The sequence below is a fragment of the Megalops cyprinoides genome, chromosome 1, assembly GCF_013368585.1.
Source record: "Megalops cyprinoides isolate fMegCyp1 chromosome 1, fMegCyp1.pri, whole genome shotgun sequence".
Lineage (NCBI taxonomy): Eukaryota > Metazoa > Chordata > Actinopteri > Elopiformes > Megalopidae > Megalops > Megalops cyprinoides.
In genome coordinates this window covers 21000773-21129792 of record NC_050583.1, presented here as the reverse complement: position 1 = coordinate 21129792, position 129020 = coordinate 21000773, and the positions used below count along the sequence as shown (strand labels likewise).

At 44.5% G+C, this 129020-nt stretch overlaps 5 protein-coding genes across 10 annotated transcripts in view; 3 read left to right on the top strand and 2 right to left on the bottom strand.

Annotated features, from left to right (window-relative positions):
* The first annotated feature begins 1721 nt into the window (after positions 1 to 1721).
* Positions 1722 to 9288, top strand: LOC118791753 (alpha-N-acetylgalactosaminide alpha-2,6-sialyltransferase 1-like). The gene is made up of 9 exons (XM_036549181.1): positions 1722 to 1906; positions 4934 to 5102; positions 5277 to 5439; positions 6115 to 6283; positions 6997 to 7135; positions 7246 to 7349; positions 7554 to 7637; positions 8075 to 8174; positions 8667 to 9288. The coding sequence occupies exons 1-9, from the start codon at positions 1800 to 1802 to the stop codon at positions 8886 to 8888; spliced, it is 1257 nt and encodes a 418-aa protein (XP_036405074.1). The 5' UTR covers positions 1722 to 1799; the 3' UTR covers positions 8889 to 9288.
* A 1637-nt stretch (positions 9289 to 10925) lies between these two features.
* Positions 10926 to 15925, top strand: LOC118776906 (alpha-N-acetylgalactosaminide alpha-2,6-sialyltransferase 1-like). Its single transcript, XM_036527583.1, has 9 exons — positions 10926 to 10937; positions 11234 to 11305; positions 11439 to 11601; positions 11843 to 12011; positions 13047 to 13188; positions 13572 to 13675; positions 14147 to 14230; positions 14493 to 14592; positions 15740 to 15925. Exons 1-9 carry the CDS (start codon positions 10926 to 10928, stop codon positions 15923 to 15925), a joined length of 1032 nt encoding a protein of 343 aa, XP_036383476.1.
* A 7579-nt stretch (positions 15926 to 23504) lies between these two features.
* Positions 23505 to 86372, top strand: LOC118776860 (caskin-2-like). 4 transcript variants are annotated; one of them, XM_036527478.1, is made up of 22 exons: positions 23505 to 23837; positions 25940 to 26495; positions 53325 to 53376; positions 60912 to 61009; positions 61729 to 61874; positions 64455 to 64550; positions 66316 to 66446; positions 70245 to 70353; positions 70704 to 70812; positions 71854 to 71948; positions 74305 to 74422; positions 75721 to 75894; positions 76130 to 76213; positions 77222 to 77355; positions 77652 to 77730; positions 80598 to 80689; positions 81123 to 81233; positions 81412 to 81513; positions 81995 to 82133; positions 82324 to 84174; positions 84644 to 84899; positions 85151 to 86372. In XM_036527478.1, the coding sequence occupies exons 2-22, from the start codon at positions 26402 to 26404 to the stop codon at positions 85245 to 85247; spliced, it is 4167 nt and encodes a 1388-aa protein (XP_036383371.1). In that variant the 5' UTR covers positions 23505 to 23837; positions 25940 to 26401; the 3' UTR covers positions 85248 to 86372. The 4 variants fall into 4 exon arrangements, with proteins under 4 accessions (XP_036383371.1, XP_036383362.1, XP_036383379.1 ...); XM_036527469.1 differs by having other exon boundaries at positions 84641 to 84899; XM_036527486.1 differs by lacking the exon at positions 76130 to 76213 and having other exon boundaries at positions 84641 to 84899.
* A 4265-nt stretch (positions 86373 to 90637) lies between these two features.
* LOC118782300 (Na(+)/H(+) exchange regulatory cofactor NHE-RF1-like) lies at positions 90638 to 124223 on the bottom strand. The gene is made up of 6 exons (XM_036535610.1): positions 123429 to 124223; positions 101327 to 101497; positions 97426 to 97579; positions 95231 to 95274; positions 91162 to 91278; positions 90638 to 90934 (listed from the first exon to the last, which is right to left on the bottom strand). The coding sequence occupies exons 1-6, from the start codon at positions 123882 to 123884 to the stop codon at positions 90722 to 90724; spliced, it is 1155 nt and encodes a 384-aa protein (XP_036391503.1). The 5' UTR covers positions 123885 to 124223; the 3' UTR covers positions 90638 to 90721.
* Positions 124224 to 126358: 2135 nt separating this feature from the next.
* LOC118792000 (ras-related protein Rab-37-like) overlaps positions 126359 to 129020 on the bottom strand; it is a 22781-nt gene continuing 20119 nt past the window's right edge. For all 3 annotated transcript variants that reach the window (XM_036549674.1, XM_036549679.1, XM_036549688.1), the window contains one exon: positions 126359 to 127624. In XM_036549674.1, coding sequence (XP_036405567.1) covers positions 127519 to 127624 — 106 coding nt within the window. In that variant the 3' untranslated portion in view covers positions 126359 to 127518. The remainder of the gene's footprint in view (positions 127625 to 129020) is intronic.

Here is a 129020-nt window from a genome sequence, read left to right as displayed (position 1 = left end):
CGTCCAAATGTGAAACTGCTATTGTACCCTCTGGAGAGGGTTTTATGTCATTTAAACATGTCCCATGTTAATAGGTAAACACAGCTCATGTATGCCAAAAATGATTGCACTAAATTATATATGTATAAATATATCTATATCTATCTATCATATATATAATAAAGTCTTATTTATATTTGAATTGTGATCATGCAATTTTGTATGGGCTGTACTATAACATGGTCATATTTATTAAGTATAATATATGGTCATTATATACACAGTTGTGAATGAGGTAACAAAAAGTAAAGAAATAATAAAGCATTTTACTCATCAAGGAAGTCAGCAATTATATTATATATTATAATAAACCCACAAGAGGCTACCACTGATTGAAATTTCAGCTGCCCCCGCTTTCAGTCAAACCAGAGGTTGCGCACACATACACCTGGAACCAGATGGCATGGATTATTTAAAAATATATACTTTATTGATAGTTCATAAACCAGACCCTCCGTTTGCAAGATACAGAGTACAGGACCAAATAACAAGGACAGGATACCCCACTCAGTGTCTTAAGAAAAAGGCTACCACACTTAATAAATAGGCACAACACAGCAAAACCACCGCAAAGTCACAATCAATATAAGGCACATCTTCAAATTACAGCCCACCCCACACAACATAACCGCCCGGCTAGATGTGCGACCCACAATAATATCCAGCCACAGAGAATAGTCTGGGGAAAGTTACACAACAAGCACTGACAAAGACAATACAAAACGTTTAAAGAATAGTTAAAAAGGGAACTCCCCTATACACGTTTAGACCATCCCTCGGGTCATGACGTTTGTGGACTGCACCTCAGAGACGGGAGCTTTGTCAGGTGTATGAACAGGGGGAGAGATCGCTAGACTTGTAGCACAGCGAGCTGAAGCGGGGCGAGTAATCACTTAACAGTGCGGCACTCCTATCCTGACCCCACTACCTAAACTACGCTCATATTTACTGTCCCTACCCTAGCTAACCATCTTCATCGGCGGCGGCTCTAGCAACCGCGACCGACTTAGAAACGACTCCAAAACCCCTCCAGCGCCACACACTCGTCCCGACACACCCTCTCCACACTTAAAACCACCTCTTAGGTCCGCCTCATTACTCTGATGCTCCCCCGCCACTGTTCAGCGCCCCCCATACCACGCCCACAATCAGTGACTTGTTCACAGTTCATCACAATATTATCGTATTAGTCCCTCTAAATTCTGACTTATTTTGAGGTATTTTGCCAGGAATTAACCCTTGTTGTTGCTATATTAACACTGGAAGGACGATTCCCCTCTCCCCTAACCCATTCACCGGATTCCCCCTGAACATAAAATTTCTCTGACACCACCCACTCACCGGGCGATCCAGTTTATTGGGTGTGGTAAGGGTAGAGGGAGGCGGAAGGTGAAGCCTGTTACAGATAATAGCCTGGTTTTAGGGGGAATATCTGTTATCATCAGAATACTTCCGCATCAATGAGATAGGTTCGTTTAATTTGATGGTATGCATTTATATATGTATGTATGTATACATATACATGTAAGCATGTCGTTAAAGGCACTCACTTTTCAATTTAGTGGGCGTTTCTTTTATGAATCAGTGAAGTATTACCTGCTCCCCCTGTCCGTTGTGAATGGCTGCTCGGCCGCATTCCAGGCTTCTGGGGCAATTATTATTCTTCTTTCTGTGGTGCCACAGTCTGTCAGATAGTATCGAGGCCTGTGGCCAGTTTTACAAAATAGATTTTCATGTCAGTTTCCTCTAAAAGTTGAATCATGGCAAACAGGGTCTTCGGAAAGTACATCTTAATTGTGTTATTTTCCATCGTTTGTTTATTGGGATATTCCTTTATTTCCGATTATCTAAAGTTATTCTACACACGGTAAGTTCATCGTTTGTGTCATTCAGCGAAAGTGGCAGAGGATGACTATTTGCATACAACTGGACGCATTTACTGTCTTAACCTGCTGTTGTATTTGCATGAAGTTCCCTATTTAGTCAAGAATTACATCGCTGAAATTGAATTTTGTTCATCAACACAAATATTAAAATATTCTTTAAACTTAAGCACTTAAGCGAGCTGGTCAGTATTCAAGCATTCATTTCATTTCAGTGTTCAAAATTAACTGTGTTTGCGACATCTCTTGGACCGAGTGTGAGGGAAAAAGCTTTTGATGTCCCCTAACTTATTTGTGAAGTCGCAGACTCTCACGTCATTGATTTTAGAATCATTTTTTGAAGTTCCGTATTACAGAGTCCAATGTGAAACAATTAATTATCGTCCAGGTCCAACATACCAGTAGTCTGAAATCAAATATAGAGATATTGATTCATGAATATGACTGCTGAGGCACGGCGGTCACGTCTGTGATGGTGTCTACCCGTTCGGTCAGTTTTCCGTAATAGCCTAATTTGTAAAAACATTTAAAAAAAAAAAAAAAGTAATTTATTATAGAGAACCCAGAATAAACCAGGCCTCCAATATTAACTAGACAAAATTACTTTGTTTCAATAACTAGTCATGTTCAAGCAATTGGCGCTTTGCTTACACTTAAATGTGTCAAAAAAAAAAATCATTAAGTAGGGGAGAGCTGGTACGCATAACACGGCGATTTTCTTCGAGCCCATAAAGTCTGATGTACCTAACTGCGTCAGCAGGTACAGCAGGCAACTTACCAGAACCGCGAAACGTCGAGTGGATACGTCATACCTTCGCGGAGTTATAACCGAGAAGCTGTTTTAGATCACGTGAAGTAAATTTACTCAAGCGGTACATTTTTGATTGACAAGTTGTTTTCATTGTTTCATGTGTCATAGTCATGATCACTTGATAGATTAATTAGTACTTTAACACATCCTGAAGTTTGCCATGTCAGAGTTTTTCCAGTATAGAAGCAAGTCAGGTTTAACTGTCAGGACGATTGTACTAGTTGTTACTTTCTTCCCTCTGTAGTAATGCAGTCACACTGTGTGTGTTACAGCATTTATTAAAACATGTGTGTCATATTGCACCAACAGAATATGCCAAGAATCAGGGTGAGAACGACAGAGAGAGGTCTGGTTGACCCTGAAGTCTATGAGTGGGCGTTTTTTGACGTTTCTCGCAGAAACGTAAGTGTCAGATTTGCAGCAAAGGCACACGGCGCATGCCATGTGACTATATAGATACTGCAGGAGGAGGGCAGAGACGAGTAGGCTCTAGGCTAGACCACTAGGGTACAGGCCCCACCATAGTGTCTTCACAGTGCGCAGCACTCGTGAATATAAAGGTGAGACAGGAAGTGATTGGTTGATTTCATCTTAAAATAAATTATATTTAACTGTAAATCACTCAATATGATTCGAAGCAGGAATATAAGGAAATCCAATGTATTAATGGGCTGATCTACATCAAATGCGCATCATTGATCGTTAGGCCCTATGTTTTAAAAATGAAATTTAATACTTTTTTTATTAAGATAAAGGCCATAATATGTTTGCAATTACATATTAACAAGGACTCCCCTACGTTCAGAACAAAACTAGCCTGAAGACTTCTTCTTCGGCCATTCGTTATAAACGAAGCCGTCTTCTTATTTACAGCTTCTTATTCAGATGGTTTGTTTATCTCTTATTGATCAAAAAACCGTTATATTTTATGTAAATGTTTACTGAATCAAAATGAACATTTTTAGAAATGTAATTGGCTTGGCATCATTAATTTGCAGCAGCTGCGTGGAATAGGGGGGCGGCACAGGGCGACTAACCTAAAGATATCTGCTAGGGCACTGTTGTACCCCTGGGCAGGAAAGGTACTTAACCCACAATTGCTGCAGTAAGTAGCTCTAGCTTAAAGCAAAATGACAATAATGACATGAAATACAATGAAACAGGTTGAGAACAAATTACTTGTTAATGAAAATCAGCTCTGCAGAGGCCAACTTGACATTTATGGCCCTCTGTGGTCAAGATAGCAATTTCAGTGCATTAAAGTGGTTAATTTATGTTCGGCCAGCTGTATGTCAGCTTCTACTTTAGGAAACTCATACTATATACCAGGGGAAGCTGAATTTTGCCCAGCCCAAAATGATATTATCTGTATAAATGGGCACAAAAGTTGGCACATATGGCTAGTTTCTAGTCTCAAAGGCATTTTTAGTGTGTTTAAGAGGCTAATAACACCTGAAAACCACCACATTATTTTCTAGAGGAAGTTGTATTTTGCCAGGCCTAAAATGATTTTACTTGTCTAAATGGGCAGAGACGTTAGCACATACAGTATGGCTGTTTTGGGGTGACAATGACATTTTCAATGAATTTAAAGTGTTAATTTATGTCAGGCCACTCAATTTTGAACTCCCACTTGAAGATACTGATATTATTTATTTCTGCAAAAAAATGGCAAGTTGCACACACACATTGCAAAAATAGACCTTCCATTCAAATAACTGATATCAAAATAAAGTCTCAAAAGTGGGTTTGAGAAATCTCAGGGCAAATTCATTAAATGTTTGCCTGGGGTTAACACTCACAGAGCCACCATGCAGTACCGCACTGCAGCAAATTTTCTAAACTGGCTCATGAACACTTGTGCTTATTCATGCCTTACTGTATGTACAGTGCCTTCCATACTAAATAATACCTCTGATAAAATGGATCATTTTCTCCAGCTTAGAAAATAAAAATGCTATACTTGACTGAGATCATTGCGCATTGAGTTATTATTATAGTTATTATTTATAGTTATTATTGTTTCCAAATAATACAATACATTCATACCTTTTATTACAGAAAATAGGAGTGCTAGTAAAAGTAATTATAAATTTAGGGTTTGGGTTAGACTTGGCAGCACTGGAGAGGAAGGGAAAAATTCTTTCAATGTTGATAAGAATTTCCAGACTTGAATGAGACTTCATCAACCTCCTTCTAGGCATGTAACTCCTGTGCAGGTAGTTACTACACCTAAAGCAGACTTCGATGGACCAAATGGAACAAACACCATATCTCTGGTGCAAAAGATGCGCAAACAGAGCTTCAAGAAAATACCAATATGGGAGTTTGAAGAAGTGTATCTTCGGGATCCCCAACCCCGAGAAACGGTGAGGGACCTCGGGATTCTGTGAGATACTTTCACATGTTACATCATCTTAGATTAAGATGAAAATAAATGTGAAACATTGTGCAGTTACTGCCAAATGAGTTTCAGTGAAATGCAGTAATCATTAGATGTAAAAACTGCCCGTTTATTTAATTCAAACATGGTGCAATTTCAGACATGTCGCCAGTCTCTGAGGAACTCGGAAGACCCAGAGTTTAAGAAGGACTTCATTCCCAATATTCAGCTCTTCATGCACAGGGAACACCTGAATATCACTGAGTGGAACAGACTGGCTCATTTCAATAATCCCTTCGGCTTCATGGGGTATAACTACACAGGTGGGGGTCTTTCACAAGGGTATTGCAAAAAAAAAAAAAAAAAAACAGATTTGTTATATAATTACATTTATTCTGTATTAAGATGTCTTGTATAAAAACAAGACTTAAGATTCAAGCATTTTGTTGCATTATCTTCATCAATGAAATAGTATTATACTACTTGAAAGCTTTACATACCTAACTCTAATACATCTAATGCCTTTAATACACATATGTACAACTTATTTACAGAGAAATTGTCAATCAATGCCTCTTTTTAGTGGGCCTATTAGTGAGTTTGTAGATCTATTAGTAGATCCAATAAGGAATATACATACAGACATAGATGTATAAATATACTGTACATATAATAGACATGAATTGTGCTCTTATTTCAGCCTAGATCAAAAGAATTTCAGCTAAAAACATTCATAAAAGATAGACACTCAAAATTGTGAAAATAAATATGAAGCTAAAGACTGAAACATTTTCATGTACTGTTGTCTTCAGTGAAATGTGAAGTGGTGACACAGATGTTTATGTAGATATTTACAATAACAATATGTTCCTGAATGAGTCTGTATAAGTTTAAACTATTTTTGGTAAATATCGTACTTTTAAATCATTACAAATCATTTGTGTTCAGCCCGTTATTTGGAGTAGGCTGTGTGTGAACTGACTGTACTTTCTTTGTAGTGGTGAAGCAGGCAGTGGATCTTATCCCCAAGCCAAGGGACCATCAGCTCCTGCCAGTCCCCACAGCTGACAAGCAGGGCTGTATCCGCTGTGCTGTTGTGGCCACAGGAGGGATTCTCAATGGCTCCGGGATGGGCAAGGAGATTGACTCTCATGATTATGTGTTTCGGTGAGATGTCATACATGGCTATGGGCTGAAATACAGAATTTACACAGTTCCCATTTTACAATGATCCATGATTTTCATACTTTCGTATGGATGTCATAATAAACTGGAATTGTTGTTATCACTCAACAATGCTCATTCTCATATCCATATCATTATCCCATACCCATTTAGCCTTTTTGTGAAAAATGTGATGTCTGTTCAGTGTTCAAGAATGTAATCTCTGCTTATAGTAATATGCCTATTCCAAAATAAGTTTTCATCCCTGACAACATTGTTTGTAGGAGTTTCCAACTATGGTGGTTCATTTGTGTAGATTGCACACTAAATTACTTCCAAATTATTGATTGGGTGAAATGAGACCCACACACATTTCTCCTTCCGTCTTTCACACTCACACATGCATATTCACTAACAGACAAAAGCAAAACAATCATGCATGATCAATTCTTACCAACACTGAAAGAATTTTTTTAACTTTACTTTCCAGTACAGGCTTACCGAACTGCAAATTTGTGAAAGACTTCCCGGATCAGAAATGTTGGCACAGACTGTGCAAGACGAAAGATCATATTGGACAGAAATATGCTTGAATGTTTCAATGATGGATTGTCCCATATATTAGTTATGTTAGTAGAAGCTGAGATGGTATTTTTGAAGTAACAGATATTCATAGGGTTGATGAACCGACATAACAAGTTTTGCTTGTCCTGAAGGATGAATGGTGCTGTCACGACAGGACATGAAGATGATGTAGGGAACAGAACCTCAGTCTATGTCCACACAGCGCACTCCATAATATCCTCCCTTATTACACTCCGAAAGAAAGGCTTTAGGCACATACCACTAGACGAGGTAATTGACTGTCAACATACAGACATGCACATCTTTTCAAATTAGGTTTATATATTCTCTTGTAGAGATGTGAAGTTTTAAAATGTCTCTTTATATTCCTTTATTTAAAGGACATCAAGTATGTCCTTATCCCAGAGGGCTCACGGGACTACAATTTTCTCGAGTCTCTCTACCTGAACAGGAGGGTGCCAAAAGGGGACTACCGAGGAAGGACGTAAGCTTGCTTGTGTATGATGAGACCATAGAAATGTTGATGTTCACTGGCAGTCAATGCACAGATGCAGTGATTGTTTGCAGTGTTGTAACAAGTTCTGCTTGTGACTGCCTTTAATAGCATTGCTTAAAGGAGTGAAGCATTTGTTTACTATTTAAATATTTTGACTGTTTCATTTTCACTTGCCTTGTTATTGTGACCTAGGCCGAGATCATACTACAGCAACCATTTTAATGAGAGCAGGTTCTATGTGCTTCACCCTGACTTTCTGCGATATGTTCGGAACAGGTAAGACAAAGGGGGGAAACTGAATTACATTACATTATTCTTATCCAGAGTGGGCCCCACTCCTTACCTCTACACCACACTGCTGTCAGAATTGTGCTGAGGGAGTTAGAAACAGGATGCTGAGTAGCTGCTTGGCCTTGAGCTTGGGAGGCCAATGAAGCTAGTGTTCATTTAAGAGAGACCTGTGTGTATGTGTGTGTGTGTGGTTGTGTGTGTATGTGTGTGTGTGTGTGTGAGAGAGAGAGAGAGAGAGAGAGAGAGAGAGAGAGAGAGAAGAAACAGAAAAGAAGAGAGGGTAATAGGAAAGAGAAATTAGTTATTTTAAATTTCAAATGTTATTGAGAAATGTCCACAGACTGGACATGATCTATTTAAATAAAAGCTGTATTTGTTGCTGAATTTCAGACTGTATTCAAATAGGGATTCATTTGTCACAGGTTTCTGAGAGCTCGTCGTCTTCAGTTTCGGAGCTGGTGGATGTACCGGCCAACCAATGGAGCTTTCACTTTGTTCCTGGCACTCCACGTCTGTGATGTTGTGAGAAAATAGTCTTTTTCCTTCCTCTCTTCTTTTGGTTATTTTGCACATTATTACAACTTTTAACACCTGCCATGCACTCAAAAGCTGTGTTTATTGCTTACTCTATATGGGGCAGATTCCAACGAGAGCAGTGAACCATTTTTGCACAATATACATACACTATATGGATTGCAGTTTTTTGGGTACTCAGACTTAAGCAGTTCTGTATCTCTTAAAATATGAAGTACAAAGTTGCATGCTCTGAATGTATTGATTTAGCCAGTGGAATTTCTGCTCTACAATTTTTTATTGACGATTGTGTGGGGTATCTATCAGTAGTAATAAAATACAATATCTGTCAAATAGAAACTCCATTTTTCTTTTTTGTTGTAACTACAAGTAAAATAAAAAGACTATCTCTTTTAGACACATATGAAATGTACCTCCAATATCAGTTTATGAAATAACTTTTGACATACTAAGTTGTCATCCTCCTCTCCATGTTTATAGGTTAATGCCTATGGATTCAGCACAGCAAACCACAGGAAGTATCCTAACTACTATTATGACACAAAACATACCAGAATGGTATTTTTCGTCAATCATGATTATGTACTGGAGATGCTGACCTGGAAGAGACTTCATGATATCAAAGTAATTAAATTATTCCAAAGGGATGAAGAGAATACTCAAAAGCCTGGGGCAAGTGGGGAGGCGAAGCAAAATGCTTAAATATTTTTAGTTATAATTTAATTGTTAGGTTTTAACTATGAACTTGATTACTGTCTTTCATACATGTTCATGGGGCATATTCTTTCCTGAGGATGAAAATTGACAGTTCAATCCAGCAAATATATTCAGACTCATAAATTAATTACCTGTAGGATATTTTTGTCAACTTAAAATAGGGATGTTGTTTGGGGGGTATTTAAAAGGTGTCGTTGTTGTTTCATTTGTTACATGAATGCATGTATGTATTAGACAAAAGATTTTGCAATGATGAGTTTCATACTCGTGTAGGAAACATTTGGATGCATAAAAGTGTGTAAAATCTTGCCCTGCAGCTTTCCAGTAATAACAACTACTGCCATGCAATGTTTTTAATGTCTGAGTTGTGAAATAAAATCCTTTCCCCACGGCTTATGCACTCTCTTGAATGGAATAAGGAATGAAGTTAAACACGCGCTCGCACTTCCTCATACCTATATCTGATGGTATTAAACATGGGCGCGGTGGAGACACTCACACTGCAGCTGATAAACGATTTAGAACTAAAATGACTAAATAAATTAAAATGTATAAATTTATGATAACATAATTCATTCATAACATGCTTTGGGGGGGATATCCTGGCAATGTCTCAGAAGATTGTGCTTAATATTAAAACTGAAATTCGCGTAATTGCAGTACAAAATTCGAAAATGAATAATACAGGAAAAAGACAATGAATTAAATGTAATAGTGTTGCTACCTGTGTGACGTTTTCGTGACAGCTTCTCAATTCTTTTCCTTCTTTTTCAACTTTTTTATTCTTCTCTACTACTACGATCTTGCTATTCATTTTAGGGTTTCGTCAGTTCATGTGGGTTACCTTCCTTCTTCCCTCTGGCAGTGTTTTTCTCATAGTTGATGAGATTCAAAGCACTCGTACCCTTTAACAGTACGAAAGCCGCGAATGAGCGGCAATCATAATATCACTTGTTGTAAGTGATACTGTCATATTCAGAAACAGAGAATCTAGTTATTGTTTTTTTTTTGATACACTTATGTTCTATTGTGCTGGAAGTCTGCTAAATCCATGTAATGTAATGCAATGCTCTAGTGCTGAGCGTCTCGATAACACGGAAGAAGTAGTTTTGTGAGACACCGGGGAGTCATATGGATACCGTGTAGCAAACTGGAGGATTGTTCCGAGTTTGTCGATTTCGATATCTCTCTCCTAATACTCAATAATGAGAAGGAGGGCATTTCGGCTGTATTTGTTGCTAATTGGGGCTATTTTGATATTTCTACTGGGTCACGACTTCATAACATCTCAGTATGAAATGATATACTGCACTGGGTGAGTCTGTCGGAGATACACGTATCTTGGGGTCGAAGGATGTAATGTTGGATTTATAATACTGCCTTTGCGTGTGGACCCGACTCGTATGTGCCAATTGGCTGTGATAAATGCCAAGTAGCTTTTGACCTGTAATAGTGCATCGTGTAAAACGCTATATATAGAATCAACCCTATCTTTAAATACTTGTCTCCGTCGTTTACGCCAGAGTAATATCAACAAATACTTCGAACTGGAAATGCAGTAGCGAAACGTAGTAATTTCAATGCAGAATATTGACGTTGAATTCATGATTCAGTTGGTTATGTTTGCAAGTCGAGTCGACATCATGTCAACTTTAGATATTAACACTGAAATTACATTTTAAGTGAGTCTGAATTGCAAATGTCATTAACGTTTATGAAACAGATGCATTTTCCGTAATAGTAAAGCAGTAAGATTCCATAATGTGCATTACGACAGGAAAACAAGGATTTTACTCCTTCCTCCCACATGCAAAAATTGTAAGCTTTTAATAATAGTTTTTTTTTTTCCAAAGCAACACAAGCCACTGTAAAATAAATTACGTAGAAATCACGCAGGGTTTGTGATGTAAAAAAATACATCAGCAAATTGCTGTTCTTTACTTTAAATAGCCTACTTGTGACATTCAGCAATTGCTAGGACAAAGTAAACTGTAGTCTGAATTCAGGGCTTCTGTACCGCTGATGTGTCTGAAGGTTCATTGAGGCTTGATATTTCCATCACTGGCAAGATAACCTTGTCGTGCTTAGAATGGATGGTAATTTAAGTCGCATGTGCTGGAAATGAGATGTGTAAAGGAAAAAAAAATAGAAATTTGGATGAGGATTAGAAGATTTGAGATGGCAATGTGGCGCAAGCAGCACTGGTGAGGAGTGGAAGAGTGCTTTTCAGAAGAATTGCCAGCTGTGAGTGACATCAGCATAAACATCCTTCCAGGTTGTTAACTCCTATCAGAGCAGGTGCTCCTGAAGGGTTAACTCTTGTGCCACAGATCCACAAGCACAACATCAGAAAATGGGACTCTGAAGAAGTGTATCTCCAGGATCCCCAACCCCGAGAAATGGTAATAAGTTGTTTTTGGTTTTAAAAAAAAATACACTTCACTGAATACTTCCCTATACTAAATTCAAATGTGGAAGACTTAAGCAGATTTTCAAACTTTCCATTTGTGTAATGTCAGCATGGAAACCTTTCAGACATGTCGCCAGTCTCTGAGGAACTCGGAAGATCCAGAGTTTAAGGAGGCCTTCATTTCAAATATTCAGCTCTTCATGCACAGAGAACACCTGAATATCACTGAGTGGAACAGACTGAGTCAGTTCAGCAATCCCTTTGGCTTCATGGGGTATAACTACACAGGTGAGGGTCTCTCACAGGGGTATTGGAGAGGATGAATCTCTTGTGATAATATAATAACAACAAATGTACCCATGTCACTGCACACATTCATGAATTGAGAGACTCTACAAACATACAAGCCATTTTTGATCAACATAGACAATACAATCATTGCTATACATTTGATTGAGTGTTCAGCTTTTGGAACAGTTGGGGTCATTTGAAACAGGGTCAGGGTGAATTGACTTTTCTCTCCCTGTAGTGGTGAAACAGGCAGTGGATCTTATCCCCAAGCCAAGGGACCATCAACTGCTGCCAGTTCCCACAGCTGACAAGCAGGGCTGTATCCGTTGTGCTGTTGTGGCCACTGGAGGGATTCTCAATGGCTCCAGGATGGGCAAGGAGATTGACTCTCATGACTATGTTTTTAGGTCAGGGGAGGAAGGCAAAACTTGACTGCATTTGAAGGCTCTCCCTTGTATCCTACATTACATTACATTACATTACATTACATTACATGAGTAACAGTGTCAGACCAGGCTAACAACACTCACAGGCCAGTGTGAGCATAACACCATTCAAGCCCTATCACAAGTTAACTTGTGCAACCTGACAAGGCAATGGAAGTGTATCACTACATTACATCAGTCCCTAGAACACATAGTCCAAAATACATCACAATAGTACATGTAAAATAGACATCAAATCCTAGAGGTAAGAGGTGTTAGGGGGCAGGGACTGAGGTGGAACTGAGATGCAGTCTGAAGAGGTGGGTCTTCATTCTGTGACAGAAGATGGCCAGTGATTCTGCTGCCCTAACCTTCATGGGGAGTTCATTCCACCACTGAGGGACCAGTACACACAGGGATTGTATCTGAGAGGAACGACTCTGTCGGGATGGGACATTCAGTTGCCCTGTAGATGTAGAGCATAGTGATCTTGATGGAACGTAGGGTTTGAAGACAGATCGTAGGTATGAGGGGGCTTCTAGATTTTACAAACCTGTTTACAGTCACCTTTATTTTTTTCCTTCCAATGATTGATATTACTAAGCAGAAGGGTAATTCAATTGTGTTCTTTATGCCCTCTCCTAACATATTTACATCTGGCAACATTCATGAATACAAGACAGCTTGTATAGCTTATATCTGACATAATATTCATTATGTAACTACATATTTCGCTGAAGCAATTCAGGTGATGGACAACACTCAAGGGCACAACAGCATTGTCCATTATGGACACAAATTTAAAGTTTTTATTCCAGTTTCCTAACCCCTACAACACTATGACATTGATTCATCTTGTGACAAATGAGGTGTAAATTTGACCTTGTTTGTGAGAAGCTCTGAGGCCATCCCTAGTCACCTTGGTTTCGATAATCTGTTTGATCTGTTTACACTTTGGATAAAAGTGTCTACCAGATGAATAAATGTAAATGTAATGTAAATGATCTCTGTCTGTAGGATGAATGGAGCTGTGGTTAGGGGCCACGAGGAGGATGTAGGGACCAGAACCTCTGTGTTTGTCCACACTGCCCACTCCTTGGTGGCCTTGCTATCAAGCTTCCCAAGTGCTGACATCCCAAGTCACATCCCAGTGGATGAGGTAAAAGCTGATTGTTTCACATGCATTCTCACACCAGTGCTAATGAGATTTCTCTTGGTATTCAGCCATTCTGTGGTTTGGTTTTTGGAACATACTGTTGGAATCACCGGTTTCTTATCTGTGTCATTTTAAAAATAATACACATTTTACCATTCAAATAATACTTATACTTGCATTATAATTTGAAATGCAACCACTCTTTACAATCACTGATCACAATGGATGACTAATTCTAGACAATGTGCTGAAGAATGTGATATCACAGGGACTTTGGAATACCCACCAGGTTTTAATCTACCTCTGCCTTCATCCACATAGTCTGCTGAAAATTTTAAAGCAGACATATCCACCCCACAAAGTCCATTATTTTCCCCTCTTATCAGGGAATCCGGTATGTCCTAATTCTGGAGCGCCTGTGGGATTTTCACTTCCTCAGAGCCCTGCTGTTGAACATGACTGTACCTGTGGGAAAGTACAACAGAGAGATGTGAGTGGATGTCGACAGACATCGAGCAATCAAGAGCTTCACAAATTTGTCTACTAATCTACCATACTGTATACAGTTTACAGGGCAAATTACCAGCATTGTCATTAGATAGGATCCGGGTGTTAGTATTTGTCTCTGTGGGATTCATCTGACCACTGTGGAACTTTATCCTTTGCCCTTTGTCCTTATTCGTTCAGTTTCAGTGAGGCTGTGTGAACTCGTGATAATATGTAAAAATAGAAATAATAGAAAGACTAAATAAATTTGCTTAAATTTGTTACCCAGCATTAATGACAAAACACTCTTGAGAGTTTGACTGTGTTGGACTGGTTTTGCCAGTGGAACTGAATGTATCAAGTGCAAAGTTGTGTTTAGTAATTCTGTAGTCTGCTTCAGTGTCAGTGTTTTTCATTTGCACTAAAACTGTTTTTAAAATAATCTCAGATTCTGTCAATTATCATATCTTCATAGGCCAATAAAATACTTTCTGGGACATTTTGATATCAACAAATACTATGTGCTTCATCCTGACTTTTTGAGATACATCAGGAACAGGTGAGAATACAATGGTCACAGAATGTTGCTCTTCTCCTAATACTGGTCTGACAGATTTTAACGTCGTTTTACCTATATATTTGGTGTTACATTCTTAAATTTCACATCTTTATGCTCCTGTGTTTTAATTTCATAGATGTGTTTATTTATGTCTTGGTGTTCAAGAATTAGATTGAGGAATGAGGTTGTACAGTATATAACAACATACAACATCTTTAATTGTTGCAGAAGGACAAATTGATTTTTATTTCACTTTTTCTAGGTACCTGAAATCATGGCACCTAAATGCATTGACTTGGCACATGTTCAGACCCACCAATGAAGCCTTCAGCCTCTTTTTGGCAGTGCATTTGTGTGATGTTGTAAGGAAATTGTATACTTTCCTCTAGACTTTCCTCTCAAACTCAGAGCAATATTCTCACCCAATCAAGGACACTGAATTTGATTTTCATGATTTTACCATAATAAACAACCAGCTGGAGAAATCCGAAATACTTGGTTCATAAGGCGGTCAATTGAATATTATGGATATAAGTAGAAAGTACTTATTTTATTTATTTATTTTTAAAGCACCTTTCATAAAATAAATCAGCATAAGGTGTATTAGTACAAAAACTAACAGTAGCCTGTCCCCCGTTCCTAAAACAGACCTCCAGAAGAGTCCAGAAGTGGCTGACCTATAAGTGCTTTCTCTGGTTTATATGGTAGAAGCATGCCTTTTATGCAGTCAGATGCCATTCCTTTTTTGCCTTTCATAACCAACTGCAGAATTTATTATCAATTCTAACAATAACAGGGAGCCAATGCAAGGATTTAAGCACTTGGATAATGTGCTCCCACTTTTATGACCTTGTCTGTCCTTTGTTTGTCCCTGACTGTTGTGTTCTGAATAATCTGTAACTTTCCAATAACATATTTGGGAAGGAAATGGTTAACAAAATGTCTGAGCATTTCAGACCAACGAATCGATCAAGATCCCCATATATTTATGCAAGTGAATGTCTGCAGCATGAGACATCCCTTCCTGCTCCAAAAGATTAGCATTTCTCAAGGAACTAGAAATTTATTCGAACCAGCAACATGAATGACACTTACCTTCATTGCCACGGGATTTTTGTTGGCTGTGTTTGCTTGTTGAGTTGTTCTTTTCTGTATCTGGCCAGTTTCCAGGGGATTAGCTTGATTGTCTTTTAAGGTGGTCAAGAAATAATGTCCAGTTTTTCCTAAATTGGGCCAGTTAGGTTTTTCGTTCCTCCTGCCCCCCAGGGTGGAAATTCTGCATTGTGAATATCTGTGGGAGAACCTGTTTGTAAATGTGATGCAGACGTGTTATGCATATAAATGTTATGCATAAGACAAAGATTGACTGATTTGTAATTCAGATTTTTTTTTTTACAGTTAAGTGTTCAGATTAAGTAGATAACAGCTGAGTTATCTACCAAGACCAGGAAATGATTTGAACTAAAAGGTGCTTCTTGATCTTTCCTTTTCCCTTGTACCCACTCTCAGGTGGACGCCTATGGATTCATTACAGGGAATCACAGAAAATATCCAAACTATTACTTTAAAAAGAACCAGTCTGAAGCAGTTTTCTACATGAACCACAACTACAAGCTGGAGATTGACTTATGGGAAAGACTGCATGCTTCCAAGATCATTAAACTTTATCAGAGACAAGAGGATATACAACTTTAACAGCATCAAACAAAAAAAAAACTTTTTGGTGATCATGATAGCTGTTGTTGCTATTCTTTGTTTGAAAATTGAAAGGTGACGGAGTAGCAACATAGAAAACTGCAAGTTGTGAGTGAATGTCTGTACATGAAAACATGATTTCCCCACCCTGTTGCTGTCATATGAAATGTTTGTAAAAAGCAATCACTGTACAATATTTTACTTTAAGATCACAGTTACATTCAAGAAGTTGACACGTTAACTGAGAAGAATTATTTTAGAATGCCACATAGCCCTTTGTGGTTTTGATGTTAATATCCATGTACAGTGTATCTCCTGTTTTAGACTTGGACTTTGGCAGAGCAGTGTATGTAGAAGTATGATCAGCCCCTCTCCTTTCTCTGTGTATGCATAACATACACCAGAGCCCCTCCCAGCTGTGGCTTCAAAAAAATACCTGACATAATACAATAAGCACCACATAATGACAAACCTTTCATCTCCACCCTCTGTAGACATAGTTTGAATTATTTAATAAGGAATATTAACTGACATGCTTGCAACTATGAATGGCTTCTCTAGTGTAGACACATAGTTGCACAGTGTGTATGTGTTACAACTTGTTGAAACTGTCTGCAACATGATAGAGCTTGTCTATGTTTGCTGGAACTAGCTGGAACTAGCAGTGGTGTGGTGTAGTGGTAAGTGGTATAACCAAGGTCATAGCAGTCTAAGGTTGTACCTTTGGAGAAGTTACTTAACCCAGATTGCCTCAGTAAATATCTAGCTGTTTATATTGGTAACATAAAAAAATAAGATAAGTCTCTCTGGTAGAGAGTATCTGCCAAGCAGACATGACGTAATGTGAAGTCAAGAATGAACAAAACAGGGATAGTATTGAGAGAACACTGGACAACAATATGGTACTGTACAAATTCATAATTTCATGTAGGTGCAAGACATTCTTCATTCTTCTTCACCTGTGTAGTTGTGTAATCTGCCAAGTGCCACATTTTAAGTACAGTAACAATATTACTCCTCCCATGCATGGGAAGAGCTGAGAGCTGCAGAAAACAATACAAGCCTGTTTTGATTGTTTATGGAAAGAATTTCTAAGCTGTGACAAGACTTTTGTTTGTGATGACAAGTCAAAAAACTGAGGTGTGTGTGTGTGTGCAGTGCCTTTTGGGAAACTGGTTCTGCTCTAGTTATACATGGAGAAGGAATGTTTTAAATCTGTTATTACGGGGGTATAGTTTCCTGATGTCACTTACCAGAAAATGTCATTCATTCCCTCTTTCTCTTTCTCTTTCTCTTTCTCAGTCTACTGGTTGTACTGGTTATACAGGGTATCATGAAGGATTATGCTTGTTGGTTGTGTGTTTAAGACCTCAGCAGTATCTGAGTTTTTTTTTTTTTTTTGGGGGGGGGGGGGGGGGGGGGGGTGATATAAAGGCCTTTACACAACTCTTTCCATATAGATTGAGAAGCATGCTCCTCTGAAAGTTTTAAAGTGCAGCATTATTATGAAAAAAATTTACAATTCTCAAAACAGTAACACAGTACCAAAAATGTACATGATCTATTTATGATCTACTGATCTAAATATATATTGAAAAGTGGGAATAAATGCTAGTGGGAGAAATGAAATGAAAATAACTGCATGTTCACCTGTTCAGTCTATTAACTAGTTGCTGAATTTTGTATTTTTTATTAATAGTTAGTTAACTGTCTGTACTCCATGCACAGAACTGAATACCTTTATATATCAGGTATGAACAAAATAAAAAAAAATGATTGTACAGTTTGTTTCACAATAAAATGTTACAGAAGGGCGAATAACCTGCAGAGCTCACTTGAGTAGATTATAGGCACCTTGCCAATAAATTTTCCTGTTTTTCCACAATTCAAACATGATTACAACCTCACATTGCAACATTTCTACAGAGCACACTTGAGCAGATTATAGGCACCTTGCCAATAAATTTTCCTGTTTTTCCACAATTCAAACATGACTACAACATTAAATTACAACATTTTGCTGTTGTTTGATGCTGATGTTGTTTTTTGAATGACAATATGTTATGTGATTAGTTCCTAGTAATTATACTAATATTTAGTCTCCTGTTCAAATAAATGCAATGAATTGTGTTAAACCTTTAATGGGATTTTTATTTGCAATTTTCATCTTGCGCATGAATGCGTGGTGTGTCATAGCGATTCTTACATTCATATCCCAGACAGATAAGTGGTTTTAACCACTGATGGAAAAAGGCTGGCTTGACACACACAGCCAATCAGCAAAGCTAGGAGCTGTAGGACACGTTTTGCAGTAACTGTGGGCATTTTTGTTTATGCAATGTCTCTGCCAAGAGGACATTTTGGATAGTAGTTGTTTGTGCGCTCTTCTTGGCTTCCACAAAGCTTAGTACTTTTACTGTATATATTATTTGGTCAACCCAAAATCCTGCAGCATAACTGTGGATAACCCAGAGGACCATACAATAACAATAACAAGCACATTTCCCTTGAAAACAAAAAGACAACAAAATCTTTATTTTCCTACTGTTGGTGGTGTGCTGCATAGCCATACCACTGCATGTATTTGACCCCTGTTGGACTGTTCTGATAAGCTTACTCTAGCTTCAACTGTCTTGTAGACACCAAAACAGTGAAATCACAACACAAAATACAACTATTGAACCAGCCATTGCTGCTGTTTCCTCACTCTTATAATTAAGAGAACAAAAATGTCCATACAGTATAAACACTGGTGTAACCCGCAACTTTCTTAATGCTTACCAAAGATCACCCCCTTGGAATGATAGAAAAAAATAGGCTTATCAGAACAGCATTTACTTAGCATGTATTTTTTCCTATTGTGGGTCAGACCCAAAAGGCTATCTTCAGGAGGAAAGTATCTGGTCACTTGCTTCATTAAAGACATTTTATACAGTAGTTTTGATCTGTAAAAGCAAATCTTACAGACAGATATGTCTGTGTATGGGTCTTTACATGACCACAACTTTAAAAAATAGGCTGTCAATTTAAACCTGGTTTAAAATACCATTTTAAGATGGTATGTAAGCTGGGCAAGACTTGACTTTTCAGGTTGAGTTCTAGTTGCCATGGATTGTCCATTTTGCATATACTTCCGCATGTCACTGGTGACTCACCAACGATTCCCAGAAGCTACCTACTGAGCCGTAGAGATCTTATCCATATGAATGTTTACTATAACAGGCTCTTCTAACTCTCTGACTATTGTTCTCACAGACAGCAGTTGTGGCCTACAGCCATATTTAATGACCTCCTTTTCAATATATACTTTCTGCAAAGGCTACTGATTTTACCTTAACTCACCAACAGTTTGCCTGGACTTAGCCCCTACTCAGGGAAGAGGACTTTACTTTGTGTCCTACTGGTCTTGAAATCTTTGTGACCACATGTGGATCCAACAAAACATCAAATTCATACATGCACACAATTCATACCTCGCCTTTTTAAATGATGTTTTCAGTATAAGAATAATGTTCTCACAAGATACCCTTTGGAAAACAGAGTTGCTGCAACTAAAAAACAAAAGACCAAAAAGGTCAAGAAGTCCAAGGTGCACTTTTTAGTTATGAGTTTCACTGCTGTTGTGACAATAATATATGAAGCTAAGAGTTCCCTGATGTCTCCTGAGCAACAGGTGAGAGTCATGTCTACATAGACTGCTGCTTCTGCCTACCCTGCAGAACTGTGATCACACCACTTTCTGCCATCAGGTAACCCTGTCACCTCACCTTGACATCACAGACCTGTTGTGAAGCGCTGGCCAGACAACAGCACAGGAACACAATCTTGCTGTTAAAAAAAATAAAACAATTCTGGAGAGGCAGCGCCCTCTTTTGCTTATATATGGTTAATACAGCATCAGCAAAAACACATCAGTGAAACTTCTTCACACGATTTGTGATTTCTATACAGTTCTCACGCTTATGCTGCCTGAGGAACATAGACTGCTTCAGAGGATGTCTGTATGGAAATGGTAATGGTTACAGATGAAAACAAAATACTTCCAAATGTTTCTTAACCAGTTTGAATAGTGTGAACTTAAAGATGTAAAATACAGAATACAAGGAATGTATTTCAGCATAACATGGTGTATTTTACAAAACATGAGTTTTTGCCACATTCATTCATGTCATGAATATTACCTTTAAAATAAATAAATAAATAAATAAATAAATAAATAAGTTCTTATCATATTATCATATTTAGTGTCAGAGAACTCTCTGAAGACTACAGGTAAATAAGTCATTGACCTCCACAAATTGGATTATAGCTATGAAGAAATTCACAAAAAAGGTGACTCAACCACTTTCTACTATATTGTCCATTGGTAAGAAACATAAGGCTACTGTTATTGTGGCAACACTATAGGGAAGAGGATGCATGTCTATCTTGCCACCATCACCAGTAAGAGAAGTGGTTCAGGAGAGTCTTCAGAGAGTTCTCTGACACTAAATATGATAATGCATGTTATTGATGAATCTCTTCTCTGCGTTACCTTTTATACCGCAGGGAAACAACAAGACTTTTGATGCCTCTCTATATATCCAGCAGCTTCTACTGAACTTCCACTTAGCAGAATATTGGTGCAGATTTGTGAATGGATGTATTTATTTATGTTTTTGATCAACACACCTCTCTTTTTAACATAGCATAGCATATCAGTTAACATAACATAATCTTGTACAGTGCACAATCACCATCTATGCAGTATTTCCAATTAGAGCAATTGGAAATACACCATAAATTTGGAATGGTCAAAATCATTTCAAGCACTATTTGTATGTTGTCTCTGTGATTCTTTCTATGTAATCCAGATAACTGCCACCAACAAAAGTCATGTCATCTATTTGAAATGATTGAAATCTATTGTCCTGTCTGTTCTGCTCCCTGTGATGGACTGGCATTGTGTCCTGGGTGTGGTTCCACCCTGTGCCCTGTGACTGCCAGATTTGGCTCTGACTCACACTCTAAACTGGGATCCCTCTGTTGTTGCAAAAGGTGGATTTAGTGATTTTAATGATTTTGATCTGCATTTTGGTGCTTATATGTGACATTTAATCCAGTTGAAGAATGTAGCCCCATTGTACAGAACCTTCATCCTTTTAAATAGAGGGCTATTCTTCCCAGTCACTGATCCTCACCTTGCTCCTGACCAGATCTGACAGTGATGTTATGTCTGAGCAGCACTTGCCTTAACAAATGCAAAACCTAAAGGACTGAATTAGGTTAAGACCTTAAGATAAGGATTTATTAGTGCTGAATTTGCCTCAGCACAGAACATCAAGCTATTTAAGTCAGTGCTTTAATTGGTCTGGTTGATGATGATTCATAACTGAAATAATTATTTTGCTTTCTTTTGACACCTACAATAGAACATTGTCTAACGCCGAGATCAAAAATAGCTTTGCGTCATAAGTATTCAAAGATACAGCATATTCACCTGAAACATTCTTAGGGCCTTGTCAGATGAACTTGCATTCCTTCAATATTTCATCACATAGGTTTGGAGTTATAATATTTAGTCCATCAATGCTCTGCTGTTTTCATCTATTTTGACACAAATGTTTGTCCTTGATGAGCATCCCCAGTTTGTAGTGAGTAATGTGTAATTATTCTCAGGCTGAGATGAAAGAGCTCTGACAGCCTGAGTTAAAAAGGTCTTCAACTGTTTGTACATCTGTTTGAGGACACAGGTTTGGGGGTGGATCACCTTCCCACCTTTGATCACTCTCTGAGCCCTTATCTGTTCTGCAAAGACAGGTGCAGGGAATCAAAAAGCACAGGCTTGTCTTGTGTAAGACGTTCTTTTAGTCTCTTTCATTTTTTCATAACACTAAATTCCCTGGAAAGAATTGTTTTATCATAAATATCTTTTTGGAAAGATCTGTTTACTGCTGATCATTAAACTGAGAGCTTTGTTCATGCACATACATGCCCTGTGTGCTTTATCAAAACCTTCTGTAGGGAAATTTTGACCCCTCCTGGTCTCAGCACATGAAACATATCTACATTGTTATGGGAAAATGTACTATAGCCATGAAACCGCTTATTAAATGAAAAACAGCAAATGAAATGAATACTAACTAAAAATGCTATCTTAATTTAGCTTTGGGATTTGTATTTAAGTCATGCTGTTAGCCTCATTATGTCAATGTATATTTAAAAAAACGAAGGACTGTTTCTTAGAGAGGGTTTGTTATAGCCATGCTGTAGACAGGGGGATTTTTTTTTAACTAAACCCAAGTGCACTGCCTACTTTCTGTAGGTAAAGAGGGGCCATAATTCCTAAGGAACATGTCCATCACTAAACACTGCTGCAGCTATGTGTTAGTTGCCCAATAGTGTGAAGGAGCCGAGCGATGACTGTGCCAGATGACTGCTGTATCATTAGAATCATCCCATGGTCAGTGTCTCTGTATGATCAGCTTTAGACAAACTCACAGGGACTTGTAGTCAAGCACCACTGTTTTTTTCACCTATCTGTTGATTAATTCCCAAGGGTTTTTTTTTTTTTTTTTTGCAAGCTCAATCGTGCCTCCGCCTGTCAACTTGAACACACATGTGATTCCCAGCACAGCGCTCTGCATAGTTTCCTTTCCCCAACTTTCTGTCCCAAGTCTGACATAATAGCTTACATATCATATGACAAGTAAACCATCATCTGTACATATTGGTCTCCCCAACACAGCATTATGGCATTTCCTTGCCACTTGTCACGAAATCTGAAGAGAAATGAGCGAAACGAGTGTTCACAGTGTAAATGGGAATGATGTATTTAGCTGCCTTTCCATCAGGAGCACAAAGGGGATGAAATGCATGTCATGAGTTCAGTTAATTGTGTGTATGTAATAGCCTACCGTCTTGTGCTGCGATAGCATACAAAACGAACAAACAATCCTGAGCGTTTTATACACTGCTGTACTCCGTTTATCCAGCAGACGTCACCGAAAACACATTATTCGTCTGCGGTCTATGGGAGAAGTTTTCAGCCGACGTTATGGCATTCATTTTTATCTTACTGTACGTTATGGTAAGGCAAAGTGACCAACACAACAGGGGAAGAGGGAAATCAACGTGGGATACGCCACCCTAGCCATAAAGAGTAAAGGGTCCGGTGGATGAAATAAGTAACAACAGATACCAAACAACTTAGCTACACAGTTGCTAAATCCAGCATGCTAGCTACATAGCTTTGCCACAAACTTAGCTGGTTCTTTTACAGAGCGAGATTCTCTCTGCCTTGCTCCCCAGCAGTGAGCAGACAATGAAGAAATCATCACAGGGCAACCGCCTGTCACGAAAAAGTCATTCAGTTTTATTTGGTCGGTTTTCAATGATCTGACCTTTGTCAGGGGATTCATTGATTTTGCTTTACTGACTGCTTTCCCTGTGCTGAGCTCCCGGCGGGACAACACCGCATCAGAAACCAAAGCTTTGCATTTTCTTCTATGGAAGAAAAGGAAGGTGGAGCTTGAAGACTGACGAGACGGTGGGTAGAAGGGACGCGCTCCCTAAGTGGAGGATATTTGGCCAACTGACAATACAGGAGCCCTGAGCAGACTCCAGAGTTTCTAGCGGCGGAGTGAGGAGAGAGTACAACAGGATAGCTTTTTAACCCGGCAAACTGTAAGGGTTTGGCGAAAGACACCCGTTTATCGCCGTGACCAGTGTCGTGGAGTTGTAATCCAACGATCTGGACATCAAGACTTAAAAGCAGCTTTCCCGGATTCGTTACAGTTCGCCCGCTCGCTATAAACAAGTTCCTTGGATTCTGTGAACGGGACCGTTCAGCAAACCACCTTGACGTTTGGCTACATAGCTAGCTTGCTAGCTGGCTAGCCGACTTTTGGGAAATGTTTCAACATACAGTAAGGTGAGACTGGCTCTAACTGAGTGGATAGGTAGCTTTACCTACATAAAATGCAAACAAAAACGGCATATAAAGTTTTATAGAAAAAGCATGCAAAGTACAAACTTTCAGGACTATATAGCTGGCTATATCTGTAACTTTCGCTTGCCAGCTAGCTAACTTACATTTCGGAGTTGCTTGCTTAGCTACTAGCTAGTTCGCTTTTTTGGAGATACAGCTATCGGTCCAAAGTGAAGTTTGCGACAGTTGTGGATTGGATTAGAATTCAGGAGCCGTTCATATGCAGCTAACTTTAGTGTAAATCATGGGACAAAAGTGCATTTGTAAGGTTTGATTGCCAGCTAGCCAGCCACCTTGTGCAGCAGCATCTGTATAACGCAATACTTTATATTTACCTAATATTACCAGCATAATTCAGAAGAAATTAGTCTTATTGGGGTATTTGAATACGAACTACATAACCAGATAGATAACTAATGTTGTGTTAATTTAGTAGTGGCTATTGCAGGTTTATTGTGGCATGTTTGTGCTGAACAAGAACAAACGTGTTTATTTTTGCTTCACATTAATCATAATTTGGGTACTTTGCACGCACAACGTTAATACTGACCCCCCTACTGTAATGGAGCTGTTATTCCCGAAGTGCATCAGGAAAGATACTACAGAAAAAGGCATAGGTTGCTTTCGCATTCTGATTGATGGTTTGGTTAGCAAGCCAACTGGATTAAATTAGCAGGTAACATGCACTTTTGAAACGTAGTACTGTTGTAAAATGTGTTATAATTTTACCATAGCCGTTGGTAAAATTACTAAACATGTTTGAGATTACACATACAGTCTTTGCAACTGAAAGATACAGTTGAAGCCAGATTTAAGAAAGCTGACTCTTTCAGATAAATTAAAATGTCAATTTTCCAAGTTCAGTGCAGATCTCCTCTTCTTGCCTCCCTATCATAAAATAGGGAGGCAGACTTTTGCAAGGTTTATGGTGTGTTATTTTGCAGTTATTCTTTTGTGTTTTGAGTACTTCAGTACCAAAATCAGTGACTGATAGCTAAACTCAGTTACCGTCTGACACTACATTCCTGTCGTAATGCAGTTAGAGCTAATCACACATTTTCACCCTGCCATGAACCCGTTACCTCCACGTGCTTGCACATTTTTGTAAATCATGGTAATAGTACAGCGAGCTGACAGTTTTGCACAGAAGAAAATATGGAGCACATGAGCACTGTTTAGAAATAATAGACCTAGCTGTACACATCCTGTGTTCTTTCACTGGTGTGTAGACAGACACTGGCAGGTTATGTAACATGGTTACAGAAGGCTACAAAAACAGCACAGTACGGGCACTATCAACAGCTCCTTTTAAGCGCATTGCTGTGTTAAGTTTGATGGGACCAGTCCAGTCTTAAAAACAAACAGTCTGTGTTCTCTGGTGTGCTCTGCGGTGTCTGTTTTCACCAGGCTAAGTGCAGGAAACCCCAAAGTGCTGCTACCCTGTCCCTCCCACACTACAAGTAGCTGGTGTAAAATTCTTGCTTTTAATATGTTTTTATGGAGGTTCTCTTTCCCCAGAACTTCATTGTTGCTGGGGGAGCTTGATGGAGTATTCTCTTTGATCTCTGATGTGCTATGCACCCCGCTCCTGACAGACCAGAGAAAACTTTTTTTTTTTAACATTTCTTCAGGATATTATTCTTCCACACTTTGTTCGTGTTCCCAGGGATGAACAATTGAGGCTGAGTGAACCGGTTACTGCACTGGGTTTCCTGCAGGACAAAAAAGAAGAAACAAAAAGGAAAATACTTTAGCTGGGCTTTATGCCAACTTCAGTAAAAAGTAGATTAATTTCTTGGTATATTCCCAAACAAGTCTAGAAAATGGGATGGAAGTTTGTTGCAACATAGCAAAAGTTACCCGTGTGCCTGTGGAGACTGTTAATGGCACAGCCAGGTTCCTTAATGAAGTCTTTGTACATTTTAATCAAAGCAAAAAGAGAACTGATGTATTGTTTCCAACACATATTGCAAATAATAGTTGGCTAACAGATTTTTGTTGTTATGCTTTATAATCAAATACATGTTTGCCTGTTTTGATTTCAGGTTCTGCTGTGCAGCTTAGAACACAGAACGCCTTTGAGAAACCAGGGAACAACTTGGTGTCAATACTCTAAGGGGCCTCAGCCCTTGGACCCATTGTAAAACCAGGGAGGACATCCTTTTCAAAGTGAAGAGCAGAAAGAAACCAGGTTGCAGCACTTATGTTCTGTCTGGCCACCTGTGGCGCGTGCTTCAAAATGGAATGAAAGCGCGCCCTTACCTTCTGTGAGGTTGCGATTGCTGGATTGCACGGCGGATCGCTGACGGCCTGCCGGGGACGGCCGCATCTGGCGTTTGATCTGCCCGTGGCATCGGCTGGTCTAGGGGGAGTGGGTGCCGGCGGAAGAGGGAGGGGGTGAGAGCCGGGGAGAGCTTCATGAGGTGACCCGCAGCATGGCTGTGTGAGGCGACACCTGAGCGCATGCGACTGGACACTGGCGGAGTTCCGATCGAGACGCTGGGACCATGGGCAAGGAGCAGGACCTGTTGCAGGCGGTCAAGAACGGAGACCTGCCCTCCGCCCAGAAGCTCTTGGCTAAGGTCAAGGCCAATCGAAGCAGTGAGTGTTAATGCTTTATGGTTGTTACAGAATCATGATTTTTGATTACACTCAAACCATTAATGTTATTGTGGTTATCATTTTATGTGATATAGTTATAGGGAAAAAAAGCAATTAGTGGTGGGCTTTGCACTGCTTAAAAGTGCTCCTTTGCATCCTGGTAGCCATTTAAGTGTAGACTATGGCGGGGCATCCGGGGAGGTTGCTTGATGTCAGGAGAGCTGTAGGTGAAGCAGTTTGAAGGACTTCACAGACAGGGATGCTGAGCTATGCATGTGGCTTTGGGGAGATCAATATTCTCGGATTAATACACAATTACTATCCTTCCGCTGATGATCTTTTGCTAATTAGCCAGCTCCAGGGAAGCCGGAAGCCATTGCTTTCGTTTCGCCAGCACTTTGAACACCCTTCCCCATCGGTCATGTGCAGGGCACTGTAGTATCAGAATACACGCGCCTAGTGTAGTAAGGCTTGAGAGCTGTGCTTTTGTTTCACTTTCTGACAGGAGACCTTGAAGGAAATCAGCTAAGGCATTTTGGCATACAGACAGAAAGCAATTTGGCCTCCCGTTGTATTTTCTGCACGGCGTGCAGTGTGTTACTCATACTAAACCATTTCAGCTTGTGTGATATTTGTACATACTTTCCATGTAAACATTGCCTTCCTCGCTGGAACAGGGAGGAGCAAACAAGCAGAGCTGAAGATTTCAGGGTGTGTGTTGTGTGTGGTGAAGGAGGCTGTTGGCCGGTCTGCTCCGAGGCTCCAGGGACTCCTCTGTCTCTGAACCTCTCACCCCAGAGTGTCGGAAAGTGGCCGTCTGGGAGGGAGGTGTCCCCTCTGTGCTGTCCCTCTGCGTGCGTCACTTGCCACGCAGGCTCCATTGTCTGCACGTTTATCACCTGCATCAGCTGAGGCCGTGACAGATGCCCAGATGCTATCTGCCAGGCCCTCCGTGCTCCACGCTCTGTGCTCCCCCCCCCCCCCGTTATCTTTTCCTGCTGCTGTTTCTTTTCTGTTATGTCGTCAACAAAATGCTCAGTGGCAAATTCACTGCATACCAAAGAATGTAATCAGCTGATTGCAGGGATCAGCAAGGCATGTACAGCGTGTGTTTGGTCAGATACTCAGGTCCCAAGAATAGCATGAACGGGCCGTGCTTTCCTTTTTTCTTTCACCAGAACTGTGCCCACAAATGAATGGCCTTTTTCTATGCCATTGTTAGCTAATTCAATTCAGTTCAGTTCAGTTGTAATCACATGAGAGTGCAGTTACTGTTTAGCCATGGTTATGTTCGGACATTGTGATATGTTTTGTCATTGTTATAGCCAAACAGTAAAATTGAATGCCGCGTTTTTCAAAAACGTGAATGAAAACACGGATGCAGTTTTTGAACTGATATATCCAGGCGGCGCTGCGGGTTCAGACCGGGTTTGTTTGGGAGAGGAGGCCTGCAGCGGAGCAGAGGCGAGGTGAAAAGGGGGAACCGAGCCGCCCCTGTTCGCCGCGGTTCCTTTCTGCCTAACCTCCCCTGTCCCTTTCTTACTTCATCTCCTGAAGGGTCTCCGAGATTGTTTCCAGAAATCGGATTAGCGCCGCGGCTCCAAAGCCCAGTTACTGAGCGGTCAGCACTGGGACACGCAGGCGCTCGTCAGTGATAACTTGGCCCGCGCACCTGCTGTGCGCTATTCTGGACCCGTGGCTAAGCCAGCCCAGGGCAGATGGAGGCTCTGCATTGACTGAAAGGAAAGGGGGGGGGGCGGGGAGAGGGAGGAGCACGGGTCAAGTTGTAAATAAACCAAAACATGACAATTTTTCAGGATCAATATCTGTCACAACCTGCTCCTCCCCCCTGTTGCTGCCCCTGCCCCCTCAGTGTGGGTGTCGATTGCCTTGTGAAACTGCAGCACAGCCAGCTGAGTGTGGAGGTGACTGGTGCCTCACTTAAAAGGCTTCTAATGTTGTGTCATCCTGTGTTCTGAAGATAGGTCCAATTCACATATGGGGCAGCACAGTTAAAAATGTGTATTTTACTGTTGCGGCTGCATAGAGTAATCCATGCTCACTGTCTGCAGTAGCACAGGTGCTCTTAAGTTGAAACATTTAGGGCCACATTGAAAATGTATTGGCACATTCACAGTAATCTGTGTTAGTGGTCCTCACTGTGTATGACACAGTGACAGCTGTGAGCTGTGTGTCTGTGAGCATTATAAAAAATATGCAAGTAATGCTTTCCCAAAGTACATTTACAACCTTGTAGGGTGCTGAGCTTCTGGTAAATGCCTGGTAATTAGACTAGCTGTCCAGTTGAAAACATGGTTTTATATTTCTGTATTTGATGATTGCAAGAAGTCAGTCAAATAAGCATTTATTCTCCTTGCCTAGTGTTGCCAGATTGCCAAGAAGCCAGTTTACAGTAAGGTGGAGTCTAAGTCATGGTCTTGTAAGGTACAAGGTACATGCTTTTGCATTTGTATATATCTGAGGCAAGGCGGGATGGTTTCGCTTGGTTTTGAAAAAAATCCACATGGGACACAGTCTCCATGCTTAGAGATACCCATTCCAACCTAGACCTTACATTAACCAGTAATTAAAGGTTTTTTCCCTTGTTCACCATGTTAGATTTATGTTTTGCAAAGGCATGACAAAGTTACTCATTTTTACAAATTATTTTTCCATGAACATATAAGCCTGCTCTGCAATATGCACCTGAAACTTAAATGTGTATGTTTTTCAAATTGAGAGAAGTATCATCATTTGATCATTTGATGATCACCATCATTTTGGGCAGGTTGTGTCGCTTTGCTTCTACACGCACGCGCCCACAGTTGACGTGGAGTGGGGCTCGGATGCACTCCGAGACAACTGGGAAGCTGCAGCAGGAGCAGCTTTGCCTCACATGCACTCCCTCTCAGTCATTGAAGTCAGTCCTGTTTACTACCCAGAGGGGATCATTGCAGACTACTTAATGGCCTTCCAGATTACCATTTCCTTTGTTCTTACTTGCGCCTCCCAGTTTTCCATCACATTAATTTCCGTGTGTGTGTGTATATATATATATAATACATGTATATATACGTGTATGTATATGTATATGTCTTTTTATATTTTATATTCCTATGAATATGTTTTAAAGTAAAAATGTATTAGATACTTTATGGTTGTGTTATCTTTTACCATGAGTTTTCATCATAAAGTAAGAAAAATACCTTATTTTAGAGAAAATTGGGAGTCACTTCAGTGAAGTTTGTGTTCAATAATTGACCTTGTCCATAAATTGTATTTCAAAGAACAGGCTTTGAAGACATTACTTCCACACAAATAACCACATCGTTCCCTTATTCCCGTTCCGTTGACATCTGCTACCTCACGGATGTCCCAACCTTAACCCCTCCCTCCCCCCCATCCAAATCGGGGATAACCCATATGGGCTTCTGTCAGATTAACATACTGGAAAGACGAGTTATGGTTATGGATTGGAGGAGGGGAGAAAGGGTGCAGGAGACTCCCTTCTTTCCTCTGTCCCCCCCCCAATCTGCATACAATTTTAGCATTCCCTGTACGCTTTGTGTCCTTAATAAAGCAGCATTAGTTGGCTGGATTAAAATGATGAAGATGAGGAGGATGTTGCACAGACAGTAGGGTCTTGGCCAAACCGTGTCTGCTTAAAAGCTCAGACGCGCACACACACAAACACTTAAATCCCGACCTCCTTCTTTAACACCAGATGGAGTGAGCTGGCTCAGGATTGCGCAGGAATTTGCAGAAGGGGTTAAGTGTGCGATAATGTATCCTAAATCCAGCATAACTCCCCTTTTATTAAACCACCCCCCACCCCCCACCAGGCATCAGATACCACAAATCCCCATTGTTTTTTATTTCCCGGTCACAGTTTCCACACCCTGAAATTGTTTTGGCTGTTTGTCTCCGCGCAGCAACAATGTCACCATAAAAGCACAGCACGTGAGAACCAGCGGCCGAGGGGCTGAAAGCTGAGCGCATGACCTCAGAGGGATGGAATCTCCCATCCGAACGCCCCCCGTCCCCCTTCTGCACACCTTGAGAACTTTTTTTTTTTTTTTTTACCTTGTTAATGTTTTTTGTGTCCACTGTTTTGGGAAAGATTCTTTTTCGAACACTGCAAACTGATCCTGCCGTTTCCAAGCAACATTGCGGCTTGGACCTGTAGCTGTTCGTAGAGGTTGCAAGTGTCATAAAACTGCGCCTGTTGGATTACAGAACATTAACTCTGAATAGACGCATGTCCTATAGAGGGACTTGCTTGATTCGGAATTGATTGGTCTACAAAGCTTGTACATTCATGTTGCCACATAGTCTGTTTAGCATCTATTGAGGGAGAATAACAAATCTTGCACAATGGGACAAAGTGCACAAGAGAGCATTGTTTGACCTACTGGCTCATGACATAGTTTGGTTCGGGGCCTCAAGGCTTGGTGTGCAACATGAGAAGGAGGATACTATTTTCTAGATAGGGAGCGGAGCAAAAATAATTATGAGGTGGAGCGCTCCCGTAAGTAGACGCAGGTGTGGTAGCTGTAATTACCACTGACACGAAATTGGCTGTGTAGTACTACTAGGACATGATGTTGTTTTTTCCCTACCATCTCTGACGCAGTGTTCTGGGTCTTTTACTACCGGCAGAATTGGTATAGCAACCCCCCAGCAAAGTGCGGCTCTGGGCTTCCTTTAACATCCTTTAAAGAGACGTCTGGGGCACTTGTCTCCATCAATGGCTCATCAGAGGTCTCTGGCATAATGAGGGGAAAGTGAAAAGTGGGCCATAAAACGGTCCCAAACAAAACAGCGGGATGACCTGTGACAGTGCCTGAGGGAGAGCGGGGCGGCTGGACGGAGCAGCTGTCGGATAGCGGTAGCGCGGCAGGGCCGCAGGAAGCAGCAGGCTCAGCGGCGAGAGACGGGCCTGAAAGAGCTCACACTGAGACCTCCGATCCCCCCCCCCCCCAACCCTCCACCCTTCATTGCTGTTAAATTATTCATGGATCCTGAAGTCTGGTTCCAGTCAGAGTCATCTCCCCCCTCAAAAACCACCACCAAACCAGCAGAGTCGGCCCTCCTCCGTTTCCCCAGCTGGCACACTGAGGGCACAGCACGCTCCAGGTCATTCTCAGGTTGCAGCTCTGGGGTTTTTCCCGTCTTACCGGAAAGCGCTCGCGGTGTTTCAACACGGCTGAGTGCTGATGAAACTCAGTGCTGAGTGCTGATGACTGCCGCTGGTTTACCGGCTCCTTTTGCCACGTTTCACACGTAACGTCTCGGAGTCCCGCTCTCAGCGCCGAGTTTCCAGCACAGTCATTTCTCCATCCTGAGCGGTCTGCTTACGTCAGTGGACAGCACCAGTCAGAAGTTTGGACACACCTGATTAGGATAAGGGGAAACATGCATTCAAAGACATTTTGATCTTAAGATTTAGGCTTAAATGCTTGAAATTTGATTTCATAGGCAGCAGCTTCACTATTTATGTTTGTCTGTGTATGAATTCCTTTCCAATTTTTTTTTTTAATTTAAGAATTTTTTTTTGTGTAACACTTTCTTGGTCACTGCATAAGTCCATTTGTGTTATTTCATAGTTTTGATGTCTTTGCTGTAATTCTAAAATGTGGACAGTACTAAAAATAAAGAAAACCCCTCCTATGAGCAGATGCGTCCAAACTTTTGACTGCAACTGTAAAAAGTGCTTTTTACGGTTTTTTACGGATTATGGTAGGAGTTTGGTATACCACTGTGAAGCACTATGCCTCGCCTGGTTGTCCTCGTTTGAGAGACTCAGAGTTGATTAGCTCTGGGCCTCTGTGGTGAGGTCAGGGTGCAACACACAAAGGTCACTGTGCTCTGAGTGCCACCTGTCACCGTACAGTACACCACTGGGGAGGATGTCACAGCTAGGGGGTAGTGTGACTAGATCACAGAGACATATTGGAAGAGATATCAGAGGGGCTTGAAATATTGGAGGGTTGATACTAACACTGTAATATACCAACTACACCAGCTGTTAGGGGCAGTAAACATATGCTTTCCTGACATTACCCTGAACCATTTCATCTTTGTTGAACACAGAGACTATTTTTGCCTTTAATTTAATGTCTGTGGCCAACAAACGATGACCCCCTCAATCTTACAACAATGACACATGCACAGCTGTACATCACTTTTTCCTCTTATTATCCTGCTGGTTTGGAAATGTTATTTCTGTGACTGCTTAATGGCAGAAGTGATCCGAACGGATGGCTCTTGAGCCTTATTTTCCTTGGTTTACGGCATAATTGTGTCGGAAATAATGAAGTAATTCTACATCTCGCACACTCCGCATCACCTCCCCATCCCGACGAAGCCCTGCTAACTGAGGGGATAATGAGGGGAAATTTCCACTGTCTGTGGGACCGAGTGTGTTCGGCAGAAAGTATTAAAGCCCTCTTGGTTGTGTGTGAAATTCTCTGTCTTTACCGCGGTTGCTGATGTTTGTGTGTCAGCTCCAGCACCGATGCACTAAATGTCCCGGTGGCCAGCTAAGCAGGCCTGTCCTGTCAACCTTTTTAAAAGGGTCGCTTCAGTCTGAGAAAAAGGAAGCTAAGTGATGGAGACAGCGTTGACTGAGACTTTAATTAAGCTTCCCCAGTATTGGAATGTTTTTCAGTGGTCACCTTCACCCAACATTCAAGGTACATATGTGTCTCTTGGGTAAAATATGGGTGATTTTGGTTGTTTACAGACTTCCAGATAAAGTAAAATAATAAAAGTTCCACATGAAGGCAGTGTCCGCACAAAGGTCGTGGTGGTTTGGAAACAGATAACGGATAACCTATGTCTGAACTTTTGGTTTTTATTGTTTGGTCCCCTTTTATTTGAATATGTAATCTTTTCCTTTAACTGAGACAAGGCATGTTCTAGCTGTGCACAGGCAAAGAAAGAAAGTCCTGGTAAAATGATATGGGCGAAACATTTCTGACATCTCTATTGTGTGAATCCCGTCGAAAATTTGTGTTTCCTCAGTTAGGGCTGCAGATTTGGCTCAACATGTTTTCACTGGGAGTTGTAAGTCATAATGATGATAATAAGTTATGATAATTGTCCTTCTGGGCTTACTTGTTCTCTCTGCTATCCTATAGGATAGCTGGTGTAGAGTAGTTGCTTTCTGGCAAATCTTTCTTTCTAGTACTGCCATTAGCAGTGCCTAGACAACAGTAACATTGCTTCTCTTCTGTGTTTTTTTAGTCTTTTTATTTGTTGTGGTGGTTTTGGTTAATGTTCTAGCTAAGCTACGTATGACAAAGGAATGATTCACTGCATTTTGCCTTGTAATCCTAATATGATTTATATTTCTTTTGAAGCACAGGCTGCATCCCCTGATTATATATTTTTTAACACATCTGCATCTGGGTCGACAGCTGAAAGTTAATGTACTCAGAAGTTTAAGTAGCCCATTTTAAATGCGTAGTTTACATAAGGTTTTAGTTGTTCAATAAATTGCTCATGTCAGTGCTCCACAGACATAGGGGCATAGGGGCTCTCATGAACCAGGAGATCACTTGTCAGACTGATATGTGATATGACTCATACCTACAGGTAAGTGGAGTTAGAAGGGTTGTGACATTTTTCATCAATCCTTCTAACTATGTACCAGCCTCTGTCCAAATACTTTTCCAGTCTCTGAGGGTCTTTAGATATATCAGCCAAAAAGATTGAATGGTAATTTAAAACCTTTCTGGTACGTGTATCCCATGCTCCTCTATGATATGTCTGAGGTATTCAAGTCATCTTTTGTGATTTCTTTTCAAATGGAAACCTTAGTGCACACTGGAGATATGACCTAAGTGCAAGGTGCACCATGGGAAGGAAAAGTCTGACTTTTTAGAGCGCTGGAAACAGCAGAAGGATTATGTGCCTGCACTGAGGGCTATGTGAAGTGAGTGAATATCTAAATATAGTTCTCCCTCTCTGATTGAGCTGTGCTGTACTTATCACTCAGGTCACTGGGGGTGGTATGCATGAAAAATTATAGTCTTTTAAAGTTAAGTGTGCAATATTTTAGCAGTCATCAGAAGTTACTTTTTGCAGTTGGTTCAAACTAAGACAAGTTGCTAAATATGGCCAGTGCAACCTGTTGCACTCAAATGACCTAAGATTCCAAAATATTTAGGAATATTGTAAGCTTTTCCCATGTGTATTTTTCCAAGGTCTACCAAGTAAAACTGTGTAGAATAGATTTTTGGGTTTCAAAGCTTGTTTTGTATGCCAGCGTTTTTGATGTCTTGAAGCAAATTTTGTAAACCACATTCTCAGGGCTGTTATGCATGCCACTGTAGGTATGAGTGCTCAGCTGAAGTGTTTGATTATGCAGCATGCATGCGTCAGTGGCAGTATGCATGTGGGATGTCAGAAATGAGTGCCGCCCCAGTGGAAGTGCAGTCAAGTCGCTCTACATCGAAAGGGAAGGAAACCAGGCCTATCAATTTTGTGGCTGCTGAAGAATCGTCCAGCTACCCTCGTGACTGCCGCACGTGCACCAGGCCGCATGTACGTGTGCGAGGACCTGCCGTCAGAAGGTCGTAGGAGTAAATAAATAAATACAAAGTGGGTGTAGAAGGAAAAGGCCATTATGAACAGAGAGTGGGGGTGTGGGGTTTCCTGTTATCCTGAGATCGGGCAGCGCGGGGCCGCTGATTGCATTGTGCGTCTCTTCCCTCTCTTTCTCACGCTCATTGGCCGGAGCGGCCTCTCACAGTGGCTTTGCGTCACCCTGAATGAGAGCTTCCTCCCCGATCCCATGCCATGCCAGTCAAAGGCCGGCCAGTGCGCCCGGACAAAGCAGAGGCAAAGAAAATCCACTGACGCCATTCCTTCCCTTTTCTACCCTAAAAAAAAACAACAAAAAACAACAAAAAAAAAACAAAACAATGTCTCTCTGTGCGGGGCCTTGGAAATCGATTTCACGATTGCCAAGATTTCACAGTCACAGAGCAGGTTAGATGGGCTTCGGTGGAGTTGGGACAAGGTGAGGGCCACACTTTCCCTCCGCTTGTTTTGCTTTCAAAAGAATCCCGCAAGTTTAGCTGCTTTTATCAGAGCAACAGCGCTGTCACCACTACACTCATTCAGGATTAGAGAGAGAGAGAGAGAGAGAGAGAGAGAGAGACTAACCAACTGTGAGATTTCGCAGATGCGTTTTCCTGAGAATCATGTGCCATTAGCTGTCCATCTTATTCTCCAGTCCGGTGAGAAGCCCCATGCCCAGTTACAGGCAGTCTGTGTTTGGCTGGGACATGCAGGCTGCTGTGCTGGTGCACTGTTGCGCTGGTGGACGGGGTGGTCAGTAGAGGAAAGGGGCGCTGTGCAGCATTCCTCCCAGTAAGTGCTAATTGGTCTCTGTCAGCAGCCCACAGCTGAATCAACACAGTAGCCTTCCGAGCACCCTCACCATTAATTTGTTTGCCCCAGCTCCACGAAAAACAGCAAAGAAAAGCCGGAAAGTTTTCCGTACACATTTCATGATGGATACGTCAGCAGCAGCTCAGAGTGAGATGGTTAATATCATCGTCTCCCTCTCACCCTACAGCCCAGCATCAGTCCTTTTTCCTGAGGGCAGAGAGAAATGGGGGAGTGTTTCCAGCCTGGCAGCATTTTCTTTTTCTTTCTTTTTCTTTTTTTTTTTAAACTTTTTTTTTGGCAGACCCTTACACAGAGTGACTTGCAGAGCATTGGAAATTATAGTGTGGAATACAAATGGCCACAAGGCGAGAACAATGTATCCTGCGGCATACGAGTACCTTAGATGCAACAGAGAGCCGTCTTATCCAGTTAGCCAATTAGCACATCTTATCCAATTAACATCCAATTTAGTCAGCAGCATAGGGCTCGGGCTCCAGGGCCTGCCAGGACGTATAGTCTGGGTCGTTGAGCTAATGAGACCCACTTAGTTGGGGGCAGCAGCGAAGTGCGTATTTACAAGGCTACTTGTGTTTACTTCGCAGCAGCCTGTCCGTCCGACTAACTCGCCGTAGGCGTGGTACTCCTTCTGGGCCTCTTGGCTGCAACGTGGAAGCGGCGTCTTGCTGTCCTGGCTGCCCGCGGCGCCTGTCTTTGTTTCCGTGTCACCTTGCTGCTGTCGTACCGCAGAAGCAGGCCGCTGGCTCGCGAGCTTTCATTGTGTCCGTTCAGACGAGCCAAACAAAAGCACTTATGATTAAGGCCCAGAGTACGGCCTGCGGTGTTTGCATACAGGCGACGTGAACGTCAGCCCCAGGACTGACCCAGAGAGGGCGAGGCCTTATCTGCAGCCTCTCATTTTGCATCCTGCTTTTCCAGCGTGGAAGGGGAAAAAATGAGTGGGGACTTCATCGGGGGCAGGAACTTCGCCCCTTCACACTTTCCATCCCGTTTGTGGATGGGGATTGTCCTCGCTTAATGTAAATATTTATGCTCTGGAACAGAGGCCTTTCCCTAAATCCCAGAGGCTGTTGCTTCAAGGAAGTTAACTGAGTACACAGGGCACATCTCAGGCCACGAAGAACAGTGTTAAGGGCACAGTGTATGTTGTCAGGAAATTGTCCTTAGTCCTGTGTTAGATGCCACTGTTGCACATAAATTGAAATCTAGATGTATAACAGTAACTGATCCTGTGAAAAAGGTTAACACTTTGTGGGGATATCACAATAAAATGTACTCGATTGATATGGGTACAGGCATCAGAACAGTCAGGACCTCCAGTTAGTGCAAAGTGAAGTCCTGCCTCTACCAAGACTATTGGAGAAGTTTTAAATCTTTGATGTGTTACCATTTAGGTAGTCAATGTGAAGTTTAAACAGAAATCCACAAGAGGCTCCGTTTGTAGTAGATTTTACAGTATAACCGTGGAGTTGGAGATCTCCTGTGATTTAGTCACTTTTCCAGGCATGTGGCCAGGAGTAGGACTTGGCACCGGCGGACACAGGCAGCAGTCCGTGCCCTGGTATTCTGTTTGATAAGCGTGACAGGCCTGCGAGGAAGTGGGCCCGCACTAGCGTCACACTGGGTTTTTTCTCTGAGGTGCAGCCGTGCTGTCTGTCAGGCCAGATGTGCTGAATAATCTGTTTCCACCCAGAAGTCTGCACATGGTCACAAGGGGGAAAAAAATAGAGATTCAAATGGGGTTTGGAACCTTGAAGCAAGATTTGGAAAATCGCTTCACTTTATTTCTCGGAAGGAGATGTAGGTCGAGTGTAGAGAGAAGCTGACAGCTGATAAAGGCTGACAGGAACTGCAGTATTATTAGTCTGAGTGATAACATTTTTAGGTGCCATGGACCAAACAAATGAATGCGTGAAGAGTGTGGATTTCTGCCTGAGTTGCAGTCAGGGGCTCCTCCTTTAATCAGAGTCTGTTCCCCAACCAACAAGTGAGTAATGTTTTTGGGGGTGCCGACAGCATATTTTCTTGGACACAAATGTGTTTTTTAGAAGACAGGCAGGTTGTTTGTCACCAATGCAATCTTACACGAAGCCCCTCAAAATTTCATTCTGAGGAGGCCGAGCAGAGGTACCTGTCATCTGAATTCGGGGTGGTGGGGGGGCTCGTGGCACTCGGGGTCCTTCTTCATTTTTAGGAGCTGTTTTGGTGTGAAGCACCTGTGTGCTGGAACATTTCCCTCCTGGAACATTAGGTCAGCCTCTCTCTGCCTCAGGTAATGTGCTGTCACTCTGGTGACGAGGCTGAAATGTCAGGGTCAGGAAGTGGAGTTACCTGAGGACACGCGCTGGCGTTGACATCGGTGTTCCAGGATTTGTATCAAAGGTTTAAACCACTGTTTGGTTGAATGATAAATGGATGAACGTAACCCTGGGTATTGAAAAACAGAACTTTTGTCTTGTTCTTGTAAAATGCAGGTTTTGTTTTCCTGTTTAAGTGGCAGGCAGCAACCTCTGTCTCTGGCTTGCTTTGCCCTGGGTTGACTACTTATCCTGTACTCAGGTGTGAATGTATCATAGGTGCTTCATTTTACCAGCAGCATCAATGACCCATTCAGAGAGAAAGAGTGGGCAGTAAGCCACGTCAACAGTCTGTACATTGCTCTATATCTACACCACTCTGCCTGTACCCTGCTCTGCCTCTAAGCCATTCTGCGTATACACTACTGTGTCTCTGCCCCACCCTGACTGTACACTGCTCAGTCTGTAAATCTCTGTTCTCAGGAAGTTTCTATCTCTCTCACTGTTTCCAATGCCACCACTCCACCTCCACTGTTTACGATCATGTCTGCCTCACCATTCCCAGCTCTCGTCTCATGTCCCGGCTCTTTACTGCTCTCACATGGTCTCCCACTCCCTCTCTGATTGTGTGTTTCCAGAGTTGCGCGCTCTCTCTCTCTCTCTCTCTTGCAGCTCTAGCCTCTCTGTCCCATAGTAGGGTCGTAAGTGTCTGAGTTATCTCAAGAATTCCCTCAAACAGTCAGCCCCTTTCCAGCTTCACTGCGCCAGGTTCCTGGGGTTTGCATTGAGACGGTTTACTCTCTCTCATTAATTGGCCCGATCCACTATGCCCCATGCTAGGGACAGATGTTTCCCTTTAAGTTGCATTTGTTTCACCGCTAGTTATTTCTTTTAAGACAAAATAGGATGTGGCTGGGGAAATTACCCCTTGTTCTATTTTGGTTTGGCAAAGGTTATTGTGGGTTGTCTCTGCTGGCCTCTGGCATAAGGGTCCATCCAAGTCACAGACGGGGAGTTTGGAAGTTTACGGCAACGTTTCTCAAAATGGATAGTGTCTGGTGTCCTTTGTAGTGATATTTGTTTTTCTGGATGCTTTGTTCTATAATTAGATGACACGTAGTTATGAAACTGAATGTCTGAATGGTGTGGCCGTCAGAAATGAAATATAATTTTTGGTTTTGGAGGTTAAGTGAAGCCCGCAGTCGTAAACTGAACCGTAAGGCTTGTCTTGCGATGAACCATGATCGGTATCATTTTTCTTCATTGGCTTCCCTGGCCGCCCGCTCGCAACTGTGGTAGAATGTTTCTCTTGCATAAAGTATAATTTCAGCTTCTGCGATTTTTCTTAAAACGGCAACAGCGTAATGGCTGGCTTTCGTTGCCAGAGAAAGTGTTCCTTTATTGTTTGAGCACACCCCTAACAGAGAACAGGAGCAGGAGCGCAGCAAAGGCATTGCGTGGATGCTAAATGACATTCGTCAAAACATGGTGGAAAACCGACTCCCACATGGATGTGGCTGGACACAACACAGGCAGGCCCACATTAAACATGAGCAGCTAGCCCGGCAGCTGCTGAGTTTTATCAGTCAGCACAGAGATTAATTCTGTCTCCCTCTCTCCCTTTCAGCCACAGAAAGCCAAGCTGGGGGTTGCCATGGATGTGTATGTTTAATTGAGGAACGATTTGGCTGCGTAGACTGACTGTGCTTCTGCACCGATTAATTTTTTTCCTCCCAGTTTCACACAGTTTGACCGTACTGACTGTTTAAAAAGTTGTACAGAGAAACCTATAGTACCTGCTATTTTTTCCGTCTGCTTTGAATGTTATTTAAATAATAACATTTCATGCCCATCCAAAAATATCTGAGGTTAAAGTAGTGGAATGAACTGTATTGTTTGCAGAATTCTCGTACCCCATTTAAAAAGCTATAGTAGAGTAATAGAAACAGCCACCGCTCTACAGTTAAGTCATTTCTCACTGCCGGATGGCCTCAAGTGTGAGTTGTTGACTTTGTGTTTCTTGCGGTGCTCGGACACCAGCTGAGCAGCACAAAGGCAGTCGCCTGCTCTGATCTCGCAGATCCTTCAGCCCACCTCTCCAGGGCCAGAGAACTCTACTGCAGACGCAGGTTGTTTCTGTTACTGTCGCTGTTTTATTGTGTACCGCCGCTCAAGGGCCTCTCGTTCATGTGGCTTTTCGGAGCCCTCTGGAGTATAAAGAGCAATTCACAAGCTTTGGAGTTTTTCCCGGAGAAACGGCCTCTGTCGTGATCCCAGCACAGGCGAAGCCCTATTGGAGTAAAAGGCAGCCCTGGCCGTCGGTGACTCACTTGGCAGGTCCGTCTCTCTGGCCAGGTGTGGGGCCTGCTCTTTACTGCACAGTCATCCACACTGTCTGCCTCGTCACTCCACAGCCTCTGAAACACTATACTCAAATGATTTACAGCTTTTTGGTCGGCCTGTCACATTTTCTTGATGTTTTACTTTTCTGTTTGTTTTTCCATTCTTTATTTGATCTCCCATCGAGGCCGTCAGAGGTGGAGAATGGAAGTGTCGCATTGTAATTACTGCGCAAGCATTGATCACCATGTTGAGCCAGGGCTCAACGGCTCCAGTCAAAAGAGCAAGAGTAGAAAACACAAATTTGTGGTTAACAACTCTCTATAGCAGAGGTTTTCAACCTTTTTTGGGGCCAAGGCACATCAAAGGTCAAACCAGAACATCAAGGCACACCAACTTAAAGTTGGTTATCGATTATGAAGAACACACATTATGATAGGCTATAATGTCATTAGCGAGATTTGACCCATATTTCATTACAGCAGACTGTCAAATTATCGAACAGATAATTAAATCAGACAGGCGATTGTATAATTTATTAAAAATGCATTGAAGTGCATCGGAGCAAGAACTTGTCCGGCATCATGAACAGCAACATACTAAAATAAAATCAATAAAATAAAACAAAACATTACTCCATTAACCCCTTTGCACGTACAGTCACACCGATGTGATTTGCCGTTTAGCGTGTATGCTAAAACCTATGCGATAAGAACACTAGATTGGAAAAATTCTAGTTAATTTTAGCTTTGAGGGTACAGTGATTTAATGTTAAAAATATAGCAAATGCTAACTGAAAACTATGAGACGTTTAATAACACTAATGAAAACATAACGAACCATGTAACGTAACACGCGCGCTACATAGCATAAAAATAAGTTACATGCGAAAGGGTTAATAGCACAATATAAAACATCAGTCTTTTCACAGAGTATAAGTGCACACACACACACCTATATAAAAATAGGCACGGCACACTTCACTTTGCCTCACGGCACACCAGTGTGCCGCGGCACACCAATTGAGAACCACTGCTCTATAGAGAGTAGAAATGGAGACCCAGGTAAAGCTATTAAATAATTAGCAGTATTTTAATGGGTGGTGCTGGGTCAACCTCCTTCTAAAATGTGTGTGGCTCAGTGGTGATTCTTCATTTTCCCCCCCTGACTAATGTGAGCAATAATTTTAGTTTCAGCTCAGTTATGAGTTTCTGCTTGGATCCATTTTTCATATGCATGTGGCTGCGTAGGCTTTGATTCCTCCCAGCTCCTCCTCTGATTTAATTCATTTATCTCAGATTACCTTGAGCTAAGTTCCCTGAGCATTCCTCTCTAAGTGGCTGAATTATAAGATTTAAAAGAAACAGCTGCTGGGAAAGAGATCATTTTATACAGTACGGTCTACACGGTTGTTGAGAGTGTACTGTGTGCCTTCTGGCTGAAGCAGAAAACCATTCAGTTATACCTTGATCTTGTTAATTTACTGTGACTGTACAAGGGGGAACGTTTTTTTTTATACTGTGATAAAACAAAATATATTGGTGATAAAAGCCATATTGCAGTAACTGCATCCCCCACGCAGGGTAAGAAAAAAAGTCAAATGAATCTGTAGGTAGTTTTGGTCCATTCTCTATGAGCAGAAAATTGTTTGCATTGAACCTTTGATATCTTAAAGCATAAAGTGGAGGAGAGAAAACAGATGGTAGTTCCATGGCCTTTTTTGCACTCCTTTACTTACTTTACACTAACTTAATTTGTTCATCAAAGATAAAAAAAAAAAACGCTTTGTTCTGCCTAGATACACAAAGTTGTGAAATAGGTCTTGCGTTGTTTACAGACTTCGGTACATTTTAGTGTCGAGGCAGAATGCAACTACAGTGTAGCGAAAGGGGTAAGATCGAAGAGTTTTGTCTTTTGTTGTTTTATTTGCTTAGCGTGTGCCCGTATTTGCCGGGGTCAAGGACTTTCCATGTGTTCTTGTTAGCACACGTACTATTCCGCCTGTCTCCAGCAGTCTCGCACGCATAGCAATTGGAAACCAATAATTTTCTTCCGATTTCCTGAGTGAAGCCCAAGTAACTTCAGACCTCTACGTCTTCTCTCACTGGAGGCTTCGCGATTGCTTATAAACTGGAACTCAAGTACTGCTTTTCAGTCCTTCCATGTAAATGACAGTGGGAGATGATGTAACTATGGGTTTGGGCTGTGTTTTTATTTACAGTAGGCTCTCTTCTGTCCTTTAAAAAGAAGCAGATATTCAGGAAGGCATACCTGTTTCCACATTTGTTTATTCAACATGTGTTACTATTTTTAGATATTTTACCTATAGACTTTTATTTTAAAAATGTAATTTGTCGACATTAATATGTATGTGTTATAGCAATATATTGCACAGCGAATGTTGCAAAATGTGAATCTGTGACATTAATAAAATCGGTATTTGGGCTATTATTAATGCATCTAAAATAATACAGTGTCAGTAGACTGCAAATAGTGACACCCTGAGCACAGACAGGCTAGGTCTCTGATCTCAACATGTCAACAGCTGTGGATGAATTCACCTTGAATTTGTCTGGGAAAGCTGTTGCATCCTCCGTTGTGACAGGGTGAATCAGCATGTCCCACAAACACCTCCCGCTGACGACCCCTGCCAGTCTGGGCTGCAGGGCACCGGCAGGGTTTATGTTGGGGTGCGTGACCACGCCCCCCCCCCCCAGCTTCATCTGCACGTCTGTTATATTTACACACTGTGGTGAAACCTCCATGCCAAAGTGACGCAGCCCGCTAACCTCTGAATCTGCAGGCTGCTCTTTCATGGGGGAAAATAAAGAGTAAATATACGTTATGTGAAAAAAAGCTGAAATGAAATAAAGGAGAATGGCACAGAGATCACACGTTGAGTGGTGTCTCAGGCCTCAACGTTTCAGTGTTTTCCCTGACCAGTCTCCAGGCATGGCAGGACGCCAGGCTATGAAAAACCCCTGCCAGTGCTGAATCGCAACTTTTTGAAAGATGAAGGTTATTATTATGTGCTTTTTAAGTTGAACGGTTTTCCTCTGTGCTTTGCCAGAGTAGAGGCACTACCACGCAGGCCCAGGGAAGGGTCCAACCAGCGTCACAGACTCAGTCCGTTCTAGTTACTGATGAACTGAACTCCACTGTGGTTGCACAAGCTGTAAGGTATCCAGGACTGGAATTTCACAAGAAACTTTTAGGTGCCCATGACTTCACTGAGACAAATGTTTGGATGCATGCAAGTGTTGCAAAACAATTTGGATATGGAGCAGAACAGTCAGAGCAGGCCATATGGTGATTGGTAATGAATGGACAGTGTCTCCAGCTGGTAAGGTGAAAACCCGAGGGATCTGGGCAGCGTGCAGAGAGATGAGAGGCTTGACCTCTGGTAATGTTTCACTTGGGGCTGGGAGGGAACAGGACCGGTTTGGTAATGCAATCGCGGAACCTCTTGTGCATTGGAACAATTCAAGGAAGTGCTGACTGTCTTGAGGGTCTCTGTTCCTTTCCCTCCGCAAATAATCAGAGACCGCCATTGGTGAGATCATATCAACAGGCCTCCAACCTTGTACTCCTATGTTGTGTTTTTTTTTTTTTTTTTTTTTATGCAAGGTTTCCTGTTGAAAATGGTTTTCCTCTAGTGACCGTCCCTTGAGGAGATGTGGTCACACTGACCCTGAGGAGGTGGTGAAGTGAGCTGGACGGAGAGAGAGGCGCACGATGTATGACGCATTCCACCCCTTAGAAACACAACACACAACAATAACAAGCACCAGCAATGCACGGCAAATGAACTGAGATGATTTTGTCTCTGCCCAATGAGGCTTGAACAGGGTAGAGTTTCAGCCTCTCCAGTTATGCAGTTTATGCAAAGGGTGCCAAAAGTGGAATTGCCCGGCATAGCCGGGGCATATCTGATGGGAAGATTTAATACTTAAATTTGCGAATAGTGTGGGGGTGTGTGTGTGCGTGCGCGTGCAAAAGGGTGAATGTGAGAGCGCAGACAGCATAATGCACCCACAGGCTGTGCGAAAATGAAGGGTTTCCAATGTTTGAGTGGGGATTTTTAATTACAGCTCATCATCCTTATTGTGTGTGGCGTAGAAGGGAGAGTGAACGGTGTGTCAACACGTAGGGGAATTTTCTGGAAAGTGATGCCCATATAAGCCGTTGCCCACCCTGGTGTGGAAAAGAGGTGGTGTTGTCGGACTGTATGGAGACAGAGGGAGAGGGAGAGGAGTGGTGGGCGAGCTATGCCTGGAATGTTGGCTCATGTTGAAACTTGAACTCTTGAAAGGCCCACAACACCCATTTCAGCTCCACTTTTTTTTTTTTTTGCCTCAATTTGTAAAGTTTAGGCCCCACCTGGCAGCGGGCCCGCTGCCTGCTTGCCACGGCATGTGAAGAAGTGTATGCCTTTGTGTGGCAGCGCTCTGCTGCAGCCGGGGCTCAGATCCAGGGATGTGTGGGTGGGATGGCGTGTCAAGAAACTCCAGTTAGAAGGACGTTGATTCCAAGAGATACAGGTGACCAATCTGTTGACAAGGTCCATCAGTAATCTTCCCTTATTACATTCAGTCTAAAGTTCTTTCAGTGTTACTCCAATGGCTTCTAAAAAAACTGTGCCCCCCCTTCCCCTCAGTCTTCTGATGACAGAAGCCATTTTCTCTCTTTTACTCAGGCGAACACCACCAGCAAAGTCTTGGATTGTGGTTTTGTTTGTTCTTTGTCTAAGGTCACCGGCTAGCAAAAGGCTCTTCAAGTTTTGTTTGGACAATTTGCACTTTTTTAATCATAGATCCTCCTGGGCAGTGCTGGGGGTATTGGACTTAACATCTAACAGCTTTCTCATTTTTTCTTGACTGTTTGTTATTTTGTACTTGTTTTTATCACATAGACTATGTCTTCTCACTTCCTGTGGAGAGGTCCTTGTTATAGATGAGCGCATTTTCTGCCAGTGGTCTGGACCAGCTCAGTTGCAGTATTTCCCCTTTAAGACAAGTATGAAAAATATATGCCTGTTTCCCCAGAAACCAGCTGTTTAAACATCACCCTGACCTGTAAAATCTGAGTTGAACATTTCATGTTTTGTTTGAAACCAATAAATTCTCTCATTTCATGAAATAAACCAAAACAAGTGCATTGAAACATAAAATGCACATCTGCCATGTGTGTCAGCGTGTTGAGTTTTCCATAATTACAAAAGGGTCGAGGTAACGGGAGAAGTCACACGAATGCTGCTACGTACCCGAGAGGAGCAGATGTTTTGGCAGGAAGTGAATGATGTAAACTGTAGAGTAATTAGCTTCAGACAGAGTGCTGCACACGTTGCTTCCTCTGATATATTTGGACAGGTGCTGCTCTCCTCCCTACCTGCCAGTGCAGACAAGTACAGCGGTAGCAACTTTCAACTCTGTCCGGCTCAATCACCACGGGGCAAATACTGAGGCGTACTCTGCTGATCGGCCGTGCCTTAGAGATAACCTGTCACAAAGAAGGGTAGAGTGAAACCCGATGCCAAAGTGAACACTTCCCGGGGGACATTAAGTAATGTGATGCTTATCAAATATTTAGTTTTATTCAGCCTTATTAAATCTAATATCATTGAGTTGTCTCTTGGTAATGGTAGGTTCATAGCTGGAGGCGTCTGTAGTAGCTTGATATCTTAGAAAGTTTGACTGGATAATTCCTTCTTGAGGAATGGTCTCTGATCACTTGAAGACACCAAATATTTTGATACACTTCCAGTATATGAATGTGTTTAATCTACATGGGATCCTTTCAGAAATAGTGCTATTATTACCCTTTGTACAATTCAGTTACTAGAGTATACAGCATGCTGCGACATTCATTGTCAGGCATCATCAAAATCAATTCCATCTTAGATTTCTAGTTAAACATGTTGCGTAGCCTAATACATGAAATGATAAATGTGGACATTAATTTTGTGTAATTTCTTTGATTTGTAAAAGATGCTTGGCATTTGTGTGAAAGGAATGGCTACATGCAGCAGTTTTGTTGAGGAGGAAGGTGGTTTTAGATAGCTTTTGTTCTAGTTAAAATAGACATTACCAGCTTCGGATGATGTCAGTTCCTTTTCCCAGTGCCTGACGGCAGATGCTGCCTTTGTCTCTGGGCGCTCCTTGAGCTTTCCCCCCTGCGTGCCCCCAGAAGGAAGGAGAATAAACGGCAGACTGGATCATCTTGCTCCTTATTACTCCAGGCCTGGGTTCAACGGGATTCTGTTCAGCTCAGTGGAGTTATGCAGGAGAAGTAGGGCCTGGCGGAGGCGGGGAGAGGGAGTGTTAGCTGGGGGGTTCAGGGTTGCAGGGAAGATTACATCAGGCTGGAAGCTTGTTAGGATTTGAATGGGTCCTGGATTCCAGGGGGTGCCCATCCGGCAACCCTTTTTTTTTGTCTTGAGCCCCGGTAATTGGCCATTTCTCATTTCCTCCAAACTTTTCCTCCCCTCTCTTCTTAATTTGAGTCTTTTCTGTGGGATGGATACCTCCCTGGTTACCCAAAACAAGCTGAACAGGGACTCGGCCATGCACTGTACACACTGCGTATTTTTCTGATCTGAAAGCTGTGGCCCTTTCTGCGTGTTATTTTACGAACATTCTGTTTTAATTAACAAAGGCTTGTTAACAATTAGCCTAAACTGTGATTTCTTTTTTTCTAAACAGAAACAAAGTTGTTACTTGTTCAGAAACCTTGGAGAGAATGTTATGTGCTGCCTTTGATCTTAAGTGCATATCTGAGAACTGTGTATTTGGGGCCACAAAAACAGTCATAACATGTGTTGCCATTTTGTCTGTTTAATTTCTTTAATTACAGCTTAAAATTGGATTAGTTTATTGTCCTCTTTATGAAGACTTCATTTTGAATCACACAGTATATAAGTGCATTTTTGGTTTATTTGGAATGGAATTAATATGGGGTGCTCTGTGTGCCTTTGAGAGTTGGACGGGAAAAAAGCATTTAGTGTCATGGATGAAAAATTACAAGATTTTTGCAAACATTGTTTGTGATGCTGTTCTGTCCAGTGTGAGTTCCTGTATGCTACAACCCACCAACTTTTCTTGGTAGCTTCTGTTGTAGATCCAGAATTGCGCACCTGTAATTTTACAGCTACATTTGAAATCAGATTGAATTTAATGGAATCCTCTGTTTCCAGCAGGCATAATTGCTTTTCATGAGTCAGACCAAGAGGGCATACAGCAAGAGCACTGTTTTGCCCTTTGTACCACTTTTCCACCTGTGGCATTCTGCCAAGCCAGGGCCTGCCAGACCACAGCCAGGCCTGGATTAAGAGTGCGTGTGTGTGCTTGCTTGAGTGTGTTTTTCGTTTTATTTAATCTATTTATTTATTTTGTAGTACCAATGCTGTCATCGATGGCATCACACCAATTCTAACAGAAGAGATATACACCATTCTTGACACTTAAACAGAAGGAGAAAAGATAAGGGAATTCTCAAGCTTTGCTTTGGTACAGCAAGTAAACATGAACTACAGATATCTGCTGTTGTCTCTGTTATCCTTGTCAGAATTTTGCTGTTCTTAAGTGTACATCTACCCAATCTTTCCATGTCAGCTGTAAAGGTAGCATGGCTGTTGATATCTATAACTGTTTCACACTAGTATAGCTAGAGGAAAAGAATAAATGTTTGATGAGAACAAATAAATGTTACAGGGCAATTTGGAAGTGCAGTATTTCCATAGCCCAACAGCTAACCACCCCTCACGGAATATTGACCAAACACACCGTGACATGTCCTTTTTTCTGACATTTTTGGCACTAAGTGATGCAGCGCTGCCACACTGTTTGCTATCCATGCACCCAAGCCAGGTCCAGATAGATCAGCGTGCCAGAAATTCATGGTTGGTACTTGCTGAGCTTGCCATGAAATCCAGTGGAAAAACCACAGTCCTACCTGGAACGGCGCGACTGGTTTCAGTGGAGTGACAGTGGAAAAAGCGTATTAGCGGTTAGCCTTCCCATTAGTGTGCTGTGCGTTTCTACTTCCAACATGGCGCCGGGCCTGGCCAAGTTCACAGCACTGAAAACTATGTATGCGAAAAGCTCGCGGTTTCATGTTTAATTTCCACTGGCAGCTCAAGGCACCCCCACAGTTATGCTCAGAATTGTAATATGGGGGAAAACGTACCCGCTGACAGCAAAAATTGGTTAGAGCATCATTAGACAATCGATAAATTGAAAAGGTAGTTATTCAGAGGTTGTAGACTGGAGCCTTTCACATTTTATGATGTTTGGGCTACGGAGTTCTCCGTTTGGGGGGGAGAATTGCCTGCACCCTGGCAACCTTTTCTGTTTTCTGTTCCATAGTTTTTAACATAGGAAGGCACAGAAAGGCACAGAGTCAGAGACAGACTCTGCCGTAGGGAAATGGGCAAGTGTAAACAGGCAGCCTTAGATTGTTTTCTAACATCGCCCTCCATTGAGCATTGCTGCTCTTTTATCCTCCCTAGATTTCAATGTATAGGATTCATTTAGTCCAGTCTAGAAAAGGTTTTAAATCAGAAGTAAGGAAATGCAGGGAGAGAGTTTAGGAAAGCCTTGAGAAGAACAGAAGGGCTGTTATCTCTGTGTGGCTGAGGCTGAGGGCAGAGTTGGAAGAAATTGTTCTGCTCATTGTTATGTGCGTTGGAAGCAAGCTATTTTGCGCGTCTGCAGATTTTGTGCATTTCTCAGTGTGTATACTGTATATAATGTACGCGAGGAGAGGGCCAGACGTGGCTGAAGTGAGGAGCTGGCGGTCGAGTCGGACGGAGCCCACACGATAGGCATGGAGAGCAGGGGACCCTGTGCTCGAGCTGGTCGGCGGATGTCTGATTTATGAGGGGAGAGTCGTGGCTTGCTGGTGGCGGTTTGTGACAGTGGAAGAGGAAGGGACGATGGGGCAGGTGGCACTGTGTGTGCAGGCCGGTGAGTGGGCACATGCCTTAGGCTGGGCTTTCAGTCAAGATGGAGAAGAGGACCAGTTTCGGCTCAACTTCTCTCTGCTTCCAAACACCCATTCCTAAGCTAACCAGGGAAAAGCTATGATACCAAAGTGATGTGCCTGGAATGGTTGGTAACCCTTTTAAATTGTCTTCAGCGAGTCAGCAATATTAATAGGCTACAGCTGTAATTAGCGTCTTATCTTGATCGTCCCATCTGCTCTGTGAGCCAGTATAGGCTGAGAGCATTGACTGAGGGTTTTTTTTTTTTTAATGTAATTCATCTTTTTGATGTGCGTTTTTTAAAGCGGGGCTTTGTTCTGTAAAGGGGAAGGGAAGCCGATGTGTCTCCATAGAGCTGTGCAAACAGCTGGAAATGGGATTGCCGGATGGCCGCTCTGCGGTGCGTCCCGTGATTGATTAAGGTGCAGATAAGATGTGGGCTGAAGACCCCGAGCGCTTTTGTGCAGGGTGGTAGTAACTGATGAGTAACGGCTGAGTCTAATGTGAAAGGCGGGCTGCGCGCTGCTGTTCTTTGTCGCTGGTGGTTAAAAGATAAAGTGAGAAAGCATTACGTTGCTTCCCTAAATCCACTGTGGCGTGGTGACTTCAGCGTATGAGTACACCTAATTGCTTGAAGTGGGAGGACGGCGTGATGTAACTTGTGGAAGCGTATTCCCTGCCAGAGCCGTGTCATTGAACCCAATCAAAGCCGATTCAGAGGAAATTTGTAAGATCAACATAAAGGCGTCAGAATAACTTACTCAATTAGAAGTCATGGTCTGGAAAAAGAGTATTAACTAGGGTGAGGTGAGTAAAGCCCAGAGATGAGTGGATGACTGAACATGTATAGATAGGTAGGTTTACTGCTTCTGCTTGTCTGAACTCTGAACTGCAGCGAGGACTCCGCTCAAGGCGCACTGCACGTTTATGGGTGTACATGCTGAACTTCGAGGTGACCGAGAGGCATGTCAATCCTCTCATCTGTGGCGCTTCAGCAGGCTCTTTTTGAAGCTTTTCCAGCCTCTCCATTCTGAAGTGAAACATCAGATGGTTGACATGTTTTGCAGTCCAGACCAAAAAATAAATAAATAGATAAAATGAATTCGGCCTTGCCATTCCTTTCATCCTTCTGTTATTGAACATGTAATTGTGTCGGTTCTCTACTTGCAGTGTATTTTTTTTTTTAATTCATTTTTCAAAAGGCTCTGATTTCTGTTTCACTGAATGGTTTGTACTAGCAGCTTCTCAATTACTTAACTGTGTTTGTCTTCAAAGGGGCAACAAGCTTGTACCGTGCTCCTTTTGTGAAATTGAAAGTGGAAATCCGGGTATATAGCACTTTACTTCAAAGTGCATCTTCAGTGTTTTGGTCACCCGCTCCTTATTGTTCAGAATGTTTTGAGAGGGGAAGCAGTGTGTTTGTGAAAGGCTTTGGTGAGCTGAAGGACTCTGGTTGTCTTGTTTCCTTTTCCATGGGTGTGTTTTCAGGCCTCACCCTGCCCTGTGTCCCTATGTGGCCTGTCCTTTGACTCCAGTAACCTTTGATGCTAACAAACAATCTCCCCAGGAGACTGAAACTGACAGTTTTGCCATCTAACATGGCAACAGCCTAATAAAAGAAGCTCTTACAATACTTCCCCCCCCCCTTTAAGCAGCTCTACAATCTAAAAAGTCTGACTTATTTTCTTGACAGAATAACTTGTGTCATTATTGTAATACATGAGAGCGGGTAGCTATTTTTATATTGTGATCCAATGGTAAAGCTGGCTGATTGCGGCACTCACAGCGGCGGCGGAGTGACGTCCCGCGGAACAGGCGCACATGAAAGAGCTGCGCCCAGCAAGGGCAGAATGAAGCGAGGGAGCTGCTCTTTTTAAACTGATGACAAGGCTCTGTCAGAAGAGGGGATGAAATGCCTTCCACTGCTGACTATCACGGCACAATGAGATTATTCAGCACGTCTCTGCCACAGCTCAGATTAAATTTCGGTTTTCGGGGGAGCGGAGTGGAAACATAGTCCCAATCACGTCCCAGGCAGGGAGGGCGACCGCCGTCGCGGGGTGAATTGGAGCAGCCAGTGGAGGGCTAAGTGGAGAGCCACTAAGATTTACTGATTAGGTCTGAGGATGCCAAGGAGGCCTGTGTCCCCCCCGTAAGATGATCTTTCACAAGACTGTTGTGTGGAAACCCTGCAGGGCCCAGCGACAATATTGTCTTTAATTAAAGCCAGGGGGGCTCTGATGGATCGGGGCCATAATTGCAGAAGAACAAAGGCCAATGCTGCCCACTCCAAATGCTGTCCTCTTTGCACCCCATTCAGCCCTTTTAATGTCCTCTGACCTGGCTGCAGAGGTTGACCCCGGGTCAGGGGGTTAATGAACTGCCCTCTGATGCGGGGGGGGGTCAGTCCAATCACTCAATGTCTGTGAGGTTGGTGCTGGTGTCAGAAGGGAGGGGGAAACTAGACGACCGCAAGGCCTGTGGGAAAACCAAACTTTTAACTTGCCGTGACTCTTGTTTTCCGGGCGCTGGAAAAACACTGACCCTCTGCCTACCTCAACGAATCAACGCTCCGGCAGGTGTCACCTAGGTCCTTTTACTTGGTTACTTGTTTAAGTTCTGCTGGAACCCTTGAAGAAATGACACCTTACTTTGAATGGCTCGTTTCTGAGCCTCACTGAGCCTAGTAGTGCTTTTAAGAGAGGATAGGTTTACAGCGGTGTTCAGCTGGTCAAAGCCATCCCGCTTCCCTACAGTGTGCCACATTAGGCCTATACACACCAATACACAGAGCTCATCTTTTCTCTCCCCCCTCGAAAATAAGTTGTCAGCTACAGTGACAACATTGCACTTGAAAAGGTTGCCTGTGTATGCATGCACGTTCGCCCGGTCCGATTGTGTGGCCGTCGTGCATGACGGTCCAAGGAGAAGAGGATTTAATTGCTCTACGGCTTCCTCTCTGTGCAGTCATTGTGTGGAACACAGAACCTGGTATTCATTGCTCCCCTGAATGGTCTTAAAGGAGCAATTTGTCTGTAATTACCTTAATCAGAGGCAGGAGGCTAAAGAGACAGGACAGCTGGGGATCCCTCTTACTTTGTAAATATGAAAGAGTAGTTACTCAAGGGAATCACTCCTAATCTGGTTTGCGCTGCATACGTACACGGTTGTCAGAGCCGAGCTGTTGGAATGGGATGAGGGTAATTACGTTTTGCCCCTCTGATAGGGGGGCAACGGCTGTCTTAACCTCTGAGCGCTTGCACAACCAAGACGCATTCTTCAGAATAAATCGGAATGAGCAGCTTGTTGTGACAGAATGCAAACAGCCCTTTGTCATTGGACTGTGACAAGGAGCTGCGGCTGCTTAGCGCCAGAGGAGCTCCGAGGATCATATCAGGAGAGTGAATGAAGTAGTCATGGTGCAGAGTTTGGGTATTATTTGGATATTAAATGGATATTATTAGTTAGTAAGTTTTTTACTGTATCTGGGTTTTTAAAAGAATTATGCTTTAGTTGAGGTTTCTGTAATTGTCAGTCTTATAGTCTTGTTGACATGTTTCTCTAAAGGTCATAGGTTTGAAGGTTCGCAATGGGCAAGGGGCCACCTTTCAATTTGACACCTTTGTTTATGGACCTGTAAATGGGAAAAAAAAAACAATATCACTCAGAAGGGGAGTACTCCTTTCTGGCTGAAGCTGAGCAAGTGAAACAAGTGAAGTCATTTCATCAGTACTCAATTGTTAAAAGTGATATCACACCCTAATTGTTTGTCTGGTCCTGTGTCTTTTTCAGAGTTATTGGGCTCCACAAAGAGACTGAATATCAACTATCAAGATTCAGATGGGTAAGTGCCTGGCAGTGACACACATTCATGGCATTACAGAAGGCTGTAGGCTAGTGTTATGTACACTAGTATTTGTGTCACTAAGGTGACCAACAAGAAAGTTTCCCTGTCTGACTTTCCACTGTGTTGGTCGTGCAGCATCATTTTCATTAACCAAATTCTCTTCCTGTGGTGATGCATGGTGTTCCTTTGATGCTGGATGGCATTCTACTGGGCTCATAAAAATACCTTAGCTCAGATACCTTCCACACCCCATTGCCAGTCGTAAACAGTCAAATATTCACCAGTATATGACTACGTGGTCACGTCCCTCGCTTCCTGCTTTTGAGGCAAGGCGGCGTCAGGGAATTCAAAGGTTCCATGTAAACCCTCAACCCCTCCCTGCCTTGCTTGTCTCCTCTAGCCTGCTCGTGTCTCGCTCCGTGCGGCCCATGCAGTCCCAGTTGCAAGACTGTGGAGATAAGAATTGCGCACACCTCTACGTGACAGACTGCCAGCACATTGTGCACCCTGTGAGAAATCACCAGCTGAATCTCTGAAAGGCAGGGCGTCTACGTCTCCCGACATTCCTAAGGGAGATAGACCAAGGCCTGCACTCTCCGTGGCGGTTTCACCTCTCGCCTCAGTTTATTTGCTGTGGAGGGGAATGTACACTCAAGCAAGAGAAGATAAATAAAACCCGCTATGCTGACTACTTTGCAGAGCCCGCGGTGCAGAACCGGAAATGAGCTGTTGGTGAGGGAAATGTCACACACGTACACACACGCAGGTGCGAGCATTATTGGTCCCCTTCCCCAAAACCACTGTGTGCTAATTAAAGCACACTTTTCAGTGCACTGGAATATGTTTTAGGCATTTCACTGTCAGTATATAGTGGCCCTGCTGCAACTCTCTATGTGCCGGGGGCCTTTGTAGAGGGATCCAGTGTGATGTAGTGAAGGAGGCGGGTGGGTGCTGAGTGGGGGGGGGGGGGTGTGAACTGGGGGGTTTGGGGTAGGCGTGGGGCCGTGGTAAATAGATCCGCGTGAGCATGCTTAATTGTGTCCACAGGAAAACCGGACGTGTCGTCGCAGAAAGCTGCAGCCCTTGCGCTTTCGTTTCTGTATTCCCAAAGGCATTGCTAACTACAGACCTCCCCCGTTACCTCGTGTGATGCTGAAAGTGCTGACTTCAAAACGCTTTTGTTTTCCCATTAGCAGATCAGCAGGATCGGCTTTCTTTCTCTTGTGTGATATTTTCTTGTTACAGTATGACAGTAGATGTTATGACTCCAGTCTCAGACATCGGCGTTCGGAATCTCAGTCACGTCTTGAGCTGATAAGATACCCCAGATTTCTTCCGTGGACATTCTGGTTGAGTGCATCATAGATAATGAATACTGCGTATCTTTAAACTGCATTTAGTACTGAAGCTCTGCCGAACAGAAAATGAAAGAGTGAATGACCTGGGAGTGGAATAACCAGGTAGAGAGGAGTGCTTTTCTCAAAGCTGACACAAGACTACTGTGTGAATGAGGCTTGTGTCTGGCACATTAAAGCAGGCACTTTGGCTGCATTTTTAGTGCTTGTTTTGTTGTGTTTACAAGTCTTCTCTTTTTATGAGCATTCCAGTGAACGTAGTAAGTTCAGCAGTGGGTCGGGGAGATGGGGAGGGAGGGGCGGACCAGAACTGATCAGATATGAGTGTTTACAAAGCGGCAGAAAACTTGTTACCCTGGGGACTGCAGCAGAATCCGGGCGTTGGGGCTCACCAAGGAACTGAAAGAATGAGAAAGTTGAAAGCACAGCTTGACGATGTTTGGCCCGAGCATTAGCATGTTTCAGTGCTAATTTGTGCTTTCATGTGTAGTGCGTGGTGCCCCCAACAGCTTCCTCAGGGAGAGCGAGTCACAGACAAGGAGAGCTACTCCATTATTCATCAGTGCTGCTGGCAGTGGAACCACACTGCTCTCTCCCCCAGCCAGTGAGCAGCACTACACACACGCACGCACGCGCACGTACGTACATGCATGGGCACACACACACACACACACACACACACACGCACACACACAGATACACACGATAATAAAAACATGCAAAAAAAAAGAATAAAAGCAGTAACACATGTATGTGCAGACACATACACGCGTGCACACACTAATAAACACATACAGGCATCAGTAAACTAAAACTAAAACTAAATACTAAAACACAAAAACTCATAACCAAAGAATGTGATTGCTTGAATAACAGTGATTATTGTTGGGGCATTCACCTTTAAGACAGGCAGTGTATTGCACAAGTGGAAGACAGATGTCCCCCCCCCCCCCCCCCCAGAGATAGTGTTCTGCTGTGAATTAAAAAAGGAAATTGATAAGGGCTGAAAATAAATGAATATAAGCTTGATAAAATTGGAATATCCCTTACAAAGGCGGCAGTGTTACCAGCCTTAGCCCAGAAAAACATCAGTAGGCATGACTCTGCTCCTAAATATGCACAGGGGTGGAATGGTGATTTGGAACGCAGTGGGCTTCAGGTGAGGACTTGTAGGGAGGGAGTGTCCGTGCATGTGCCTGCGGAAAAACACACTGATTCATCTCTCCTGAAGCGTGTGTCAGGCAGGAGCTGACAGGGTGTGTAGAAGCAAGAACACTGCATCTTCCTGAGGTGTGTCACCCATTCATAAGGTGTCATTAGCATCATCAGGCATGCCCGTACTGTCTGCTGCTTGCTAGTGTGTGTCTGTGTGTGTCTGTGTGTGTGTCTGTGTGTGTGTCTGTGTGTGTGTGTGTGTTGACAAAGCCGTTGCTTTTTACCAATTCTGCTCCTCCAGAGCCCTGTTGATCAAAGCACATCAGAGGCTTATTGTTGGTGACAGACATTGCCATTCTCAGTATCCACTTCCATGTTAAGAGGCCCTCTCAGATTTTTCTCTGTGCAGTTCTGTGAGCTTCTCCCTGAAGGCCGCGCGCTTGCATAGCGTCGCGTTCAGCGTCCCATGGAGGTCTGGTCTAGTCCAGAAAGTTTTCAGTATCACTTCACAGAAGCGCTTCGTTCCCTGCGGACGTCCGAAAAGAACGTCATACTTCTTGTGACTTGGTTTGGTGTGGGGTACGTTTCCATGGAAAAGGCCACTGGAATGCTGGAGTCTGAATGGAGACCTCGGTGCGTGGGAGATTGGACAGAGCCCTGCCCATTGTGTGGAGTCCACACAGGGCCCCTCTGTGCGCCTTCTTCAAAAAATCCCTGGCATCTGAAGAAAAGAAGCGAAAAAATCTGACGTTGATTAAACTCTGACATTAAATCGACAATCCGAAAATGGGTGATTCCTTCTGGAAGTCAGCCGTGATGGAGATGTGCCAGTCTTTTATGAAGAAAGCCTCTCATTAGAATTTACATTGTATTTTTACTGAACCAGAATGCCTTGGACCTAATATCCTACTGTGACTCTTATGATGGGATCTGTTTCATAGGCGGTATACACATAACTGGCTAATAATTTTACTGGCACTGAGTGCAGTTTGCCTTTCATGCAGTTTGGCCTTTAGTTGAAAGACGCTTTATATGCATCAGAGTCTCATCAACTTTTAAAAGGTCCATTTCTGTTTGCTCTTTGTGATAAAGACCAGCATGCCTGAGTGTACCAGCGTGCCTTTTAAACATTTAGAGGCATTTTGAGACGTTTTTGCCAGGACCACTGAGCCAAGGGAAATTCAACGTATTCGCTCTGTAGGATAGAAGTAGGGTCGCTTTCAGTCTTCCTGGCAAGATTGAACTTGCTTTTCTCATATATAAAGCTCAGATATTTTCCAAGCACACACTACTCCAATACCAAATTTCCTAAGTTTTTTTTTTTTGCTGTTGCTGTTATGAACAGAAAGAGCTCCTCCCAAGCAGTGAGCCGCGTTTACGAAGCCTTTATGAAACGGTGATAAAACTGGGTTACACACATCAAAGATGTTGATTTTGGTGTAAGACAGCCTCTTTACTGCTCTTCAGCATGCGGTCCCTGCTTGTATCCCAGTTCGGTTTTCTGTCACGAGCTGCACACTGAGACATTTGCGCTCCCGGGCCAGTCAGCGTTCGTCCTGTGCACTGACACATACACACTGTCATCCTTCCGTAGCGGCAGTCGCTACCTCTTTGGTCTTCATGTGCTCCGCGTCAGGACGTGCTTGAGCGCCGTTGTGTGACTCTCCCTGTCAGCTCTTTGTCGTTCGCTCCGTGGAATGTTAAAAGACCTATCAGAGCGGCATTAATGGCTTCATTACAGAGCCGAACAGGTATTTGTAACTAGAATGAACAGGCCAGGCGACAGCACATAGCCCTGAGGCACAGCCATTCTGATGTTGATTGTAGGTGAAAATTCAGCATGAAGTCATCCCTGCTCTGATATGTCTGTTAAAAAAAAAAAAAACATGACTCTGACATACAGTCAGACAACACGAGACAGTAGTCTCCCATCAAAGAAGTCTCTTGGAGTGGCAGGTGGTGAGAGAAGGCTGTTTTTGGAGAGGGGTTTTGACACAATGAACACAATGCGTCATGTCCCAGGTGCGAGGAGGTGCGGATTCGGCCTCTCTCCTGTTACACATTCCCCGGAACACATCTTCTCCCGCTTCTTGGATGATCTCACTGCCGCGGGGTGGTAGGATATGGGGGAGCTGGGAAGGGAATGTGGAAGGATTACTGAAAGGAGAGGAGAGGACTCCCCTCTCTATCCCTCAGTCCTTGCACTGAGATCTCTAGCACTCGGGCAGGCTGGTGGGGGCTGCCGTGTCAGCCGTGGCTTGCTGTTTCTTAAGAGCCTGACCTCTGTGAAACAGAGTGAGAGTACCTCAGGGAGTGGGGGGGGGTTGGAGTGGTGCGCAGGGAGGCGAGCCCTCTCTCAGCAGAACACTGAGCTCTTTCATGGGCTCGCAGCACCGGGGTCTCTGCCTTGCCAAAGCTGTGGTAGGGGAGAGGGGCGCAGGCCACACAGAGGCCAATTGTGTCCCTTGGGCCTCTCACCTCCGCGCTGACGTGCTCACTCACACCCCGGTCCCACGCTTCAACTCGCGCTGGCCCCGCTCCTCCTGCCGTGCTGCTTTCCCTAAGCGCTCATTGAGGCCGAGAGCGTAAATGGGCAGGAGAGAGGCTCACCTCCCCTCCGCATCAAACGCAGCCAGCGCCGGTCTGTGTCCCGCAGCAAGACCCGGAAGAGGTCAGGGAGGGGATGGGATGCGCCCTGTCAGTCATTGCGGAGGTGGAATTTTTGGGCTCCGGGTGCCTTTGTGTGCGTGTACAGTATGCGTGCGTGTGCGTGCGTGCCCGAGTGCCGAGCGCAGCGCAGATCATTATCCTCTAGCCTGTGTGTGCATGCTGTGGGGCTCCTGTCATGGCAATGTGATATGTGTGTGTGTGGAGAAGCTTTGGAAGGCCACACTGAGGTTAACAAACAGTCACCAGTCACCATGAGTCAACACTCGCTCAGCACAGAGCATGTGAGGGCCTGTGAGAGAGAGAGAGAGGGAGGGAGAGAGAGGGTGGAGGGAGGAGAGAGTAAGACAGGACATGGAAGCAACCAAGTCAAGCTGCCAAAGATACCTCACCGACCTGGATTTTCAGGAAGCAGGACAGATTATTCTTAGGAAGATCTAGTAATCTTGAGGGGCCTGAGAAGTTTCTAGAGAGCGGTTTAGCGTAGGGGCTTGTTTTCTGTTTGTTTTGACTGGTGATGTCTTTGCACTTTGGACTGAGCTTTTGAAAGCTGTCTTTTGCTGTCTTGTTAAGCAGATATTTGCTCATCCCTTATCCACCATCACACACAGCATTGCTGAGCTGATTTCCAGTGATTGTGGCCTTTTTTCTACTGTTCATTTTTTTTTTCATGTTTATACATTATATTTACACCTGTCAGCTGCCTATTACTTTGTTATTAATTTCTCATGCCATTAAAGGACACAGGTGTTTTGTTGCTCAACATTGACAGCACCTGCTTTGTGTCAAGACAATATAAAACACGAGCATCCTGGTTACACTAGGCTATCCTGGTTACATTACACCACACTCTCTCACTTTCATTAGAAGTTCAAGTTTAATAGTGCAGTTTGCACGGGAACAGCACGCTGACAGATGGGCCAGGTTTTTGTCTTCATGAAATCCTGCCACCCTAAATACTTAATACAGTTACACAACAAGCCTATTGAACGTCCTCAGACAAGAGAATTGTGTTTGAAGAGCCACACCACTGAGGGATGTGGAGCGCTTCTGCTCTAATACATTTTTCATTCCAAATTATTTTTATCACAGCGAGCCAGAGAGGCTGCTGCAGGACATGTTTCGGGATTAGAGCCTGCTCATTAGACCCCCGCTCGCGGTCCTCAAACGCGGATGTCTGCCCGAGTGCTGGAGGAAGGCTGCCTAAGCTCCGGCAAATGAAGCCGAAATTAAAAAATAATCAACTTGTTCTGACACACATTATGACAACTCCATTGTGCTGCTGCGTGGGCCGACGTCAGAAATGCGCTGTATCGCTGTCCCCGCCACTGCAGGGGCAGAGTAAACCTCAGCTGAACCCGGTTTCCTGAAGAACGTCGAGAGCGCCGCATACCGAGCGCCTTCGCATCATTTTCCCTCTCATCTAGAATTTCCCCAAGCTCTTGCCTCACACCGCACTCCTCAAGAAAAGAAAAATAAAACAGCCTTGAGTCAGACCGCTTGCTGTAAACATCGGTTTAAACTCCAGAGTGCTGATTTTCTGCTTTCTTTAATTTCCCCGTCTTGTCATTCCTTTTTCTGCACGGCTTTGTGGATGACAGGTACCTCCGCCTTTGACATGAAGGGAGAGATGCTTTGGGGGTGTTGTGGCCCGTGCTCGGTCTGAGATGTGGGAGGTTCTGAGGGGAGATTTATGTGTCGTGTCTCTTTATTTGAGCGGCAGCGGCAGGGCTGTAATTTACCAGTCTTGTTGAGTTCGGCAGTCTGCTTGCGGGACCTCTGCGGGGCACGCGTTCCCTTTGGTGTGCTGACAAACGCCGCTCCCTCACAATGAAAGCAAATTCCACCCCGCAATTTATGCTTTTTAATTTGCCCCTCGGCGGGATGTCGTGCGACTCCCAACGCAACAAACAAACAGCAACACGACACCCGGGGGACTTCCTGCCGGCCTGTCTCAGGCCCACCTCCAGAGCTGTTGAGTTTTTATGTCTCCACGCCTCCCTGGTCCCAGGTAATCATTGGCATCCGGGACCGGCGCTTTCTGCGAGGAACACCGCCCTCAGGAGAGAACGCCGGTGGCCTTCGGCTACAAAATGTAAAGATCAGGTTGAAAAATTTAAGAGCTTTTTTCTTGTACCTGTTACAGTCACAGTCAGCCTCTGATTGAACAGCAGTGAGGTTATATATTGTGCAGTATCGTCCCATTGGAGTGTGCTGCAGTGCTTTGCTGCTCTGGTGCTCTGCCTGTGTGGATGTTCAGTAGCTTTACTGCAGGGTTAAAGGGACTCAGAGTCCCACATCAGTCTGAAAGGAAAGCTGCCTCACCTCCTCTTCCTCTCTCCTCTTCCTCGGCAGGTTTTCGGCGCTGCACCACGCAGCTCTCACGGGCACCACGGACCTCATCTCCCTCCTGCTGGAGGCCCAGGCTACGGTGGACATCAAGGACAGCAACGGTGAGAAATAATTAGGACAGTGACTGCACCCTCCTTGACCCAGCAGCCCATGCACTACACATCACACTTTTTTGCTTTGTTTTTTTTTTTTTTCGAGTGGATTATTCCATTCATGTTTGTGCATAATCATTCATGTTTTGCACTGAAGTTGTCTGCTGTGTAGCACCCATTACAGCGGCTTGGTCTCAGCATCCACATGATCACAGCTCACACAATGACCTCAGGCCGTAAAAGAGCCTGTTGGACAAGGAATGAAAATGTGCTCCTCAATTTGCCTCCTGTTTGCACCATGCAAAAAAGGATCGTCTCTTCACAGTAGTGTTAGAACTCGCTCTGCAGAAATGGGTGTTGGAACAGAGGGAAACCTAAAAGCGCAGCAGAGACCACAGTTTTGCCGACAGTCGTGTCATTTTTAATTAGCGGTATTGATTTGAAGGGAGATGTTTTTCAGTTTTGCAGGCTTGTGATCACACTGCATGATGGTAGCTCTTTTGCTAAAACTCAGGACTCGCAGTGCAGTTTCCGTGGGAGTCCTTGTGATTAAGCGTCTGCCTCTGTGTGTTCGCTTCTGGGTAAATATAGCTCGCTTTCAAAACATTGGGGCAAAATCCAATCTCGGCCTGCAACAAAGTTACCGCGAAAGAGAGGGAGTCGGGTTCGCGCGGCCCTGCCCTGGCTGTGCTGCCTGGCTGTGACAGTGTCTCTGCTGCCCCCTGCAGGAATGCGCCCGCTGCACTACGCGGCCTGGCAGGGCAAGGCCGACTCGGTGCTGATGCTGCTGCGCGCCGGTGCCTCCGTCAACAGCTCCTCGCAGGACGGACAGATCCCGCTGCACCTGGCCGCCCAGTACGGCCACTACGAGGTGGTGAGTACGCGCTGTCCCTCTGCCGCTCACAGCTCTCACAGGGCACTCATCCTTTCTTACACCCTTTCTACACCTCTTACATTATTACATTACATTATTGGCACTGAGCAGACACTCTTATTCAGAGTGGTACAGTTTTTTTTTTACAATGTTATCCATTTATACATCTGGATATTTTTTACTTGTGGGTTAAGTACCTTGCCCAGGGGTACAACAGCAGTGCCCCAGCGGGGAATCGAACATTTCGGTTACAAGACCTGCTCCTTAACCACCATGCTACACTGTCGCCCCTGTGTACACTCATATACATTGTTAGAACGTTCAGAGCCGTGACTGACCTGCCCCTTTTTGTGCTCATCGGTCACTTCTCTAAGTCTCCAAATCCCTCAGGAATTGATTGGAAGCAGAGAATCTGTCGGAGATGTGGAAATCGTGATCACAGAGCCCCGTTGTCAGTTCTGCCGCATCAGTCTCCGTCACGGTGCGGGCTCTTTGAAGCTTGCTGATGCCGCACTTTTGTTTCTTCAATGTCCAGAACATGAGTCACAAGGTTCACTGTGCGTATGAGAAGAGATTGATGCTTGGCTGTTTGCCTCCACGTTCTTCCGTGTCACAGTCAGCAGCTTACTTGCATCTGATCGCTGATACACATTTGATTTTAGTCTTGCATCATGAAAAGGGTAAGATTGAATCGGGGAATATAATATAATGACATTTCTTACTGGCACATTGTCACTAGTGAGTAACAGAATGGTGTCAATAAATGTGAAGTTCAGGGCAAGAATGGGGAACACGTGGCCTTGATTGATTCTTTCTCTTTGCAGTAGTATAGAACAGTGGCAGTAATATGCTTGAAGTGGCCCAGTGTTGGTAGATCCCTGTGGGTGGGTAAACAGGAGATGAATGCCATGGGTATCACAGCTCTAATTTTCAACTGTAAGCCTTGTTACTTTGTAACTGTGCTGTTGTTACTGTACTACTGCCATCAAGTCGAATGGGAGGACCATTGCACAATACCAGTGCTATTTCTGAAAGCAACCTTGCCCGTACGGAGACCTTGATTATCAAGTACCAGCTGATCTGAGCTATTGAATAGAAAGAAAGGCTCTATTCCCAGCCATGTAAAGAACACAGAACTCACAGAAGTCAGAAGCAGTTGATAGGTGAAGATGCCTGGATGCCTGACAACATGCAGTATGAAGTGAAGGTCGGGTGTTTCCTGGGAAGATTCCCTCTGGCGATAATGCCTGAATATGGGCTCCTCCAGCTTTGCAGAACATCCTCACCTGGTCAGTGGAGAAACCAGGATGAGGAGAGAAAGCAAGCAGAAAGGACTGGAATGAGAGGAGCTGGCTTTGACCACTGTATGCAGCGCCTGCGCCCTGCGGTTGGGCTGCTGAGCCGCTGAAGGGCCCGTGGCCTACCCCGGTTTTCAGTGCACTCGGCATGGAGGAGATCTCCCTTATTGCAAACAGATTACTGCTGCCCCCGCACCGCAGCTGCCGGTGCTGCTGCCACTGCTGCTGGTGATGATAGTGATGGCAGCAGTGGCTTAGTGCATGAGCACCACAGCAGTATGCACTTCCTCCAAGATCTGGTGCGGATTACAGCTAAGGTTACGGTCCATGGTCGGGATCCTTTTTAAGGATTTAAATGCGATATCTCGAGTTAAAGAAGAGGGGCTCTTTGAACACCCTACCCACCGACCCTCTTATGTACCCCCCTCTCCGCACGCACATGCACACACACGCACACACACGCACGCACACACATCTGTTAAAGATCTTGGGAGAATAATCCCAGCTCGGTGCTGAACGAGGCATTTGCCTGGAACGGTCAATGCTGAAATCCCTCTGCGGGCAGAGGACCCTTGAAGAGTGTAGCCTTGGACAAGGCAGGAATGGGGGGGGTGGGGGTTGAGGAGGCTTAGAGAGGCTCCAGTGAGAGAAATTAGGGGCTTCCATGAGCTCAGACCTGCTCACTTTACACCGTCAGCCAGATGTTTAGAATGACACGGGGTGTGTTGTTTTTTTTTTTTTTTTTTTTCTCTTCCCTCTAATTGCAGAGCCACAGTCAAAAGAACAGGGGAGGTTAGAGATTTAGTGTTGTACCCTGAAGTCAAAAGCAAGCTGTTTGTAAAACTAAAATTCTGCATTGTATGCCTGAGGCAGCAGACACCTATGTAAGGATCAGGTATTTTACCGTGAGCCAGTACTGCTTACCAGGACATTGTTAAAAACACTCTGAGATAACAAGGAATTCACAGCATTGTTTATGAAACAAAGACTTGCCTGAAAAATACCAATGTGATCTAGTTTGTTAGTGAGTTTCTCGACATGAAAAATTCACATCTTGCGCGTTAGAGCTTTGTGTGGAATTTTTGTGCTTTTTAGCACCTTTTTTGCAGAAAATGTGTTCTCTGTAAGCTTCACCAGATAATGAAATACAGCTGCTGGTCTGCTTTTGCATACTGTGTCCCCTTCCCTCAAAACCTCCCCCACCACATATATGTACATGCACACACATACACACCATGTAGTGCCTACAGTAACCCCAGTGTGTCCTTTCTATATTCCCCAGTCTGAAATGCTGCTCCAGCACCAGTCGAACCCCTGCATTGTCAACAAGGCCAAGAAGACGCCACTGGACCTGGCCTGTGAGTTCGGGAGGCTGAAGGTGAGTCCGAGGGGGAAGGGAGGCGAGACAGGCTATGTGCAAATTGGAAGTGTGTCCCCCCAATTTAAACCAATATGAATGTTTGAATCTTTCCAGAGTTACTGTTTAAGAATCCACAAACATGTTGGAAAGCTGCTGGAAGAGTAGATTTTTCTCCTGGCCAACCTTGAAAAGGGTTCAGTCTAGCCGATGAATGTTTTGCTAGTTTGGTCAAAACAGTGTGCTCCCCTTACATTAACATTTACATGTAGCAGGTGCTCTTATCCAGAGGAACTTATAAAGGTGCATACAAAAAGCTTAGGCTGGGAACAGAGACAATATGAAATCATCAGTCACAGCAAAGTTCCCTTACTGCACAGCTAGTGATGCTGGTTACTCAGTCAGATGACAGCTTTGACACAAAATAAGTTAGCTGGATTGCTCATACACTGTCAGGCTGTGTGTTTAAAATGTCTCTTGCAATTAACTGCAGTTGCTTAATTGTTATCTTGCAATTAACTGTTCGATAGTGCTCTAAACCTAATAATGTATACCTCTCTGAGCCAAGGACTGATGCAGCAGTGAAGCGTAGTGCCTGTGACATGCAACCACATCTATGGCTCATTGACTGCACTGTCTCCATTGTCTTGGAGATGCGGTGGGAATGTGTCTTGCATAACAGTATCTCTGGCAGTAGTTTTTAGACTGGTTGTGGAAGCTGGGTATTAATGTTTCTTTCCTTTTTGTACAAAATTTTATTGAAGAGAGATGTCACAAAAGTATACTTCTTAGTGAAGTGGACTTTTCAAGGAAATCTCTTCTAATGAAGGTCTCAAAAGTAAGAAGATTCATCTAATTGGACTTTTTCAGGAAACAAACGTCCTTGGTATTTGTACAGCATATGTACGTCAGTTTATTCCCTGGGAGTTTGAAGAATTTATATGAGGGATGCAGTGTGCACTTCAAATATGTCACAGTTCTCAGATCAATTACTGGACAGAAATAGGGCTGTTCTACCCAAGAAAATTAGTTTTGGTCACATACGCTGTATTTCAATGCAGTGAGGGTAACAGGATTGTACAGTGGCTTTTTTTGAAAGCGGGCAATAAGCCTAGTTTGAAATACATACCATGCTAACTTCTCCCTAACCGGATTTGCCAGAAAAGTCCTCTCATAAGTTGGATTTCTTCTTAATCTGTTGCCTCCATGCATTTGAACACATATAAATATGAGGCACAGGAAACACAAACTTGTGGTGGAAAGTGGTCCATTGGCTTGATTTTAATTACAGTTGGGATATCTTTAGAAACCTGGTGCTCAGTTGCTGGGCTACTGCGGAATTCTGTCACTGTGCCCTGTGTGTGACAGCTGTTGTGCCTTGGTGCCAGGGCGTGGCGTGGGCAACTGGCCTATGACCCGCCCCTCTCCATCCGTCTGCTGAAGTTTCTTTTGTGAGCACATGGTCACCTGCACCAGGTTGCAGTTTATGTGATCTGTTATTGAAGGATTTTAGAGTGTGAAATACTGGCACACATTTGTGTCATTAATGAAATCTCTTCCCCCCACCTCACTTTTCTCTTTCCCTCCCCCTCTCTCACTCTGTCATTTTCTCTCTCTGGCTGTCTCTTGTCCCTCTCCTTGTCCCTTTCTCCCTTCCTCTCTCTCTCTCTCTCTCTCTCTCTCTCTCTCTCTCTCTCTTTCTCTCTGTCTCTGTCCCTCTCCTTGTCCCTCTCTCCCTCTCCTCCCTCTCTCTCTCTCTCTCTCTCTCTCCCTCCCTCTCTCCCAGGTTGCTCAGCTGTTGTTGAGCAGTAACATGATTACAGCTCTGTTGGAGGGGGAGAGGAGGGACAGTTCTGACTCTGGCTTCAACACTCCACTCCATCTCGCCGCCCGCAACGGTCACAAGGACATCATCAGGTGAGAGGTCCCTCTTCCTTATCGCACTTCCTGCCTCTTTTCCATTGTTTTCCTGCCCATTTTCCATCTCTGTTTGTTTTCCTGACCGATGGTGGCTTGCCTTCATCTCCGCGCCAAACCTCCGTTTCCCCACTTCCTGTCCATTTCTGGCCCTTTGGCTCTTTATCTCTCCGCTGCAGCACAGCTTTCCCTCCTGCTAGTGTTCCTGTGCGTTGATCACTCGTGGAGATGTGCAGTCAGTCTACTCACCCCACCGGGAGCGTGCGGTACAGGAGGAGGCAGAAAGCTGCACTCAGACAGCAGGGCTCGGGGGGCTCTGCGAGATACTGTACGCGGCGGTGGAGGAGGGGGGCCCGGATAGGATTGCAAAGCTCTGGAGCTCGGTCAGCTGCGCTGACACGCTCTTAATGTTTCCCACACATGACACCTCACGCCGCATTCTCGGCATAAGCAATCTTCCTCCCCGCTCTCCTCTGGGAATGCTGGAACAAGTCACAAGCTGAAGACCTAGCGGGGAAGATACAGTGACTGGGAAGAAGAGAGAGAAGACGGGCCGTAAATCCCGTGACCTTGGCAGAGTTGTTCAGTCAACCTTTTGTTTGACACGAACCTGTACCATCTCTGTCCAGGCTTATAGTTTTAACCATGAAGACATCCAGATCCAGGCTGGGTTCTTTTCCAAGAAGAAACGCTCTGGCTCATAAATTCTTCTGCCTGGTGAGCTTGCTAGAGGGTCTGTCCATCACAACCAGTGAGGCAACTTCTCTGAGGATCAAGCGACTGATAAAAAACACTTAAAGCCCTGTGTGCTGTTGCTGCATTGATATACAGAAAGCGCTTGCTGCTCTCCTGAAGGTCTGACAGCAGGGTCCAGAGGAGAGGGGGGGCATCAGTCAGCACTGAAGGGGGCATGCCTCTGCCTGACACAGCCAGCACTGTGTCTCTGCAGCGAAGCGCTGCCAGACAGACAGGTCCAGGGGAGAACGGCACCTCGGCTCTGGTTCTTCTGGTCCTACAGACTAGTTAGTCCACAGGACCCCTGCCACCTACAGCTCTTTGGTGTGATGAATGCCGTTAAGGTGAAGTAGCATCATCGGCTGATGTCGCGTCTCAGGTGCAAGCCAAAGTCTGTGTGTGGAGTTTGTGCTTCAGCGGAGTAAGGCTTGGGATGGAAGAGGACATTTTCCAAAACGTTTTCGAGCTTCTTAAAGTCCAAAGATGTATCGGATACGCACCTTCTATGACAGAGAGTGTACAGGGAGAGTTTCATCACCACATCCCTTTGTGCTAAAACATGAAGGCAAGGCACTGTTCCTCTGGGCTTATGAGCTGCTGGTCAGATTATAGTGAAGACGTAAAAGCTTTGCCCAAAGCATCTCCAGAAGGTTTTAAAGTTAAAGTTAAAAGTTGGGTTTTATTGCTTTTGTGCTATATCCCTGTCGCCTCCACCTCATGACTCAGAGATGAATGAATGGCTGCTCTGAGTCACCGCTGTTGACTTGGCAACAGTGAGCAGACGGAGGGCTCCTCTCCTCAGATAACAACCGTTTCAAAGAAACAACATACAGTAGCCTCCATTTGTGTAGGTTTTAAAAAACGAATGAAACGTGACAGTGTCCGCCTAAATGCAATTAGGGGTGCACCCGTGGACATTTTCAGAGCCGGTACAAGTGGTCAGTGTTCACCCAACCATGCATGATGATTCTGATGCCAGTTTTTTAGAAATGTTGTTTCCATACAAGTACTAGAAATATTTTAATTTTCACAGTTGCATGTTCTTTATAACAATATAGTCACCTTTACATGTCATCTGAACTTGCGTTAATTCTTTTATAAAGCTCCCCACTTAAATGGTGTGCTGGAGTGAATGGATGTGCCTGATATTGTAGTGTTTTGGGAGCGCATTCGGTAAAAAAACGACCCATAGAATAGGCATATAGCGAAGCTCAAAGCATATGATAAGATGGCAGAAACTCATTATAGGTTACTGTTAACTTCAGTCAGCTTCAGTCCGCTGTTTTTCCATTGCGTACGTGTGGATTGTGCTGCAGTTGCCTCCTAGTCAGCTGTGTTGCAGTTTTGCTTTTTCTGTGTACAGCGCAGGTAACTGAGCTTTTATGAATTTTTTCGAATGCCAGATGGTGTGCAGTCAACGGAGTGTACATTTCCTTCAGCACTCCTCCACCTGAGACTTTAGCAGAACAGACCTTGGAATCCGCTTCTGTGGTTGTTGGAACTTACTTCTGGCTGACAGTTTATGTTCTAGTTTTGCCTTCAGTGTCAGTTATATTTTGTATTGTAGTAACGTACACAAACACATCAGTCTGTTATAATGGAAATAAAAACTAACATTGTCAGATGGCATTATAACGATTTATCAAGGCTGATCTGATGGCCTGACTGATACATTTTGCACATTTAGGTTTAGTCTTCTTTCTCTTCTCTCTCAAGATCTCAGCTTTGTTTCCCAAATTATTTAAAGCTGCCCCACCATGCGTGCGATGAAGACAGGTGCAAGGTGGATCTCTGCCCTCTGCTCACGTTAGCAAGGTGTACGCAGAGCGGGTGCACGACGCCTTTCACTTTTAGCTGCCATCTCTCTGTCTGGCCGCGCAGTTGCTGGGAGCCTCCCGGCCTCTCGTGCCTGCCGTCCCCATGCCAGGCATTCCCAGTGGAGTGCTGAGATTCCTTCCAGCGCAGCTGTCTGAAACTAATGCCCCGACAGCATTCCTGCAGCCCGGGTCGTCTGCCTCCTGGGGGTGTGTGTGTGTGTTTGAGAGTGTGTGTGTGTGTGTTTGGTTGAGTGCGTATCTGTTCATGTGTCCTTTGCTAATTCAGGGCTTTTTTAACAGTTCTTCTCCACAGCAGTAGATAGACTATTTGTTCATGACAGACGTGGATAATGTCTGTGTCCCCTGCCTTGTTAAAAGGTCCTGTGAGATTTCTATCAGTGCAGTTGTTGAGATAGAGAGTCAATGTGCCACTGTTACTATCTACTGTACTGCTGGTGTTTTACAGTGGGTGTCAGTTTTCTGTCTGGTGCACTGGGATAGCTCAAGTGCATCTATGACCATTTATTTCTTTTTCCTTGCCCAACACCCCCCACTTTGGGAAGTCAGCTTAAGTATAATTTGAATGGAATAGTTCAAGTGCATCTATGACTATTTAAAAGACATGTTAAAACTTAGTGGTAATTACACCTACTTGTACTATTGTGTGCAACAGAAGAATGAAATAAGTGTTTTAAGTGTAAGGAGTCCCCTCTGCAGTTCATTCTTCAGCCTCAAGATGCCTCTTTTGCATGCTGTCCAAAAGGATGAGAGGAGAGGCTTGAACAAAAGAAAGTTCATCCTTTTCCAAAGGGGTGAACTTGAGAGTGTGACGTGTTTTGTTCGGGATTCTGGCCCATGCTGAAATGCTGTTGTCCTAGTGTTCTACTGTATCAAACCAGTGAGGCTTGAATGGTGTCTTAGTTACAAGGCATTATTCTCATAACCTATCTGCGTTGCCAGCAGTTGTGAACACTTTACGTTACGTACTTTTTAAATTGCTGACTGATTTTAATTGCAAGGGGTAGAATACACTTGCAGCATTGCTGACGCTTGCCTCACTTAAGATTGCTCAGTCACGGCACAATTCACTGCAGTATCCCTCACGCCCGAGGGTTTGGTGTGGTCTAGGGTTTAGCTACAGCTCTAAGAATGAGGGCACACAAAAGGCATGAATCTAGCATTGTGTGTAACTTCAAGCCTGTAAACCCTGGCGTACTAATGAGACCTCACTCTTGTTCACCACCAGGTTGCTGCTGAAAGCCGGCATTGACATCAACAGGGCCACCAAGGCTGGCACCGCCTTGCACGAGGCCGCCCTCTATGGGAAGACGGAAGTAGTGCGACTGCTGCTGGACGTAAGTCAAATTCGGAGTTCATTGACTGACTAACTTGTCTCTCAGTAGCTCTAAGGCTGCTACACGCCAGACCACACCAGTATTCTAAACACAGCTGTGCTTGACTTATTTTCAAATGTGCATAGCTTATTTTCAACAGTGCACAGCTCAGTCTCAGAGACCGGTGATGATTGTGTGTTAATTATGATGGGGGGAACTTTTGTAGATGTGTTTTTGAACAACCCTGTTGGCTTTTCCAGGGGAGGCAGTACATTGTAGTCATTCTTGTTGAATGTGTCAGGTGGCACCACACAAACACTGCTGCAACTAGCGGTCCTTTAAATGTGTGCATATCAACTCCCTCCCGGCAGGCTGGAATCGATGTTAACATCCGCAACACCTACAACCAGACAGCACTGGACATTGTCAACCAGTTCACCACTTCACACGCCAGCAAAGACATCAAGCAGCTCCTGCGAGGTGAGGCCATGCTGTGCTGTGCTCCCGCCTCGCTCTGACCGCCAGGGCTCCTAGCGACCAGGTCACGCTAAACTGTAACTGCCCGTTTCTGCAGAACAAACACAGGACTTACTTTTCATGTATTATTTCCTGCTCCTCTTCTTCTCTCACCCTTTGTCCCCTTTCTTCTCTCTCTCTTTCTCTTTTTCTCTTTTGACTTCTTTTTACCCTCTTTGTTTCTCTTTCTTTCAGAGATGGTCTGTGTTTTTGTCTGTCTGTCTATTCTTGTCTGGGCCCCCCATCAGAAGTATGCCCTGTGTCATTGTTGGGGGGGGGGTGGGGGGGGGGGTGTCGCCACAGTTCTGGACAGAGGGGGAGGAGACGGTCGGCTCTGGAGCTGTAATTTGAAAAGCAGCTGTGTTTAGCGCCACTGTTATGTAACCTGGCCCCCTTTCTGTTCACAAGGAAATGAACACCATGCCTAAGGATCAGTTTCTGTGTGTGTGTGTGTGTGTGTGTGTGTGTGCGCGCTGAATAAAGACCTCTGTGGTTTGTGCTATCTCCTCTCTAATCCAGCGAGCTCCTGTCTTTGATGTCTGTCCTTTGATATGGGAACTAAAAAGGAGTAATCGGCACTTGTAAGGAAGTCTGTTTGAAGACAGAGAGCTTTAACCATGCTGCTAATGTTGGGAAGTTCAGCTACATTAGCGAGTCGTGTCATTTAGGGAGCGTGTGAGTACTGATAAATTGGAAATCCGCGTTTTTATGTTTCGTGTCATGTTGGTCCACCTCTATGCTGTCACAAATTAGGAGCATTACTCTGCTACAGGACATCCCTCTGGGTCGGTCATGTGTCCTAGCTTGTCCCAGGACTATCAGATGAAGAGACAGTAACTGTTCTTGATGAGGCTCCAGGCAACAGCAACTGCTCGATCAACAGAATGTCCTGTAAGGGGGTACGAGAGTACATGATACTGGTCTGAAAGCGAGTTTGACACGTAAACCTCTCTGCTTCCCTTCCTCTCTCTGTTCCCCCTTCCCCCTCTCTCTCCTTGATATCAGATGCTACAGGAGTCCTGCAGGTGAGAGCGCTAAAGGACTACTGGAACCTGCACGACCCCACGGCGCTCAACATCCGGGCAGGGGACATTATCATGGTGGGTATCAGACAGCACTGCGGGGTGCAAGTGGCAAAGGCAGCTCTGTCAGAGAGCGGGTGGCAGGCCCTGCCTGTGGTGGTCACAATTCGAACGCACAGGACATTTGACCAAAAGTGACCATTGGTCCAGTGGGTTTGCACTGCCTTTGAGATGTGTTGAAACAAGTTAAAAAAAAAAAAAACTTGAATGATGTTTAAGCAAAATGGCACCGCAACTGGAGCGTTCAGACTGCAGGGAGGAAATGTAGCATGTGCTGTGCTGTATTGAAATCCAATGCCTCTCCTCTACCCCGCCTCACCCCTGCCGCTGCCCCAGGGATGCAAATTCCTGCCTGGGCCGTCTGGCTCGGCGCCTGGTCCCCTCCGCCCCTGCCCTGCCCTGCCCGGATTTCTGCTGAGAGATCACTCTCCAGGGCACCCTGTCCAAGCTCGTTAGCGACTGTCACACCCTTCATCATGCGCTGCAGTCTGTCCGTCTGTCCTTTCCTGTCTCCCAGCACTGCCCGCTGTCGCTGTGTGTGTGTGTGTGTGTGTGTGTGTGTGTGTGTGTGTGTGATGTTGATGTGTCAACTCCTGGCTGGAGCTGATAAGGTCATAGCAGCAGTGTGCCTGTTGACTCTTTGCGTGTCTTCTTTGCTTTGGCGCCCTTGTGTTTACAGTTATGGGTAGAGCAACCACAGAATACAGGCATGCTCTTGAACAGGTATTCAGGGGACAAGGGGTGTGAATACATAGGTGTGTCTGTATGTGTGTACACATGTTTTTGTGTGTGTGCATGTGTGCGTGTGTGTGTGTGTGCGTGTGTGTATGTGTATGTGTTTGCGTGTCATGCTGCGATTTGTTTTCCTTTGCACTCTGATTAAACCTATTCTTTACCTTCTGTCTTGTTAATTAGGCTTGAAGAATTAAGGGCTCCCCAACCATACACCAGAACTGTGGCTTTAGGCAGTGTTCCAACATGCTGTTTTCTCTGGGGGGGGACATTATGCATTTGACCGAAACTGAGCAGCCCTAGAAACTATCCTTCACTTACTGACTGACTGTTCAAGTTGGTGGCTCTCCCAGAGTAATGGAATTGCATTCATATTACCACTAGATGGCAAAAAGACACTCGTGAAGGGATTCCCTGAAGTGGTCGCAGCTCTAGAACAGCACTGGCTGTTGTTACCATTTTTTGTTATTGATGGCTTGTTTCTGCCACAGTCTTCGCTTCTGACCTCCTCCTGCCAAGGCTCCCTGGGGCAGGACAGGGTCACATGTAGTGGCTGTTTTGTAGTTGTTGTGAATTGTAGAGATGACCTGACAACAGAGCGTGCTGTGCTGGAGGTAACCCTGTGTCCCGGGTGTAGCAGATAAGAGAAGAGAGAGGCAAGCAGAGACAGGCACAGCCGCTCGTCAATCACCCCTTCAGTGCTCAGCGAGCGACTCTCGTGCTGTTATACAAGGTGTACGAACTCACCCAAGTGTGTGTGTTTTTCTCTCTCCGAGTGCATGCCTTTGCCATCTGTAGGCAAAGTTTTTTTTTTTTCTGTCTTAGTGCTCTTTGTAAAAGAATGCCCCTCAGGGTCTTCACTTAACACATTAAATCCTGTGGTCCACACTCATGTCTGCTCTGAGCCCCGGGGGAAGAGTTTAACGCTAAGGCAACAAAAAGTACAGGATTAAAGAGTGATAGATGGCTGGATCAAATGTATGAAGGTCTGTGTATGTCATTGTGCACATTGTCAGGGTAAAATGTGCTAGGTGTGTCTGTCTCGGTGCCAGCTTTCCACAGCAGAGCCCAGGGTTCATGGGAGAGAGGGAGGACAGTCAGCTGACACGCTCGGGGCACAGCGGGCTCCGCCCAGCCCGCGTAAGTGTCACCCTGTCTCTGCTGTCCCCTCCACCACGGCAACAAGCACCTGACCTCTCCCCCCTCCCCTTCCCTGAGCCCGCTCTGCCTTTACTGGAATGTTAATAGATTCATTTCCGTTACGTGTGCAGCTAAATTAAGAATGTGATACAAGGGGCAAGCGTTCAGCCCGCGTGCGCATGGACATGGACACACCTTTTTTTGAATGGGGGGGAGGGAGGCAGTCGGTTGCTACAACAGGGCTTGACCATGTTTTCTAAGTACACTGGTTTGCCAGTGAGTTTCTGCCTGTAAGGCAAACAAATGCTTGGTGCATTGTGTTAGTTTGCAAATACCATTGCAGTTCTTAACAAACAAAGAACTGCAACACAACGTCGTCAGAAACCTACAGCGCACTGAGGTTGCCCTATGACTCTCTTTTGCTTATGCTTGGGGAGAGCAAATCATCAGTTTGATTGGCCTTGTACTGAGCACAGTTCGCATGTGATTGGTTGGTTTGCAGGTCCTGGAGCAGCACATGGACGGACGCTGGAAGGGCCACATCCACGACAGCCAAAAGGGCACGGACCGCGTCGGCTACTTCCCTCCTTCCATCGTGGAGGTCATTAGTCGCCGATCAGGTCAGTCAGTGGATTTACCGGCATGTTACGTTTGTATGTCTGTGTTCATGAATTGTGGTTTTGCCTAAATGCAGTATGACATGACTTGGATCTTCCCACCCACATTCACCCGAGCACATATCAATCAGCCTTCCCTCTCCCGATAAAGAGCCAGAGTTCTTTGGCTGTCGGAGCTGAAAGGTGTCATTTTGATTTTGCTTCATGTCAACACTTATACTGGAAAAAGCTGCCTGAGTTTCACCTGCATGTTGAGTCAGCTAGCCTGGCAGAACACACACACACACAAACTAGTGAGAGGCTTACAAAACACACAGAGATTATACAAGACCCAACAATCAGATGAAACAGTAGAGAAGTCATCTGCAGGCTATAATATTCCCCTTGATAGACCCTAGGGCTGTCTCCCTGCACAAAATAACTTATTTTATATGTCTGCCATCCATTTTCAGACAGAGAGATACAAACATGTAGGCACCCGCACACACACACTCACACTCTCTCACACACACCCACACGGTAATAGGATTAGCAGACTCAGACTGGGGGCTGTCAGATCACTTTTAAACCCCGCAGATGCAGCAGGAGAAGCAGTGCCCGCACTGGGGCTCCTTCAGCGCAGCAGAGAGTCTGGGTGGAAAATCCCAGGTTAAGCGGAGACAGGGTGGCTTGTCCCCTTTATGACAGTGCAGTGACAGCCTCAGCGCTCCTCTCCTGCTGTGTGACACTGTCAGGATTCTGCTGTCTCTGCGTATCTCACTGTGCTCCTATAATCAGCTCCCTTACCTTACATTAGGGAGAGCGGTGTAATGCTAATCACCCCAAATGTTCGGTCTGTGCATTATAATCTCCCAGAGTACCACCTTGTGTGTACACATTTATACATGAGTGGCCCTGCTCAGAAGCCCACATTATTTGTCATGGTCGCTGTATCAGGGGAGTGTGATACTCCCAAAGCTACAAAATGTAATTTCCAACGGAGGACATTTTTTTGCAGTCTGCCCCAATGTGGCCTGTGAGAATACGCAAGAGAATAGGTCATTCATGACACAATGGAAAAAGAGAACAGTTTTGCGTTAGTCCACTAATACCCCCTAGCTGTGCTTATTAACCCTTCATCTCCCTTTCTTTCTTTGTCATTGTTTTCTCCCTATTCTCTCCATGCTCTCTCTTGCTGTAACTTCCCAACATTATACTGTCCTTTGAAATATTCCATTCTCCAAATACTTTTAATCCAACTACCTCTTGCTAAACCTTCTTTTCTTCTTCTTTCATCTCTGTATTCCATATTCTACCTGCAGGGGGCACCCTCTCCCGGCACTCTTCCTTGCCCACCCAGCGGCAGCAGTTCCTGTCCAGAGCCCCCCCTGCCTCCAGTTTGAGTACCGTCCCACAGACTGACGACTCCTACACCCTGTACGCACCCCCCCCTCACCTTGCCTTCCCCCGTGCCAACGGCCTGGACGACAACACAGGTAGAGTAGGTCAAGGAGTGGGACACACACACACACACACATACACATACTGTATATGCAGGTACCAGCAGATGGTTGACATTTGAACCATCTCACCCCAACCCCAAACCAGCATGACTGTCCAGTGAAGACACAGCCATGCGGTGCCCTGTGGTGGGCAGTCCACCCCCACCGCCCTCCTCATCCCCCGGACTTAGAGAGTGTCCCTGGCCCACAAAGTGTTTGTGTTCAATAGGTACGCCACCCGACAGCCCCAGCCTCCTCTCTGAGCCAGCTAGTCCCAGTGAGGATATATGGGTCCTCAGGAACTCTCTCCCTGGTAAGAGTCGCCCCCATTTCCTAGCGCCCGGTTAACGCAACCCCCCTTCCCACCCCTCCCCCCCTCCTCTGGCTGCGGCCCCACCCGCACGCTGCCGCACACTGCCTGAGCGCCATGAAGAGCTGGCTGTTACCCCCACCCTGCCTGCTGCCATGTTGGATGCCAGCTGCCCACAGCATATCGAGAGCACTGCAGGAGGAACAGGCTGGGCCTCTCTGAGCCCCTGGTGACATCTCCTCCGAGGGAACCGTGCTCCCAAAATCCCACAGCTGTGATGACTGCTCCAGTCCCAGCTCCCATGGGGCTCAGTAAGCCTCAGTGGTCCTGCGATTTGAGGATTCGGTCGTTCGTCCCCGTCCTGACTGCGCTAGCCTGCGGCTTCGGGACGTCCTGACCTACGCTACCCGTCCCTGCCTGCTGCTGCCACCCCCTCCCCCTCAGCTTGGACCGCCCTGCCTAAACCCTTTCTCCACTGACACCGCTGCCACCTCCCTCCCCCTCCGGCATAGCTACCCCATCCCTGTCCCTGCCGCCCCCAGGCAGGGCTTCCCCTCTCCTCTCCCCCACCCTCCTTTCTCCTCAAGGCGAGAGCGTCTGCTGTGTCTCTGAGGACCACCACAGGAGCCTCAGCACTCTGCAGAATCCAGCCGCTCTAAACGAGACACGGGAGACCAGTTGATTCCAAAGCGTCCCAGGTTTCCCAGACGTGGTTGTTTCGTCCGGTTGTGTTCCAGCACTTGCGGTCCTTTATTTCCTCTCTTTTAAGAGTCTGCACGGAGCGTAAGGGCGAGGTATTAGCGATGTAGCGCCTGCAATGTCTGGGCGATGGCTGAAGCAGGACCGGGGGGGCTCTCCCCCCAGCAGGAGAGAGAGGCGGTGGGCGGGAGTGACGCGCGATCCACAGGTGTCACTCACCCGCCCGCCGCCCCTTTTCAGACCCCGGCGCCACTCCATCCTCCAATAACGCTCGCTCTCTCTTTCCCTCTCCTTGTCCCTCCCTCCCCCCAGCCGGTGACAGGAACAGCGTTGGCAGCACGGGCAGCGTGGGCAGCACCCGCAGTGCTGGCAGCGGGCAGAGCACCGAGAGCAACAGCAACCACAACGGACCACACCAGTCTGCTGGACTCCCAGACCCAAACAAGGTGTGGAACTGGTAACATCACTCTGATACTCATCATGTGCCGTGAATAGTCTCAAAGATGCATTACAACAGCTGTCAAGAGTGGATATTTTTACATGAATTTATTTGCTTATTATTAGCACAAGCAAAGTAGCAGAACTAGTAAGAATGCAAGTAGTAGAAGCAGCTGGTTATTATTAGAGATATATTGATATATTGACATATGTTTGGATTAGGTACTTGTTACTACCAGTGTTGGTGATGATTCTTAGTTAAAAACAGATGCTGCATTTAGTGCCCGTCTTTCTCTCTGTGCAGCCAGCGCCCCCTGTTGGTGAAGCAGGGCAGCAGTTCAGCACAGGCTCTGACCCCAGCAAACAGCCGGATCTGCCTCAAGGTCAGTCAGCTGCTGACTCCTTTCCCCTCGTCCTCGCTGTTGTCTTGTTCCTTTTCTTTCTCTCTTTTTTAATTTCACTCAGCTTCTCATGTTCTCATGAAACCATTCTTACCTGATTCGAATCCTTATTCATGAATACACTTCCCTGTTTAGTACTTAATATGTTGCTGGTTTTCAACAAAGTAAAACTGGACTTTCAGTTACTTTTTCAGGGGCCCAAGATGAAGTAGTATGTGCAAGCAAAACGTTTCCCTTGTCATATATAGAACAATGTACAAATAAGTAGTATGTATAAATTGTATCATCATAATGTGTATATAAAAACAGTGCAGACATTTTCTGAATCCATGGCTTATTTTTCATACTCAAAACACAGTTTTATCATTGCCTTCTGTTTGTTTGTAATGCGTAGTAGATCATCATTTTAAGTTATTAAACTTATTAAACAAATGTGCAGTGCCAACCAACTAGCCAACTAACGGGAATAAAAAGGAGGGAAAACGGGAGACTGTTCTTTTGGACTTGAGTTCATTTGCACTGTGAGTAAACAGAGTTCTGCAGTTCCAATCACTTCCAAGAATTAATTTGTTTCTGCACTGTCAAAGGACCAGGAGAGAGTCCAAGACAGGCTGGATTTGGTCTCTGCGCCGCTAGTTGGAAAGCCCTGAAATAAAGCAGTGTATACAGTAGCCACTGATTCAGAGCTTCTGTGTGTATGGAGAATCTTGCAGTTACAGTACACGATACATAACTGCAGCACAAGACTGTGCGTTTATACAACTGCATGTATTTCTTATGCCTCAAGTGCACTGTAATTTTACACAAGCCACCAAAGCAGATTTTCTCATTTTGTGAGGAGAGAAGTGGTGCTTATTTCAAATGTCTGATATGTGTCCAGCATTGGTTCTCCACCCCCCCTCAGAGCGAGGTGAAGTGGGGAGAACTTTATTCCGTGTTTATTCAGGCCGGCTCCTCTGAGCAGCTGCTGGGCTCGGGCACAGGCAGGCCAGCCAAGCCTGCCTGCAGGCTTCTGTGGATCCAGAAACAAGAAAGAGCAGCTCACCTTAAAATAAAAAACGAATAAACACACTCTGATCCTTCTCTGTAAACCCGCGTTTATGTAAGGAGGAAAGATGAAAAGGCACAAGCAAGGCCCTCGCTCACGGGCTTCTGCCCCGGTTACACTCGAACGCTCAGCCGGGCTTAGAGACGCACGCGTCGTGGGGTCGGATTTCCACATGGGGCCACAGGAAGGAGGAAGACTGAGGTGGGGGGGGGGGGGGGGGGGTTATAACACAGAGCTGCAGGTACGGGGAGCCAGTGTGTGTTCAGAGAACGCCTTTGGTCCGGGGCGAGGCAGTCCGTACAGGCGAGGAACCATGCGGCTCTCTTTATTTCGGAGCGGTAAGATACGGGGCCGTTACTTTTTTTGTAATCTGACAGAACGTTTGATAACTGTCCTCAGATGAGAACGTTTTAAAAGACTTTCATCTCTGGTGGCTTGTTATGTCTGTTCTCCATTATTCAGCTAGTGATGGAAGTGATCATTTTAAATCCAGTTTGTACAGCTGCTCTCCTACAAAGCTCTATTGATGTAGTGTGTATATGACATACTGATGAGGAGTTATATTGCTGTGATCAGAGCTGAGAATCATGGGAAGAGAATTGGCCTGCGAGGGCATTGGCTAGAGTTTTTAACCATGTGCTTAACACATTGCTGCATATGTGTAAGGACTGAAAGCTGCAGTCCAGGTTTATATGGTGTTTTAAATGTTTTCCCTGGGAAAACATTATTTGTGGATGATGCCACATATTTTAGTTTTTTCAGTTTTCACTAATTAAATACCTGTGTTTATATTCATATTTGTACCATTAAAAGCTTCCTAATTTTATATAATTATCTCCATCAAAGAAAGCCTGCTCAGAATAGAAAGATGAGTTCTGATTTCAGATTTCCTGCCTGTAAGTGAATTCTGATTCCGTAGAATTCTGTCATTATTTATACAAAAAGAGATTCAGAAAGTACCAAGAGGGAAAAGTGGTATTCAAACATTTGAATAACCATATAACATTTTAATGGAAGATTTATGGAGCTGTGCATCCCTTGTGTGGAAAGAGGAAAAACAAACAAGCAAACAATGCGCTGAATAGGCAGCCTGCAGCCTTTCTCTGATGAAATCCATGTGTCTGCGGCTCAGGAAGAAGCTGGCATGCATTTGCATTCAGCCACCTGTCTCACTTATAATGGACCCTTGCTGAGATTTTGGACGCTTACAGTCTGCTTTTGCCTGCGAGCGTAATGTCGTGTCCGTGCGAGCACGCGATGGGACAGGCAGGTGAGCACGGCGGGGCCCGCCATTCGCTCCCGGCCTCGGGGAGAGAGAGGGCAGGTAGTCTGTCTCGGAAAGGGGAGGAGCCGCAGACGCGGGGCCGTGTCACGCGCTGACGGCTGCCGCCCTGAGGCTGCTCATTCCTGTCTGAGTCGCTGTTTTGCCGGGAAATTCTGAGGCACTTTGTCTCCAAGGTAACGGCAAGGCCCTCCGACCTTGTTTTGAGTAAGACCGATCAGCGCCTCGGGTAGCGGTGGAACATTCCTCTGCCGTCTGCTTGCGGTCCGTCGCCGCTCTTCTCATTGGCTCCCGAGAATTAATAGCGGCATTTAATAGGTGCCAGCTCTCCCACCTCTCCCCTCAGACAACAGCATGTGATTGAAATGCACAGCACACTCCCTTTGACAAACCCTCAACACTCTGTCTATCATACAGCGGACTGGGTTTGGGCTGCCGGGGTCTTGGTTTAGGCCGTGGGACGGTCGGAGGAACGAGGCATGTGTCAGTGTTGTTGATGGTGATTTGTGGTGGTTTCAGGGCCCCCGCGCCGGAGTCTGAACAGCATGCGTCCCGGGGAGCAGGGCTTCTCCCAGCAGTTCATCCGTCCCGAGCAGCTGCTGGAGGGCAGAGTAGGTGCCTCCGACGTCATCTCCATGGGATGGGATTTAATTTGCAGCTACAGTACCGGTCAAAAGCTTGGATACACTTGATAAAAATAATTGATAATTTGATTTAAAGACTTAAGATGTTTAAATGCTTGATTTTTTTTCTTAGACAAATATAAATCATGAAGTTAATACCTATGCATGTATGTCTTTCCAAAAACAAATTAATTTAAAATTGGCTGCTTTGAAGAATCTTAAGTATCAGAGTTTTGATTTGATTATAACACTTTTTGGTCACTGCATGATTCCATTTGTATTGTTATGTAGTTTTGATGTCTTTACCTATTATTCTAAAATGTGGAAAATGGTAAAAATAAAGTGTGCCCAAACTTTTGACTGGTACTGTATGAGGGCGAGTAGTGTTCTCACTAACCTCTGATCTGCCCCCTCTTCTCAGGATGCCGAGGCCATCTACCAGTGGCTGAGCGAGTTTCAGCTGGAGCAGTACACCAGCAACTTCATCAACGCCGGCTACGACGTGCCCACCATCAGCAGGATGACCCCAGAGGTACGTGACCAAGGCCACCACACACTGCCAGTTCCCTGATGTTTGCCCTGGCGCAACAGGGGACATTTTTATATATAACTTTGTGTCTGTGTAAATATTTGTGGTGTTGTCTGAATTTTTTTGCCTGCTTGTTAGAGGCTCAAATGATATGATATTTATCTGTACTCTATCTGTACAGGACCTTACTGCCATCGGGGTGACCAAGCCAGGCCATCGCAAGAAGATCTCCATGGAGATCGGCAACCTGACCATTCCTGAATGGCTACCAGACTACATCCCGGTGAGCCTTCAAGCCCCGTTTCAAGGAACAACATTACATTACATTGTTGGCATTTAGCACACACTCTTATTCAATTACGACTTACATAGGTTACAGTTTTTACATGTTAGCCATTTATACAGCTGGGTATTTTCTGAGGCAATTGTGGGTAAAGTACCTTTCCCAAGGGTACAACAGCAGTGCCCCAGTGGGGAGTGGAACCAGCAACCTTTCAGTTACGAGTCCTGCTCCTTACCACCATGCTACACTACATTGTATAAACTCAGCAGCAGCCCAGTTTCAAAGATAATGTAGACTGAAAATACTGTCAGACAAAATGCTTCTGTTATAAGTGAATTCCCATTTAATTTACCTGTAATTTCAGCAGTATTTGTATTACTGCTCTTACACTTTGTGTGAAGTATGTATGTATGTGTGTGTATATGTGCCTCCATACTCCACCCTCTCTCACATTGTCCTTGTGTCTGTGTGTGCTCTTTAGTCTGACCTGGGTGAGTGGCTCAGTGCCATCGGACTGCCTCAGTACCACAAGAAGCTGTCGGAGAACGGCTACGACTCCATCAGCATTGTGCGGGACATCACCTGGGAGGACCTGCAGGAGATCGGCATCACGAAGCTGGGTAAGAGCCTGCCACACGCTCGCCATGACTGAGTTATGACTCCGCTTTCATGCTTCATAAAGCCCCTAGTCACCAGTCTCTGAAGTGGCATGATTTCAAAGCTGTGCTGACATTATTGTCTACTCTAAGATTTGTGGCTGTAGTCTAGGATTGTAAATTTAGTGCTAAGTATACCACTGTGTCCCCTCAGGGCACCAGAAGAAAATGATGCTGGCAGTGAAGAAGCTGTGTGACATACAGAAGGCCCGTAACCAGGCGGAGGGACAGGGGACTTTGAGACGGAAGCTTCCGGGCGCCCTGGAGCTGGTGGCAATTGAGCCGCCGGAGAGCGGGGACTGCCCCTCGCCCCACACGCCCAAGATGCTGACGTTCCAGGACAGTGAGCTGAGCGCCGAGCTCCAGACTGCCATGTCCAGCAACTATAGCGGCTGCCAGGAGGGGCTGGCCATGAAGAGCGCGGCGGCCGCCATGTCCGTCAGCCAGGAGAGCATCGGCACGCGGTCCCGGGGCTCGGGCCACTCCCAGGAGCCCCCGCTGGCCTCGGCCGCGCCCCACAGCCGCTCCCAGGAGAGCCTGGGCAGCGGCGACAGCAGCGGGGGCCGGTCCTCCGGCAGCCCGGGGAAGGAGCGGAACATTCCGGAGGGCTGGGACCAGCGCCAGGTCCTGCCCTGCAAGATGGCGCTGCTGCAGCAGAGCCCTGCTACCCTCACACCGCCGCACACTCCCAGCAAGACGCCCGGGTTCGCTTACCCAGCACTGCCCTCCAAGCCCAAGCCCAACACCTCCCCGGTGCTGCCTTACCACGGCGCCCTGCCCCAGGGCAGCCCCGCGCAGAAGGGCTTCAGCTACCTGCACTCGCACTGCGGCAGCACCAACCTGGAGCGCAGCCCGCTAGCCAAGGCCCTGCCAGTCAACGGCGACGTCCTGAGGCCCAAGAAGCGCACCCAGAGCCTCACGCGCTACGCGCTGTCGGACGGGGAGCCGGACGAGGACGAGGCGCCGCCCGCGCCCTCGGGGGCCCTGGCGTCATACGCCACCCTCACCCGCCGCCCGGGCCGCAGCCAGCTCGCCCGCCTGCAGACCACCACAGAGCGTAACGTCAGCCGCAGCCAGTCCTTCGCCATCCGCGCCCGCAAGAAGGGCCCGCCCCCGCCGCCGCCCAAGCGGCTGAGCTCGGTGAGCAGCAGCGCCAGCCCCGAGCCGCCCGAGCTGTCGCCAGCCGGCGTGGCCGGGGCCGTGGCCGGGGGCGGGGTGGAGACGGAGAGCACGGGCAGCGTGAGGAGCATCACTGCCATGCTGGAGACCACTGGGGGCAGCCCGGTAAAGGGTCCAACGCCGGCTCATTCCGACAAGCCCAGAGCCCAGCAGGAGCCAGCCAGCTCTCCCAAGCCCTCCTCCCCCGTGCCCCCGCCCAAACCGGCGCTGTTGGCCCCCCGCGAGCCTGCAGGGGGCAGGAGGAGGACGGTGAGCGAGCCCGGCGCCTGTGAGACGGACAAGGCCGAGGTCGACGGCGGGGTGAAGTCCGACACCGAGGAGGAGGGCAGGAGCGTCCCGGGGCTGGACGGCTCCTCGTCGCCTCAGAACAGCTCCAGCGAGTGCATCCCCTTTGCCGAGGAGGGCAACCTCACCATCAAGCAGCGGCCCAAAACCGGCGGGCCGCTCAAACCCGAGCCCTCCACCGACGCCGCCGAGAAACCCCGCAAGGAGCTGGAAGTGCCCGAGTTCAACCTGAAGGAGTCAGACACGGTGAAGCGCAGACACAAGCCCAAGGACAAGGAGCAGCCTCCTCCTGAGGAGACCGCGCTGGCAGGGGAGGGAGGCACGGCGCTCCCGGCCCCGCCCGACTCCGCGGGGAGTGCGCCGGACTTCCAGAGCGACGACGACGTCAGCCTGAGGATCGCCGAGATCGAGAGGAGCCTGCAGTGCCTGGAGAAGGGGGGCTCCGCTGGGAAGCCCCTCAAACCTCCCGTCTCCCCGAAACCTGCCAGCCCCCAGAAACCCGCCACTGCCGCTAAACCCCTCCAGCACGCGTCGCCCACAGGTACTGTCCTGCAGATCATGGTGACAATATGAGATTTATCTGATATCCTCCGAACAGTAGGTACCTGAAAATGATTGGGGTGGCAGTATAGCATAGTATTGAGGACCGTAAACTTGTAACAGCAGTTGCCGGTTCAATTCCCTGCTGGGGCACTGCTGTTGTACCCTGGGGCAAGGTACTTAACCCAGAATTGCCTCAGTAAATATCTAGCTGTATAAATGTGTAGAATGTAAAAAAAATGTAACCTATGTAACCTAAGGTGCTCTGGATAAGAGTGTTTACTAAATGCTAATAATATAATGTAATGTAATGATTGTAGAATGGTTGGAAACAGTATTTAAAAGTGTCAAGAATGCACTACTAAACTGAATGAATTTATTTAACTGAACCGGTGAGATGTTACACCATTGCAGCAGAGTATGGGTTCGCTGTCTGAGTGTGTTTGTGTGTGTGCTCTGTCCTGCAGCAGCAGCTCCCGGTGTGAGTCTCAGCGTGGTGCAGAGTGTGGCCTTCGCCTCCCCCTCCCCCTGCAGTCCCCTGTCCCCGTCTGCGCCCGCTCTCTGCCAGCCGGCCAAGGCAGGAAAGCCCCAGGCCTGCGTCTCGGGCCCGGAGCCAGGCCCGGGCTCAGTGCTGGTGCACAGGCGCCTGGAGCAGACCAGCACCTCTCTGGAGGCCGCGCTGAAGGCCGTGGAGCGGAAGCTTATTCTGGAGGACAACAACGACGGGTAACGGACACACTGCCACCCCTCCACGGATACACTTATGTTCTATTGCGCTGGAAGATGCTCTGGATAAGAGCGTCTGCTAATTGAATGTAATCTAAATGCAATGTAATGCCCACGCTCAGTGCAACACACATAGACACACACTAGCTGGCTGTTACAGTTTGCATGCCTAATATATGCACTCACACGTTACTTTACATTATGATGGAATTCAATTTTGATGGATGCCGTTCCTCCCTTTCACGCTCCAGTGGCACCAACACGGTGAAGTCTGCCGGGAACATTCTGGATGACATCGGCAACATGTTTGACGACCTGGCCGACCAGCTAGATGCCATGCTGGACTGACCCCCCTTCCCCCCCTTCCGGCCGGCTGACCCGGACTCCACCCGTTTCCCCGGCAGCATGTGGACCAGCCCCTGCTCTCTCTGAGGGAGCGTGACTGCAGGAGGCCAGGGGCTGCACCCGAACGCCCCGCCCAAGATCTCCCCTTCAAGACCGTCACCCGCCACCGACAGCCCCGCATCTCCAAGCCTGCCCACCCTGTACCCCCACCACGTGTGACTGGCGGCTCCCTATGGCAGCTCAAACAGGACGAGGAGCGCGCTGTAAAGAGGGCTGTGGAAGGTGCCGGTTTCTCCCTTTCGGACTCAAGAATCAAACTGACAAGAGTTCCACATCTGCCATCGTTCACCTCCTTCCTTAAACGCGAGCACTTAAGACTACTGTACCCAACTGCATTGTGCTATGATGGGATCAGAGCCGTTTCTGGCGTCAATACAGGGATTGTGATGTTGTGTAACACAGCATGTTCAGTGTCTGCCTTTAGCACGGGCACAGACTGGCTCTCAAGGGTTTCCCGGCTGGAGTCACGATCGACCAGCAGTGGAGCCACCCTCTCTTCAGCCGGCTTGCGTGGTCATTGGCATTTCATTCTGTTGCTAGTCGTTACCAATGACCTTTACCTTGCTGGCTGCTTTCAGTGTGCAATTCATTGCGTAACACTTGACCCTCCCCATTGAGAATGTGCAACCGGCCACAGAAAGGACAGGTGTGCGCCGGAAAACCAGGGTCCATATTTCCTGCTTCGATCTGCTCTACTGAAAGCATGCATGGAGAGCACTGTACAAGGAATAGGAAGTAAAGTTCCTAGACTAAACGTTGTTAAGATTGTTCTGACGCTGTACACGTTTACAGCTTTGACGGCATCCTTTCTGCTTGTTTTATTCCGCACCGGTGGTTTGCTTGTAATTTGTACAAGTAATTGGGCCTGTTTCATTATAGAAACCCTGTCTGCATGTTCCCTTTAAACACAGCTGGCAAAAGGTGAGGGATTTCTCTCATTTTTCAAAGCAACAGGGAGTTGGAGGTTTAACATTGCGTGAGTGATGGGGGTCTCCTTTCATCCTTTCAGGCTATGTAAAACATGTATATTTGCATAATGGTTTTGTTCTAACAAAGGGAAGCATCCATTTGCTTTTAAAAACATATTTAAATGAATAACTTTATTAAGCATAACTATGAAATTTTAAAAAGACACTGTACAGTGGAAGATAGCAGTAATATTGCCAATGATATTCTTTATTTTGACTAATTATTTTAGAGTTACAGTCAGTAAAATAAATATTTCAATCGAAACTGTATATTGTAGAGTACATTTCTATGTGTTACTGTTTGGGGAGCAATTTAATGTGGTCAACCAAAGTCTTGTGTATTTCCTTTCTTCTGTGAATATTGTTTTCTTTGACGTTTAGTCATTTAGCCAATAAGGTAAGGTAAATGTTTATCCTATCACGTTAATTGAAGCAAATTAAATTCAGCCACAAAACCTGGCTGTTTCCAAAGCACTACTGCATGTCTGAGTTTGGTGAGACTGAAGAAATTGTCACTGCCAAAGCTGATACGTCCCAGACTTCATGGAATCCAATGAGGCCTCTTCCACTGAGAGACTTAACCTGGCTCTGAAGAGCCCAGCTGTGACCCTGCGTTTCTGCCTTTAGTAGGACCAGGGTTCCACAGCAGGGGGAGGAAGGGGCGGAGCATGCTCTGTTCCAGACCCGGGGACAGCAGTGACGGACAGCAGCCACGTGTCAGACACTTCCCTTACCCCCCTCTAATGTTGGCCAGTGGCTGCACTTTTCTTCTGAGAATCTTTACCATGGTGCATTACTCTGGTAATGTATTGGTGCTCTCTGTTACTCACACATGAGCGAGAGAGGCTGCAGTTACTGGGATGAAGACCACTGTCATTGACCAGTCTGTGTGTCCTGTGCTTGTACTGGCTTGTTTGATGTGTGAAGACTGAATTCATTTTATATGAGGTTTTTATATAATTTTTTTTTTTTTTTTTTGCATTGATGACCACAGAGTTTAACTCGTCTATCAAAACTACATTTGTCTAGCTTTGGAAAAGGCTCACCTGATAATGGTGCATGTTTTCATTTTATAACAGATCTGATCCCTTTATTATAGTTTTGTAGAAACCATATAGCTTATAAATATTTTTGATGAGCTTTTATCATGAGTAATGCTGTTACTGTATGATTTCTTTCCATGCCTCTTGTACTGTAAACCTTTCTCTATCCAGTTGTGAGCCACTTCATTCCTGCAGTGAACCTGTGTGTGCTTACATGTGTGTGTGCCCGTGTGCATGCTGTGTGTGTGGGTGTGTGTCTGTGCGTGTGTGTATACACATGCTGACACAGGATCTAGTTTCAGCTGTGATGCTGAAATACTGGATCTCCTGAAGGCCAGTTTAATTAGATGACACAAATATCTGTGTATACTCTTGACAGAGCACCTTAAGATGAGTGGTTAAACCTTACGAGTCAACAAATCAGAATCGTTTTAGAACACTGTACTGACTGTTAATTTTTTTTTAATGTCTGTCATGAATATTTCGTTATCACCTGTCTAATCTGTTTATTGTTAACCATTAAAGAGGATTTGTGTGCATAACATTTTTTTTCCTATTGAACTCTTGCCTAGGCTACTTTCTGGGAGTGTGCTGAACCATTTCCTGTTCAATTTCCCGTTAGGGAACAAATGCTGGCCAAATTGTCCAACTTGTGCTGTTCACTCTGGGAAACTAAGTGCTTCATATTTATACATTTGTATCTTTTCAGCTAGTCACTCCTAGCACTTTGATTATTGAGGTCTAACAGGATGTCTAGTCAGCCTTCACAATTTTATTGTTGCATGGCATTTTTCTGTTTCATGCTAACTATTCCACACTTTTGTCCATCTCTTTCATCTACATTGCTTTCTCCCTTCCGCTTGCAGGCAAACATTTCTTTGCTCAATGTGTTTTTTTTTTTGTTCAAATCCTCATGTAATCTTTTTAATGTAAACTTGATTTTCAGTAAGTTAAATAAAACTAATTTTGATGCAGCCACTCAAAGTGCACATGCCTTTGTTGTTGTCTTGAGAAATGTGTTGGAGGGCTGGATAAGCAGTGTTATGCAGGATTTGGGGGGGGTTCATTTTCAATTTCCTATCTATGGGAGCATTTGTACTGTGGTGTTACCTGTCCAATATAAGCAGACCTACCTATTGAGGACCTACACTGGGTGTTCTAGGGCTATCCAATTCTCAGCAATTTGCAGGAACACTGCAAATTGCTGAGAATTGGATAGCATGGACTGTTGCAGGTGTGTGGTTCAAATGGTTTGATTCACAGGGTAAAGATGATGTACCATTGATCTAAATTTTTATTACAGTAGTCATCAATATACAAGCCTCCAGACCTCATTATAACACTACTGTTAAGTCACGAGGGAAGCATGCTCATAATTGCAATGTCAGGGCAGGTAACCAATTTCAATACAAAGCAGCAAAATAAAATTTAAAAGTAATTAAACAATGCATTGAGGCTTTTTAACAGACATCAAAATAAAATTTTGTTTCACTTACTTACATTAATGTATACAAAAATCTAAGAAGAGAAACAAAGAAAAATAATCTCCTTAAAAGAAAATTTTCAATGGGCAGCTAGTGGCAGGAAGAAACAAAACAGGACAAAAAATCAACAAAAAAATACAATTTACAAGAGCAACGACCACATCAAAGGTCCAACACCACTAACAACTTCATACTCACAACTACTTTAAGCTTGGCGATGGCGCCATCGTTTGTTCTAGTACGGCTAAAGTTGGCCAAAATGGATTACTTTGGGCTCAATGTGATGAACCCAACTTGGTCCCTTAAACCAATGTATTCTACTGGGCTGATTGTCAAGTGTATAAGAGAAAACCCCCTTCATTTCTAAGGCCAAAACAACCAAGATTCTGACATGCAGAAAAGTAAGAGTTCTGAAGTGGCTGGGATATTCCGTGACAGAACACAAAGCGTAAAGCTTCCTTAAATAAAAAAAAATTAAAAATCAAAAAGGTATGCGCAACTAATCACGGCATTCCCTTCTTTAACCGTATATTACACTGTGCCACAGAGAGACATCTAAGAACAAAATGTGAGCCAAAAGATCTCATGTCTCCCTCTCCACACTCAACAATCTCTGCCTCTCCTCCTTGACTCTACTGCCCCCAGCACTTCACACTGGTTGCCCGAACCAAGCAGTGAAGCATCACGAAACGCCTCACTACCACCCCCAAGAGGCAGATTACTGTACAAATACCCGCAAAGAACGCCCTGCTTTTATGACACTTCATTAAGAGGAACTTTCAGAAGCAGTCTAAGGGAGGAAAGCACAATAACAGGGGAGTGATGGCAGGAAATGAGAGAGGTGCCTTTTAAAGAGCCCTGTCCTTTCAGACCTGCAGGGCTGCTGTGAATTTTCCATCTGCATGGTCCAACTCCACCATATTCACACTGAAAATAACGACGACACATCAATACTAAAAGGTATAAGGAAGGTTGTGGCTCAGTTTTACAAAACAAATCTTAAATGGAGGAATAATTAGGGGACTTTTAAACAAAGGAAAATGGTTCCTTACAGGAGAATTGTAACAATGAAGACAAAATGTGTAATCAAAATAAAAGATGCTTCCCTGCTAGCCACTAAGGTTTGAAATCTGATTTACATGAAGAACAGAGCAAGCCCTTCAAAACTTGGTGTGGATCATGGAACACGAAGATCAACTCCGCCAGCAAGCAGAGGGCACTATATCGCCTCTCTCCCAACCAACCTCCAGGGCCATCCACACACATTCCATTCACTTCCATTGTTTTTAAAAATCTCCCCTTGCACTGAAATACATTCAGCTACTGATTTTTTTTTTCTCCACATAAAACATGCATACAAATACAAAGATTCTTTTCTGGTGATTTCTTTATCCTCTTCTTTTTATCAACTTCATTTTTTTTTTTACTAATTCTTTAGTCTAAACAATATTATAGAAATATATACTGTTTTCTTTCATTATTAATAGCTTTTGATTTCACTGGTTTTACAAAAAAAAAAAGTGAAAACCTGCAGTGGTTTTTCTGACATACATGTACGCTCTGTGTGTGTGTGCGTGTGTGTGTGTGTGTGTGCGCGTGTGTGTGTGTGCGTGTGTGTGCGTGTGTGCGCGTGTGCGTGTGTGCGTGTGTGTGTGTGCGTGTGTGTGTGCGCGTGTGCGTGTGTGTGTGTGCGTGTGTGTGTGTGTGCGTGTGTGTGTGTGCGTGTGTGTGTGCGTGCGTGTGCGTGTGTGCGTGTGTGCGTGTGTGCGTGTGTGTGCGTGTGTGTGCGTGTGTGTGTGTGTGCGTGTGTGTGTGTGCGTGTGTGCGTGTGTGCGTGTGTGCGTGTGTGTGTGTGTGTGTGCGTGTGTGTGCGTGTGTGTGCGTGTGTGTGTGTGTGCATCTGAAAGGGTGCAGGGGCTGGTTTATAGGTTGCTGAAGAGTTCATTTCTCTTGCTCCAGTCCATCTGTGGGGCTCTCTTGTTGGAGCGCTTCTGGTGCGCGCGCTCCTTGGCCTGCTGGAGGGATAAGGTCAGAGAGAGACCGGCGCCCCCAGCCGGCTCCTTCTCCACCACCTTCTCAGGCACCTTCTCCTCCACCTCCTGCTCCACCTCCTGCTCCACCTTCTGCTCTACCTTCTGCTCGACCGAGAGGGACGACAAGACGGACGGACAAGAGACAGAGCAAGAGGAGACAGGGTGTTTAGATGCAAGATTATATTACATTACATGCATTTACATTACATTACATTATATCACATGCATTTTAGCAGACTCTCTTTTCCAGAGCCACTGCTAACATACATGTAATGTAATGCAAGATGAACACACATACATACAAGTAAACACATGTACGAAGGGCTTACCTCAGGTGGTGGGGTACTGGTGGTCGGGGCTGTGAGAGAGGCATTGGAGGAGGCACTGGATGTAGATGGGCTCACAGACACCTTTTTCTCCAGCTCTTGTGCCACTTTCCCATTAACCTGAGGGAAGGAAGACAAGCTTTCCTCAGACAGAATTCACTTGGTGTTGAGCGGATGGTAAAAATAGAAAAGCTAAATGGTTGCACACTTCCTATATTTTAAAGAATTGGATTACATCATAAAATTACCATAGGACTGAATCAGTGATGCAGGAAATCATCGGTGAGAACTTCATAGGGGTTGCCTACGAGATCATTAATGCGACTAAGCACAGAGCAGCTTTAGCTTTTTTTCCACCAGGGGGCAGGCTTGATCATGCATTGACAAGACCGCACCAATTACTTTACTACTTAGTTTGAAAGGGGAGCTATCAGTAAGACACAGAGCACTGGAGAAATGTTACTATAGTACAAGGCGCTGAAGGCTGGGTGACTCATTAGACATAATCCCCCATAGCCAGAGGATTTAAAGTAGCTTCAATCCTTCAGTCCCTCAGCAAGAGCACACAACCCCACAGTCCTCCCCTGTCTGACCTGAGTAAAGGACACAATGTCTCTTCTGATTCTTTTTCAGAATACCACAATTCCAGTACTACAGTTTTCACCAACATTTTTGCTTTGAACTCCATAATCTCCAAATGGTACGCAGTCAGGATTGTTTAAAATGGCAAAAATAATGATAAAAGCATTTGGAGGGCAGATGTGGGGAGTTCAGAGTTCTGGAAATGAAACGACTCCCACAGTGACGTGACGTAAAGTGAAGTCTCGTTTTCTGAATCATGGTAAATTAAAAGGCTCCCAGGCAGAAAGGCACAGTGTTTTGCTTCTGATCCCTTCAAGCCAGTCCCTTAACTAATCCTCTCCTAATGAACTTAAGGCCTGTAAATTGGGGGTCACAAAATGGCTCCTTTTCTATTCCGCCTGATACTGATTCAAACAATTTCCAAAACCTTTCCTTTCCGAGGGCGAGGAAGACCTGCTTGGCCAAGCTGTAATTCGTGGAGGAACACCTAAACATATTACAGCGAGAGAAAATGCAATATTCACATGACCTCTGTAATGGAGCAGAAAAATCAAGGAACAAAGGTACACAACTGGCACTTTGCACAGACTGATTTTTACCACACAGAAGGGTAGACTAGTGATTCCTGACTTCTGTGTGACACCTAAAACATCAGCCCTCATACTATATTAGTAGTGTGGTGAGTGTGGTGGGGATGGCTGGGACCTTGTGTCAGGGCCTAAAGCCACCACCAGGCCACAGGTTCAGCACCCCAGTGGTGCTTTCCAGGAGTCCTGTTCTTGCACTTGTTCCCACACTGCGTGTGGCCATGCAGTGGGGATTATAACTAAATACCTCAGCAAAGGGATTACAGCAGTAAGTGCTTCTGGGAGCACATTAGTGTTTTCGTGAACTTCCAGGACACGTCTGTGGTGACTTTTCTTCAGTTCACCTACTTTGTCATTTTCTTGGAAGCTTGCCTTGCAGCATCAGGAGAGAGATGCTGTTTTTTTCTCCTCATGAACTACTACCAGACACCCCCCCCCCAACCAACTACCCCCCACAATCCACTCAGAGAAGATCCCCTGGTTGGAGGATCTACGCACCCTGGAGCAGTCCTCCTGCCAGGTGTCCCTCGACTCCCCCCCACCCCCTCAAACAGCCCGAGTTTCCCCTGAGATAAGTCTCCCAGATTAGTGTGGCTTTAGAGGGAGCCAGGCCTCGGTGCCACACAGGCTTGCAGAAAGAAGAGGAGAGAGTGAATGTGAGTGGAAATAGGAGGAATGTACTCCTGTGATGTTTCACACATCCCTCCCCTACCGGCTTCCCCTGCCCATGTGCTCAGCACATGACCCATCTGATGTGTCAGTCTTCATAAGCGGCCACAGTGTTCAACAACAGACCATTCAAACTCCTGACCATTGGACAGGAAAGCCACAACAAAGCTTCTCTCCAAGTGAAGACAATATGATTGCTGTGTGCAAATCATTTCTGTAGTCGCTTGATCAAAATGTGAGGACATTTTAACACATTGAACATCATCTTCACATTGCAAAAGGAGTCTGGCTCTGTGACCTTACATAAAAAGATTTAAAAGCAAAACAGGCATACATGATGGTAACGATTGCTACACACTGGTAAATAGCCAAGATTATGAAATCCTGATTACCATCTTTGCTTACCCAAAACGAACAGAATGATTACAGGAACCAAACTGCAACGAATAGGTTTCACTTCCTCAAGAATGCAAATTCAGGTGATAAACGGTCTTCCAGGGGAACCAAATAACAGTTACAAGGAATACATTACTGCCTATTTGTGTGCTTATATTAAATCAAACTTGCAGAGAGTGTTTCCATCTCAGTAAGATGATATGATTATGCACTCATGTACTGGAAGCACAATGCTTAATGGTTTCTCATTAGAAATCTTATCCCAGTTGAATCAGGCTAAAAAAACATCGGGAAGGAACTCCTCTGATCCTGAGTACAGAATAAGATCAACCCCATCAATAAGAAGGATCAAAACCTAGATTTTGACATAGATGTTTGGTAAAGCATATCCCAATGTTTCATGAAACATCAGTTTGTACACGTTTTCAAAATCTCTTTTCTTCAGGGATGTGGAAAGTTCAGTGAGAGCTGTGCCGATTTACATGTTTGTCACACTTCTGTATTTTGGCTGTAGGTCAAAATACTTCAGGTCTTCTCATGGAAATGTTAACAATGCTCCAGTTTTAAACAGCTTCATGATTCACCTCCTCAGTTTGGGACAAGTTAAATCATGAATAAATAAATAAATGACTTATTTAAGAAGTATAACTTTTTAAATTTAGAATTTTTACACAAATAGATTATGATCAGGCCTTCTGGGGGGGGAGGGGATAATAAGGCAAATTAATTGCACAAAATAATCTCATTTCAACTGAACTGGCCCCTTTAAAAAGGCAAGCAAGAGAAATGGCAGACAGCCAATTCCATGGGTCTCTCTTTGGGACTACCATAACGCCTGTGTGATTACATCTCCATTAACAGTTGATAAGGGCCAACACAATCCATCTTTGGATGTCTGAGGAAGGCCAAACCCAAGTGGGGATATGGGAATGGAGGTTTCTCCAAGGGGGGTTACCCCACGCCCCTACAAGGACACAGACCCATCACTGCACAGGAATGCCTGCAGTGCTGATAGCACCTCAGTTACAGAGATAGGCTGAAACGAGAGATATTTTCTTCCCCTGACACTAGCTTGTAATCAAGCGTAAGTGTGATTCACTTCTTGGAGTTAACTGAGCTGATGTCAGAAACAAAACAGAGCTTCAGATTTCCCACCCACCCGAGCCTAAGCTGCCTCTAACATCAACCGTTCCTGTAAAGCAACAAGTGAAGAGTTATGGGTATCAAAATCGAAATCCAACTGCCTGAGCTGAGCAATGTCACCTAAAACTCTGTGCTCTTGAGGATGTTTGCCAACGCTTTCGAGGCCTGGCAGAATACTGCAGGTACACTGCAGGTACACTGCAGGTACGCTGCAGGTACCCACAATATCTTCACTCAGATTCAATCCCACGTGACTTTCATACGGCTGCAAGCCTCCGTGTCACATCCTCTACAGGAAGCCCGAGACCTGACCAGTCAGTGAACTCCTGTATTTTAGGAAAAGGGTCTTGTTGTTTGGGAACCCCACCCACTGCCGCCCAGCATGAGCGCTGCAGCCCTGCTCTCTCCCTCTGCCACTCAGGATGTCTTCGGTTCCTTTGTTTCTCCGCAGAACAAAGACCCCATCGGAGCCAAAAGTCCACAAACAGCGCAGCAACAATGGAAGATTGATGATCCTTCACATTGTGGAAAAATAGCTCCCACTGTCCCCTTCCAACACCGGATTCAGCAGTGCGATCTGCTGTCTCCTCCAACAAATTTTTTCCTTTTCTAAATTTGTACAGTGCTTTCCCTTTCATTCAACAGAGCCCGGGTGGAGGCTGCCAGATTGAAATCCAACAAAGTAAGTGCCTTACCGTCTCCTCCACCTCTCCATTGACAACAGGCTCAGGCAGAGGTCCTGAAATTAAACAGAAAAAAAACACGTTAGCCTTCATGCGGGACTCAACAACATCAAAACCGCATCTTCAAGTCAACCTCCTGTATGACATACCAGAAACACTCATTACATTAGAAAAGCAATCAACCCAAAGCCTCCAACATTTGAAAAAAAAAACACTGTTAATTTGGATTCTAGCATGCCTTCTTTAAGGTCATCTGTGGAGGTAAATGGGGTTTAAACAGATTATCAACACTAGTAAAATAAACATTCAGGAAACAAGACTTTTCAGTTCCTACCATTTCAGTTTCACTACAACGAGCACCTGAGAGAGGCCAGTGGAGTCAGAAATAGAGTGTCATTAAAAAAGAGCATGAAATCGATCAGGTCTCACACCACAGCCAGCAGATCTCTTGCTAGTCAGCAGAGAGATTCAGTTTTTACCAGGATCTTGGTAGCTGGGTCACAGCCCTGTCAGCAGCAGCGTGAGAGCCAGGGCCGCTGTGAGCACGAGGCATGTTGGTGCGGGCAGGAGGCACACAGCACATGATTAGAACGCAAACCAGATTTTGCCTCCATCCAGAAGTGTAACTCAACAACTGATGAAGAGTGGGCAGGAATGCCTGAAACGTTAACCCCTCAAGTGACTCTGATATGAAGGAGCAAGTCCTTTCTTACAGAATCCGTCACTTTATCCAAACTCCAAAGGCTTCATTTCATCATTCATCAAATCACTTTTTTGCCCCTGATGGAGGCGCAAGGGCACTGAACTATACGAAGATTTGCAGGCTCAAAATAAAAACAAGCTTGAGCAGATTAGATAAAGAGGTGCAGGTTTGCGTCTTCTCACACCATATGGAACAGCTATCTGTAATGTGTCTCTTACTATGGACGAGGACAAACAGACTGAACGGGATGTGCCAGTAGATGAACTTCATGCACAAAGTTCAAACGGGGTAGGATAAAAGATGCCCATGTACACACCATGTGTACTGTCACTGGGACTGTACTGGGAGAAGCTCAGCAAGGCTACAGTGCAAATGTTTCCCCCTCAAGTTAAATATTAACATTTGAGTGAAAACGCCAGAAATAACAAATGAACTGCATGCCAGTGACAGCCTTGCAGTAGCTCTGTCCCTACCTCTTGCTCAACATAAGTCCTGATTGGCAGCTAAACACAAGCTGAGGTTAATCTAAAACACAATGAGCTTCCACAAACTGTACCCCAGGGAACCATGGGAAATGCGGCCTAGTTAAGCACGTCCCCCTGGGCCAGCCCAGTATTCCTGCTGTCTCACTGATTATACACAAAGGTCAATCCATTCTTGAAAGCGAGTTCATTCGCACCTCTCTTAGAGAGGACTTTAGAAAGGACTTTCTAGAGTAAGTACAATAAAAAAAAACAGTGATACTGATAATCTTTTCTTTGCTGCTTATATCTGAACGGTAAATGTGACTCAGCTTCACTGACATTTGATTTCTTTACAATATCCGTGAAACTGTTGTTGAAGAGTCCTGTGACAGAAAACAAAAGAAAATAAAGAAAGCCTAAGCAGCTCGCTTACCACACTCATCTGACTAATCTGGCCCTCCCGGATGCGGGGGGCACCGCTCTCTCCCCACCCCTGCTGTTGCCATGGTCACGGTTGGCACGGCTTATTCTTGAGAAGAGACTTTGAACAATATTCCGATGAGTGGCCAGGCGGCGGCACCGCCACCCTCCCGGGGCTTAATGTTTAACTTTGCCTCAGTGAGTCACTGAGACGAGGCCGCTTCCATTGGGGCCCGCGTCTCCGCCAGAGAGCGTGAGAATGAGAGGGGGAAAGACAGCTATACGACAGGAAAGACATGAGCGCCGTCTCTCTCTCTCTGTGCCTCTGCAAACTACACCGGGAGCCATGCCAGACTCTCCCTCTGACTCTCCCAAAGGACCAGGCAAAAGGGCCTGTGGCTTCAATGTTTTTGTTTATTTTTTAGAAAGGCTTTTTGACACAATAAAAAAACGTAATTCACATTTTCACATAGAGGTTCATATAATCCCTGCTCCCTGTGAGAGCAGTACCAACTATGAATCATATATAATACAATAATTATAAAAAGCTGTTCATTACCGAATATAAATATACCCTCAGTGGAGAGTCAGGGCCCTCTCTCTCTCTCTGCCGGTCTCACCTGTGAGGTGCTCCTCTGTGGGGGTGACCTTGCACTTCTTGAAGAAGGCCTCTGCTTCGGGGTCGACGACGAGCAGGCTGGTCTCATCGCCTCCGGCCTTGATGGCAGCCACGACTTCCGAATGCTGCTTCCCTTCCACCGAGTCTCCGTTCACCTGCGCAGACACGACGCCGGAGGCAGGGGGTCAGCAGACCGTGTCTCACTGCAGCCACTGAGCTGACCGCGTGGCTTTGTTTCCACCGCGGCAGACAAACCTTCAGCACAGGCGTTTCCACTCTCACTGCTCTTACTCAAGATGCTGAAAAGTAACCTGGCCACAGCGGGAACTGACTACCATGTGAACTGAGTTATACTGTCATTAGTGAAAACAAGCGTTGGGGGCCCTAATCTTAGAATGCCAGTGCTTTACAGCAAGTTATATTATACAAAGTCATGCTAAGTTATGAAAAGTTATATTATACTCTTTAAAATATACTTTACATTATATATGGTATATCTTCACAGTGTATACAATGTATAATATGTATACTTACAGGCTAAATCATATGAAAATGCTTACTTCGTGGCATTTATGTCATCCTTCTTTACTGTTTATGAATGGGTTATGTACACATTACAATGATGCGGGCAATGTAAAGCACAACCAAAGATTTACATAATGCTTATTGCCTTAACTGTTATTACACATTTGACTTGGTTTTACATCCTGCAGTAAGATTACACTGCATTAACACCTCTTTAAGGTGGCATTAGCATGAACACATACAAACAGTTAAGTTAATCTCTTGAACTTTGTTAGCAGACTGTTGCTCTGTTCCCACAAAGAACACGCTGTTCATACATGTTAGGAATCCAGTTCTCAAGAACATCAATCCCTGTTCCTTCTACTACGGTGAGGAAATCCTGTGTCTACTCTATTCAGTATATGCACACATGTACACACACATGCAGGTACACACGCACACAAAGCCCCGCGCACTCTAGCTTTCTGTGGGAAACGTGGAGACAACTGAGAGGGGAAGCGGGGCTCCATTAAACTTTTAGATAAGGAGTTCTCTGTATCATTTTGACCATGTTGCGTTTGTGGACTGCGCCAGCTGTCCACTCGCTTCACAAAGTCCCCCGGGAAACTTTAGAACCCTGCCTCGGCGCTCTGCAGCAACCAGAGCCAAAGGGGAGGAAAGACTGAGAAGGAGGCCCTGGCATCCACAGGGAGCTCAAACTTTCTGCGTATCAAAGAGCTGCATCAAAAGAGCCTCTCTTTCCCACTGCGTGTGTGTGTGTGTGTGCGTGCAATACAGACGTGTGACAGGTGACACTCACCCGGCCCTTTTTTGCAAATGGACTGAACCCCATATGCATATTGTCAAGGTAGTTTGTACGGGAGCATTATTTGTATAGTGTATGCAAAAGTTCCCACTTTTAACTCAGAGTCAGAAAAACATCCCCTCTTGGAGTGAAACTTCCACAAGCTGTGACCCACAGCAGCAACGCTGCCACAGCTAAATGAGGGAATGTGAGCTCTTAGCGGAGTTTCAGGGTAGTCTCAGAGTTTCAGAGTCTTGGCTAGTGCTGCACCTGCTGCTGACTAATAACTGGAATGTCAAAAGCTACTCTGAGCATACGGTGTGGCTACAATGTGAAATGTAACAGATTCCATGATATCTGTGTGTGTTCAGAGTAAAGAAAGTTACAAGGCCATATTTTTTATGTTGTAACTGACATAAAGCAGTAAAACCTGAATTTTTATCCTCTGTAGTAAGTCAGACTTTCATTGTATATGCACTCTGGACATGTATTTCTGTATTATCAATAATAGCTATCATTAATTAAATTACTGTTGAGGAATATTTAAGTCTTTGTATATTACTCTTTAACCATCAAGTTGTTATGGTATTCCCGCAAAACAAATTTCACATACGTGATGCAACTATAACAGTACTCTTCCACAAAATAATCGTATTTCCCCAATTACTGCCTGAAACAAACTCAGTCCTGTACTACACTAGTTCTGCTGGTCAGAGCTATTTCATGCTGTGATTTAAATATGAGGAAACGTACAACAGAAACGAGTTAAATGCATAAATGCACTCCTGTAACGACAGACATTAATTACTTAAGCGAGACCTCCCTACACTGCTCTCAACATTCCATCTGGGTCAACAACAATCAGCATAACTCACGCTGATTATGACTGTGACTCAATCACCTAGAGTGGAGTTATGTGCAAGGCAGTTCAGTGTCATCACTGCGAGGTACGCTGCAACCATGGATATGCAGAAATGCAGCCGTGCCCTCTGTTGCTCCTGCCATCCTGCAAAGCCCTGCAGCTTCAGAGAGCGGCTTCCTGACGCGGCCGGGGGAGTGCCTGGGAATGTGGAAGGAGCAGGGCGTGCTGCAGGCTCAGCCGGGGCGTGTAGAGGAAACCGAACAATGCAGGCACGGCAAACACAGCAACAATCCATCAGCCGCTTCACGCAGAAACAACAGCGCCGACGACGGGGCGGGGGCCTGCGGCTTTTATTCTTAGGAATCAGGAGATGGAGAAAGCCTCTTAGCTTAGAATTTCTCATCCGATTGTGTTGCAGAAACTGAGGCCCCGTGTCTCCTCTCTTTCTCTCCCTCTCTCCCTCTCCCTCTTTCTGCAGATGCCTTTCCACGACAGCACACGCGACAGCTGAGAGGATTTCTTCAAAAGCAACAATTACCCTGCTATGGGTCTTAGAATGGGTGGTTCAGAGAGGGTGAAAACTAGGAGCTTTGACCAAACTAAGTACCTCAAATATTTTTATTGCTACCATTGCATTCATTAAGATACTCAGTAGGCTTAGAAAAATTTTGCATGCCATGCAACTTACTCATTCTTGAATTCTTGAAAATGCTTACTCAGGTTTGTCAAGGTCGACCAACGTGATGATCAGCATGAGGCCTTTAAACACATGGATTCAAGTTTTAAGTCCAATGCCTCACCCTCAGGCTCCAAGGGCTAGTGGCACATGCTACGCCCCCCTCCAATGTTTAATGAACATGAAAAATTGCTGTAAGAATGTCTAAGAGACCGCAGCTCCAGTACCAGCAAACTGATTGAAAAGTCCTTGCTATGGCAAATTTGCTTTGTTCCATCATAGGCTGACCAGGCTTTTCTCTCTTCATTCGATTTGAATAGCTACCTGCAAGACATGGGGATGATGCCAATGGAGTAGTGCCTATCCTCCAATGAGCACCCACTTCACTGTGGTGCACTGTACAACTTATTATTTCAAAACCAGCAACTGGTTATGTGCAAGTGGATTGGAGGATTGCATTCATCTCAGTTTAAAAATTGTCACATTGAGATTAGCACAATGCACAATTGCCGATTCCAAAAAATGGTTACATAAAAGGAAAAAAAAAAACAGAAAAAAAGAACATATGTCATCGTGTTCCCAAGAGGACAGGACCGTTGCGAGTCTCCCCTAAATCCCAACACTGCAGTTCACTTCACAGCCAAAGTGGATTAGACATCGAAATGTTACAAAACAGTCTCTATTAGGCTGAAACAACAGTAACAGCAACCCAAAGCTCCACATCATGGAATTGTCTGAACTTGAAGTCCAGCCCTGGTTGGTCATTACGATGAAGACCACATAGCCGCTCAAAAATGGATATAAGGGATTAGTCTACAGGAACGTACCTCCAGTTTGCACACTTATGTAAATAAGAATGAAACATGAGGCTTTTTGTTATTGAGGAAACTGGTTTCTGATATACCACTGTGATATAAAACTAAACTGTCTCTAACCAGGAAGTGTGAATTTCACCAGCGTCTTTTAATTAAAATGAATAGAATAGCGTGGGCTGTTCTGGTAAGACGTTGGACTGGATAGAATGTAGACAATTTTTTGGTAGAAGCAGCTAGTACCTCCACAATTCTGTCCTGGGGTCGAAGGCCAGACTTCTCAGCTGGCGAGTCCTTGTCCACAGCACGGATGTACTGGCCAGGTTTGGACTTCTCACTGTGTAGGTTGAAGCCATAGCCTCCCTCTCCTTTCTTCATATTACAAAGGCGAGGGCGCAGCTCACTCTTAGACTCCTGTAGAAGAAAGAACAAACTAGTCAACCACAAATGAAGCCTAAAATGGGACATTCACAGCATCTTCAGTGTGCCAGCAGACTTTATCTGGTAACAGCCACAGTAATAACTGCAGTGATGTAGACTGTCCCTAAACAGGTAGAGACAGGTACAGAGAACCAATGACTTGACTGTAATTCCAGTTAATGCACACCTTGCACAGAATCTGGCTCTCAATAACACTATCATAAAACCAGGCCAAAAAAGGCCCCCTTGAATTATCATGCTGAGTAAACCACGGCCCCTTCTACAACGCAGTGTCTCTCTGTCTCTCTCTTCTCCCAGCAAGGGCCCCTCATTCAGGGTGCCACGCAAGCTCTTGTCCTGCTTAGTTCTGCTGACTCAGTGGCCTGCAGAGTGGGAGTCTGGTGACAGCTGTGCCCTCCTCTCTTAATGAGAAACACAAGCAGACAAAAGGCCCAGGGAGAGAGGAGAAGTCTGAGCCCTGAACCATTACCTCACGTTTTACCGCCTTTCCCTCTGCCCATGTGAGGACAATGAACAGAGCCTTAGCAGCCTCCATCTCTGGCTGCCACCCAATCCATGGATGACAGGGAAACGGAATTTATCATCCATTTCTCTCTGTCAGCATGCGAATAAAACTTCTCCCCTTCTGGATATTTTGGGAACATTTGTTGCTTTTTTTGGTGGTGAACCGATTGAGAATTCCTTCCTACCATTTAAGACTGAATGGATTTTTAAAAATTGCCTGATTCAACATAGGATGTGGGCCAGGCTGATTTTCTCCTTTTCAAATGTGCCCACACATTACCGGAGTACTGAACCTGCTTAAGCCCCTCTGCTTTCAACAGACAGTAAATGATGACATAAGAACTCTCACAGCTTTGACATTGCTGTGAAATGTCACTGCTGCCTTTTCTGCTGTTCACTGTGGGTTTTACAACCTGCTCCCTGCTAGTCTGAAACTCCTGCCACAATTCACCGTCCTTCAATTTCAACATTCGTAACGTCTTCATCCATTCAAATGAAACCAAAATCTTAAGTTTTGTTTGACATTCTCTTTGTGGGATGGGAACATTCAACTCGATAGACTGAGGTACGAAACCAGCTCGTGTGCAAATGGCAGTGCATCAGATCCTCAGCAGGTCACCCCAACACTGGCGGTAAGTGGGTTTCCATGACACAACGTTCGCCAAAAGCTGTCTGAAACTGCACAAATGTCAGCCAAGTGGAACGTTTCCTTTGGCCCTGGTGCATCCATGGTGATGAGACAGGAATGCTGGCCTTCCAACGGTTGTGTGCCATCCCAAACACAAATACGCCTCCTGCAGCTACTCCCGCGCACTTACTGTCAGGATCGTGGCTGTACCGTCTACTCTCCTCTGATCACACAGCAAACAAAGCTCAGGCTAACAGCTCCTTCTCTGCAGAACAATGATTAGAACCAGTCATCCTCAGCATCGAAACACTGAAGGTAATACTGATGTATTCCCGGTAGAGCGCAAGGCTGCTGGCTGGGAGGACTCCCGCCTTGTTAATTGGGTTCCGAGCAGATTTATGAGGAGGACGGAAAGAACAACACAATGTCAGCATTAAGTTCAAGCACTCCTGTTTACAAATCTCACAAGAGGTTCATTTCAGTTGGCTGAGTGCCTGCAAAACATCTATTAACTGGTACAATGTGAAGTAATAAAAGTTAATGCTGGAAAAAGATGTCCTATAACTCAACTGATGCATACTCAGAGGAGCCCTGCATTTTAACCAAATTGCATATATAATTTAATGTATTTTCCCATTCTGCCTGGCATGCGATGTACTAGTATATATCACTATCACATATATGTGCATTTAAGCCTGTGTAAACTCACACTGTTACTGAGTATATTTTTTATGAGTCCAGGAAATACAATGCCCCCATTCCCATGTTCCAAGCTCCAGAAATGATGAACATCAGTTGATCAGTACAAATCAAGTGTTATGATGGTAATGATACCAGCCTCCATTTCACAGACAAAGACCCAAACGACTTTTCTTTTCAACAGGCTTCATCAAATGTGGGCATGAGGATGGAGTAAAACTGACTGGACACTCAAACTGAGAGAGCGTTTACAAAGGGCATTTTGCCCCACTATTCCTGGCAGCAGCGGAGGTTCAGAAATATCACAGAGCAGCAGCTGACTCCTATTGTTCCGGGTGCTCCAGGAGCTACAGCTAGATCCCTCACACAGGAATGGAAACACACCAGCAAACTGTATGTGCCTATGGGTCAACAAATAAATAAACAAATTGGTGAGAACACAGCAACCATAAAAGAGTGCTCTGCACATTCACGGTACTCTCCATACTGTAGGCCTGTGGGTGTAACAGGTGCAGGGTTCAGGGCTGTGCCAGAGCTCCACCCAAGTGCACAGCAGGCTGGGCTGTCCCTCACACACAAAGCATGTGGCGGTTCTCCTGCAGAAAGTTCACAGCCTCCCTCCCACCTAGCACTGCAAAACCACCTTCCACTATGAAAGAAATACCGCAATGCAAAATACAAGGACATTATTTTGTTAGTATTGCACACTACAAGAAAGCGTGGCTATGTTCATCTATACATTTTGAAGGAATTTGGGGGTAGGGAAAACTCAGGTCACATAGAAAAATCAATGACTAATGTGGAAGAAACAGCTAGGCTAAACTGTCTTGTCTGTAGCAGTCATGCATTCAGATGCATAGGATGTATTAATAGATTTTCTCAGCGGACTAACTTTCACACTTTAAAAGCTGATTTTATCCACACTCCAAGCACTACACAGACATGATAAAGACATGAAATACAGGAAATCAGCCTCTGGTAACACTTCAGTATGGTTACCACCCTTTTTGGCTCAACTTCCTCTTCTAGCATAACAAACAGTAAGATGGTCTGTTCATTTAATGTAACAGTTCATGAAATGTTTTATTTTGAATTTTTTTTTTTTTTAAATGTGCATCTTTAAAAGGTAAGCAGCATTTATAACCAAACATTTATACCAACAACATTAATAAAGGACATTAAGCAGTTTCAGCAGAATCCTTCACTAAACTACAATAGACAATTTTTTTCATAGAAGATCATTTTAAAGCACTCATAGACCAGCATTACTAACATACGCCGAGGAAGATCCGAGGAAGAGGAGGAGTCTGAATGTCTGTAAGGTTCAAATACAGGCGGAGTATCTCCCTGTACTGACAGACTGTGTTTAGCTGTAATGGCTTTTCAGTTTAGGAATTGTTGGCTGTGAATGCCCTACACAGTGTGCAACAGTATAAGCTGTCTTAGTCCAGCTGTCAATAAAGTGCGGGCACAAAGGCTTGCTAAGACGAACATATGTTCTTTTCTCTGTTTATTCTGGATTTTCACCAGGCTTGACATTCCACAGGTTAAATCACTTCTCTGGCTCATGAGGTGATCATAGCATACCCAACAGTCAAACTCACTTGAGCACATCATAGTCACAAATAAGCAATTAATCAAACAAAAGCATTACATCAATATCTAAAACCATATCTAAATTTTTCTAAAGCATATGTGCACAAAGAAAATGCTTTATATCTTTTCATGGTCAGTACACAATATACAAACTAATAGCATGAGAAAATATTTTAAAAAGTGTGCTCGATAATTAATATTGTGCATATCTGTCACCTTCACAACACATAAAGATGATAATGTTCAACTAAATTGGATTTAAAATCTGGATTGATTTTCTCAGAAAATGAATTGTTGATCAGAGTTTTCATTTGATTATTCATCAATCCAGTGGATTGGATTTAATTTCTACACTTCATTTTCTTTCATGCTCTTCAACCAGGCACTGATGTGCACCGATAACAGCCCCACAGCTGTAGGGATGGATTAGAGCGCCATCCCTGCTGTGCCCATTCACAGAAAAAAGGAAAGACGCAGCACTGACTGCTTTGTTTGGCGGGAATGTGTCTGCAGTGGGCTCTCGCTGGAGCCTGGAACCCCCTCTGCTGAGCTGAGCCTGGACGTGATGTTTTCAGAGTGCGGCATCTTATGGGCCGTGGACTAACAAGCCACATCAGACAGCCGGCATACCCTCAGTTATGGGGAAGGTAAGCTAATGGGATTGGGTACAGTGGAGCCAACAACACACTAATAGGTTTAATTGGACATGCTGTTCGCAAGAAGAGAATTGACCTCTTCTGGCTGCATGTAGGTCCCACTGAATCTAATGAGCCCCGGCTACACTCTGATCATAATAAGGGTTAGTGTTGTTACATACTGACTCATCACCAGCGACTGAAGCTTACTGAGCTGGATATAGTGCACAGGGTCCCAGACACACATGTGTATACATGCCTCTGAATTTAGCAGAAAACCAAAGTGGAGGTTGAAAAAATGCAACAAGCTGACTGGGTTTCTCAGATAAGGCTGCTGGTCACGAAGCCTTACCTCAGAGGGTAACATCAGAGGCCATACAGGGAAAGCAGCCAGTTGTAGTATGACACAGCCTTTGGGGCTGCTTTGAGAGTGTCAAGCTTCATTTAACCTGCCACTTACCTGCTAATGAACTACAATGACCATTATTGTCTCTATCGCCGCTCATGATTCAATTCCCAGAACCCCTCAACTTAATAGTACTTCAGCTTCCCAGGAAATGAACTGAAAGTCACCCACCCATAAAGACAATTACAATTGCTTTGTTCAATAAATATGTGACCTGTCTGAGAAAATTTCAGCTGTGCTCAATGCCTACCTTCCCAAACGAGAGGCTGAGATGTCACTGTCATCTCGTTTATTTTTCCAAAAATGAACACATCTTTGTCAGCAACCATTAGACTAAGGCAGAGTGACCAAGAGTCCAGCTTGTGAATTTGTCACTGCTGCCGAGAGCTTTTAACACGCAGACTGCATCCTTCACTCTTTCAGAAAGAAACAACAGGCCCTGCGTCCCTCTGCTTTGACATATTCAAATCCTGCAGACCACCATGTGCTATTCTATGCACAGATAGGGGTAACTGAGACAGTAAGTGTTTTTAAGTCATTACATGACAGAAAAAAACAATTCATGCATCACAGAGAGATGTGCTAATTAAAAAAAAAAATGTTTATACTGTACCATCGATATGGATGTTGCTCCTGCTCAGTTATTCTGTGACAGTTCTAGTATTCACAGCTGTATCCCTTACCCATACTTGCTCTGGTGAAGCTGAGGCCACTGCACAAGGTGGCTTCTCTACTTCCTATCTAATATGCAAAGCTTGCATGACTGCAACTATGTTTTACTGTAACAGTTTTACAGCACAGGAGTGTTGCGCCATTAAAATGTCACCTTGCATGTCGGCATGGGAGATGCTTACTGTTTTTCTCACATCAAAAGAAAGAGGAACTTCACAAGACACCAAGTAACAGTACAATTTTGGTACATCAAGCACTCAACAGTTACAGCATAAAAGTGTTAAAGCCCCAAAAATAACTCCATCATACCTATGCAGATTTTTCACTACCTTTGAATCTAATTTTGGGGTTCAGGATACTCCTCGCAATGCCTGTCAAGATATTTCCTTTTTCTTGACATGTCACAGCTCCAATTTGCACCAAATCCAATTTATCTCCTTCTCTGTAACAAATTCCTCATTACCAAATTTGAATAAACTGAAATTTAAAAATTACAGATCTGACATGACATAGATGGTATAATCAGTATGATCAGTATGTCAGAGTAGAGTGCAGCGCAATGAGATTGCACTTACTCAATGGAATAACTGAACACTCTAGCAGCGAAATACTGATGGAATGGGAAGTGGACTGAACCAAGATTACTAATCCACAACCCCCCCCCCCCCCTCCCCCAGCCCCCCTGCGCAGCACCTTTCAATTAAGTGAGTAGCCAAATATTCAAATTGACTCAAAGCCCAGTGTTTGCAGTGAGCTTAATCCAGCAAGGAACATATGGCCGGCTGTGCTAAGTGTTTAATCCCGCCAGCCTGCGCAGGGGACAGCATCAGAACAACAGAGGAGGGCCTGTGTGGAGCGCAGTGGAATCCTGGGAATCCGCTGCACTCACAAAAACCGGCCCCTCTCCCGGTTAGGGACCCATTTCTCTCCTACGCTACGTCCTGTTTGCAAGCTCAGCTCCTCTGAAGAGGAGAGGAATACGCATGGCTATACATCACTGAATCTAAGTATATGTAACCAAAACTTTCTTTTCTTGGAGTAGTTACATCGAGCCATGTGTCTACTTCCATTTTGATACCATTATAAATAGCAGTAAAATTTACTGCTAAAAAAGGAAACGAACTGTTCCTTATTTTAACCAGTTGACCCAGCATACCAGCTCAGGAAAAGAGGAAATGTTTTGGTTCGAGTACAATGGCACTTCTTTTACCCCATTTCTGTGGGGAAACATTATTTGAGGGGAGGAACTGGTGGCCGCCTAGAGGTTTAGCTGTTCGTCTGCAGTGAGCAGATGGAACTGTTTGTCCAGAGATGTCCCGATTTGACTTTGCCCTAAACTGGGGTCTCTGCATCAAGTCTAAACTGAGAGACAAATGTTTAAGCTTTGCTTTGTTTGTATTTGTCGATGTGTTTTGTTACACGACAGGCTCACAGAGACAGGGGCAGTCAATGGAAGGGGATGTCACCAGTTTCAGACAACTGTGCAGTAAATATTCAATTTCAGCTATACCTGACAGGCGTAAAGGTTGAGCAATGCTTTATTGCCCACTATGCCCAGGGAAATAAAAATTCCTCAACAGACAGAACAGTACGTAATTTCTGACCCTCCCGTTTCCACCTCGAGATAAGGTATCATTTTCGATGACTGTCATCATTTTGTCGAAGTCACTTGTTAATGATTGTCCAGCGCAGGGTTTAAAGAGCTGCCCTAGTGTTAACATCACCACTTACATTCAAATTCAATGCTTTTTTCCCCTTTAAATATTAATTTGTATTAACCAACTAATAAATTAATGTTAGACAATAGTGGTCTGCTATGTTACTGCTATGCTAATGTTAACCGTAATGTCTCTGGACCAGGGGAGGGCAGAGGATTAATAGGGGTTTCCTCTGTGCACTGCACTCCCTCGTTCTGCATCCAGACCAGGAAGCACATTGGGGAGCAAGCCAGCACAGATGCCTGTGGTTGTTGTTGTAAGGCTCAGGTCCGGCATTTCAGACAGACGGCCTCATTACCCGCAGTCAATCGAGTGGCCAGGCTCCCTACGTCGGACCCTCTCGATAAATAGGAGTTTAATCCCGAGAGATCGTATCTGAACCTTTTAATCCAATTTACAGAGCGCAGGAGAGGAGACTCGTGAATGAGGGAGGGATGTGAGAAATGGGGGAGGACGTCTGAGCGCGCAGGGCCCTCGCACATACGACCCCAGACTGTGTGAAGGCGCACATTCAGCAGCACAGATTATACTCCCTCTCTTCCTCCCTTTCTTGAAGTCCTTTTCTGTGGGCGCTAATACAGTACTGGGTGCAGGACCTCATTATAAGCGGTGGTGTATGGTGATGGTAAACAGGGCTCTCCCACGGCAGGCTGGGAATCGGTCAGACAGCCGTTTCTGCCTGTGACAAAGGGCAGCATTGTCAGCCCGCGCGGCCTCAGGACCCTCCTGGGATCAGGGGAAGGAACAATGTGGGGTGCGAGACAGCTTTGTTCCCCAGCTGCAATCAGCAGCAAGAGCTTTGTAAAGGCAGAGGAGTACCTGGGACGGGCGGTGGGTCTCCAAAAAATCTGCACATTCAGGAAATTATCTCTGACCATTCCTTGAATTACATAACGCTCCGTGACTCACCGAATGCATCTTCTGAGCCCTTTCTCCTCTGACATTCATTAACCCCCCCTGTCGCACACGTTGTGTTAACCTCTGAGTTCCAGCTGCAGGTTTCTATTTAGTTTGGCAAGAGTCTCTATTTCAGACATTTTGCTTGCGGAAGGAAATAACCCAGCGCCGAACAGGACATTCAGTGGCAGAGATGCATCACATAGCCAGATGCTAAGGGGATCCAGGGAAATATTCATGCGATCTTAGTGCTGCCTGAGTATCAACAATTATTTTAAGCATTTCAGCCCCTTCCAGTGCTGGTCTATTTTTAGAATATGTCATGACGCATAAAGGGAAACAGGCTGTTTGGAAACAGAGGACACAAATGATTCTCCAGCAGCTCAAACTGTAGCTAGCTAAGTCACCTGTTCCTATGCCACAGAATTTATGTAGTTATGTATTTAACAACATATTTATCCAAAAAAGTCTATGTACAGTACCCTTGAGAACAGACGCCTTAAATCCATCCAACTGGCATCAAGCAGACTTAAGATCAATGGAGCAACAATGCTGAGTAAGGAAACAAGAACAACAGATAGATTGATGGATTCTTACCACGTATTTCATGTGGGACGCATCATCCCTTTATTAAGGACGGTGAGTTCCTCTCAAAGCTCTCATTACTGTTTTCCAATTAATAACTGATGCTTAAGTAAAGATCATGCGATTTCTGGGAACTTGTTTATTTGGGCCACATGATTTGGAGCTGAGGATGTGTCTTCTCCCCCTACTGGTGCATAAACCCTATAAGTCTTCTCATTCCAGCCATACTCAAAAAAAAAAACATCTAGGCAAGCAAAACTGAGAATTAGTAACCATGAACACAGAATGTACACTTGCTTGATCAGAATTACTAACCTTGAACACAGAATGTGCACTTGTATAATTAGAATGTGAACTTGTTTAATTAGATCATTAGTGAGTTAAACATGGTTCCATGAATGTTGTCAATGTGTATTAAAAATATGTCAGGATTCAGAGAGGGAATAAGTGAGAGCAAATCTGCTTATTTTTCAGGCCTGGGAACAATGTAAAGCTGCTTTGTGACAACTTGTGTTGTAAAAAGCGCTATACAAATAAAAATGAATTGAATTGAAGTGAAGTTTTAATTATTTTTATTGTTTAATTTTCAGTGTTTTTATCATGCATTTGCCCATTTCATTCATCAGACATCTTTCCCTTTGCTACCCGTTTTTGTTAACTTCATCTTTTCATCTTTCATCTTTAAAATGGTGAGATTACAGAACAGGTCTGAAATTTTTGGATTGCTCTTGGATTTTTTCCTCACTTTAATCAGGCCTTTTTCAGGCCTAAGTGGGAACTCTGTCAGCAACCTTGTCTGTATTTCCATCAGACTGCACACAGGATGACCCACACCTGCTTTCTTATGTTCTGAGGGATCTGTCATATTTTTTTTATTTATCTGAATCCAAAAAACAGCATGACGTAATAAAAAATTATTGATGTACACCTGAAGAGAGGCATTATTTGGAATCCAAAATGGCTACAGGCTACATAAACCCTTCAGTGTTGCTGTATTTTCAGTTTTTTGGGGATCTCATCAATCCACAGGATCAATTGATTTGATTGATCTGACAGACGCTTTTCTCTGTATGTGCCCTTCCTCATAAAAAAAGGAACTATCTGAACATCCCGAACCATGAGTAAACATTAACAGCTCGTAGCAGAAATCACACCTCAACGAAATGAGGGGGAAACTAGAGGCCAGAAGTAGCCAATACAGTATAGGGAGATACCTGTTGGGCAGGTCTTTCAGCACACGCTTTTAGAAACATGTGGATTTACCTGTTGATGCGGTGAAAGGAAATGACGTCAAGAGCTGTTATTAACCACAGGGAATTTTCTGTGCAAGAGGCGTGACAACGCCTACAGCAAACAAGAGCACTGACATGAATTATGGCATATTGCTCATTGAGATTAACTAAACAAGGCAAAATGGCAGACAAGGTCTGCCTGTGTGTTACATTACAGTACATTACTGGCATTTAGCAGACGCTTTTATCCACAGCGACTTACATAGGTTACAGTTTTTACATGTTATCCATTTGTACAACTGGATATTTACCGAGGCAATTCTGGGTTAAATACCTTGCCCAAGGGTACAACAGCAGTGGCACAGTGGGGAATCGAACCAGCAACCTTTGGGTTACACACCCTGCTCCTTACCACTGTGCAATGCTGTTGCCCCTAGGCAGTGTTCAGCAAAGCGGAGCAAGAGCAGGTCACAGAGATTAAGGATGCATGGCTGGCCTCGACAGGGCATCGAGAGCCACACCCAACAGATGCACATGGCCCTGCCGTCAGAACCCTGCAGATGGATAATCCAGCTTTGAGCGACCTCCGCTGCCAGCGTTCCTCCAGGCTACGTTTATAAGAGGGGCAGAACAGATACTCTCCTGCAGACATGCAGCATTTTAGGACACTTATTGTGCATTTCCCACTAAACCACAATCTGTCATAGACGTCACTAGCCTGAACAGTCCACAGAGGCTATGACTCTAAACCCATTTGGAATATTCTTCACGATAGTTGAGGAAAATTAGAATTTTGCTGAATATTCAAAGATTTTTTTGAAAGATTTTTTCATCCACCAAACTGTTCAGTACCTATTTAGACCCCATTACAGTGACAGTTCCAGTTTACAATTCCAAGGCCACCTCTCAAAAGAGCACTGGATTTCACAAGAGCAAAAACAACTGGCAAGCCCTTATTAGAGGCACGCTAAGCCACAATGTTCTGAAATCTACTCTTCCTTAGACTCTTGACAGCGCACCTGCACCCCGTGAATAAATCACTGGCCTATATCAACACTTAGCTAAAGAGGATAACACTCTGAAAGATTAGTTTCAGATCTCAACAAACACTGTTATGTGAACACTGGAGATAAAGGTGACCGATAATGTTGCACACCGTGCACCAGCTGCATAAAGACAGCAGAGTCCAAGTTCCGAGCTGCCTCAGTCTCATTACTCAGAGCTTTGCTGTGATTGAAAAGGTACCAGCATAGAGACATAATTATAACTTTTTATGTCTGACAAAATGAAGAGTCATATTCTTTGAACAGCCAGCAAAGTGGAGCAGGTAAGATAGGGTGTCCTCCACCTCACTCTCTCTCCCCTCCCCCACCTTCCTTCCTGTTGAAGCGTGGCATTTCAGTGGAGACGAAAGCGTACGGCTACAGCTATACTCGCAAACGCTGCGTACTGCGCAAGCACACAGCACAGCGGGCGGAAAACCACAGCTCACTGCTGCACACGCTTTCAAAGCCAAATTGCAGCCCCGAGAACCTCAGCCCTTCTAAAAGAGAAGCAACACGTAAAACACAAGGCAATAAAAAAGTGTGTCCATGCTCCTTTTTTGAGGCTGGTTATTATTGTTACTTGTTACTTGGTACACTCAAGCTCTGTTCCCCAAAATTAAGCCCATTCATCAGTTCACACACAGCCCAAATTATAAACAAACATTCAAAGTAATTTAGTCTGAGGTCTCTGAGGACAGAGGTGTGCTGGGCTGTGAGGCTACCCCGCAGACAGGAAGTTGGTGGAGAGATCAGCATGCTGAACAGCAGTGCGGACCGAGAGCAAGCAGGATGCAATGTGGAGACAGGAGTTCACAGCACTCTGCTCTCCATTCAGCTACATGGAACTCTTAGCTCCTGGTGTCCTTGAGTGACTAATCTGGCCTCACTTGGTGGCGCTGCCCTGTGACTCGACCAGCCCCTGGCACAGAAAGCCTTGTGAACCATACAGAAGGGGAAGAATCATCGTACCATCACCCCACCACCTTTCTCGATCACCACACATGCGGGGACACCACTCAAATGCATTTACACACTCAAGAGGACATCTACCCTTCTGTATAACCTGGTCTTGGAAGAGCGTAACTACATAAGTAACCCCTGGACCACAATGATAAAAATCAACATCGTAGGCCTTGTAAAATCGTATCCCAGAGGGCTATAAAATAAATGGTACCCTGTATTGTTTCAAAGGTCAATGTTTTTACAGCTTGTAAGTGATAAAGAAGCTCCTTGATCATCCATATTTGTAGAGGGAGTTTGTCTTTCTCAACAGAAAATATAACTCTTTTTTTCTGAATTTTAATGAGAAAGCAACATGCACTTTAAGATCACAAATGATATCAATAACAAGCTTAAACTTGCATTTATTTTTTTAGAATTTCCTGGGATTAGCCAGATATGGATGTCCTTAAAAATACATTTCTGCTCAGCATTAGCCAAGTAATTATACTATGTCTAAACATTAAAATACAGTAAACTGAAAACAAGCTCTGAGCATTCTAGGAATCTGTTTTCCCTGAAAAAAGAGAATCTCATTACAGGTTTTTTATGATATTTGTCATTTTTATTCAGGTCAACTGTGATCGTCCACAAGCTTAACCAGCCAGAGGTAATGATCAACCCTTGCCACCATCTCAGCCTTTCCACATGTCTTTTACTGCATAAATCTTAGCTAGTTCTGGAGTTGTTTTTCTCCCAAATACCGTGTAGACACAACCAGACCTTTTGTTTAAAGACTTCTCTATATTGTAGAGCATGGGACAGGTATTAGGTAGACAGTAAGAGGGAATAAGTTGAATGTTTTTAACAGAACAACTGCTGAACCAATTAAGCCAACTACCAGTTTTTCAAGATTCACGTTTCTTTTTCAAAAACCATGCCCTCAAAAAAGTAAAACTTTGTTTGAGATTGTTATCAATAGCATGAAATAACATACTTATCTTTAACACTGACTAATTGTGATGGGCATGCAGCCAGGGAGGAGTTCGTTTTCAGGTCTGTCTGGGGTGCAAGGAGAGGTTCTCCACACAGAAATGCTGGACAATGCACCTCAATGCACCTCAGCTTCAGCACCCCTCATTGGACTGATCAGTGTTCCTGAGTCCCCCTGACCTCACTGACCTGATCAATGTGCTTCAGTCATCCTCACTGGCCTGATCAGTGTACCTCAGATCCTCACTCTGGCCTGATCGATGTGCCTCATTTACTCTCATTGGCCCGATCGATATACCGCTGCTCCTCTCATTGGCCTGATCAATGCACCCGAGTCCCCCAGCTGGCCGATGTCAGCGCCGGGGTTGTGGAAATACAAACCTCCAAAGGTAGCTCTAATAGAACACAACACACTGAAAGGGGGGTTTTGTCCCTTGCAAGGCCTCTTTTTTTTTGTCAGTGAGGCTTGCTGCAAATGGAGGCCTCTAACCACCCACCCCTCCCCCCCAGAGAGAGCGGAACCTGTACAACTTTTCCTTTGTGCAACATTTCCTTCCTCTTTGACCATGGGTCAAACACAGCCTTGCTACTCCACTTAGATCTGCACTCGAAAATGCCATAAACATTACAAGAAAATGCAGTTTTTGTAGCATCAATGTGCAGTAGCTATGGCTGCAGAGTATTACACCAAGCTGAGTACAGATGTAACTTTGTCACAGCACTTTGATGGTAATGGTACAGGGAAGTGTGAACTGAACCAGTTGAGACGTGCTTGTAACGTGACCCAGTGCTCACTAGATCCATCACACAAAATGAAAGAAAGTAAAACCGACCAAAATATGTCTTATATTATTATAATATTTCATAAAATGACAGGCAACATGGGCTCCCAACTGGTTCTTTTTCCGAAAACGAATCAATCTGTGAGTAGGAGTTGGTCAGATGGCATCATGGGGATGAGCCCGTCCTCCATTTGGTCGTGTGAAAAACAGCAGTGTGCGAGTGCAGCTGAGGATTGCCTTTGCCACGCCCAGTGCTCTGGCACATGGCTGCTGCAGTGAGACAAGCCTAATGCGCAATTGCCAGTTACAAAAAAGTTGCTTAAAGAGTGTTAGAGAGGGAAAAACTACAGGCGACATAACTCACAGCAACAGATTGCAAAATAAAACTGACCGGTATTGTTGACTTCTCTTCAAACAAGAGTGAAGAGTTTGAAAGCTGCCATCAGACATGTTGTGGCACATTCTTAACCAATGATTCCAGCGAATATTGCATAACCTCTATTAAAACAGCCACTGTGCTGCTATTCACAATGACACAACTGGTCGCATTGACTCCTCCATGCATGCAGACAGCTACACAAATGCCTGCAGGCTTGCCACGTGTTTGTCTGAGACATGTTAAGATTAAGGATTAGAGTTCTTGGTTCATTTCAACATAATGGCATCTTGGAAGCATTTCCTTCCCAGCCATTTTCCTGTGACTGTGCCTCAAACTACTGCAGCTAAATGTTTCGGACAGTGACGTGGAATTGTGCAGTTTAGAGGGCTGGGACACACGATCTGGCTCCACGCTTGGCCAGCCCGCTGTCCCAGCCCTGCGTACATAGCCTGTGTTGCTTTGCGCTCTGTGTTTCAACAACTTTCGTCACCAGCGGCTCTGCCCACACGCTTGACAAAGCCATCTCGAGTCAGGAAGTGGTCTATTTGAATACGCAGCCGGAGCTCCGTCCAGCAGCTGACTGAGTGCAGTCGCGCTGGCTGTTTACAGTGTAATGCACTACTATCTGCAACTCCATTTTGAAATCAGAGGCTTTTTAACGGCATTCCCCGTTTACCACTCCTTTTCGTGTGGATGTTAATAACATGCAACTGAGCGTGTGCCCACATGGTTTTTTTAAACAGACGTCAACCAACTCTTTTTTTTCTTAGGGCTTTTTGAGGGAATACTGGGTATGGCCTTATGTGATAATGTTGCGCTGGCTTTGTGCTCAGAGCAAATGAAATCTTTTTATCCCATGCACACATGAAAAATTGATAGACCTCAAGATGAACTCAGTCTCCTGATTTATTTGAGAAAGCCAAAGTCAAGAATCACCGACTGGGCTGTTATAGTACTTTTCACAGATCAGGTTGTACTTGTGCAGCAGGATTGGTATGGTAGCAGGATCTTCCTCAGTTTAAGAGGTAAAAAATGTCACCTTACTGTCAATCTGGTGGCAGTGATGGGTTCCCCTGTAATCTGGAGATGGAGCTGTAAAGAGAAGACCACTGAGCTGTGGCACATGGCACCGCTCCAAATAAACGTACATAATGCCATGAACATGAACATGCAGGCTCCCGGAGCAGAGCTGCAACACAATCAGACCCGAGACCCGCTCGCACCGCGCCCTCCTCCCGCAGACAGTTTCCTCTGAAACGCACGGCTCAACAATCAGAGGAGGGAGCGAGAGGGAAGGGAGGGTCACCCACCCACTCCCAGAGTCTCCGGCACAACAACCTTCAGAGGAACGTCAGGCAGGGCTCACAACGCCACAGCTGGAAACGGGCAGGTCAAATGGCATTACCTACCAACTAGCGGACATGCTCATTACGGTACAACATCACCTTATTCCAAATAGAATAAATGTCTTATATGCAGTATATGGTGCTTAAATTTCAGCAGCTTGATCTATCACTTCTTTTTACTCTACTGTTTTCTTGGACAACATTGATTTTCAGCACTAGTTCCACCAATGCACCCTCCTGTCATAACATCTCAACATCAAAGGCCTGTTGCAATCTGGGAAGGCTGCGTGATGGCAGAGCCCCTATGAGGAGCCAAAAACCAAATCCTCTGGACTCTTCAGGGAAGAGCACAGGCACTGAGGACCAAGCAGCTCAGACCGCGGCTTATTCAGCTCGCGCCTGAAGCCACACGGCAGTGCCAGCGCAGGGGCACGGCTTTCCCTGGGCAGTGCCACAAACAATGCCCGCCTAGTCATGCTGAAACTGACGAGCACGCTGTGGATGTTCAATTCAGAGAGATTACTTCTGAATGATCAAAGAGGAAGCCCTTCCCCAACCCTGCAGAGCCCTGGAGCACGCAGCACACAATAGAACCTCCCGATTAAAACGCTGGCACTTACACAGGGCTTTGTTAATTGTCTGTCTAAAATAGAATTATAATCCACATAATCCCAGTCATTTTTAATAGACATTACCGATCAATTAAATCATATATTTTTTTTAGCCTAGGCCTATTTCATATTTTGGACCAACATAATTCACCGAAGGAAAAGCACGGAGAGGTCCATCGTCATGGCGCCCTGCAGCCCGGGCTTCTGCTGGTTTGCATATTGAGACACTCGAAAGCGCTGCCAGCTGCAGGGATTGGGAGGAATGAATGCGGCTTCTGTGCCCCGGCCTCTGGGGACAAAAACAATTACAGGAAGCAACCGAATACTCTCACAAGTCTTTATGGTCAAGAAGGCCACGCAGGAAAAACACCTCCACCTTAGGATTACCGTTCCGCAACATCAAACGGAATAACTCGTTACAGCAGCTGTAGGATGTGCGATGCCCGTTAAACACAGGCCAGATCATTCAGAGAGAGAGTGGGACAGACATCTATCATGCATTTTTATGCAAGTTCACAAACGCTGAATTCGTGCCCTATACTTTAATCCTTTTGTGAACTGAACAATCCATCAGGAAATCCAGTGATACCAGACATAAGACAAACGCAGCAGGAACCTTCTGACTTTTCAGTGTAGGTGGAAAAATAATTAACAAGGAAAGGGAAATGGTGTCAGACACAGACAGAGGAATGTGCATATTTTAACACAATCGCTAGGTCACCCCAAAGTGACTTCCTTCGCGCCTCGAACACCATGCTAATCTAAAGCTCTTTCATATCTTTACACTTTCTCAGAAAAGGCACCATCACACTAGAGCCCACCCTACCAAACCAGTCGATTATCAGAGCTGCTAATTCCCCTCCTCTCCTCCTTGCAGCTCATAACATCTTTTAAAGAAAAAAAAGCACATTTTCTACGGCGATGGGCGTCTCAGTCCCGCCCTTAAATTAGTAGGTTTGTTACTTCTTGGTGCACAGCTCAGGATCAAATAGAAGTCTTGCAGAGACGGGTGCAGGGCAGCTGGGAAAACCATCTGCACACGCTGGCGTGTTCATAGCTGTGAAGCAGACCCTGCCAATTTCTCAGCTGCTGTGGATCTGACACTTTGTCAATTCCGCACTGCCTTCACCAGAAGAGTAGTTACTCCAATTGTTACTGGTTCACTGTGCTACAGCAGATTAGGCTTCGCTGAACCCCTGTGTGCCTGTGATCCGTTCTTTAAGAACCCGTTAAAACACAAAATCAGCCTGCACAGGGTTAGAGCCCCGCTGCCTTCTCACCATCTAACATTTCTGACTTTAATTGGGGTACAGAGGAAACGCTGAGGCTGGCTTTCCTAGAAGGCAATGCAGAGGAAGAGCATGTCTGTAACAATAACGACAAGAAAAAAAAAACAAACAAGAGCCCTGAGAATTGTGTGGTGGGAAGAATCTTAAAACTCTAAGAATTGTTTAATCTCTCCGGTGACTTTCCCAATCGGACCCACAAAAAGGCCACAACTTTAATCACACAACAGCAAAAAAACAAAAAAAAACACTGAAAGTAGTACTAGCATGTGTGGCTACTCTCTATGCAAGATCTGTTCTCTCTGAAGCAAAAGACCTTCAATCTGAGCAGAAAATTTATGAGGACAAGATCTTGAGCTGCTCTCCTTGGCTTTTCTTTGCTGCACTTAAAGGCCTGGGCTTTGAACCTCAGGGTGGGATAAAATGTAATAGCCTTTGCAGTCAAGGACTCCTTGGGCTTAATCTGTTTACATGCTGAGAGACAATTTAATCAGTACAAAAAGTTGTAAAAGAGTAACTTAGAATGATGATGAATAGGTGAAAGAACAGCTAGGATGAGCCCTGAAAGATACTCATTAAAAGAAAACATCAAAACATGTTTGGCATGAATTCATAAAAAAGAAAGCAAGCTTCTTTGTACAACCCCACTCTTAAATGGAATGGAAAAATATAAATCTAAAATATAACATAAACAATATACTATCTATTATGCACGGAAAAGCTTTTCGTCTGCAAGATGAAAGAACTGTTTATTGGAACTAATTCAAGGCAGCACTAACACTCGCACATAAACACACAGTATGAACCCAAAGCCTCTACGTGCTGTGGGCCCGAGAGGCGGAGCGGGTTTAGCATAGTCAGGACAGGCTGTTTAGGGAGCTGGGAGTCTTCCTTCCTCTGCAGTCAGACCCTGGCCTTTCTCCTCTTTCCTCTTTCTCCACACACAAATACAATGCACACAATGCCACATCCTCTTCACCGCAGTGTCGCCACGGCAACCTTGGGGCCGTCTCCTGTGATGGCAGCTGGCTCCGTCGTTCCAGGAAGGGCCGGCTTGAAGGAGGTCCTGCCTCTGCTTTCTAATACACAGCCCTTTGGTCATTTTCAAAAGAAGGAGCAGCTCAGCTTCCCTTAGCTGGTGGGGATGTCAGCTACAGCAGCTGAGCTAGCATGCTGCGAGTACAAAACGAGTAAGAACCAGCTGTGTCTGTATCAAGGCACTCAATATGGTCATACATGTCACTACCACCATCACACTAAAACCCACTCTGGGTGATTTCTTGTGACAAATAGGAATTTTCTTGTACTGCTCTGTAATCCATGTGCTCTTTCTAAAAGGTTGAAGGGAATCTGGCCTTTTTCTGTTGGCTTGCTAATTTCCACATGGCACAGAAACGTAAGGTCAGAACTGACGTCAGGATCTACGGCATGTGAATGAACTGCTCTGAGCCGTGTACGAGTGTAACACAATCCAGCATGTTACAGGTGTGTGCCATTTTCCACTGTTAATGCCTGACTCAGAGTATGCATCATGCTCAGACCATACACAACCTTCTACTGTTTTATAAACATGTCAGAGAGATTTCAACAACCTGCTCATCCCCTCTGCACCCCTCCCTAAATTACCTTAGAGAAATGGCCTTATTTAAAGCTTATCTAAACGACTTTCTGACCTGACACTGTGAATGTGAACTTATCTGCCAAAAAGGTTGGGAAAATATTTGTGGAATCCCTGGCGCATGAAGGCCTCATCAAAAGCTTAAATCACACTGTCGGCAGCTCCAGATGCTCCAGCTGCTGGGCTAAGGGCCAACAGGAACTGCATTACAGACAGCGATGGAATGAGGAGAGAAATAAGGAAAGACTACCTGCCTTAGTAGTCACTTGCACTTGAAGCACACAGTGTCACACTTTCTACTAATTTTTGGCCAAGTACAGGTTTTATTGCCAATTGAGTGATGGAGAGGACAGATCAATTTCCCCAATGAAGAAGAGCAATGAGGGCTACATACTTATTCACAACGGCGGGAAACACATTCACAAGGACAGCTCTGTTTACAACATAAATGCACTCTCTGTCTGGGAACAGAAATGGCTGCTCGCGTGGCACAGGCTTTGTGTAATCCGGGAAAGTCTTGGGTTGATAAAACTGTCTGTTAAAGATGTATCACAAGTCTTTCAACAGTAACTCACTTTTACAGCTAAGGTGCTCCTCAGAGCAAACCTTGCACAAAAAAACTGGCTGCAGGACGCAAGTGAATGCAGCTATGTCAGCAAAGGACGCTGGATCGTGTCACCTTCACAGGACAGACCGAAGTGACAGATAAAAGTCACAGGGTGGAAACGTCCTGTGAATAGCCCCCTGAACAGATGTCGCTGTGTCTTTTTTCATGGTTTTGTTTCAGTTTCTCTAAGACCTCTTCGTAATTAATAAAGTTTGGCACAGTGTAACATTAGGACAGGTGTGGATACACGCACTTGCATCACGAGCATCCACACACATTGATCAAGCCAAATGATCAAGCCAAATGACACACAGAGACAGCTGGTCTTTGACAGATCATTTTTACATGAATCAAGGAACAAAAGCAGATAACTTAGTTTTCCTGAAATCAGTTTGCAAGGTTTTTGGTAGTACGGTTCTTACTTGTTTCCTAATTGCTTAGGGAAATTGTCATATTTTGATTAAAATTAAAAGGCGGATTCACTCAAACACCTTGTTAAAAATTAGAGCTGTTACCTAAAGTACTACAATAACAACCCCATTTCTGTTAAGCTTAGTGAAACAGAAAGCTCAGTACAGGATTACACAGTCCCATCAAGAAATGAATATCAGAGCTTTCGCACACTTTAACCATTGGTTTTTAGCGGTGAAGTGTCTGTATACGGATAACTAGTGACTGAACACCAGGGATCACAGTCTCAATATAAAAGTATAAATGAAAAAAATACTGACTTCCAAATGTTACTGCTTGTATTTTAGACACAACACATGTAAGGAGCATGCATATATATACACACACACACACACCCCACTTTAGCAGAGTGTTTAGCATACTTGGCCAAGAAGTACAACAAGTGACTGGTATTCCACAATTGTGGAGAGCCAGTGAATGAAATTCCCAAACTGCATAGGTCAACTGACTGGGATTCCAAAATTAAGGAGCATAAGCATTTGAAATTCCTGCAGTGTGGAGAACAAGTGTGTGACAGTTCACATGTCCCACATGGGGCAGCTGTCTTCAACAAGGACGGCCGTGTGTGTGGGTGATTCTGACACTGACATAATAGCAAGACTTTAGGTTTGATTCCAGGGTGATGCTCTGCTGTGCTGAAGGTGCTTCACCCCTGTTGCTTCTGTAGGATACCCATCTATATGTGGGCAAAATTTCAAATGGAACCTATGCAGGATGTTCTGGATATGGGCATCTGCCAAGAAATTAAACATTAATAATTCCACACCACATGATTATTGCAGAGCACTTTGTACATTGCAATGCCTCCACATTGCAGTCCATATACGGTACAAATAATTATCTAAACCTAAGCCACGTAGATGAAGCTACCTGAGACTCTAATAAATTATCCATAATGTACTTTACTGACAAAATACTTAATAAGTTCATGGTTTCTATCATACATATTCATATTAATTCCTCAAATATGTAATGTAATTCCTCAAGAAATGCTATTTCTAAAAAGTATCAATGTATTAAACCCTAATTCACAAAACACTGTCGGGTGAGGGTGGGAAAGGGGATCTACAGTCACAAACTTGATTATTCTGACTATCCAACAAGTCAAACTAGTATTATCAGACCTAGGAAAAAAGCTCCCAAACAACAAGGCCATTGAACAGGTAGAAATGTTCACAGGCATTCCAATTCTGCTCTGTCACAGCACTCCAATAACCTTTCACTGCGTCTAATGAGGTCAGCTGTTGCCCAACACAGCTCCGCTTCATAACAGGTAGGCCTACTTTATAATCTGGATGAATACCAGAAACCAGAAAGATCTTAAACCCTTCTCATATGAGTCACAAAACATTGTATTAGGATTGTATTGTGCTTTTCCACTGGATGGTTTACTCAGCATCTGCCTGGTTGTCTTGTCAGCATGTCCTCATAACAACACTCTTTAAAACCAAGATGCTCGTGAACATCATCATGATTAATCATTGTTACCGCAGGTATGTCATATGGTGAAATGGAGAAGGTAAGAGATTAGACACGTCCATGACATTGTAGAGGACAAGCCTCTATCTTTACACGAGGGTAGCAGAAAAAGTGTGAAAAAGCAATGCAGACTGAACACTGAAAACTGAACACATGGGCACAGGTAATGCTAAGCCTCAAATTTAAGGACAGGGCACAGTTCATTTTGATGAGACAGAATCTTGGTTTATGTTTGCCGAAAGAGGGTATCTTTCTAGACAAGTGAAAAGCCATCCCAAAATGTACTGGTGCCTTAGCATCATAACGTGGAACATCTGCAGAGAATTTCAGTTTTTGGATAATGCACAAGATATTCTACCATACAGCTAATGGGCAAGCAACAAGAAAAGCACAGGTTTATTTCCTGAAACATGATTTTTAAAAATTAGGAGAAATACGACAAGTGAAGAGATTAAAATACCTCTTTTCCAAGTAAACTGTATTTCACACGTAATCTGATACGTAACAAAATATGTACGTAATAAAACGTATTTTAAGTAGTTGTCAGTTGTAGCCCATATTGATGAAGAATACTTGGCTGATATAAAATCCTTAGCCATCATATTGTATCCACTGCACAGCGGTATACACTTGAAAAATTCTGAAACATTTACCTCACAGATCTTTGCCAGCAACAAATGTAACAATGTATTAACTGTTTTTGTTGATAGTCAGTTGTTTCAAATTCCAAAAGAAGCTTCGAAATACCAACAGCTACATTTTAATCCTACTTTACCTTGTCGGAGCTTACGCTCAGCTTCTTCTCGACCTGAACCTCTCCGTTTTTCTCAGGGGTCGGCGTCGATTCCCTCGGGGTGCCGTTCTCGCCAACATCTCCATCCGACTCGCTGCTGGGGAGTGGGATTCCTTCAGTGACAAACTCTTTGAGGCACTTCAAGTTGTGCTTTTTCAATAACTCCTCGGTCTCCTGATCAACGACGACGAGCTCCAACTTGCCAGCGGTAGCTCGTATCCGGGACACGACTTGTTGATGGCTTTCGCCCTCCACGTTCTCCTCGTTGACATACACAAGCCTGTCCCCGGCACGTAACCCCGCAGTCTCAGCCGGAGAATCTGGCTCAACAAGTCGGATAAACTGCCCAGCCTTTCCCTTCTCTCCGTGAAGATGGAAACCGTACCCATTCGCGCCCTTCTCTAGAACACACAGTCTCGGCCGAAGCGTGCTGGACATAGTGACTGTTATAGTTATTTTAAACTATTTTTAATGCAGTACTTCCAAATTATAAAATTACAACGTTCAAGGAGTGAAATCAAGAGTATGTTGTAACACCCGCGAAACTAATGACCGTAACACTGTAAACCTTAAAACTCAGAGAACTGCAACTAGTTAATATGCACACGTTGCCTGTAGTTGTCTTCCGAAGTTTCTGTCAGTGTCACAGTTCACTTTCAGCTGCAACTCCCTTTTAACTGCGCCGCCGAAAAGTCCTCTCCGATCCAATGTTGCCAATCTGGTAACTCCTTTAAACGAGATAAATACAAGCCAGCACTTGCGTGACTTCTCTCGGCCGTTCAGTAAACTCAAATCTGTAGAATGCGATTTCGGTCAGTTTATAAATGAGAGTGACGTTTGCGAGGCTGACAGGTCGCGGCACCAATCAGCGACCTCCTCTGGGGAAACGTTGACAAAGAGAGGACATTCGCGAACCAATGGTTTGCGCCCTGGTGCTACGGGATGTCAACTCCAGACACAAGAGCAGAGGGTACTTTGCGCATAGTTATATATTGATAGTGCCACCGTCGCCGACAAGTGTCTTGTTTGGGAGCCATTTCAACGATTTCAAATATCTTGATATTTATTTATTAATTTATTTTAGCGAGGGGCTGCAGAAATGAACTTTTATGGTTGACACAAGACACGCAAGACACAGTTATACAAAAGTATACAAAATTATTTGCATTGTAAATTACGGTCTAAACAAAAAGGAGTTTTTATGCATAGCGTCAGGGAAATGTGTACATTTAAAGCATGACTATTGCGTAGCCAATGCTAATGGTATTTTGATCATTTGTGTCTATACATAGGGATCAGACATCTGCCTTTTGATTTTTTTTTCTCAGGGATGGAAGTGGTGGCATGACTATTTCGCTAAATATACACGTAGTTCTGGTGGTTTTATGGCTCTGGTGAGATGGCAGGGATAATTTGGAAAACCTCTTGCTCAAAAGCACCCTCTTGTAGGCCTATATGGTAATAGCATTTTATGCATTTCATAGGACCAAATGTACTTTTAATCATTTACCAATAGTGGCATTTACCATGTAACCGAATCATGTTTTGTGCATGAATAAATGTCCTTCTCTGACTATAAACTACAGACTTTGGATAATCTTATTTATCCTCTGGTAAGTACAGAAGAGAGGTGAATCTTACTACACCGTAAAGTAAGCCATAACTCTAAACATACCTCTTGATGAAATAATACCAAGTGTTGAGATATAAGCACAAATAATTGCTACTGTGTCCAGAAAACAGTCACAACATAGAGCTTACTCACACAGCACATTCATGCAATAGTGCATATGTGCACCATAAATAAAGTGACAAAAGCATGTTAGAAAGCTGCAATGGCCACTAAACTTTGCAACCATGATCAGATATATTGTGCATTTTACAACTGACCACCAAACAATGCAACAGCATATTACAGGCAGAAGTGGGTGTCATGCCTCATACTGGCTCAAAACCAGATTAGTGGGGTTACTGACTGACCTTGCAACTTCTCACCAAAGCCCACAAAGGCATTTTCACTTCTCGAAACTCAAACAGCTGCCAGAAAGACTGTTTCATTTAAAGGGTGACACACGAGAGTGCAAAACAGTGGCTGGCTAGGAAAGGTGTGTAACAGTTCATAAAAAGCCTCCGAGAGTTTGACGAGGCTCTAAATCAACATTTACATCCGCCCACCCAGCATGAATCTGATGTTCATGCCCCTTGTCCATGTAGGCTCCTTGTATGAGGACCAGGAATACCAATGATGAGGTTATCTTTGCTCAGCGATAATATTGCCACGTGAAAGCATACAGGTGTACAATGTCCTCACCTTGAGTATATACAATAATACCTCCTTGTGATCCCACCTAGTGGTGTCCAATGTAACTTTTTAAAAAACCAACAAGACAGGCTTCTCAAGCAATGCCACTCTTTATTTTCAATCAACTTTCAAATACCTGAGAATAAGCAGCAGAGACTCACAGGTAACCAAGCATACGCACTTGCACGCACTCACACGCACATGGAGGCAACCTTATGTTAGAAAGCAGACTGACATCGCCACATTCAAAAATATAATTTTGTACAGCATGATTATGAAGCTGTCTTGTCGGATTCTGTAAACATCTCCATTCAAAGGAACCGAAAACATCCAAGAACTGAACAGGCAAGCAGACAATGCTTCAGAAAAGTTACCATTTGAGATAACAGTACAAATCTATCAAGTAAAATACACATCCCACATCACTGTAACATTTCTTCAGATAGAAAATTTCAACAAAACAAGTTTCAACAAACTGTTGGAATGTACAGCATTTTCAAACCTGAATTGGATTTTATGTCCATTCAATTATTTGCATCACAACACAAGAAGTTTAACGGACAACACGTTCCTTTTAAATCTAGAAAAGCAAAATCATGCTGGTCACAAACTGAAACAAGCATTAATCACAAAAAGTGCAAATTTGAGGGTGCTTCAAAAATATAGGTAACATATGCATTTACTGTACACATATATACGGTCATAATAACTTATGCCATCGTTTTGTTATATTTAGGCTTTGTCACATCATGAGCTGCATGAGTTTTTATCAGTAATTATTGTGTGCTCCTGTCTGTGCTTGGCATTTGCTGGCATCTCATGTGAGGTCCACCATCTGAATATCATGGCTGATCCTTTTAAATGGACAGATTTGTAATTTTTACTGAGCTTGTTTTAAGCAAGTGGATTGCACTCCACAGAGCGCCCTGTCTTGGGAGACACTCAGGACACTTGCTCAAAGGCAATACTTACAGATGGAATACCGTAGGTTGGAGTCTCACTGAGAACCAAATCCAAAACAAAACATAACAAAGATACTAAAAAAGATAAATGCTCAGTGAAATTTCACCCATAGCTTTGGTTGCTTGCAATGATGAAAATATAAATCATAATATAGTAACCTCCAAACTCCATGACAAAGCATGTGACATTGGTTATACCACTAACCCGCTCTTCTGAGTGTCTGGAATTGACCGAACATGAAATAAACCTTAGAAACACTTGAAGACATCTGGCAGCTGCTCACTGAGGAGTATACTGTATGCTATTTTGACACCATAACAAACTGAAAAAGACTGTGCGGGCTTGCTGTCTTCACTGAACAGAAAATATAAACAAATTAGGACATGGTATTCTTGTTAAATACAAATAAAAATACTACAGCAGTTCTGGCAAGTAGGTTTTTTAATAAATGACCAAAATTATTCCATTTGTGATCTTAGTTAGCTGTTGATGGACCATGGTGCCCATCCCACCTGACACTCGATCCTAATCATCTCCAGCTAAAGCCAGCTCTAGAGCAGGAGAAATGATGGCATACCTCCTGTTTCTGCACACTCTCCGGGGAGTGTCAAGTGAGTCAGGCACCCTACTGTATGGTATCAGAAAAACAAGAGGCCAGACTGAGGAGAAGAGAGAGAGTGCCCTGTCCTTCCACTCCTCTGAGATGCCTGCTCTTTTCGATGTGTCTCTTGTGGCAGAGGCCTCCTGTTCTGTCCATCCCTCTCTCTTCCCTTCATTGGCCCAGGGGTGAAGGATGGTCGCAGGGTGTTAAAGGAAGCTGCAGCAGCTGGACTTCTCCTTCTGGGACTCTATGTAGTCGTGGATTTGGAACTTTGGCTCATTGGGCTGGTGTACAGCCCGGTGCTTCAGTTCTCTGTGGGACAGAGAGGAACATTCATGGACAGGGAGAGAAAGAGAAGAAGAGGAGGAGAGAGATAGAGACCAAGGCAAAGAGGGAGAGGTGACAAAGAAAGATGGGAACAGATGGGACAATCTTTGAACATATTTTTAATACCAGCTACAGTTGGTGCTCTTCCTTGTATGTTTCACATCAACACCAGTACACCAGAGTCAAACCGTTATCAAGATATAAAAGTAGTTTGGAGACAGTGACTCTTCAGTGCTTACATTACATCACGTTTTGCAAAATACAGCTTTATCTATGAAACCGCCATAAAGTTGGTGGCCTCACTGCAAAAAAAAGGCCTGGCTTTGTAGAACAACCCATTCTGATTTCAGCAAGGGGGATAAAGAACCACATCTGCATGTTTGTGATGTAGTTTGGTTTGACACTGATGTACAGCATAAAAGGATTTGTAAGATTTTGGTCCAAATCCCTAAATCAGCTCACTCAATGCAGCATAAGAGAGCACAGATCCTCACACTTAAGGTATGCAAATACCTGTATTCATTTGTCTAGATGGCCTTATTGTAGCCACAGTGCTGCTCACAGACTTTGATCGTCACTTTGGCTAGCAGTTGCGGCAATTGATCAACAGAAACCGGTGATGGGTGACTGAGGGCTGTTCTTGCTAAGGAAGATAATCTAATTACCAGACCTCCTGTACTTAAACACATGTACACTCACTCTCAAAAAGATGGTTATTTAATTATTGTCTATCCTGATCAAAGCTCTGTATCAGTATAAAGAATGCCTTCACTGAGTGCTCGGGGTTCAGTTTGACTCCGCTGAACTCAGAGTGCGTTTCACGTATTTCAGTTCAGTGCATTTCATAATTCAGTTCCTGTAAATAAAGAAGTCTTTTCCACGAAGATCGGAATTGCGTCCTTTTCTCCTTACAGATTCCAACTATTTCATGTGCAAGAAATAATGACCCAGTTGATGGAATACTCCTCTAAGCAGCTTCCGTGTTTGTGTTATGTTGATATTTAAAAGGTTAAAAGTATGTAAAGGTGGCATAAAACACGCACATCTTACTGCAAATTAACACTGCTGCTCCAGCACAGCCTTACAGAGCAGCAAATCCATCACACATTATTAATGTATTCCTTTAAAAACCACCAATCCTTTCATTGCATTTACCTCCATCTCAATAAAAATGAAAACATCTTAAACACCTTAAAAATGAACACAACTAAACAGTAATAGATCAAATGTAACTGCACACCAGTATTATTTACTTAATCTGCAGCCCTTATTAGTAAAGGAAGCCACCAGATTAAACAAGTCAGAACACACTGTTGCTCATCTCAGTCCGTTGTTATTTGAATATTTAGAATATGTAACCACCCGTTAGTGTCTGCTGCAG

Excerpts from the sequence above, each read along its gene's own strand:
- LOC118791753 (XM_036549181.1), top strand. The coding sequence starts at position 1,800 with ATGGCAAACAGGGTCTTCGGAAAGTACATCTTAATTGTGTTATTTTCC. Across the intron at positions 5,440-6,114 it reads CATGGGGTATAACTACACAG|TGGTGAAGCAGGCAGTGGAT; the intron begins GTGGGGGTCTTT and ends CTTTCTTTGTAG. Across the intron at positions 6,284-6,996 it reads TCTCATGATTATGTGTTTCG|GATGAATGGTGCTGTCACGA; the intron begins GTGAGATGTCAT and ends CTTGTCCTGAAG.
- LOC118776906 (XM_036527583.1), top strand. Across the intron at positions 11,602-11,842 it reads CATGGGGTATAACTACACAG|TGGTGAAACAGGCAGTGGAT; the intron begins GTGAGGGTCTCT and ends CTCTCCCTGTAG. Across the intron at positions 14,231-14,492 it reads TTGAGATACATCAGGAACAG|GTACCTGAAATCATGGCACC; the intron begins GTGAGAATACAA and ends CACTTTTTCTAG.
- LOC118776860 (XM_036527469.1), top strand. The coding sequence starts at position 26,402 with ATGGGCAAGGAGCAGGACCTGTTGCAGGCGGTCAAGAACGGAGACCTG. Across the intron at positions 61,010-61,728 it reads GGACATCAAGGACAGCAACG|GAATGCGCCCGCTGCACTAC; the intron begins GTGAGAAATAAT and ends TGCCCCCTGCAG. Across the intron at positions 70,813-71,853 it reads CATCAAGCAGCTCCTGCGAG|ATGCTACAGGAGTCCTGCAG; the intron begins GTGAGGCCATGC and ends CCTTGATATCAG.
- LOC118782300 (XM_036535610.1), bottom strand. The coding sequence starts at position 123,884 with ATGTCCAGCACGCTTCGGCCGAGACTGTGTGTTCTAGAGAAGGGCGCG. Across the intron at positions 97,580-101,326 it reads CCCAGGACAGAATTGTGGAG|GTGAACGGAGACTCGGTGGA; the intron begins GTACTAGCTGCT and ends GTGTCTGCGCAG. Across the intron at positions 95,275-97,425 it reads CACAGAGGAGCACCTCACAG|GACCTCTGCCTGAGCCTGTT; the intron begins GTGAGACCGGCA and ends GTTTAATTTCAG.